This window comes from Tetrao urogallus (genome assembly GCF_951394365.1).
Source record: "Tetrao urogallus genome assembly, chromosome: Z".
NCBI lineage: Eukaryota > Metazoa > Chordata > Aves > Galliformes > Phasianidae > Tetrao > Tetrao urogallus.
Window position 1 is genome coordinate 62,969,826 of NC_136816.1, and position 144,179 is coordinate 63,114,004.

The window sequence follows — 144,179 nt, forward strand, 5'->3', positions numbered from 1 at the left end:
CTGGGTATGACAGCATCCTGTAAAGATGCTTCCTTTGGGGATAACATCCTGTTGAGAAAACAGGAAATCAAAAGTGGGCATCAGACTATGAACTGCTCACCTGTTTTTCCAACTGTAAATGTGTTAGCTAGACTGACATGTACAGCCATGTACCTTCATTGCTAAAATTTCTTTTTCTGTATTTTGCTAGTGATAGATTACCAATTTCTAAAATTATGTTTATTTTGTAAGTACTTTTTGGCTGCCATAACATTAATAGTAAAACATTAATTATGTTATGTTACATACCACACTGAGATATAAACCATAAAACAGTCTCCTTTATGGTAGCGTTTCTTTGAATATCTTCAGAATGCTTAGGTCAAGATTTAATTTCTTTGTAGTTTAAACATATATTGCTGTCACTATAATATTTTAGGCATTAAAATGGACCTACACACTTATAAATTGGTTGGAAATAATTTCTACATTTAAAAAGTATATTTATTGATGCTACCTTTATCTTTTAGGTATTTTTTTACATAGGTATATAAATCAGATATTTCCACGTTGATCCATTGTAGAAATGGTATTTATTCCTAAAGTGGCCATGGTAACTAGCAGAGCTTTCATATGAATGAGCAGATAGCAAAACAATTCAAAATGGATGCGTGTACCATAATAATAATAATCACTGTGGACTTGCTTATGTATCAGAACTCACTGGAAATCGAAAGAAGTTTACAGTGAACTCCAGTAAAGAGGATGAGCGAGTACAGAAAATGGAATCTATTTGTACTGCATGATGCTTTTGCTGTTGTTTTGCAAGATAATAAAAAATTTGTCAGAACTGTTGTGGCTAGATCAGAAAGTCCTTCTTGATAATCAAGTCTCCACTGATTCTCAAGAGCAGAAATGATAATTACATTCTTCAACACAGTCAATGCAGCAAGCTGGTAAGTTTAGCTTCTAAACATAAAGAAATTTTTGCTCTGTTGAAGTCAGAATTTTGGACTCACTTTCAGTGGAGCTGAGATTTCATCATACACAAGTACCTTTTACTGATAATTCTAAGTATATTATATCTCCAAATAAGCAGAATGCTATGGTAGCAAACATGACATTAATTGTAGGAATAATATCTGCATTTAAAATCACTGGTAGTAAGCAGAAAAGCTATCAGCAATCTCGAATTTCCAGATCTAAATTTATTGTTAAAACCAGAATCCAGCCATGCAAGCACCAATTCTATGTGTGAACATCAGCACCTGCACTCAAATTTAAAACATGATCTTTTAAATTAAATAAAATGAATGTGTCTTAACTGTTGGTGCTTGATTTATTTTTTATGGGGATTTCTAAAAGGCACGTGCGCTGGGTAGGTAATGTGACAGCAAACTGGAGCAAATTCCAGTTTCAAACTTTAGACATTCAGAAATAACTCGACCACTAGTCAGTTAAAAATAGGATAAAAACTTTCATGCTTAATTAATTGAAATAAAGAGTTTGTGTTAAATTTCAAAGTATATATGCTCAATCTTATTTTGATTTCAACTCATCGTAGATCTCAATGCATTGCAGTAGGATCAACAAAGGAACTTTCCTTCTGTGCATACTTTATTGTGCATTAAAGAACCTCAGTAATACACAAACCTCTTTTGTTCCCCTGCACAGATGTGAATTTTACTAAGATTTGTTGGTTATGCATTTGAATAACTTTATCATTTTCATAACTTTGATGTGATGTAGGTACTGTTTCCTTGTTGACTCTGTACTGATCTCATGGGGCACAGGATCATCGTACGAAGTAAGATACTTTAAACTAAAAATTTATGCATTCTTTGATATATAGTGTGATTGGCATGGGGTGCTGAAGTGTAGTTATAAGGTATCATACACCGAAATCACAATAAATATTTTCATTTTGTTACTTTACCAGTGCCTTTAGCTGGATTCAGTGTATTTCTTTTTTGTTTTGTTTTGTTTTGTTTTTTCTTCTTAATAAATGCATGCTTTCTCCCAAGACATGTGGGCACACCACCTTCTGCCAAGCCAGAACATCAGTAGCTGAAAAGTAACTTCTGGAAATTATCACTGAATAGCAGACAGAGTAAAAATCTTTACTACTGCTGCAATGGAAGCACAGCTACAATGTGGCGTTTGTTTGTCAGCAACTACTATTCAGAATGTGATATGTAAGCAGAAAGACTTCCAGACAGGAAAATCTACTACTTAGTTAGTTTAATAAAGGCTATATTTTAAGGCTTTCTCACCAGTAATTTGTTATATTTTCTAAAATTCATAAAGAAACAAAAGGAAAGCTATTCTCTCTCTAGACATTTTTCCCTCTCCAAACTCTGTTTATAATCCTGGAGTTTTTGGCTATGCCTGCTAAAACATTCAGCACAGAAAACACCAAAATATTGACAAAAAAATAGGCTTCAGCATGAATAACCCAGCTGAGTTAAATAGCACTGCTTTCCATCCAGTTGGACCTCCATGGTGTTCTGGTAAACAAGCTAAGCAAAACAAAAAGCAGGAGAGTTTTTTCCTCTGATTCAGCAGCTTTAGAGCATTTTCTCTGCTTTTACTGCAGGCTTTTCCCTGGGCTGCAGGAATGCCACTGATCTCCTGTGCATTCCTGCCTAAGAGGTTTATATTTTCGATCCTCATAATTGCAGATCCCCTGTCTACTCCTCCCTCGGTGGTAACAAAGCCCTCCTCTATGTGTGATCCTCTTACATAATCCACCTTAGCAGCAAAGATTGGTGCTTTGGCGAGGGAAAGGAAATGCAATGTAGGAGGCTAAATGCAGCAGGTTAAGGATGAAGCACCACATTGCTCTACAGCTGAAATAGGTGCGTGTGTGCATGTGTGTATCACTGTGTATGTATTCTGTGGCAAATAAGTCAACTTCTGAGAAGAATGATGAATCCATAAAAGGAGACATCTGACCACCAACCACAGATATTTCTACAAGGAAAAAGCTTCCACACACAGCCTCACTGCAGAGTGAAGCATCCGAACTCAAGGAAACATGAGTTTGCATTTGCACGTCCTCAGTCCTGCCCACTTCTGTGCGCAGTCAATAGTTGCTGAATGGCTTGGGAGATTTTTCCACAGGATCCCTGCCTCATTTAGTGCAGTTCTGATGAGACCTAACAGAAAAGGCAGTTATTCAGCCCTGCAAATCTTCCCTGGCCTCTGTTGCACCAGAAGTATTGTGTCCCATGCCATCCATCACAAGGAGATCTCAGATTTCCATGAATAGGAATGGAGTTATCTTGTGAAACAGAAAAATATTTTGTTCTCATTTCAGTGTATGAAAGGAAGGCACAAAGGACAATTTGTGGCACATATCCATTAGTTCCAGGCATAAAAGCAAATTACTAAAGCTAAATTAATGATATTCTTAGTGGTTTTTTTTCCTTATATTAGCACTCTCAATATGTTCTGCTTTTTGCTTCTTCCAGTGGTTAAAAGTAAAGAGGAGAGAGAAATCACTTTATGTTTGAAAAGTGTGAACATCCGTAATATATATTTTAAATACAAGTACACAGTAGTAAGAAGGGCAGACTGGGGATACCATAGAAATTTGATTTAAATCATAGCTTAGATGATATATAGTGAAATGTCTATTCATTTTCCACCAAAATTGGTGTGGACACTGAGTTTGCTGTCATGGTCTGTGTCATCCCTACAGCTATGGCCAGAACTACAGCCTTTGGTGTTCGTGGTCTGGGGAGACACTGGGCTGAGATACTCAGACTTGTTCTGGGAGAATTAACTTATTTCTCCGAAGTCGCTCAACAAGCATGGCAGCCTAGCCCTCTATCCCTACTGCCAAGGAACCAGATGGTAGCCCAGCCAAAGGGTCTATCCCTAGCACCTCCCAGCACCACAGTGGGCAGGAATCCTCTCCCCACTGCTCAGCATGGCCGCAGCATCACTGACTTCCACCTGTGCAGCATGATGGTCCCAGGTCCCCTTCTTTGCCAGGTAGAGCAAAACAGCAAGGAGCTCACATGGCTTTTATTCTCTGTGCTTAGACTACCAGCTCCTGAATATGTGTAGAATTTGTTGAATTATCACCATTTGCCTCCCTTTAAACCATTTGGAAAGAATGGATTAAGCTGTTATTAAATGTATGAAGTTTCATGCTCAAGGGTTTTTATATCACGGACGTTGTTGAAAAGAACACAGGAAACTATTTTCATTCCTAATGCATTTAGAAACATCACTTAATCTTAGTATTTTCACTATTAGGCACCAGGAAAGTATGCAAAATGTCAACACGTACATGAATGAAATGTGAATTAAGTGGATACCAGTGGTCTCAGGAAACACTACCATTCATTTTACTTCAGCAGTATTGCCAAATCCTACAGCTCAAGCATCGTGAGACAGACGAAGAAAACAAAAAAGAAAAAAGTACCAGCTTTTTTCCCTCCCTTGTAATTCTCTTTTTGGCCTGATTCCTGATTTCCAAGTCCTTAGCAGGAAAAGCCACCTGCTCCCTTGTTGGCGCGTGTGGGCTTCGGGTGGGAAATGCACACGGAGTGCCAGCACAGGGCACGGGGCCCTGACCTCTCCTTGCTCTGCCTGAGGCATGCCATGCCCCCAGCCCAGCTCTCTGCCCTGCTATTCAGCTCCCTCAGGTAAGCCAAGGACCCAAAGACACGCTGGGTCTGGGTGTCAGTGCCCTCTTCTCTGTGTGAGACATGATCAACATGCTTCCACTTACTTTCACAATCACTTTCTATTCCCTACAGTTACTCCTCTTTTCCTCGATCCTCTGACCATGGCATTGTGTCCCTCATTTCCCTGTTTCCCTGTTCTTTTCCCTTTTCATTTAATTGAGCTCTTCCCCTATTTCTGCTTTCCTGCCCCCGGCATTTGAATTTTTGTCTCATTTTTAGAGGTTGTTCAGAGTAAATGCCCATTTTTGGAACGAGATGCCTAAATCCATGCTTGACACCAGCAGAGGTTCTCTGCTGTGCCAACAGCTGAGAAGAATTCATTGATTCTTGTGTTTGTGACCTATGCTGTTTTTGCCATAGCGTTTCAAATTAGATCAAACAGTATTTGAGGAGGCTTTTTTCAGTAATTGAGATGCTGCATGTAAGTAAATCAAATTACTTAGAGCTTGAATAAAAATTAATAAATTGACCTATTCAAAATAAACTCAAATGTTTCCAGCAGGGGGGTTGGACATTGATGATTTTTATGGCCCCTTCCAACCAAAGTCATTCTATGATTCTATGCTATGATTTCCTAATGGAAAGCAAGCCGTACAATAGTACAGAACTTTTTGCCCAAGGATCAATTTAAAATAAAACGATAATGAAAACTTAAAGAAAAAAATACTTTGCTGCTATAGAGATCTTGAATCAAGTGGTGATAAATTATGCATATGTATAGCTTCAGCCCTGTAACTGGGATTTATTTGGACTGAAACCTTCGACAGCTGTGTTTTTTTTCCTCAGGTTTAATTAATATGCTAGCCATACACAGACTGAGCACCTGTTGCTTTTCACAGCTTCAACAGCATTATGCAGCACAGAATGCTGTGAAAAATGTGACATGAATGAGTGCTTAAATGAGAGTTTGCACTAATTAACCACCCAGTTAGCAGCTTGCCCAGGAAGACCTGTTGCATCAATTGACATGCTGTTATTCTGCAGCTGGTTATTGTTGCTTTACCATGCCACTTATTGGTGTTCTTGCATAATCTTCTGCTATGTGCTCCATGTTAGGTTAATTCCTTCCATTACTGGATAATGAAGAAACGCTAACATTTTACCCAGCTGCAATCAATTCAGATTTTATCTTTCTTTTTTTCTTTTTTTTCTTTTTTTTTTTTTTCTTTTTTTTAACTTCTATTTGGATTTAAGGTTACTGTGTCCATGAAATAACCTAGATCAAAATCAGAGCAACTCCAGAAGAACACGTTAATTATTCTTCTTTAGCCAAATCATATTGCTGCTGCAAACTGTTTTATTGTTAATTATAATTATAATTAATTGGCTGAAGCGGAAACCTTTGGCTCAGGACAGCTGCAGAGTCCTGAAGACCGCTGCCCCTTCCTGTACCCAAATTCAGCCAGGGTTTCAACAGAACTTTCCCACATTCACATTTTCTTAAATCCTCTAAGAATCCAGGATTCTTAGGCAGGATCCAGGGCACAGAGACACTCCAAGACGACAGCTGATTTAGACCTTTTTCTATCCCATTTGACAACAAAACTGCTTTCAAAATACTTCATTTGATGGATGGTGGTTTCCCTATGCTTTCCATTTCACCAACAGTTTTTCATGACAGTAGGAAATAGAGCTGAGGTCTCATCCTTTCTGGAGTATTTGGGTAGACTTCATGAGAAGAAAAAGTCAGAACAAAGAGAATAATTGCAAAGTCCTTACTAACAGTATAGAAATAGCAAAAGAAGCAATGATTTTTCTTAAACCTTTTTGTCTCATTTGCTATGTTTTCTTCTCTTCCTCCTCAGCCCATTGTCATTCAGGATTTTACATCTATCTAAAACCAATTTCACAATACTGAAAATTAAGGAAGGTTGTTAGTAACATACCTAGGAGAGATAAAGTGCAACAAATCCAAATTGTTGTAGCTCACTTGAGTTCAGAAAGCTAACATCTTATCTGTGTGGCTTGACGTATGTTTTTCTGTTTTTTTTCTTCCCTATACATGACTGTGAAAAGTAGGCTGCAGCTGGGATAAACTGCACATTTCCACTCACTTCCACAGTGTTTCAGCAATTTCAGCCACCTAGCGCTCTGCCCTCAGCTTGTCCCTTGTACCAGCATTTCGTTGACTCCAAACAAACGGAAGAACTTCTCCTGTATCTTCACACTAGGTTTTAAATCCTGAAGATGTATAGTTCAGGTAGCAACATTCTCTATAGCATATTGCAGAACCTTAGTGGATGTACAGATACTGTTACTACCATAATCTTATATTTGAGGAGACAAAAATTACAGTCTTCTCATTAGAAAATGATGGAACAAAGGCGTTTCTTCATAAGCCTCTGGCATGTAGAGGAGGAAATCAAAGTAAAATCAAAGGAGCTTTTTTCCCCACGTGGTGATTAAAACATTTTTTTCTCTGCTTAATTATGGGCAGTTAAAGACAAAATTAATAAATTAAATAAACTGCCTTACGTAGTTAAATCTGTGACACAGAGAAGTCACTGGACAGCTGAAGACATTTGTCACCTTTGTATTCCACCCCCATCCCACCAAATCAACAAAATAACAGTTCTGTGTTGCTTTGTTTTGTTTGGCCCAATGTTCGCTCTCCTTAGTAGTTTATAAATATGTGTAGAAAACTTTAGCAAGGAATCTAAAACAATTTTAAATTATTTTTTTTTCTTGTGATCCTTTCCCCACATTTAATAAAAGAAAGAACAGAAAGAAAATCTCCAGATCAAGATCTCAAAATACCCTCTGGTAGGGTGAGGAGTCCTCATACAGCTGTAACCATGACATTTTAAGGGCACGCTTCCTTCCACGAGGAGTTCTCATACAGCTGTAACCATGACATTTTAAGGGCACGCTTCCTTCCACGAGGAGTTCTCATACAGCTGTAACCATGACATTTTAAGGGCACGCTTCCTTCCACAGCACGCTTTTTTATTTTCTTCTTGTGTAGAGCTCTTTAAATGGTAGTTAAGGCCAGCACATCCTTGCTACTTTGCATTTTATACATACATATATATATATATATATTTATACTTACATATATTTTTTCAATTGTGGAAAATATTAATTACACTCCAAACCATCTCTCAGGTAGCCTTGTGTATTCCCGCTCATAAGTGATTTAGGGACATTATCTTGCCTGTCAGAGACAACCTGTAATTTATCTGCATAACTCTATTTAATTGGGAAAACAGGGGGAAGAAAGAAGAGAAAAAATAACAAACAAGAAGTTCAGAAATATTTTGATTATTAAACAGTGTCTCCTTTCTGCAGGAACAAAATGCTAGAAGAGTCAGCTGGACTTTAAATATCACTCCAAGTCTTGCTGTCCATGCTGGAAAGTGCTCTTTCATAAAGCAGTGTGTTTGTCTGACTGTGTAGCTACTAGGGAAGAATTAAGTGCTGCGTGTCACCAGCACTTCACATGCAGATTATAGATTCAAGTCCAACTCAGAAGCTTAAGACCAAGCCAACGGTCCATGGTGCTTCAAAGCTGGTGTGAAATTAATGAGACCCAGCATCACCTCTAGTAAACAGAATGCAGTATTACTACCAGAAGCAGCGGTTAATTTAGCATTTTCAGGAAGTCAAGAGCTCCCTGGACATGAAATTTCAAAGGGAACCTCTGAGGCATATTGATGAAACCATTAAAGCAATCTGTATACTTTGGTCTTGTGTTAAGCATGAGTGAGATTTTATTATTCCTACCTTTAAATTTTGAGAACTGGAATCCATCAAGACATTAGTCTCTTGTTTAGTAAGCAAAAATTGAAATAGGAAATTGTTGAAAATGGCTTTTTAGACTAAATAAAGCTGACATAATCCTATTAAAACAAGGTTCTCATATGTATATCCTGAGCTGCAATGCTAGAAACTTGAATGGAATGCCACAGTCCCTCTCTGCTCTGACTTTAGGGACAGCTACTTTTAGCCACCTAAATCACTGTTAATGCTCAGAACACCAGTTTTTAGGGCGGCGACTGTAGGATCTGAACTGAAAGACGACCAATGACAAGGAGGGAAAGCCAAAGCATAGAAACAGCAGCTGGAGCTGGTGAATCTATGCCTGTAGGGCCAATCCTGCACGTCAGTGTGGTCACTACTTTCACGTCTTGTGAATCCTGGTGAGGGCCGTGCCTGGACTGCAGCCTCCCAGAGCCAGGGCAGGGAGCAAGTTGCGCATGTGGATGGGCTTCTGCCTGGAAAGGGCAAACGGGTGTGTAGTCAAATCTGTCGGGTCTGCGTAGGGCCTTCCTTCAGCAAAAGCATTTCACACATACACACACTGATTTTATTAACAGATCTCGAGGAAATAAACAGATCCACGCTTGAGACCGCAGAGACCCACTGCGACTGAAACAGAGCAAGGAAGGGATAATATTTTCCTTTTTGTTCTTCACTGATGCGCACACCCGCTGCGCGCACTGCCACTCGTCATCCCCCGAGCCACCACCGCAACACGGGGCAAGTGCAGCTCTAGGGAAAGAAAAAGCGAACATGAAAACCTCAAAAAAAAAAAACCAAAAAAAAAAACAACCAGAACCCCCCTCTCCTGGGCCCGGCCCGGCCCACCCCGCGAGGCTGGCGCTGACGGCCCGGGCTCTCTGGCCACCTCCCTCCCCTCAGCCGCCCCCGCGCCGCTCCCGCCGGCAGCGCGACGGGAGGGTGGGTGGGGGGCCGGCATGGGGCGGGGCGGAGGCGCCGTACGCGGCCGTGGCGGCTCCGCGGGATTTTTCTCGCGAGAGCGGGCGAGGTTTCCGGTGTTGTGACTGCGGGGCCGTAAACATGGCGGTGAGCCTCCGCGCCCGCTCGCTGAGGCACCTCCGCATTCGAGGTAAGGTGTCCGGCCGGGCCGCGCCGCCCGGTTTCCGGCGCCCCGCCGCCCCTCTCACCCGCCCTCCTCCCCCCCTCCGCTTCCTTCTGTCTTCCCTCGTCTTTTTTCTCGCCGCCCGCCTAACTCTCTCTCCGCTTACTGTCCCCGTCCCCGCAGGTCGCAACGACAGCGGCGAAGAGAACGTCCCCCTCGATCTCAGCCGAGGTACGGCCCGGGGGCGCGGGGGGGCTGGTCGCCGCCCGTTCTCTGGACGCGTCCCGCCGAGGGGAAGCGGCCTGCAGCTCGGGGCCGACCGCGGGGCCTTGCGGCCGCACCAAGGGGCTCGGGGAGCGGGGCGGGGAGAGCGGAGCGAGGCGGCGGGGGCTGCCGGCGGGCCGTGGGGAGCGGGATCGGCCGCGGGCGGAAGCCTGTGCGCGGACCCGTACCCTGAGGAGGCGGTGGGGCAGACCCGGGGGCGCCGCCGCGGCCGCGAATGGAGACGCGGCGCAGCCTGGGGCCGGGCGGGCGCCCTGAGGGAACCCCACTGCTGCTCCCGCGGCCGCACGCGTAGCTTTGCTGCGGCTGAGTTAGCCGCTCGGAGGACCCCGCTGCGGTGATCGGGACGTTCGTCTGCCGCTTGTGTGCCGACATGCCTTGCTACCCGCTGCTCTCGGAAGTACGCGGGGGACGAGAGGAAGGAAACAACAATAACGTGCTACACATTAACTAGTTCCCGCTTAGACAAATAACAGCTTGTTCTATACCTGAATGCATTGTCTTGCTGCATGCTGGGCTCTTCCAAGAAGCAGGATAAATGCAGGAAACAAACTGCCTTCAGCAGCAGCAAACCTCCTGTGGATAGAAGATCTGCACCTGAGGCATGGGATAAAGTAGGAGCTTTATTGCTCGGCGCCGAGGCAGCTGCTCTCATGAATAGGTCCATTTTGCAAGGAGCTAGACAAGGAAGTAACGTAATCGATGAGATGAAAGAGGGCTGTGAAATTTTGATATACCTAGACTTCAGCAAAGTCTGACACTGTCTCCCACCGTATTCTCCTGGCAAAGCTGGCAGCCCACGGCTTGGACAAGTACACTCTGCTGGGTAAAGAACTGGCTGCATGGCCAGGCCCAGTGTGGTGGTGAATGGAATTAAATCCAGCTGGTGATCAGTTACAAGTGGTGTTCCCTAGGGGTCAGTAGTGAGGCCTGTCCTGTTCAATATCTTTATTGATGACCTGAATGAGGGCATTGATTGCACCCTCAGGAAGTTTGCAGAAGACACCAAGCTAGGAGGAAGATGTTGACATGACTCAGGGTAGGATGACTCTACAGAGGGATCTGGACAGTCTGGGTCGCTGGGCTGAGGCCAATGGGATGAAGTTCAACAAAATCAATTGCTAGATCCTGCAGTTCAGTCATAACAACCCTAGACAATGCTACAGGGTTGAGACACAGTGGCAGAAATAGTGCAGGGGGGAAAAGGACTTGAGGGCATTGATTGATGCTCAGCTGAACGTGAGCTAGATGGCCAAGAAGGCCAGCAACATCCTGACTTGCATCACAAATAGTGTAACCTGCAGGAGCAGGGAGGTGGTTGTCCCCATTACTCAGCTCTGCTGAGTCCCTGTCTTGAGTACTGTGTTCAGTTTTGGACCCCTCAGTACAAGAAAGACATCAAGGCCCTGGGTCGGCTTCATCAGAGGAAGGTCATGCTTGACCAATCTGGTGGCCTTCTATGATGGAGTGATGGCATCGGTGGATAAGGGAAAGGTGACCAGTGTCATTTACCTAGACTTGAGCAAGGCCTTTGACATGGTCCCCACCACATCCTCATCTCCAAATTGGAGGGATGTGGATTTGATGGGTGGACCACTCGATGGATGAGAAACTGGTTGAAAGGCCGCAGACAGAGAGTGGTCATCAATGGCTCTATGTCCAGGTGGGGGCCGGTAACGAGTGGTGTCCCCCAGGGGTCTGTCTTGGGACCCGTGCTCTTCAACATCTTTATCAGTGACATTGATGACAGAATCGAGTGCACCCTCAGCAAGTTTGTGGTGACACCAAGCTGAGTGGTGCATTTGACACGATGAAAGGAAGGGAAACCATTCAGAGGGACCTCGAGAGGCTAGAAAGGTGGGCCCGGGTGAACATGAAGAGGTTCAACGCTGCAGAGTGCAAGGTTTTGCACTTGAGCTGGAGGAATCCCAGGCATCTGTACAGGCTGGAAAGAGCAGTCCTTGAGAGCAGCCCTGTGGAGAAGGACCTGGGGGTCCTGATGGATGAAAAACTTAATATGAGCCAACAGTGTGCTCTTGCGGCTCGGAGGGCAAATGGTATCCTGGGCTCCATCAGAAGAGGGGTGGCCAGCAGGGACAGGGAGGTGATTGTCCCCCTCTACTCTGCTCTTGTGAGGCCCCATCTGGAATACTGCATCCAAGTGTGGAGCCCTCAGTACAAAAATGACAGGGAGCTGTTGGAGAGGGTCCAGAGGAGGGCCATGAAGATGATCAGGGGACTGGAGCACCTCCCCTATGAGGACAGGCTGAAGGAGCTGGGCTTGTTCAGCCTGGAGAAAAGAAGGCTGTGGGGTGACCTCATTGCAGCCTTTCAGTACCTAAAGGGAGCCTACAGAGGGGAGGGGAATCAACTCTTTGAAAGGGTTGGTATGTGTAGGACAAGGGGAAATGGTTTTAAGTTGAGGGAGGGGAGATTGAGGTTGGACATCAGGGGGAAATTCTTTACCCAGAGAGTGGTGAGGCACTGGAACAAGCTGCCCAGAGAGGTTGTGGATGCCCTGTCCCTGGAGGTGTTCAAGGCCAGATTGGATGGGGCCCTGGGCAGCCTGGTTTAGCATTAAACGTGGAGGTTGGTGGCCCTTCTTGTGGCAGGGAGGTTGGAGATTCATGATCCTTGAGGTCCCTTCTAACCCTGGCCATTGTGTGATTCTGTGATCTGTGATTCTGTCATGTCTAGAGAAAGGCACCAAAGATGGTGAAGGCTCTGGAGCACAAGTTTTAGGAGGAGCAGCTGAGGGATTGTTTGGTGTAGAGAAGAAGATGCTCAGGGGAGACTTTATTGCTCTATAACTACCTGAAAAGAAGTTTGTGGTGAGGTGGGGGTTGGCCTCTTCTAGGTAACAGTGAAAGGATTAGAGGGAGTGGCCTTAAGTTGCACAAGGGGAGATGCAGACTGGATGTTAGGAAAAACTTCTCTGAAAGAGTGGCAGGGGCTGGAAAGGGCTGTCCAGGAAGGCAGTTGAGTCACCATCTTTGGAAGCATTCAGGAAACTTTTAGATGTGATACTGAGGGACGTGGTTTAGTGGGCAGTATTGGTGGTAGGTGGACAGTTGAACTGGATAACTTTGGAGGTCTTTTCCAACCTTAATGATTCAGTGTGTGATTCCGTGTAAAGAAAGTATGAATACTGGCAGTATCTATAATAATTTTGGCTTGGAGTTAACCATATCAACAGTTTCACCTCTAATTCTGTTCTTTTTTTTTTTTTAAACTGATGTTTATTTTTAAAATTTTATTCTTAAGTGGTTTTATGATGTACCTTGGACTGAAAGCTATCTGTGCCTGTATGTATCTTATTTAGAAGTACATTTAGTTCTTGGGAAAAGTTCTGAGTTCTTTTCAGTTTAAAGGAGCAGGGTCTTGTGTTCTACCTCCACATCATGGCATGGATACAATTGTTTTAGTGTCTTTAACATTAAAGCCAGTGTAGCTTCATCAACAGAATGTGGGATGAAGGCCTAAACTGTCCAAACACATGACACAGCTGTTACTGTAAGTAGTGTTATCTGTTTGTGAAATTTACGGAATCAGGATTTTAATGAATGTGTTTAGTAACCTTTTTACATTGTGTAACACTGAGTTGTTCTGATGTGTATTGTTCTTCTGCAAAATTTAAATGCTGGAGTGGTAACTTTTAGATCTGTTGGAGATCTTTTACTCAATTCAAAAGGCATCTGTAGTAAGGGTTTTTTTTTTTTTTCTTCCATGAGGTATTTTAAGCCACCTGTAGATCCAGTGAGACTCTTACTGGTAACAGGTAACCCTTACCAAAAGTAAAGGATTTGGTTGGTTTAGGCAAAAACACTGGCCAGTAATGATATAGAGAATTTTGAATATAAAGCTAAAATACAAATGAAAATGTCTCAGTGATCAGCTAATTAAGCTAGATGATAGTCTGATTGCCTCACTGAACACACAGTGCATGTTCTTTTTCCTACTGTTAGAATAGTTATATAAGCAATTAGTTTAAATATTTTAAATTCTCATACTTCTGTATAGTTATACTGTTTAGATTGACTCTGTTGATGCTGATGGCATAGTTTTCCCACATGGCTCACATTTTTAGTAACTTAAAATAATATTCCATTGTTCTTTGTTTCCCCAGCTAACTTTGTGTAACCTGGAGTATCTGAGTTGGGTGAAGTAGAAAATTGCCACCAACAAGGCATCAACCATATATTTTAGCTACAGTGATCTCCTTGTTATTATGTGAATTCCGATTGGTGTTGCCTTGTGTTAAGCAGATTTTCATGTAAGCCACATCTTTTTTCCTCTCTACGAGTCAGACCTTTAGTAGTTCATAGCTGTGGACGGTGTAGGGGGCCAGTGCTGATGTGAAGTATTTCAGAACTAAGAATAGATGAAGGGAGAGTGCTAGCCCTGCTTATGCTGCTTTGGGTTCTGCTTCTTTCTATCTTTTAGTGCAGAGTACTCCAAGAATACCTTGCTGCATGCAGAGTTGATCTGTCTTTTCCTTATCTGTCTGTTCCTGTCTGCTGCTGTTGCTTGGGGGTTACCAGTGTTTCCCAGAACGCACCATGTAGTTTTCTTGTTATGTTAATTTTATCATGCCTAGTATAGTGAATTTCACTCCTTGGAACTTTTTAGCATTCTTCATTTTCAAAAATGGTACTGTAATGTTTATGAAAGGTGCTTTGTATTGCGGTGCATTGTGTGTTTGAGCTGTTAAACATAGTGGTGTAGAGTTTGCGATTTGTTGTTTGTTTTTTGAAAGTTTTCTGTTGCTCAGGTCAGGCTATTCTTTTAAGACAATTCCAATGAATCTTATGTGGTGACAATGGTTTTCTTAACCCCTTTTCTCCCTATAAAATCAATTTTCTGAAAACATGGTCAGGTCTGGAAAAATAATCCCTAGCACAAATAAGGTTGGGCAATGTACTGGTACAGCGAAGGTAAAAATGTGAAGATATAGGTTAAACTGGTTGTGTTTGACTATTTAAGGATATATATTGACTCATCATTTGATTATAAAATTAAATTATTAATTGGGATTCATTGTATACTCAACTTTTGGCCTTGTGTTATATTACCTTCTCAGAATAGAAGAGGAAAAGGAGGACAGATTCACCAGTAACGCAACTCCCATTGCAGTCATCTGGAAGGAATTAGTGATGGGATGAGGCAGACTGGTTTAATTAGACTCCTGAAATCAAACTCCTAACTACTTAAGGCCAGAGAGGACAATTGGAATTATTGACCAGGTTATCGCATTCAGTAGGAATTCTTGCTTTGAGTCTGTTTGTGGTCGTGTCTGTAACTGTGCTGCAAGCATTTCATACTGTTAGCATAACTCATCTTAGTTCCTAACTGTTTTGCAGGGGTTCCTAGCTGAACCTGTGAGCTCCTATACCTCCCAGAGCTCTAGACGTTCTGCAAGACTTGTGTAATATTTCTTGCTTTGCTCCTGTCTGTTACAGAATTTACTTACAAACGGATTTTGAAAATTGGTTACTGCTTCAGTATTGCCTTATGCTGCTGTGACCCACACCCCTGCTTTGGGGCCTATTAGCTGCTGTATGGGCTCTGGCAGTCTGAATGAGAACTATTCTTTATAGTGCCTTATCTGTAGGCGGCGTCCTTTTTATGTGCTTTGTTCAAGAGAGCCCCATATTTGTGTGTGTTCCTGTAGTTCTGAGCCTGCAGTGTCTATCAGGAGCTTTCCAGAGGTCGTTTATTCCCTGCTGTGTTTGCGAGATAGAAGGGTGCAGATAGAACTGCTGAGGACGGATGAGCCAAGTTCATGACTCAGTTTCCTTCTTTTCAAGGGTAACAGTCTTCACTTTTTGACGTTGTGCTTTTTATTAAATGAAATGCACCTTCTCGATCTTCAATTTATAATCGGTAAATATGCATTACAAGATGCTGCTTGATTTAGCAGCTTTTTTGGTACTAATTTGCTTTTGTGCTGAGTCTTAGTTACAGTGAGAGACAAGTATGAATAAAGTAGCTGAGAATTGGTTTTTTTTCTCCTTGAGAGTTAATTAATTGGCATGTTGCTATCTGAAAAAATATTGTTTTCCTTTTTTCCCTCCCTTCTCCATCATTTCAATCTAACACACGGGAATTCTGTTAGACCACAAAATTTGATGTATTGCCTTTCTCACTGTGCTTACGTCACTTTAAATTGTGTTATATCTGATTCCATGTGTCCACATGGCAAATTATAATGCACTGAATACAGGACAAAAGTCTCAGGAGGCTATTTGCATTTTGCTGTCCACAAAAATGTTGGGGGGTTCAAGGGTTATTTGAAAGGTAGTTAAAGAAGGCTTTTTGTTGTAAAGAAGGAGTTTTGTTTCCAGATTCAGCTTGAGACTTGGTGACCACTTCATTTCCAATTTGCTTCATCAGTAAAAAAGGAAGCAGAGAGGAATGCTGCCCACCTGCTTAATATTGAGAGCTTAAGTTGTGGGGGAGGGTGTGTGTGTGTGTTGAGAGGGGGAATGATTTTGGAGTCCTTACAAGAAGGCAGTAAGGAAGACGTGGAGATGCTGGGTGGTGTATGCTTTCTTGATGGCTCAGAGGCAGTCTTCTGCTTTAATGGCAAGACTGTTACAGAGGATCTGCCCATTCTTCTTTGCATACTGTTGTGATACATGATCTGGCTTGAGGATATGGAAAAGCAGAGCTCCTCTGCTTCTAAAAACATGATTTTAAAAATACCCAAATAAAATGTATGAGCAGCTTTTGCCCTTACTTTGCAGTCTGCCTTCATTGGTTGGGTTACAGTAATAGGATGGTTGTATTAGCAAATCACACAGAGCAAGCTGGTTTTTGCTTCCTTCTTTGAGAATCTGTAACAGAGCTGTAATAGTAGCAAGAAGGTATTTAGCAACAGCTTTTTGCAGCTCAAGGATGTGGAGAGTCAATCTAGGAAGCAGTTGAAGGGTTATCTTGTGTGCCTGGCTGTCTGAACAATTCTCAACCTCATTGTTTTTGAATATAGGTGCTTTAATTTTTTTAAAGCAGTTTAGACTTCAAGAGGGGAACTAATTGCTAATGGTAGCCTGATAGCTTTTTAGACAACACGTAACCTTTTGGTAGATTTTAAAAGCAGGGGAATTAGGGGGACTCAGCATACGCACTCCAAAATTAAGACATACGCTTAACTATCTACACATGTCCTTTGAGTTGCCATTGTTTTGGAATTTGTATAGTGTAGTAGCCTGGTTAGATTAATAACACTTGCATATTTTTGGCTGTACTTTCTAAAATATTATTGCTTTTACAGTGGTAAGATTTTTCATAACTACTGAGGTAGTGTGTGCTTTTACAGTATTTTCACTTTCATTTCTTGAAAACAGGATCTACATCTGTGAGGGGGGAAAAGTCATGAAAAGGCAATTCTAAAAACTTGATTTGCATCCATACTTAGTATTAAGGTATCTGCAGGAGCTCAGCATTCCACTGTCTTTGAATATCTGTACTCATGTTTCTTGAAAAGTTTTAGCATCACAAAATTTGTTTGTTTTTTATGGGTGGATTTTATGTTTTCACTGTAGTGGTTCAAATTGGTCTACAAATCTCAGCACTTTATTTCTGAAGGGCAGAAATTATAATTGCCATTCTAATATCTTGTGATTTCATTTTGTATTTGACAAAAGAGATTGTTTTGATATTTATACTAGTATAAGTAAGTTCTTAGGTATTTAAGCAATGCTGTGTTTTCACAACAGTATAGTCTGCTTTTTATGGCCTTTTTTGGGTGTCTGGTTAGAGTCTTACAAACTTCTGAAGTACCAAAATCTCTAGTCTGTTACCTTCTTGACAGGAGTGTTTTATTATTTGTCATAAATACTTTTCTGCCTTTTTATTGTTAGTTTCCTTCCTTGTTTTAGACTAACACAATGCTTAGTTTCTGCTTTTTTTTTTTTTTTTTTTTTTTTTTTTGTCAGAGCCTACTCAGGGCAGGTGCTATGTAAAGAAATGCACAGCCTTCATCATAATTACAGTGAATAAGGAAGCTATGTCAACAGTAGCCTTCCCAGGAAGAAATACATCAGACTTTTGTCCTATCTTGTAATCTCTAAGCAGTTTACCAATTAGCTAGCAAAGTTGAAAGTTTTTTCTTATCAACTTAGAGAAGATGCTCAATATCAACATTAAAAGTGAGAAGAAGCAACTTATATTAAAAAATGGCTATTTACAAACTGGTTAGATCCCATACAGATCCCAGCATTGCAGTAAGGAGTTGATGATGAAATAGTAGCTGAATAGTTTTGGGAATCTGCTGAAAAATTGGTTATGCATTTTATCTTTCAGATTGAATTGTACTGCTGCCTGTGTCATATAATTTTTGAAATTATATGTTACGTACCCAAAAGACAGGCTAGTTTTCTTAGAACTAAGATATAAACATGCAGCACTAGGCTTTGAAAACTACATAATAGATTACATAAAATAAGAGGTTTGCTTTTCACTGGAAGTGTTTTTTTACTGCGTGCAAGTAGGCAGATGCTTTGTTCCACAACAAAGGTGATTGCAGACTGAGCAGCTCAGGGATGGTCCCTTTCAATGCAGAAGGGACAATCCCACAGCTGTATACAAGTGCTGGCCAGTAGCTGACAAACTGCTTTGACTGGAACACTTGGAACTTTCATAATAAAATGTTTTGATTTATTGTAGCTTAGAAATCTCTGCAATTAGTATCTTCATTTAGAAGCAGTGTTGTTTCATTTGTTAACCATCTGCTTTGGTGATGGAAAACTTGTGTGAATGGATCAGAAGAAAGAGGTAGCAAAACTTCAGAACATGGTTAGTATAGAAAGTATTCACCAACTCCTTGCAGCTGTTGAAGAGGAGGAATGCTGGTAAAGAGGAATAAGTGAGAAAATGGCTTAAAATAAAGAAAGGAAAATCCTATTTACAGTTGTATTTTTGTAGTTGTCTGACTGAATTATTATATCTGTGTAGGACTCATGTTCTTACATTTTTGTTGTATTATTCAGTGGTGTACCAAGATGCATCTAAATAGTTGCTTGAATATGTATGAGTACGTATTATGACCAAGTCCAAATTCTGGCTGAACAGCAATATTCTTGGAATCCAAATTAATTGATAATTTAGACTGAGTGATGGAGACTTTATGGAAGTTTCCTGAAAGATGAGCTTTTGTGCTACTTGTTATTTTGGCTACATGTGATCTTTTAGGCAAGAAGGTGTTTTCCAGCAGTTCAGCAATCTTTTTCTTCTTTTTCTTCTTTTTATTTATTGTAGAAATTGAATATATTTAATTGTGTGAGACATAAACTAAAAACAAAGATTCTGAATTCCATTTCAGTTGGAGAAATGTGAAGTTAAGAAAATTTTAGGCTGCTCATTAGTGATAATATGAATAACCTGGTGGGTCAATAAGAGGATGTCAAAATGGTGAGAATGGGATGGGACACTCTACCCACATTTGAAATGGATATAGATAGTTAGCACTTTTTTGGTCAAAGTGAGAGAGGTACATCTTAATTTCCCAGTTTATGTGGAATATAATATTTGTGAAATGAGCAGCAACTGTTGATGTAACACTACAGAACGAGTAAGAAATTAGTTGTTTGCAGGCATAAGGTATTTAAAACAAAACAATGTGACCTTAATTAATTGAAAAATATACAAATACTCTGAAAGAGTAACAAAGAATAGCTTTATTAATTTTTTCAAATAAAAATATATGGTAATTGGTATGGAGATTTGATGATTATTTTCTTTTTAGCTGCATTAATCTGTGGCTTCCTTGTTGAAGTTTATAGGGATTATAATGAAAGTATATATCGCTTTAAAAATTGACAGTTTCTTCATACAAAAAGAAGATATCAGGAACAGCTATTACCTGAAAATTACTGCTGGAGAAAAAAAAAAAAAAAAAAAAAAACCACAAAAAAACAGGCAACAGAATAAAGCTGTGATTAATCTTCTTCCTTCACCTCCTGAATGTGATATCAGAAGTGAGCTTTAGCAACCTCAAACTTAAAGAATTTAAAATGTGTTCAGCTCCTGTTATGCAAACCGTTTGTGATTCTCACAGGTAGACTTGCTGGAATTTTCTTTTGTGAAATAAAAAAAAGTGGGAAAGTAGAAAAACGTTTATTTTCTGTTCCCATAAATGTGGCTAAATGTAATTTGTTAGGCTAGCAAGTTTCTTCAGCAAGATGGCTAAAATTTCACCATAGAAAAGTCCTTAAATTAGATGTCTTCTGCGCTTAAAAATTTGTGCTTATATCTTCTTGTGAAATCTGCAGTGCGATTATGACTTTTCCTGCCCTTTCTCTGAAAGTAACTGTTAGGGGAGAATAAAGGCTTTGAACAGTCAATCACAACTGCGAGTAAATGTCCTCTCTGCAGCTTCTAACAGTCATCATCCTGTGTGCTATTTAGAAATCTTCTAGTTATAGTCTTCTGAAGAGGTAGTAATCACATCATACAATCAGCGTAGTGTAAAGAGTTCCTGCTGCTGTTGGTGCTGTTTGTGAATTACCTACATTTTGCAGTTGTTTACCTTTATTCATGTTTGGATTTGAAGCTATTAGTTTGCTCTTTCTCTGTATTGACAAATTGCCCCTTTGTCTTTATCAGCAGACTGGGTGATCCCCCCTCAGGGTAATGGAGTTAAGTTATTGCTAATTGCGTGAGACCCTGTGGAGCAAAATTTTCTGGGGACGTTGGGCAGCTGCAGGCACCTTGCAGTTCATCAGTAAGGGCCATTCAGTTGGACTGCATTTATGTTTTTGGGTTCTTGAACAAATTAAAATGTTTGCAGACAGGATTAAAGTGCTACTTGGGAAAATATTCTTAGATATGATCAAGTTCCTTCCTTTCAGAAATTTTCTGCTAATGTCAGTGATAGTATTATTAACCTGCTTGTTAGCTCAGTAGTATTCAAGGAGATGCATCATCAAAATTACTTTGAGTAGTTTTGAAAGATTTGCGTGATACGCAAACCAAACAGTAGTGCATGATGTGAAGCAGTCAGTGCACATCTTTTTAAAGCTACTAGAAATTATGTCTGGCCTGAATTCTCCTTTTAGAATTCAGGAAAGAAGAATATTAGTTGGAGGGATTAAACATAAATTTCTAAATAAAATTTCTTTTATTACAGTAAGCTTTTATCCCCCATTCAAATTATTACATGATCTAGAAAATATTGATGTCAAGCCATTGAGTGCGGTTGATGCACCAGAGGGGTGGGTTGCCATCCAGAGGGACCAGGGACCAAGAGAGCCTTGAGCACTGGGGCCAGGTACACATCATGTGGTTCAACAAATCCAAATGCAAGGTCTTGCACGTAGGTTGAGGCAACCCCCATTACCAATGCAAGCTGGGAAATGAAAGGACTGAGTTCAGCCCTGCCAAAAAAAAACCAACCAGGGAGTTCTGAGAATGGCAAGATGGACATGAGCCAGCAATGTGCCCTCACAGCCCAGAAAGCCAACCATATCCTGGGCTGCATCAAAAGATGCGTGGCCAGTAGGGTGAGGGAGTTGATCCTGCCCTTCTTCTCTGTGCTCGTGAGGCCTCACCTGGGTACTTGTCCGATATGGAGTCCTCAGTACAGGAGAGACATAGACCAATCATGTCCAGAAGAGGAGCACAGATGTGATCCAAGGACTGGAACACCTCTCCTATGAGGACAGACTGACAGAGCTGAGGCTGTTCAGCCTGGACAGGAGAAGGCTGTGAGGTGACCTGAGAGCGGCCTTTCAGTATCTAAAGGGGAGGAAAGAAGGGGGCAGACTTTTTAGCAGGGTGGTGACAGAATAAGGGGAAATGGTTTCAAGCTTAAAGGGAATAGGTTTAGGTTGGATATAAGGAAAATCTCCTCTACAGTGAGGGTGGTAAGGCAGTGGAACAGGTTGCCCGGAGATGGGATTGTTGCCCCATCCCTGGAGATTTTGGCCCCGGGCAACCTGATCTAGCTGCGGATGTTCCTGTTCATTGCAAGGGAGTCAGACTAGATGACTTTTAAAGGTCCTTTCCAACTTTAAGGATTCTTTGAATCTGTGACTAACTTGATTTCCATATAACATAACCAATGTTACAGATCTGGCAAAGGGTTGTCCTCCAACTGTTTACCTTTTTACCAACTTTTCAACAAAATAACTGTGGTATTGGGTTGTTCCTGCCTTGCAGCCTGCTTTTGGCAGCAGATAATTGGTACAATAAAGAGAATAGGAGAGCGGGAGCATAGTCACAGTGCCACGGAGCTTTTCCCAGCCTCTAGCAGTTCATGGTTGAGTTTGTTTTTCCTTTTTTGTTTTTAATTAATATCTGAATTTCTGTGTGGTAGAGCAAATTCTTTTAGACTGTAACTGTATGTACTGGAAGAATGTATATCAGTATTTTAATAGGAAGTACTAACATCAGGACTTCTGTTTGGAGTCTAATTTCAGCTTGATTTTAATAATTAGCATGTTCATCTGTTACTGTAGAAAGATGGAAATATGTTTTGCGTGGGGAAGAAAAGTATGTGAAATATAGAAGATTGTAGATTGGTAAGGCTCTTTGCACATCTGCCTGATGTTTGAGAGCTCCAGCAATTCTTAATGTGCTGAACAGACAAATTAATGAATTTTGAAACCTATCTTGGTACCTTATGTAATCGTAACTTGAAACTTATTTTCAAAATTAATATTTGAGGAAACTTATGCAGGACAATTGCGTGTATATTACTCTAAAGCATTTAAAGAATCACTTGTTTATCAAAAGCAAGTGTTGCTTTTATCCTTTGGAATGGGTTTTCTTTGGTTATGTCTTGCAGTGTTCAAAGTTTAAAGGTATTTTAAGTTGTCTCTAGCAGTCCAACATCACTTAAGTGATGCAAAGCCGTCAGCTTTGTTCAGTGCTTTTGTTGGAGCTTTAGATGCTATGAATGTTGTGAACATTTTAAATATAAACCTGTTGTTCTTGAGTTCTAGTAGTAAAAATAAAAACACTGTCTACAAATGTAGTATACAAGATGACATACTGTGAATAATTAACATAGTCCAAGGGTGAGAATGTATGCTTAGGTTGAGTTTTCTACAAGCATGTTCGGAATGGATTGGTTTGATATATAGTATTCTAAGAGGGTAACTTGGAAAATTGTGCATTTCTTGAACTGATCTCCACACTTCAAGGTTAATGCAATGTTATTAAATGTCACCTTGGGAATCTTTTTTTAAAAAAACATTTAATTTGCATTAGTTTATATATTGCATCTGCAGACGTCTGTACAATCACAATAGGCTCTTAAACTTTACTTGCTTGTTTACTTACAGAAGTATATGCAATAAAATAAATATGAGAGGTTAAATTCATGAATGTAATCCTGATACAAGTCTTTTTTGTTCTGAGATCCTCGCTTTTCCTGGATTCTAGTTTTTCTATGTTGTTTCTTGTATTGCTTTCTAGACATTTTTGTAAATATGAAGCTTAATTTCTGTCTAATTGCAATAGAGGAGCAATTCTTTTGCTTTCTTAGCTAACTAATATCTCTCCAGATGTACTTTCTCTATTGCTGTGCTGCTTTCATTTATTCTTAGACTTCTTGAGCAGCATGAGTGAAAATAAGCTTAGTACTTCTATTTTCTCTTCTCATTATCTGGACTTTTTCTGTTGCATTCAAGCTAGAGTGCTTCATGTATTGTTCACCTGCGGAAAATATAGGAAACCACCTAAATTTGTGCTTGCATCCTGCTAGAATCACTGCTTTTGGTGAACTCTACTTTTACGGGAATGTTCTCAGTTGTTAAACCTAGGGCTTGTAATACATTGTTTAATTTTTTTTTTTTATTTTAAAATTTTTGGTGGTAACTTAGCAACACTTGCATGTCACTTTGTACCAGAGCAAAGCATATGGCACCTTAGAAATTCAAGTAATAGTTTTATCTGCAGTCATAGAGTGAGTCTGTACTGCTTTGTTTTCAACACAGTAGTATGTGTGTGATGTTCAGATGCAGAGATGATTCTCTGTAATTGTTTTTTCTTTAGATTGAAGGCATATTTCAGTATTACTGTGTTTTGTTTTTTGGAAGTCATAGGCTGAAAGTGTACCATTCATACACTAGCTTGTTTTCTTTTATTCTGGCAAAGTTTGGTTCTCAATGTGTCCATATCAATAATTCAGAAGTTATCTCTTTCCTTTCTTATGTAGTTGTCATTTCTTCCACTGATCTCTGAACTTGGTTTTTCATCTGTATAGTTTCCATATGTTTAATTGGATGTAAATTAAGAATATTTCATATTATTAGAATGGTTTACAGTGGATGGATATAATTTCTCTTTGGCACTTCATTGCTTTTTTTTGATTTATGGTCAAAAACCATTTTAGTGGATTGATTGCCTGTCATCTAGACTTGCATGGCACCTCTTAGTAACAGATTCCTCATAATTCATTGCTTTAATAACTGATAACTCATGGCTATGTCAGTGGAAACAAAGAACAGTGTATTAATGTTCATAGATATTTCCTTCATTTTTTTCTTCAACAAGCCACCAAAAGCAACCTTGTAGCATTTGACTATGTAGCAGTTAGTCTTAAAAAAAAAAAAAAAAAAAATCTGTACTAAACATAGAGGTGCAAGTTAAGTAAGGTCACAGAATCATTTAAGGTTGGAAAGGATCACAAAGATCTCATTCCCGTAATATGAGGAAGGTGTCTCCTGTGACATTGTTCTTACACAAGTACTAAATGCTTTGCTTCAGTTAAGTACAGTTTCCTTCTTTAAGAAAAGTATTTAGCCAAATTTAGTCTCTTATCTCATTTCTTGTCACTTTGATCCTAGTATGTGTGATAGCAGCCATAGTGCTGTCTTTCACTTGAGTTTACTTGGTGTTACGTGTTGCGTTTTCTGTGCTCAGCCACTGACCTAGCATCTCAGAGGTAATGTGTATGTAAGCACACACTCCTCAGTTTAACTCATGCCTAACTTCAGAGTTACTGAGTTTGTATGTTAAAGCCTGCCATTCTTGTTTGCTTGTTATTGGCATATACATAACAGAATAATTAACTGACTTGCTGCTAGTGCATGTGGTCAGCAATGTATGCCAGGGTCGGGAAGGAGGGAGATGTCACACCTGGTAACGTAGCTGTTGCTGGTCCTGTTTCATTTCTGCATTGGATGGAGCGTTTTGTGTAACTGGAGCTCTGTGGTGATGTTATTTACTCTCAGGAGAATGAGATCTGTCAGAATGCATCGTGATTTCTCACTGAGGAAAAAACTGTTACAGTCCTGAAGGGATGAAAAAATGAGTCAAATGCTAAAAGGCCACAGGATTTTTAAGAACAAACATTATGAAACAACATTGAAGACTTAATGTATATGCATCTGTGAAATACTTTAAGGTGTAGAGTGACTGAAGTGTTGAGGCTAGGGTTTTTAAAATATCAAGTACTGCTGTGGGCTAAAGATGATATGTACTGGACTTTATGCTGCACTGTTACTCAGTACAGACAGCTGTGGATTAAGAACTATGTGCTTGGTGTAATGAGAATACCCACAACATAGAGATCTGCTACTTCCATAAAGGAAAAACAGATACATAGAAAATCAGGCAGTAATGATCATAAAGCTAAGCTGTTGCAAAACACAGATGTCCTGGCTTGGAAGTTTTGTATTTATCAAGCTTTTAGCTTTTAGATTTGAGACAATGGCTTTCCATATGTTGATCAGGACAACTTGCCGAGTGTAGATGTGCAGGTAAAAATAAAGTACCTGACTTTTATCTAATGAGTCACTTCAGCTGAAAGGGGTATGTCTTTGTTCCACCACTGTCTACGAATGTTTCGGTATCTGAGACTTGTGTAGCTTGTTCCATGACTTCAGGACTGGGTCCAGTAACCCAGCAGAAAACCAATGCAACCAAAAGAATGAGAAGTAGACTGCAGAGTTAGTTAAGCAGAAACATTTTTAGGTGGAGCTGGCAGATGCCAGAGTAGTGTAAAGGATAAGGTGTATCCTACAGAGGGGACAGGGCAGGGGGAAAGAAGGTAAGGGAAGGAGTTGTGTATTCTTTGTCTGAGGGGAGCTCTGATCGGCTCAGTCATTTTGCACAACTCCACCCTCAGAATCACCATGGGAAAGAATGTGAAAATATTTTGTTGTTGTTGTTGTGGGCTGACTCACAATGAGTCAGCATCTCAGTGATAAATGAGGTAAAGTGAGGAAATAATAGACTGCTGTGGGGGTCTAAAAAGTTTGTAGCTTCTCTTCATCTTTTTCAGATAGAAAAGCAAGAGATACTGAGGAGAAAGGGTGCATTAATCAAAGCTATGAAATGTCTGCCGCAGTGGTCTGACATGAGATATTAAACAAACAAACAAACAAAAAAATCCTGTCCTTGCTGACACCAACATGTACTGTTAAGCTTGATAATGAAGTATAAAGGCCAGGATATTTATTCTCTGGGAGGTCATTCTCAGACTGCGTGCCATGGGGCTTTTTTGTATGTCAGGGCTAAACTGTTCTTTAGGGCTGTTGAATGGTGCTTTTTGGTAATAAGGTGTGCAGTATTGGGTCTGATCTTCGATAAATAGAAAGTACTGTTGCTTGTTTGAGAGAATCCAGTGTGCATTTTATCTATTTTCAAGTCCCTTTAGAGGAAGGGACAAAACAGCAAAAAGCTGCATCTCCACTGATAAAATCACATTACTTTGTTTAAATTACTTTATGTCAACAATGGGTCTACCTACCTTCCTACTGTTGTTATTTTTAATTTAAAAACTTGTTGGAATATCTGAATATACTTTCTACTCCTGGAAATGTATCATCTATTTCAAAGAACGTGAAAAAACGGATAAATATCTCTTGAATTTAAAACATCACAATTCTTAGAAAACAGAATAGAAACAACTCTTCCCAAGACTAAAGCAAGACTTCAATGGACAAGTTTGATCCAAAATAACTCTTTAGTTCATTCTGATGAGAGTATGCTTTTAAGGAGTGTTTATTTCTTTACTGTCTTGGTTTTTGCGGTGTTCTTTTTCCTCCAGTGCTTTGGCTCTTGATTTTGTCAAACTGTGAGCAAGATAACTTGCTGTATTAGTATGATCAACTTGATAGCAGGAATGCCTGTTGTATTCTCACAGTGTTGCAGATCTGTTGCTAAGGTCCCTATCTTGCTTCAAAGTATTTGTATGCTAGTGCTGTGTTTCTGGGAAACACTTGGCTGCTCTGCTAAGCACTGCAGAGATGGTTTCCATCAAACCTTCTTGTCTGTAGGAGTTACACCGTTTCAGAAAGAGAAGGATATTAGAAAAGATACTCTAACTGCTCTTTTTCATGTGCGTAGAATAAAATGATTTTGCACGTTTAAACTGGGCAGCTATTTTATAGAGGTATGTCATTGGTACAGAATTGTTATAATTGGACATGATGATGTAATCATGTCCTAGCTTCTTCATTTCCACATTGTCTACTCTTTTGTAGGGCACATGTTACTTGGTTCCAAGTTATGCCCACAACATCAGGCAACCAAACAGAAATGTTTATTCCTAGTGATACAGCAGAAATTTACTAGGTGATCTCATATCTTTTCTGACCATATGGTAAGCTTAATTTTTGGAGGTTTACTTTCCATGTGTTACCATCTGCATTTTCAAAATCTGAAATTACATACATGTTTCTACTAATTTAGGAAAGCTATTGTTTCTATTTGTTCTTTATAGAATGTTCTGGAGAGCTCAGAGACTGCTCTTACTGATCTTTCTTGTGGCATAAATGGGGTTATGTTACAGGTCCAAACCCATGACAGGCCAAGAAGTAGAAATCAGCTAAACTATTTTCAGAGAAATCAACTTATGAGGAAGTTGTTTTCCTCTTCTGTGTTCCCTTGAAATTAGGGGTTATGGTATGAACTATTTGTACTGCTATAACTGTTCCAACCTGCTTATCTTTGACGTTTCTCTGTAAGACTTGATTTGTTGCAAACAGCTGAAACTCAGTTAAGTCCTGGAAAAGTAAGCTGTACAAAATAATCCTGTACTTGGAACAGACAAAAAGTTTTGTTCTCTTAATTCCTATGATTTTATTGAAGATTTTGCTGTCCCTGTTACAGAGAAGGAAAGGAGGGTCTGAACAGATACAAAGAAATGTTCCAATTGAAATGTAAAGCTTATTGCTTAATTTCACTGTGCATGATATTTGGAAAGAGAGGGTGGCTGTTCCTGATAGCTAACTCTGTATTGCTGGTTTGTGGAAGAGGGTATTTTGTGTAAAGCTGGTGATGCTTGACAGGCTCCTTAAGTGGGGATCAACCTCATCTAAAAATCCAGCTGATCCTTTGTCTAAAAAATAAAAATAATCTTAAAAATCCTAATTACAGGGTGTGATAGTAGCTTAAGTCCCTGTTATCGGTGTAGTTGAACCAATTGATTCATCTTACTCTAGAGAGAACGCCTTGCAGCTATTTAATATTTTTAGGATGCAGAGGTTGATAGATGAGATCTCTGTGGACTACATTAGGAGCTGAGACATCCAGAACAGGGTTACATACCAGAATCAAGGAGCTTCCATGTAGTCATCTGTCTTTTAAATAAATTCTGCCTAGAATTGCTGAAACCTCTTTGCTCTCTATTATGTTCCAAATACATCCTTCAGATTACTAGTTATGTCTGCTTCTTTAAACTTACTGATCATGAGCTAGAGAAGCTGGTAACAAATTCAGCTTGCAGTATAGAAAGGTAGTGAGAAGGTGCTTTCTTCCATATCTGCTTTTGGTTTCCTTACAGAAAAATATACAAGTACGCTTGCAGAATGAATGGGGAAGTATGAGAGTTTTATTAACACACCACAACTTTAGTTGTAGCTGCCTATGCTATGGTAGGAAGCAAGTTTCTTTCACTGGAAATTTGCACTGGGCACAAGAAACACAGCTTTCCAGATGTTCAGTGTTTGGAACTCTCAAAGCTTTTTCTTAAGAATGTTTTTTTTTTTTTTCTTTTTTTTGGTAACAGTAGATTTCAGTTGTTCATGTCTCCATCCTTTGTATTTTATTTCAAACTGTGGTGCTGTTGACAGCATTGTAGTGCTTGGTATCACAAAATACAGTGTCTAATCAAAGATCCACAACAATGTTGCAATCAAGAAAATTGTTAAAAACTGTTCTAACTGGGTTCTGCTGAGTACAGAGCTTGATGATTTTGATATAGTAGATGTGTGCATCTCTGTGACCAGGCCTGTTCTGTGCTTTTTGTCCTACTCTGTGTGTACCCCTGGTCTTATTCCCTAAGACAGGAAAATATTATGTCTTCTCCCATGTTTGGTAGTCCTTTTCTGTTTCTCAGCAAAATATAGGGCCAACAGCTGGTGTCTGAATCTTGTTAATATGGAGAGCAGAAAAGTTTTTTCTTCCAAAAATCCCACTGACTCTGTTTGGAGAGGGGGAGGAAATAAAGTCATGTGGTGAGGTAATAAAATGTCTTTTTACATCAGTGGAAAGCCTGTGAGTTTACTAATTGTCTTTAAAATACAGAGGGAGTAACAATTAGTTAAGAGATACTAGACTGTAGTTTGAGTCATTAAACAAATATTTTTGTAAACCTAAGATGTTGATTAAAATCTGCTTTGAAGAGGAGCGAGACTCCTATTTTAGGCTTCATCACTTATTTTAAGGAACTTGGGTGTACCTGGCTTTGATCCTAGACGTAAATCCAACTGATGCAGATCATTTTCCTTCAAGCAGCATTTTTAGTTAGGAGGAGGAAAATACCATGCTTTGGAAACTGTATGTTGGATGCATGTTTAGATTTGATTTTTTTTGAATTGTCTTCTAATAACCCATCTTTCTTCCAGAACCCTGTGATAATATGAGAGAGATTCTTCAAAATGTGGCCAAGTTACAAGGCGTATCAAATATGAGGAAACTAGGTCACTTGAACAACTTTACTAAGGTACGTGCTCATATGTGGTCAGATGGACAAAATGCTTTGCATGTACTCTTTCAGATGCCTGTAAGATTCATCAAACAGTATAATAAAATAGCATGTGAAAATTTACAAGATTTGGGAGAGGGAAGGAATAAACAAGAACAAGCAAACAGGTGAATACAAAGTCATGCTGAAATTTGCGTCTGCTGACTGACTTTGTAGTGCTGTAGTGCTTAGGAATTGTCTCCTAATTCAGGGATTAAGTTGCTCAGATCGAGCTGAAGAATTGCTTCATGCTTCACAGGATTGAATAAAATATCTGAAATGTGTGACTCTCTGGATGTTAACTGACAAAGCATGGTGAGGGGGAGGGCTGTATTAGGGAGCATGATAGGCAGCGGCTTGAGCAGTGTTAACGCTTTTATTCAGTATAAAAGCTGTCAACTTCCATTGTTGATAATGAGAAAGACTTAAAGGATCATTTTCACTAAGTGATCTATATTGCTGATTTGAGGTTGGTTTTTTTTTTTTTTTTTTTTTTTGGCAAATTGAAAGTTCCTGATCATGGGACTATAAAAGATCTTTGCTTGAAACTTTGATAAGTATACTGGGAGATGGCAGGATTCAAAGTTTTAATAACTTCTGAATGAGAGATGATAGAGTCAGGAAAGAGACTGTGAGAGACTCTCAGAATGACAGCAAGTATGATTACTTTTTTTTTTTTTTTTTTTTTTAAATCAAAGAACAACTTGTGTAAGAGGGCAGAGAAGACTGGGAAATGAGCAGTGAGTTGGGAAAAAGATGTCTGCTGTAGGGTAGTGAATGGTTATGGCTGAATCAGCATTCCAGCTATCAAGGAAAGAGAGAGATGTATTGCAGTAAGTAGGATAGGCAGCAATGGTGCTACAGTGTTTGTGTTACCTGAGCAAATGTACTGACACACAGGAGTTGGTACACCTTTCTGGTAGTGTCACATTTAGGACTACATTCCTGGAGATGAAACCTATGTCTTAGCCGCACAGGATGGATTCTGCAATTGGCTGTAACCAGGAAAGGAGGTGATAGTAGAGAATTTGTGGGAAAGCAAGGTTTAAATGATCATTGTTACATGTGACAACATTACAACAGCCAGGAGGCTACTTAACGGTTTTGAGGTGCACAAGAATGAAAGATCAGGGATAAATTTGGAGCCAATTGATATGAGAAGGACAAACATTCATCATAATCTTTCAAGTAGGCATGTTTTTTGGCTGTTCAAAGCACTCCTTATAAATTGTACAACACTCCAGTGATAGCATATGAGATACATTTGGCAGGAGAATGAGTGCTGTGAACAAACTTAAGATAGCAAGTAAACTTGTCTTTTAGTGTTTTAATAATAAAGCTTTAAGTACTTCATCTTCATCTTGAGTTGCTTCAGGGTACGTGAAAATGCATAGCATTTGCTGAGAAACTGCTTATTTACAGTAAAATTACAGTTATTTACAGTAAAATCTTTTTGTCATTTTTTTTTTTTTGAATCGCATCTGCAGCCACTAACTGACAAATGCTGCTACAGTTACTGAGATTCCAAACTAGTTCAAGAAAGCCACTATTAAACTGCAGTAAAAGGCTCATGTGTTTTTGTGCTGATCTGGAAATGTATAAATTCAGTTGTCTCTAAATTCTCTAGCTACCTTAAAACTAAAGAACTGGATTTAGCTTCCCGGGTGCATAATTTTTAGCAAGAAGTCAGCATTTGAAACTATGGGCCTAAAACAGTATCATTTTATTACTGAAAGTCAACAGATGCTAATTAGTTATAAATAACGTAATTAAAGGATAAACCAAAAATTCTGTTAGGAAGTTAATTTTGAACGATTTCACAGTGAAATATTTTGAAAAGCTGCTATTCTTAATGTTGACCCAGTGTTAAAATTGGAAAATGCATTCAGGAACATCGGAAAGAATTTTGTCAACTGAACAGTGGCAAGGAATGAAGAGTTTCTGAAAAGTAATTCGCATCTTTGACTTCTGAAGACAGACTGTAGTTCATAGTTGGGTTTGATCCTAAATCGGAATGACCTTGTGCAAGGCAGACATCCTAATCTTTGGTGTTCAGCATTTGTTTAGCACTTTCAAAGCAGGTATTCCAGGGAGACTAATACAAGCATATAGTTTGTATGTTTAATTTTGAAAACCCGTCCAATTTTTGTTTGAATTGCAAATCAAGTAATGACATAAAATAAAAGTTGCAAAATGCATTGTGGTTGGAACTGTCACAGAATTACATAATGGCCCAGGTTGGAAAGGACCTCAAGGATCATGAATCTCCAACTCCCCTGCCACAGGTAGGGCCATCAACCTCCCGATTTAATACCAGAGCAGGTTGCCCAGGGCCCCATCCATCCTAGCCTTCATGGGGATGTAGGGATGGGGCATTCACAACCAATTTCTTTTCTGTCACAACCAATTTCTCTGTTCTGTCTGATCCACCCATCAAATCCATATCCCTCCAATTTGGAGATAAGGATGTGGTGGGGGACCACGTCAAAGGCCTTGCTTAAGTCCAGGTAAATGACATTGGTCGCCTTCCCCTTGTCCACCAATGCCGTCACTCCAGCACAGAAAGCCACCAGACTGGTTAGGCATGACCTTCCCCTGGTGACTCCATGCTGCCTGTCTCAGATCACACGCTCATTCCTCATGTGATCAAGCGTGTCATCCAGGAGGATCTGCTCCATGATCTTCCCAGGTGCAGAGGTGAGACTCACCAGCCTGTAGTTCCCTGGTCCTCCTTGATCCCTTTCTTGTAAATGCGAGTGACGTGACTCTTCCTCCGGTCATCCAGGACCCCACCTGACAGCCACAACTTTTCAAATATGGAGAGCAGCTCAGCAACCACCTCATACAGCTCTTCTAGAACCCTGGGATGCACGCCGTCCAGCCCCATAGACTTGTACACATTCAGTACCATGAGGCGGTCTCAGACTTGCTCTGCCCTTACAGTAGGAGAGGGGGATTTACCACCCCAGTCCCCGCCTAGAGGTTTAGGGATGCAGAACTTGAGGATGTGAGAAGGATGTGAGAATCCTGGCCACCAGTGAAGAGCGAGGCAAAGAACTCATTCAGTACGTCAGCCTTCTCTTCATCTGTTGAAGCCAGCTCTCCTTTTATATTTACCGGAGGAGGTACACTCGCTTTGACCTGTCTCTTCTGGACACTGTTCCTGTAGAATGTCTTCCTACTGTTTTTCACCCACCGTGTTTCTGTGATAGCAACAAGGTCATAAATTTCCAAGTGCATCATGTTTTCCAACTTGTCCTTCTTATTTCCCAGACTGTGTGCATTGGTATAAAGGCACTTCAGCTGGGTTTTCCTTCTCACGGCTTTTACAGAGGATCTAGATTCCCCTAGAACAGCGGCATTCCCCTGCCCTTGTCCATCCCTTTGTACTCCACACTTTTTGCTCATCAAGCTTGGTATGACCCCTTGAATGACGCACTCAACCCCAGCAGCCTTCATTTTGTCCCCTTCCACCTTCATACCTAGTTTAAAGACCTTTCAATGAGTGCTGCCAGTTCCTTGGCTAAGATCCTATTACTCCTTGGAGACAGGCTGATTCCATCTGCATCTGCCATGCCTGGTGCTGAGTAAATTGCTCTGTGGTCAAAAAAAACACAAAATTCCTGTGTTTGCACCAACTTCTAAGTCATTTATGAGGTGGGTTTTTTGGATCCTCTCAGTATCCTTCCCTGCTGCTGGAGGTATAGAAGAAAACACACCTGCATGCCTGCCCCATCAACTACTCCTTCCCCTTCCCCCCCCCCCCCCCTCCTCCCAGTCCCCTGCAGTCTTTCTTGATAGTCCTTAGGGTTTTTTCAGCGACTTCATCACTGCAGCCTGAATATCAGTAAGGGGTAATAATCAGAAGGGTGAATCAGTCCAGGAAGTTTCCTAGAAAAATGTTCCTGACCCCTGCCCCAGGGAGGCAGCACACTTCCCTATGGTAGGGTCAGACTGACATATAGGGCCTTCTGTTCCTCTCAGCAGGGAGTCACCTACAGCAGCGACCCTTCTGTCCTGGGTGGAGGCTGTCTTGAGTTGTGGGGTTGACTGCTTCAGCCGAGGCAACCTCACATGTGGACCTCCCTCCACACCCCATTCACCTCTCCCTTGAGTTCCAGGGCCTCAAACCTATTGCACAGAGCACCTGGGGAGCTGAGGATGGTTGAGATGGGGAATGCCCACTTTGCTGAGCTGGTATCCGTTTCCACTTTTCCTCTCTCAAATTGCCTTGCTCTGCTTGGCATTGGCAGGGTCCACCACTGTCTGTTGAATATCACCCTGCTGCCTTTCTAGGAGAGTTACACTGCTTTTGCCACTGCCCAATCCCCCTCCTCCCCACCAGTTCTTCACTGTTGTTGTTAGGGGGAGGAGAGGACAGGAGGCTCGCTGCAGCACCGTCTGCCCTCTGGCTCCTCTCTACCACCTGTTTGCAGGGTGGCAGGGGGTGACGTGCTCCACGTGGAGCCTCAGCTGTGTGCCAGGTTGTCTGGGGTGATAGGGACTGGCACCACCAATGGATCTCCCTCTCACATTCCTTTATGGTCCTCAGCCACTCCACCTCCTACTTCAGGATGACCACAAGTCTGAGTAAGTCATTTCGCTGGTCACATCTTATACAAGTGCTGCCTTCATCACCTGGCACTGCAGAGGCCATCTCTGGCACTCATCACAGCCAGTGACCTGCACGCTAGTGTCTTATGTTTGGGCCTCAGTCTGGGTCTCCACATTCTTCTTGGCTGCAGTCTTCCTTTTACGTGAACATGGGACCTCTGTCTGGGTCTCCACAACTTTTGTGGTGGCAGCCTTCTGCCGGGGTGCTGGCATGGCAATCCAGCAGGCTCACTAACACCACTAGACAGCCTTAATGGGATGACTGATCAGCCCCTCCCCGCTGCCGATAGTGCTGGCTCTGCCCTCGCCGCGTTGCCGTGTCGTTAGCAGGAGCCCCCGCACTTATCACTCACTTCACCGTGATAACAGCCCTCGCTGGTAGTCCCGTGGATGGGTGGCTTACGGGTTTCTCCTCGTTAAAACAGCCCACGTGATTCTCACACCCTGACTCCTCCTCTCCGTCCCGGAGGCTTTTTGCAGGCAGGGGACGTGAATGCAGAGCCGTTGCCCCGGCAACGCCCACGCCACGTCAGCCGCTCTCGCGAGAGCTGCCCGGCTGCTCTGTTGTCTCGGAGATCCCTGGATGAGGGAACCGACCGAAACCCCATGTACCTCCCAGTCAGTCGCTGCGGTTCTGGCTGGGACGGCTCCGAAGCTGCTAACCTCGGCGATCAAACTGCCTATTGTTAAAAAACCGTCCTTGTTTTTTCATGCTAGTGGTTAAAAGTCCGGGTACAGGGGGAGTTTTTTATTTCACTTATGCACTCTCATCTGCTGCTATGAATTGACATAGTCTCAGTTCCTTGTTTGCGAAGTAGAAGTATGTGGAAGGCAGTAGAATGTTTGATATGTTTGTTTGATAAGTTAACAGCTGAAGATGTCTGTATTCTGTTTTGAAATCTTATTGGTATTGATGAACTTCATTTGTACTCTAGCATTTAATCCATGTGGAGATCTGTAAGAGCAAAGTAATAGAAAGGCTGAGGTTGACATGACCTCCAGGTCCATCTGTTCCCACCACTTTTTAGGTAGGGATGCACAGAGCAGGATAGTCAAGATCGTCTCTAGGTGGCCTCTGAAGATCTTCAAGGAGAGTCCACAGCCCCTCTGATCAGCCTGTGCCAGTGCTCTGGCACCCTGTATTTTTATACTGTGGGTAGGGAAAGTAACTGACATTTTTAATAGTGTATTTCGGATAAAATAATATGAAAAAGAAACCAAACTGTAAAATCCAATCTCTCCTACTATGAATGTTATTACACTAAAAAAAGCAACAGAATGGCTGGAAAATGTTAGCATGAAACAATTGCTTCCTGCTGACCCAATTTTTTCCTTCAAAGACTGAGTAGCTGTTACATTTCAAAGGAATACTGCTCTAGTCTTCTGGTCAGAGGGAGCAGAATACTTCTATTCTGGTGAAAACTAGTAACGAGTTAACATGACTTTCCTGGCAGACCTTGTGGTTGACTTTAAACTTTGCATTAATTCAGAGGTATCTGAGATACATTTAGACTTTTTCCCTTGAAAGAGACTAGACTTTCAAGGATTTTTTTTCTCCTATTTGTATGTTATCAAGAGTACAAATGCACAAAATTATTTTGAAGTTGTTTACTTTTATTTAAAGAATTACTGAACTGGACTCTCAAGATTTTATGCAGAAGTTAGATAACTATTAAATAATTGTGATGAGCAGTAAGTAGGATTTCTTTATTTCCAAGACTGATGGTTTAAGGCAGATACTTACTATGAAACTACTGTGTCAGAGTTGGAATTATATTTCCATTTTTCTTTCCAATCAAGAGAAGTTTTAACTAGTGCAGCATGTGTAGTTACTGTGCAAAGTATGCTGGTATTTTATAGAAAGTTGTATTTCATCCATCAAATATTAATTAGTACTACTAAATAGTAAAAACCTTAGTGTTTAATTCCTTGGCTTTTTGACTGCAGAACATGAAATACTCTCGTCTTACAAGCACGTAATATTTACATTTTCTACTCAAAAACACAACATTCATGGTTCTGATTGATATTCAGAGTACTGAAAAGAATATTTTGTTCTCAGTTTTTTTCTTCTTGTCTGCTACTCATCAGCTAGTACCTGAAGCAGTGCCTTTGAAAGTAAAATGATTTAGGGAGAACTGCCTGGCCTGTATTGGGCAAAAACAATCATGTAGCTTTCAAAATGCCTTTATCGCTATTTAAGTAATAGGAATTTTGACCTGAAAAACTGAGGATTTGACCTTTTAATAAATGGACGGTTGCACCTGCAGTTATAATAGTGGTTTAGAACGTTATGTGCTGCTGGCTTCAGTGAGCTGTCTTTGCTTAAGCAACTTTGATTTATAAAGCCATCCAGAGAAGGCAACCGCCTTGTAGTTTCCCATCTTTTACTGATTAATAACAAAACATGATGGTGCTTTCTGGAGGTTTTTTCCCACCCCAGTGAGAAGTAGTAAGTGATGAATTACTGAAAACCAGAGGGAACAGTAGAGTTGTATTTACCTACTTGAAAAGGTTTTTTGTATTTGAAGTACTCACTTAGAATCCTGCAGTATATAAGGTTTGTTTCCCTGTTAGCATCTGAGAAACTTATACTTCTTAAAGCTGACACCGTTTAAATATTAACAGGAAAAAATATTAAAATAAATATTATTAAAATATTAACAGTTTAAATATTAACAGGAAAAAAAGAAACAGATTTTGTGGCACTTCTGTTCGTTCACCAACAGTTTCATTTTTCAGGACAAAATGTAGCATACTTCTTTTTATCTGGACCCTAGCAGCTGAATTGCATAAATCATACAAAAAATTAGCAGTCAGCTTAAAGTCTTTTTGGTTTATTGTCTAATGAGACTCTACTGCTCTGTCTTTCTGCTAGCTTTTGAGCATGCTGTTGGATTTTGATAGAAAGTGGGCTGAGTTTGGGAGCTGTCCCGAAGTCTGTGTCTGTCTGATTCATGGACCGTTGCATTGTCTTGTTTTCTGCTTCCACTGTCATTTTAGGGTCTGTCTTGTACCAAAGATCATAAAGTCTGAATGCAGTAATTACTGACTGTAACGTTCATCCAAATAACTATACCATTATGAACAAAACTTGGTACCTCTTGATAAAGTATGTAACTGATAGGGATATTCAGCTATGGAAGCTTCTTCTTCAGCTTGAAGAAGAAAGAAATGGGTCTAAATCAAGAGTCTGTAGTTTCCATACCGTTTTGTAGTAAGACTGAAATCTGCTAAGCGACCTCTTCGTTTATATTACTGCTGTGATTCAATCTGTATTTCAAAAATTAGTGTAATAATAGCATTTTGGACATATGGAATAATATCAAATTTTACTTGTTAATTGCTGTAACTGTTCTGTCAATTTTAAACATGGAAGAGTCTGCACTTAGTTTGTGTATGCTGTTGACCTCCTGTGGTTTTGTTTTCAGCTACTGTATCCAAGACATGTTGATGTGTTGCTCATATTGCTATGAGTCATCCAAGTAGCATGAAAAACTCATAGCTGACAGTAAACATACCAAAAAAAAAAATACCCCTCACTGTAAGTTAGTCACTGTTTGGCCTAGAGTATTGTTTCATTCTAGTATTAAATCATCTGTTCAGAGATGTTTTCTGCTATTCCCATTAACTTACCATTATATCAAAAAACTTTAAATTTTAGCTGTAGGCAGTTCTAACATGCAAAATACAGATTGTGTGTATGTGTATATTTATATATATGTAAATGTAAAAAACGTGAAGTGTATTTGATTAATCCTAGGAATTTAAATGGTAGGGTAATTTTTGCCATTTCAGTGAACTATAACATTGTCAAAGTAAAAGATATTTAGTGTTCTGATAATGCTTGTGCCTACACACTTATACTAACTGTTAAGCATTACAGTAAGGAATATATCATAGAATCATAGAATGGTTTGGGTTGGAAGGGACCTTTAAGGTTATCTAGCTCCAACCGCTGCTATAGGCAGGGACACCTCCCTCTAGACCAGGTTGCTCAGGGCCCCATCCAGCCTTGAATGCTTCCAGGGAGGGGGCATGCACGGCCTCACTAGGCAACCTGTTCCACTGCTTCACCATCATCATAGTAAAGAATGTCTTCCTAATATCTAGTCTAGATCTACCCTCTTCCAGTTTAAAGCCATTTCCTCTCATCCTGTTGCTACATGCCGTTATAAAAAGTCCCTCCCCAGCTTTCCTGTAGGCCTACTTCAGGTACTGGAAAGCTGCTATAACATCCCCCCAGAGCCTTCTCCAGGCTGAAGAGCCCCAGCTCTCTCAGCTTGTGTTTGTATGGGAGGTGCTCCTCCCTCAAGCCCTCTGATCATCTTTGTGGCCCTCCACTGGACCTGCTTCTACAGCTCAATGTCCTTTTTGTGTTGGGGGCTCCAGAACTGAAAACAGTACTCCAGGTAGCATCTTACTAGAACAGAGTAGAGGGGCAGAATTAACCTCCCTTGTCCTGCTGGTTGCTTCTCTTGATCAGCCCAGGGTACCGTTGGCCTTCTGGCCTGCATTGCAGACTTGTCTGTCAGGAATTGAGCCAACTACAGAAATTACTGCATTAGGTCCAGATTCATTGATCTGTGTAATGTTATTTGAAAGTGAAATGGAGAGAAAGTAGAAAGATTTTGCCTTAAATATATTTCAGACCAGTCTTTTATAACCAAGCAAATACCCAAAGCATTCAGACCAGCTGAACAGTATCTTATTTACAGGCAGCCTCTGTAACTTTCTTCCTTTTTAAATATATATCAATCCAGCCTTACTTTATAAGTGTTTGGGTTTTTTTTCTTAGGTAAATTAACTCAATGTATTTTCTATCTCCTGTATGTATTTTGCTGCTCCACTTAGATCAGTATGTCTGGTCTTGAAATGTAGAACCAAAAATTTTGTTCTTTATGCAGTCTAAGAGCAGCCTGCGAAGTAGAAAAAAAAAAGTCTCTTAGTCTCAAACATGATATATGCCTATTGCATAGAAAACACTCTTAATAGGACTACCTTATGTTTAAAATTAACATATCCAATTGTTTAGGTTATATACTACTGTAACTCATAAATCTTGCCTTACTTTTGAAATAGCTACCATACTCCATATTTGATACTCTGACATTTCTGGAGTGTTTGTATTTCTCTGCTGGATTCTTCACAGTTCTCCTGTGACTCTTAATGTGTGGTTGTTGATTGTTATGATACTGTGTTCACTTAGCTGAATTTTCTTATCCAATTTGGGCACTCCTTTAGAATCAGTGAAATATTTCGAATTCTGAACTTGCTGTCCATCTTTTATATTATTTTCTAGCTGGTAATCCTGTAAGAACATGATACTGTGCAAATTCTAAAGAGATCTAATATTGAAGTAATGGTGGCCCCTTGGAGTGAGAATAACTAACTAGTAGCTAGTCTTGTGCTTACATTTTTCTTAGCTAGTTTTAACTATTATTCTCTTGTGAGGGGTTTTTCACATCCATGCACATACTTCACATACTGATAACAATTATCATACTCAGAAATTCATATAGCAGTTAAACTTTTCTGAAGTTACAAAATATCATCAGTTTTCACGATTGAGTTTCAAACTAAGATCAAACTGTTGAAAACAGTTGATACCAAGGAGCTAATAGCCACACTGTGTGTGTTTGACAGAGAGCAGTTATTTTGCACTAGCTCTAGTCTAGTCTTGAGAATTGAGAACTGAGTGCATAGTGGCACTTCAGGATATGAGTTTCTCTGCTGCCTGCTGTTGTGCGCACATTAGTTGCAATGCTGTTTCTAGTTTATGGAAGAATATGAAAGAAAAAAATGAAATCTCATCCAGTAGTAAGGCTTGAGATTACCTGAAATGACAGTCCACTACCAGGGCCAACTGCTTTTTAAGTAAAATCTCTGCATTTGTAATTATAGTTCCCTTTGCACGTTAAACAGAATTGTGCCTCTGCAGGAGTGTATTCTGAGGTTGGTCTGCAGAACCATTGAAATAAGCAGCTTGTACTTATGTCAGAATGTAGGGAAAAAGGTGCTGAAGATGGTCTGGTGTATGTTAAATTCAGTTTTCTCATTTGCTAGTGGGAAGAATTAGGGGAGAGGTCCAGATGTATAATGACTGAACCTGAATGACTGCTGATGAACTTGTCTGAAGTGAACAAGAAACTTTTTACTTGCTGTCTTCTCACACTGTTCTGCTTACACTCTGCTAGCCAATTTTTACAGTTCATGAGATATCAATAGAAATGCTAAGACAGCAGTGGTGGCCTTAGGCAGTCCAGCAATATGGCATAAAAACAGATTGACAGTAGGATTTCACATATTGTCACAACCAGTTAAGGCATGCAATTGCCTAGTTTTATTATTTAAAATTTAGAGGTGGGGGAAGCTGGTTGTATGATAACTTTCCGTATACTTTATTATTTCTGTTATAGCTCTGCTAAGAAAAGTGGAAAATTGGCAAGGTTACATTTTTCTTAGATTATTAAACTGACCTTGATCAGCTCTATCTTTGGGCTACAATTCTGTCTCACTAACAGCTTTGGTTTTCAGCATAGTTGTTGTGCATTTTTCTCAGAATTAAAACATATTTCTTAATACGTAATGTAGTCCTTGCAAGAATTTGTTCTTGTTGAGCATAAAATTAAAATATCTTCATTTTGAGTGACTGTTGTGCTAATAAAATTGAATTAATAATAAATAGGCAGCGTATGCTGTATTTTAGTAATTTCTGTGGTATTCACTAGTTGCACAAACACTGACTTTCTTTACAGAGGAAAACTGTTAATACTTCTGTGACTAAGAATTCAATGAGTATCTCTTTCAAAAGAAAGGGACAAACTGCAGAACTGTTGCAGTCAGTTATTAGTCACTTGAGTTTTTGGAAGTCCTTTATTTCTAGTGATTTCACATTAGGCTGTAGAACTGTTTTATTGTTTTAGGAATGGGCAGTAAATAAGATGTCTAGGAACTTCTTTGCTGCTCATATGAAGGAGAACAGTATCAGATCTTTTAGAATAAGATAATTTTTTTTTTCTCGATATGTTAAAGCATGACATGCACCTGATTTGCTCTTTTTGAGACTGGTTTTGGCCTTGAAAACTGCATTTATAAAAATTAAGCCTCATAACTGACAAATGAGCTTGAAGTGTTTAGAAGTTCCTACAGCTTATGTAGGAACTTATGTAGGTACATTTAACCTTTGCACTTATTTTAGATGTACCAAAAATTGCAAATCCTGAGGATTCTCCTTTTTTGTGTGCCTGTGCTGCTGTAGACAATCTGTGTCTAGCTTTGCTTCAAAACTGTTACCCTAGCTGTGTATTTCAATGCAACTGTTTTACATTCTTTAGGCTTTCTAATCTCTGCTGAGGTTACCAGTTGCACAACAAGTACATGTTCTACAGATAGCCTGAGAGCAGCTAGAGGAACAATCTGAAACATAGCATTTGAAAGTAAAGTTGAAAAATCTGTCAGTAGGCAAGTTATGCAAACATTTCTCTTCTGAGAGGAGTATGACTTCTGTATCTCATGTATATAGAAACAGCAAAAATAATCAAGGAAGTCTGATTTTTGGTATGCTTCCCCTTGTGATGAATGAAATTCCTTGCATTACTTGGGAAGTACTACCAAATATCTTACGTTTTATACAGTCATTTTTTATAGAGTTGTAAGTAACATATGTTTTGTTTTGTTTTTTATTTTCAGCTTCTTTGTAATACTGGCCATGCTGAAGAAAAGCTAGGTTTTACATATGACAGGATCATAATATGGTAAGTTATACGGAAAACAGGGATGCTACAGAATACTTTGGTAAAACTATGGTACTTTAATTGATTTAAGTGCAGTTAAATAAACTTTATTTGTATTTTTGACCCTGATATTTTATAACTCCAGTGTGTTTAAAATGTCATAATATGAATGTACACTTTATGAATATTTTATTGTGTAAAATCAGAAGTAAACAATACACTTTCAGGCAAAGGGGAAAAAACATTAGCATGAATATTTGTTCTATATTTCCTCAAATGCGAAAATACCTTTAAATGTCTCAGTACTTACAGGAAGGACTTGTATAAAAAATCTTTTCTTAAGGAATTTGGAGCATACATACTCTTCATGTTGGTGTCAGATTGAAAGGTGAACGTTTTATGTATGTGCATATGCTTTGCAGTGCTGCTCAATTTGCTGCTAAGATACTGTGTGTTTACTTTCAAGTGGAATTTTCCTATATTCTGTATCAATTTCTGACACTTAAAAGTAACTACATGCCTATTTCGAGAACTTCCGTGAATTTGTGTAAGCATTGGCAAATTGGCACTGAGGTTCAGCGTTGATGGTATAAAAGAAACAAGATCCAGTATTTTATGACTTAGTGTTCTTACAAATATAGTCTCCTAATTTAGGAGAGCAATTTTAGAAAAGCTAATCAATCTTTCAGTAAAATCTAAGTAAAAATTAAGTAAAATTAGTGTGATTTGTCTGCAGATGCTGTAGGTACTTTTGTTAAATAGAACTGACTTTCTCAGGTTAAGATGAATGTTATTTTAAATGCTCATATTTGTGTGGATGCATATTTAGCTGTTTAAAACTTTAGTACTTAATAATCTCCTCATATCTGTTATCTGCTGTAGTGTTCTGCATTGATACAAAACATCACTGGAGGGTATAGCTTCAAAATTAAAAATTTACCACACATTTTTAAATACAGCTCTGGAATGGTTACGCAAATATTGTTTGTTTTTATAGGAAAAAAAAAACTGTCAAAGATCTGCTAATCCCAATACAATTGGATAAAAATACTTTATTCTCAGCAAACAGAGAGAAGAAAAATAGCTGTAAATGCTGAACTTTCTAGTGAGTGTAGGATGTGACCTTGAGCTAGGCTAAATACATATATTCCTTTGGAAATAATTTAAGTTTGTAACTTGCTCTGCAGACGTTCTTAATTTTGCCTTGGATTTTCATATGCTAATCTTCTAGTAGAGAGCAAATTCATTTTCACTGCAAGGAGTTAATTGGATATAAGTAATGCTGTATGAGCTTCTGCATTTGTGGAGTATAAATGGTTAACTTTAAAACTGTAGAGAATTAAAAACTTTAAGAGAATTAAAGATTTCAAGAAAAATCATGCATTTCCCATAAAATTTTAGGTTTTGGTGCCATTAATCCTGACAGAACTTTTAACGTTTAAAATTAAGGACAGTTGCAGTGTGGACAGTAATCTGCAGCAACTACAGTTATTCTTGAGTTAGAAGATCTGATTTTTAGAACTCATTCTTTTCAGTTGGTCTAAGTACATTATAGTTCTTTCCTGCAAGAAGATGGAGAGAATAGTGACATGTTTTATTGTCATTCTCAGTGTAGATCTTGCTGGTTTCCAGAGCATCAGGCCGTTGGTAGCTTAGCAGAGATTTTGAGCCATGAAGAGCATGGAACACTGCTAGGCCTCAAATTTCTGAGGTCTTTAACATACCGACAGGCTTTGGCCATTTGAAGTTTATAATATTTACAGTTATCTGATGGATTCAGAAACCTGTCAAAACCATAACTTGTTTTTACTGTAGAGAGTGGGGATGAGGCAGTTTAGGAAATAAGTCTTAGAATGAAGCTGTGGTAGGCAGCGAATATGCTTTCTACTTTTGTCCTCTGTTAGTCCTTCCATACTTTTTGTCAGTATTAAAGTTTATTTATCTTAATGCTATCTTAATAAGTTTTTAATTTCTCTAGTGATACTTAAAATACTGGAGCAAGTAGAATGCTGTTAAGTCTTTATTGCTTATACCATCATAATGTCTCTGTAGCTTTTAGTCAGATACGTGCATAGTGTGCAGATCGGAATCGCTTAGTTGATCCAGTGGCTGCTTCAAAATCCTTTGCGTTATGTCAAATTTAACAATCTTGAACTTTCATAATCTTGTTAGTTTTAGATACAGGTAATTGTTAAATTGCCTTGAAAATTCTTATAGCCTTACTCTATTCTATTTAACATAATGCTATCTGTAATTTTCTCATAGTCTTTTTCCAAAATGTGAATTGTGTATTAAATCCTGTTTTTCAAAGGAGATTGTGAACCTAATACTTAACAGAATAAAAATCAGCATAAAATTTGTCAGGACAGAAATCTTCCACTCATTCATCTTAGATTTTTGCATTCATTCTGTTGATTTATGTGACCAGTTTTCATCACCCTAAAATGTCTGTGTATCCCTTTCTTCAGTCTTCAGCAACTTCTTGTATTAAAGTTGGATTTGCTAACTTAGGGAAGTGTTTCCTTTTTAATATACTGTTGTAGCAACTCCTTTCAAGTATTTCAAAAGATTACCAGAAGTCATTTTGCATAAACTGTATTTTTTTCCTCATGTGGTTAGTTAGTTTTCTTTCAAGAATATCTGATGGTTGCCTGGATGCACTATGGAATCCTTTCTGTAGACAAATTTATTACCTTTCCTCTGTTGTGATTGCTACTGTTCTATAATAGAATGCTAACAAACATATGAAGATACTTCATGTAAATGTTCTTTCCAAACACTTCACATTGGCCCATCAAACTTCTTATTTAGTAGTTCCTGATTTCTTTCAGCTCTTCTACTGTTTTCATTTCTTATTCCAACATTTAGTATAATAAAAAAGGCAATAGAATAGAAATTTCATAGCAGAGCAGTGACTTAATATGAAGAAGGCATGTTTCTCGAAGACTTCTGTCCATCTCATTTGCTTCATTCTTTCTCCTCTTCTGGTTCTCCAGTAGATCTGATTCATTTTTTAAATTTTCTACATGAGAACCCACAGAAATGTTCATATTCACATGCATATATGTTTGTGTTATTAACACTCCTCCCCTCCCCAGTTTTCTTTTTCTTTTTTTCTTCTGTGATTATTGGCTTTAAAAAGTCAGATTTGTGTTTTTTGCCTAACATGTTTTCTCAGGTTTTGTGGTTTGATCATTGATCAGCCAATGCCTTAGTTTCTTTACTTTGTTTTCAATTGAAAGGTTTTGGTTTGGCCTTGTAGTTTTGTTGTAATTGCTTTTATTGGAGCTTGATGAATTTTTAAAGCCTGTAATTTAGGACTTTGTCAGCTAGCTGTAGAGTGGCTTGGATCGGAAGGAACCTTAAAGATCATCTAGTTCCAACCGCCAGCCATAAGCAGGGTTGCCTCCCACTAGATCATGCGGACTGGGTCACCGTCCTACTTGGCCTTGAATGTCTGCAGTCATCGGGCATCCACAACTTCTTTGGTGTCTCACCACCCTCTGAGTAAAGGATTCCCCCTTAAGACCTCACATAATCCTCCCTTCTTCGTGTATAAAGCTCCTCGTCCTGTCACTACCAGTAAAGAATTGGTCTTCCTGTTTATAAGCTCCCTTTGCCAGGATGAAAACAGCTAGCTCCCATCATCTTTCTTTGTAGCTGAGGTATTCCAGCCCTCTGGTCACCTTCGTGGCCTTCCTCTGGACCCAATCCAATGGCTTCATATCTTTTGTGATCTGAGCCCCGCCTTGGTCTGAGCTCAGTTCTCCACATGGGCCTTGTGTGGGCAGAACAGATGGAGGGGCAATCACCTCCCTTTCCCTGTTGGCCACTCCTCTTTTGATGCAGCCCAGGATACAGTTGACCTTCTGGGCTGGAAATGTCCACTGCTGGTTCATATCACACCCACCAGGAATCCAGAGTCCTCTGCAGGGCTGCACTCAATGAGTACTTGCCCTAGTCTGTACATATATTTGGGATTGACCCACCCAAGTATGCTTGGCCTTCTTGAACCTATTAGGTTCATGTGAGCCCACATGTCAAGCTCATCCAGATCACTTTGGATGACATCCCTTCCTTTTATATTAACTGTACCACTCTGTTTGTTGTCATTTGTAAATTTGCCGAGATTGCACTTGATTTCCCCCATGTATGTTCTTCGTCAAGATGTTAAAGTGTGCTTGTCCCAAGACAGACCCCTAGAGAAGACCTCTTGTAGTTGGCATCCACCTGGACGTAGAGCCAGTGATGACAACCCTCTGACTGTGACCATCCAAGCAATTCTTATTCTCTTAATGGACCACTCTTTAAATCCATGTCTCTCTATCTTAGTAATGAGGATGTGATGTTGGACCATATCTTCCTTTGTCCCCTAATGCAGTCATTGTCATAGGTCACCAAATTGATTGGTCAGGCATGATATACCCTTAATGAAGCTGTGCTGGCTCTCTCAGATCACCTCATTTTGCATTTCTTTCAGGCAGTCTGCATTTTCCATGCTTTGTCACTTTTTAAATAACAATATGCCTCTTCTGCTTTTAGGTAACTTCGTAGTGTTGTCCTTCACAGTGGTTTCACTGTTGGTATCAACTAATTCTTGTCTACAAATTAACGTTGTCTTCTCTTGTGAGTTGTAGAACAAGCTGTCAAAGCATTATTGCTTTAAAAAACTTTAGAGAAAGATTTTTTTTTGTTTTGTTTTGTTCAAGGGATGTTTTCCTCTCAAATATAAAAGTAAATGTACTTTTCTTGGGATAAAAATCCTTAAACAGTATTTGGCTGTCTTAAGAAACATCGTGGGTGGCAACAACGTTGTTTTCTTGAGAAATGCATACTTTCTGTATTAGAAGTAAGCTCTGGAATGTCCTAAACTGAAAAATCCAAACCAATTCTAAATAGCAAAGTAAAAGTCCAAATAGAAGAGTATCATTTAGAAGAAGTGAGTTGTATGAGCTTCTCTCTGATTTACATCTCTATAAATCTGCAATACTAGAAACCAAGGATGACTCGTGACCTAAGAAATACGTATTATCTACTTAAGACAGCTGAAGACTTGCTTATTCTTCTTTTTGTCTGCTTTGCCTGAGTGACTCTGGAAATATCTCCTAGTTCTGCTTTCGTATAGGAAGGATCTTTCCTAACATCATAATATTTAAAATCTGTTTCTTATTTTCTACTAAATGAGCTTAAAGTAAGCAAAGACAGTTAGTAGCACTCAACTTCTATGTGAAAAATCATATTTGATTTTACAGTAATTATGGTCTTCCTGAAATAATTCCCTGCTGGATATAGAAAGTAATAATCAGTTTGTCTTTATTTCCATGTGGTGTGTCAGCCTTTCTATACGTATTTCATTGAGTAGATTACTGTTAAAATGACTTCTACATGGACTGACTAATTGATCTCCAGAAAGATCCAGAAGATCTTGGCCTCAAAATAGTTGATTATTGTGCAGGACCATTTTAGAAAAAGAAATGTTGAAATGCTTACAAATCAATGCTATGTAATATGTATTTTTCATTTAATTTCTTATTTCACACAAACATTTTGTATCTTCAGAGAGAAATGCTTATTAATTAGTTAAGACACAAATTTGTCTCAGTTCAGTGTCAAGATGTTGTTTTGAGGATCCATGTTTAGGAGTTAACATTGTAGAGAGGAGAAAATCCTGCCTACCTGTGTATCTTTCTGGAAATTTTAACTGATCTAGAACACTTTTTCAGGATTATTCTTGTATTCATCTGCTTTGATAAATAACATGTCATATACAGATCATAGTGATATGTTACTTCAGGGATGCACAGACTGATTTTAAAACTAAATCATTGTTCAGATTAATATATCAATATTAGTATCAATATATTAATTGTCTTAATCTTCTGGCAAGATAATAGTTCGACTTCTAGATTGTACAATATTTCAAAGACGGAAAACTAATTGAGGGTATTTCTCTTTAAAAATCACATTTTATTTTAAAGGAGTAGATAGTACCTACATGTCAGGTGGTAAAATCTACCAACTACTATGTAACTATATAATTATTATACAACTATATAACTATACCAACTACTATATAACATATACTGTATGTTTGCTCTCTTTGTTTCCTTTGTTGTAGCTTGCGTTTAGCTTTACTAAATGAAGCAAAAGAGGTGCGAGCAGCAGGATTGCGAGCCCTTCGCTATCTCATTCGAGACTCTAGTATTCTCCAGAAGGTGCTAAAGTTGAAAGTGGATTACCTGATTGCCCGGTAATTTTCCCTTCTTGTTGTAAATAGAAATTTTTTGAAATTTTATATTACATGTTTTTCATGTTGAGACAGGTGAGAATAGGTTTAATATCTTCTTACATTTTTTATATGTAGTATTACAAGTCTGTTTAATTCAGGGTGGATAATGTCCAACTCTTAAAAGGAGGACAGTGGTCATAGCTTCTAATGCAAAGGCAGTGCTGTTCTAATATTTGATACACATGAATAATGTAAAAAATTAATAAAGATGTGATTGAATCACAAATGCTATTAATCAGAAATAAACATGTGATATTATTAGTAGGTTGAAACCTTTGTAATTTTCATGTCTTCAGTTGTTTTGCATAGAATGATAGAATGGCCTGGGTTGAAAAGGACCCAAAGGTTGTCTACTTTCAACCCCTCTGCTACGTGCAGGGTTGCCAGTCTCTAGACCAGGCTGTGCAGAGCCACATCCAGCATGGCCTTGAATGCCTCCAGGAATGGGGCATCCACAACCTCCTTGGGCAACCTGTTCCAGAGCATCACCACCGTCTGAGTGAAAAACTTCCTCGTAATGTCTAACCTAAACCTCCCCTGTCTCGGTTTTAAACCATTCCACCTTGTCTTATCAGTATCAATGTATGCAAACAGCTGTTCCCTCTCCAGTTTGTATCTCTTTCAAGAACTGGAAAGCCACAATGAGGTCTCCACAGAGCCTACTCTTGTCCAAGCTAAATAAGCCCAATTCCCTCAATCTTTCCTCATAGGAGAGGTTCTCCAGCCCTCTGATCATTTTAGTGGCCCTCCTCTGCTCCAAGAGCTCTGTGTCTTTCTTGTGCTGGGGGCCCAGACGTGGACGCAGTACTGCAGATGGGGCCTCAGAAGAGCTGAGTAGGCCGGGGACAATCATCTGCCTCTCCCTCCTGGCCGCCCCTCTTTTAATGCAGCCCAGAACACAGTCAGCCTTCTGGGCTGCAAGCAAACACTGCTGGCTCATGTCCAGCTTCTCATCCGCCAGGACCCCCAAGTCCTTTTCCACAGGGCTGCTCTCAAGGAGATCTTCCCCCAGTTTACATAAATACCTGGGATTGTCCCAACCCAAGTGCAGCAGTCTGTACTTGACCTTGTTGAACCTCATTAGGTTTTCATGGGCCAACTTCTCCAGCCTGTCCAGGTCCCTCTGAATGGCCTCCCTTCCTTCCAGTGTATCAACTGCACTGCTCAGCTTGGTGTTATCTGCGAAGTTGCTCAGGGTGCACTTGATGCCATCGTCTATGTCGCTGATGAAGATGTTGAAGAGCACCAGTCCCAAAACAGACCCATGAGGGCACCACTTGTGACTGGCTTCCATCCTGACACATATCTATTGATTACAACATTTCAGTGTCCGGCCAAACAATTCCTAATCCATCAAACAGTCCATCCCTCAAATCCCTACCTCTCCATCTTTAGAGAGAAGGATGTGGTGAGAGACCATTCCAAACGTTTTGCAGAAGTCCAGGTAGATGACATCTGTTGCCCTTCCCCCGTCCACTGATCTTTCACATCCTTGCCAACTTCAGATCCAACTGTGCCTTAACTTTCTTAGTCGTATCTCTACACATGCAGAGAGCAGTCCTGTATTCTTCCCAGGCTACGCAACCCTGCTTCCACTTCCTCAATATTTCCCTCTTTTCCCTCAGTTTAAGCTTCAGGTCTTAGCAGAGCCATGTCTATTGCCCGCCTCTTCTGCTTGGGTATTTCTTCTGGGGGATGGAGAGCCATTGAGCTCTTGGAAGGATGTCCCTAAAGAGATGCGAGCTCTGTTCTCTGTACCCATGCCCTTATAGACAGTTTCCCAGGGGATCCCACTCAGCAGTTCCTTGTACAGCCAGAATTTTGCTCTCCTGAAGCACAGGGTTCTAGCTCTGCTTTTTGCTAGACCCGCATTCTTCCAGATCACAAAATCCAACAGGGCATGGTCACTGCAGCCCAGGCTGTCTCCAGTCTTAACCTTTTTAATGCCCTCCTCTGCATTAGTGAGTACCAGGTTCAGTAAGGATTCACCTTGGGTTGGTCCATCTAATACCTGGACTATGAAATTACCCTCAACAGACTCGAGGAATCTCTTGAATTGTTTGCCAGTTACCCTAGTAGATATCTGAGTGGTTGAAATCCCCCATCAGGACAAGAGCCTGTGAGCACAGCACCTCCTGCAGCTGAGGCAAGAAGACCTCATCCACAGGCTCCCTCTGATGAGGTGGCCTGTAGCAGACCTCAGCCACTAGATGCCCTTTATTGGGCCAATCCTTGAGTTTAATCCACAAGCTCTCAGCCTTATCGTGCCTGTTTCTCAGGCACAGCTCTTTGCAACCTGTCCACTTGCTAACATACAGGGCAACTCTACCCCCCTCCTACTCCGTCTATCCCTTGTGAAAAGCCTATAGTCCTCAGTCAGAATATTCCAATCATGGGATTCATCCCCCCATGTTTCTGTGATAGCAATTAGGTCATACTTTCCCAACTGTGCCACAGTTTCTAACTCCTCCTGTTTATTTCCCATGTTTCATGCATTGGTATAGATGCACTTCAGCTTAGCTATTGGCCTTGTCAGATTTATTCCAGTTCTTTGTATTATCATTTCCATAGTGCTTTAGAGGCCCAGTACAAAGTCAGGACAAAAAAAGTAGTTCAAACCTGAGAATTTGTAATGGAAGTAAAACCTATGACACCACAGTGATACTAAAGAGCAAACTAACAATGAGATGATAAGGCCAGCATGGTGACTAGATGAATTTACTGTTACTTCTGTTGCTTTCTTCATTAAAATTTCCAAGTTTGTTATGATGATACGAATGTGTGCATGTTTCTGGATTGATGCGCACACACATGCTTGGTTTTAGTGTACTGTTAAATTCTGATGGTCAAAGGCACTTTCTGATCTGAAAGCGCTCAGAACATGTTGATTTAAAATAGTGCAAATGCTCTTCTTTAGTCTCATTTGAAAAGACAGATGCAGCTAGCACTAAATTGTTCCTGAAGTTGTTATGCCTTGTCATTTGAAAGTATTCTAGTCATTTACTTACAATAAAAACAACTGAAAATTACGTAAACTGAACGTAATCTACAAACTATGAGTATGCTTGCTTAAAGAGATTGTTTTTAAACAATTATTCATAATAAGCTTTCTTCTGTTTATTTAGTTGTGTGAATACTCACACAATATGATAACTGTTAAGCTGAAAGTTAGCGCTATAAAAAAACCCACAATTAAGCATGCTTTTGTTTTTTGATATTTTAGGTGCATTGACATACAGCAGAGTAATGAAGTAGAAAGAACACAAGCACTTCGCTTAGTCCGAAAGGTAAAAATTTAACTGCAAATAGTCTTACTGCATCTGTCAGTCAGCTGTGCTGACTCCAGGATTTCTCTATAAGCAGTTTTTCTTTATACACTCTTATGAGGAAAAAGACTGACTTTGATGTTAATCTTTTTGACTGAGAATCTTGAGCAGGCTAGAAAATTCCTGCTGGCTTTTCATTGATGGAGATAAAACTGAACACAGTTATTTACCTTATTTTTGATATCAAAATTCCTGTGTTAAGAGTAGTATCAGATAAAACTTCAGTGCATCCTTTCACTTATCCTTTTCATAAAGGAGAAGAATAAAATAGAAAGTGTTTTGATATCTATAAAAAGCATTTCTTGATAAACTTGTTTTAGAAAGTGTGCAGGTTAAGTAGTAAAATAAAAAATAAGAGCTTCGAACTTTGTAAACTTTGGAGATTTTTTGTTGCTTTTTTGAAGAGTTGGCATGTTAATACTGTATTTCAGTTATGCTCTATGGGGATGTTTTGTGTTGAGAGCTTTGTTACTTAACAGTGTCTATAAGGGTAAAAATAAGTTGCTTCAGAAAGTGTGTTAGCATTTAGTAGATATTATATACACATTCTATTGCTAATTATTATTTTATGCTGTTCTAAAAATGAAAGGCTATGTGGGTGGGGAAGAGTTTGTATTTTCTTTAGAGTGTTATCTTAAGGCTTCCTGTTTTGTGGGTAATAATGTTATGTATGACAAATGTGTCTCAAATGTGTCTTAAAAATAAACTTGTTATAGTGTTAAAATGTATTTCTTCTCACTTTAGCATTGCAAATAAAGAAAAACAATCCCCTTTGGCAAACAAATATCTCAGACATCTCACGGAACTGTAAGAATGAACTTAGGACAAAACAATTTTGGAAAAGACCCAATTTTTTAAAATCTTTTTTATTTTTGGAAAGAAAAGAATGTGAGAGAAAATCTTCACAAGTTGGCTTGAAAATTTTTGTAGATATTTGGTGGCTGTTGAGCATTTTTTCACATTGCATATTTTTCATTAGTAGAAAACATGATATGATTGGGTGGACTTTAAGAAAATACGTTGTTCCCTTTTAAAGCAGTCAGACAACAACAACAACCTATTTCCCCTTAGTAATATGTCTGCTTATCTTCAGTAATGCTCCTGTTCCATAGTACATAGGATATGTGTATTTAATTTTAGCAAACTGAAAATATGTAACTATACAGTTTTTTCAGCCTCAATTAAAGCCTTGGGATGGGAAGTCATTTGTTTAGTTTGATTGTTTTTGTCTTTAATGTGTGCATGCAGCCTTTCTCCTTAAAAGTGGTTTAAATTCTGCTTGTCTTAAACTAGCAGCTGAAAGTTTTGGTACAGGAGCTCTTAAGTAGCATGAAGGACCATTTGCTATTAAGGCAAAAATTTTGTCTTAAATTTATTGCAAGTGTTTTTTATATCTTAATTTAGTGACTGTTGACATATGAAAGCAGATCTGGTTTCATCTGTGCTTTTCAATATGACATGTTTAAAATCTGTATTTTTTGTGATGTATCTATGCAGCTTATGATAAAAGTACATTGGCTGTTTCTTCTATCAGGTACTATATGTGAGGGTTCAGGGATGTATCTAGCAGTTGCCTTCCAAGTAGTATTGCAACATCTTTTGTTGACTGTTATTTTTTTGTTGTCTACAGTTCTCTGTTCCTTTGTGTGCAGCTGCAGGTCCCTAGAAAACATAATTTTGGTCTTGGCACATTTAACAGTTGAATAGGTATAATGAATGTTGTGGTATGGATTAATCTTACAGAAGAGTTTCTAATCTTCTCTTTGTCAGTAGGTATCTCTATTATGATGAAATAATAAAAAAAAAGCAGGAAGAGAATGGTAAAGTAAATTCTCAAAAATTCTTCAGAATACTATAAGAAGTTACAGGATTTGCAGGATGTAGCCAAGTTATATGTGGAATTACTAGTACAGTTTTATCTAAGCAACAATGCTGCTGAATCCAAATATGTTTTGAAAAATACTGTAACAAAACCAGATCATATTTTTCTTTTATTTTTAACAGATGATCACTGTGAATGCTTCATTGTTCCCCAGCTCTATTACTAATTCTTTGATAGCAGTTGGAAATGATGGTCTTCAAGAAAGAGACAGAATGGTTCGAGCATGTATTGCCATTATCTGTGAACTAGGTAAGATAATTGAAGCTAACTAAGAAAACTGAAATTGTTGTCATTAGTTTTTGAAGGGATTCTCTTGTGTGTTCATAGTAAATAGCTTTTATTCAAATAATAAAGTGAATTTTTTTTATTAATTAATGAATCAGAGTTTAAATCTTCTTAATGTCTATTTTGTAGGTTTAGCTTGATATTAGAATTAAAAAATAAGGGCTTTAAACTGAAAATCTCTTAAACATCAAAGATTTTGGGTACAGTGCTTTAGGTACTGTACTTTAATAATTGGCATTTTTGTGTTAAATATTTTCTTGAAACAGTTGATAATTTCGTAATTTGCTAATTTTTTAAGTTAAAAGTATCCAAGCTTTGTAATTCTGGACTGATATTTTTTTGGAGGGAAACTTGAGCCTTACTGTATAGAAACTTGGTTAGAAATATGGAAACTTGGTTAGAAATACAGTGGAAAATTGCTACACAATGGTGATTGATTGACCAGAGTTTTAGTTGATAAAATTGATTAAAAATCTCAGTTCATTCCTGCAGTCTGTCAGTTCCATTATAAACCTTATGTGTATCTCAGCAGCATTCAGGAAGAAAAGGATATATATGTTCTAAACAGACACGTTTGTATGCTGAAAATCTTGAGATGTTTTCTATCACCTATTGAAGTGACCTGTTTTTCGTTTAGCACTTCAGAATCCCGAGGTGGTGGCTCTTCGGGGTGGCTTAAGTACCATCCTGAAAAATGTGATTGATTGTCAGCTGAGCCGAATAAATGAAGCTTTGATAACTACCGTTTTGCACCTCATTAATCATCCAAAGACCCGTCAGTATGTGCGAGCAGATGTAGAGTTAGAGGTGAGTTCATTTTTACTTACTTAATGACAGAAATTAAACAATATATTGGTAATGAAGATGTTTAATTTTCAGTTGAGATTTCACACTTGGTGTTAATGCAAAATGTCAGAGCAATTAACCTTTAAACAAAGAGCATGATTTGTAAAGAAAGAATAATATGACAAGTTGTAGTGGGACTGATGAAAGGGCAAAATCCATTAATTGTTTTGTTACGTGAAAGTAATGCATGTCTTTCTTTTGTTTAGCGAATTTTAGCTCCTTACACAGATTTTCACTACAGGCATAACCCAGACACGGCAGAAGGACAGCTCAAGTAAGTGTTAGCGCTTCGACTTGTGTACATGGAATTGCAACTAAAATATTTTTTCTCCTAAGTGACAAAACAAACCAGGGGACTAACACTGAACTGTTTGAAGTTGAAGGCAATGGCTAGTTATAATAGCCATTTATAGGACGTTGCCAAGTAGCCAAGTTTGTAGAACATTGTTAGGAATTAAGAATTAAATGATAAAATTATTCTTCTCCCATAGTATTTCTTTTACCTGGTAATATAACAATCTGTGTATCTTCTAGTATAGATTTCTTTTTGTCTTAAATATTTGTAGTGTTAGTATATTTGAGTTAAATTCTGTTTGGTGGTTGTACGGTCAGGGTTGGGGGACAGTAATTAAGCCATTGTATTGTGCCTATGGTCGTGTAATAAGAGTGGTACCGCAAGGGTTTAGCATGAGACCTATGCTGTTTAGCATCTTCATCAGTTCCCTGAAGGTGAGGAAGAGGTACGCTCTCAGGAAGTTTACACATGATAGCAGACTGTGGAGCTGATAGAATAAAAAGACAGTGCTGGCATCCACAGGGATTTCAAGTAGGAAGAGTGAGCCAAAAGAACATGATGAAATTCAGCAAGGGCAGATGCAGAGTCCTGTGTCTGGAAGGACATATTGTGAGGTAGACTGCGAGCCTGACTAGGTGGGAAACTGTTCTAGTAGATAGAATGCCTAGGGGCATTGAAAAGATTGACAGTGTATTGGCCTACTTTTAAAAGTTCATAGCTAGCAAGTTGGGGGATGTCATTTTTCTTTTCAATTTGCACTTGCAAAAATTCACGTAAACCACTGGTTCTGGTTTTGGACCTCTTAGTTTAGGATAGTCAAGGAGCAGGAGCACATTGTGTGAGGGAAAGCTTAGGGAAGAACCTGTGCAAAGGTTATCAAGAAGAGATAGTCAGTGGTGCATTGTGAAGACTTGAAACAGCAGAGAGAAACTAAAAAAAGAAGTTCCAACTTGAGAAGCAGATTTCTGGGAGGTTACTCAAGTGTTGAAACAGACTGTTCCAGATAAATGGTACAGCCTTCATCCTTGAAAATTTCTGAGACCTGACAGGATAAAGCCCTGATTATTATTACCTGGTTTGCTCTCATAGCCAGCAGCTTCTTTTTCTAGAAAATTAGAATAGGTCACAGAAGTCACATTCAACCTCACATATTCAATATTCTGTGTTTGTTTTTTTAATTATTAAATGTCAATAGATTATCAGATCGGGACAATGTCCAAGTTCTTAGGCCCCTGCTACAGTCTTAATATCAGTGGAGACTTCGAAGTGAATAACACACCAAAAATAGGTGTTTAGTTTGTAATCTTTCTACTACAAAACTCCACTGAAGAAGAAAGACACAATGATTAAAAATGGTAATCTTTGTATATGTGTACATATTCAATGAAATGTATATGCACACACAAAAATGCAAATGTACATGTGTGAAAATTTTCTTACTCTTGATTTTTGTACCCTGTCCAGAATTGCAGTTAACTACCTGCTGTGTAAGTAACACAGTTTATTTTACAGTAATTAACTGTGTCTCGTCATATTTGTTTTATGACAGAGAGGACAGAGAAGCACGGTTCCTAGCTAGTAAAATGGGAATTGTGGCAGCATTTCGATCATGGGCAGGTAAGATTTCTAATTTGTTTTATTTGTTGACTGACAAGAACTTTTCAGTGCAATGTAATGGTTTATTTAGTCACACAATCTGACAGTCTTGGTTTTTTTGTCACTTCCTTCCTGTAATGTTTCGATATTGTCAAATTTGAGGACTCCTAAACAGTTTCTTTAGACTAAACCCTACAGATAGGATGCAGCCTTATTTTCAGTTCAGAATACTGTATCAGTTGTGCCTTAATGGTGATACTTGGTATTTGGTGGGTGAAAGAATATTGAAAGTAGCATTGTGTCATAAGAATTTGCCTTTGAAATTATACTGTCAGTGTAATAAGAAATCTTTATCTATGCAAAAGTTTTCAACAGAGTAGATTTATTAGCATCTGCTTTTACTAAGTTGTGTAGTTGAAGATAAATCCCAATCTGGACGTAGTTTTGGTCCTCTTGTGTAGAAGACATTTCTGAACCCAGAAAAGTTTTTTGTATTTTTTTTAAATCCTTTCTCTGCTTTCTCTACTATCTTACGATACTTAACATGGTAATAAGGCCTCATTCTTTTACCGAAGTCAGAGTCTTACAAATGAACTAAATCAAGTCATATGACCCCTACAGAAATTTTGGATAGGCTTTGCACATGCTGTACTTAAGAATGATTTAGACTGTATAAAAATTGTTTTGATTGTAAGACTATTTAAATTACTTGTGCTTTCAGAACTAAATGTTCTGAAAAACTGATCAGAGATCTTAACATTGAGATATCCTTTCAAAAAATATCTCGTGTTTTCTTGATGCTGAGGTGCAAGTCTGGAGAGCGTATGATAACTCTGAAGATTCTACAAAGCAATTTATGTTAGGAATGTTGCTACATTTTCTCTCATTCATACAGTTAGAACTAATACCACAATTTTGAAAAGTTCAAGTGAGAATTGTTTTGTAATGTATTGTTTGCTGTGGTACTTTTTCAGATGCATGTTCTCTTATTTTGTTGGAGGCTAAGAGGGCTTTAATGCTTGTAGTACGAAAGTGTCCTCATAATGTCATCCTTCCCAAAGCAAAAAAGACTGAACATTTATTTGTTTTGGTTTCTGTTCTGGCTTTTCAGCTTTATTCTTCTTATTTTACCTGTCTATTCTGTCTGTGCTTTTTTGTTCTGCTTTCCTAACTCTTTGGACTGAGTTATTCTGTAGAGTTTATTACTACGTACTTTATCCTCCACTGCAGTCTTCATCTACAGTTGAAATTGGGACATGCAGCAGTGACTTTGTGCACTGAAATCTATTCCTGCATTGCAGTAGGAAGGTGGCTGTCAACTACTCTTGGGAAAAAAAATGATCTCTGTGGGTACAGAGCTAGACATAAGTATTTGTGACATGGAAGTTATGAACTTGAGGATGTCATTCCACATAAAGTACATTATTAAAGTTAACTAATTGTTTTTACTGATACAATTTAAGTAGTTACCTAATTTCATTTTTTAGTACTTCCTTCTGAATTAAGATTTATTTATGTGTTCCAAGAACTGGCCCCTTTTTTATTCATGTGAAGTTATTTCTTGGATAAACTTCTTTGGTTTTAGAATAGTGTTATTGTAAGGTTTTTTCTTTTGTAACGTGAAGAAAAACAGTAAGGAAATGAGCAAGGTTGCTGTCTCAGGAGCCACATCTTGAATGAAGAGATGTAAGTGTAAACTGAGGCTGAAAATCAGAGTAGTGGTTAACTTCAGGTGGTATTCAATAACATTTAAAAACAGTTTAAGTATTCATCATTACATTCATTGTAATGCTAAGAAATGAAACTTGTGTGAAAATACTGTGTAGAAGGACCAAGTATGAGAAAGGCTGTCAGATTTTATGTGAAATAAAATAAGTTGTTTTGGAAGGTGAGTCCTTATTTGGAATGACTAAAAGTGATGCATAGAGAATGTTATTCTAAATATTTAAACTTGCTGTTCAGAATACATCTAAGATTAAAAGGAAGCTAATTACTGGTTGGGGTAAGACACAATTTTTGTTGCAGAATCCGCTAATACATCTTCTGGCCTAAGACTGATCCTTTGTTTATAATTTTGTCTGTATGCAGTTTCTTTGTGAATATTGTTTTTGTGGAGATAACTTAAAAATACTGTTAACATTAAAAAGGACAAAAGAAACTATATCTCTTAGTGTTGAAATTACTAGATTTTGTTAAACATTGATTGAAAATGAAAGATGACATAATGCTAGTGATTAATAACTTTTGTCATCTGTACTTTTGCTCAAGCTAGAAATCACTTAATGTTGTCCAATAATCTCTTTTTTGGTGAGGAAACATTGTGTATTAATTTTTTCTAGGTATTATTAGTCTGTGCAAACCTGGAAATTCTGGGATTCAGTCTCTCATTGGGGTACTTTGTATACCAAATATGGAAATACGGGTAAGTGTTAAATATTTCCTACTGGAATAGGAATATATTTGATGTTTTAGTTAATATGCTTACAATTCTTTAAAACAATTCAGTGGTCTAACAGAGAATCTAAATATGAGACCACTAGTCTTGAATTTATTTGACCCCTAAATTTCCTGTGTGATTTTTCCATGTGGTCAAGCTGCCTGCTCTTTCTGTGTCAGTGGAGTGTGAATCAAAGCTCACGCTGTCTGACAGGAGGGAATGGAGGAGGGAAAAGGGAAAAAAGTGTTAGACCTGAGCAGGCAGTAAACAAAATATTTGTATACGCAGGAGTATTTTTGGCATTGGAACTGATTTACTCTTATAATCTATAATCTTACTTTCTTTCAGTTTATTTGCTTTTAGTCTTAGTCTCTTTTCTTATTTTATATATATCTTGAAATTACTCTGTATTAAAACAAATTTTAGAAATATGCTAAAATACTGTGAAATTGGTGCTGTCAAGAAAAATATACTTTCAACTGCTGTTCTTGGTTTTAAGTTTAGTTCTCATTCATATTTTATGATGTTTAATTACTACATTACTATTTAATGATTTTTTTTTTCATTTGATATTTAATTACTACAGACAGAGCAGGCATTAAGAGAATGTCCATCATTTCCATGAATTCACATTATATCAGTGGTGTGCAAGTTAATCAGTTTTTGCTTTGACAATAAGTAAAAAATAAAAAATAAAGAGTAAAATATTTTGTAAAAAATGTATGTATAATCTGAGGAGCTTATGTTTCTCTAGATTGCAGTGACAATCAGGCACCATTGTAAAGTGAGCAGAACTTCCTTTTTTCTCCAGGTTCCTTTAGAAAACATGCTTATAATCCAAAAAACAACTCCAAATCAGTTGCCAGTTTTAGCACACTGTAAAAATCAGCTTCAGTGCTAATTTAATTGTGAGCAGAAAGGCTGTATTTTCTAAATTTATCAAATTGTTGTGCTTTTTTTTCTTTGTTTTTTTTGTTTTTTTGTTTTTTTTTGCAGCGAGGTCTGCTTGAGGTTCTCTATGACATTTTTCGTCTTCCTCTCCCTGTTGTTGCAGAAGAATTTATTGAGGCACTTCTTAGCGTAGGTAAGTATTTTGTTCACACAAGAATTCTGTCAAATTCTTCTACAAATTTGATGAACCCATTATCTTTCCCCTGGATTACAAGTTATATCAGTATTAACTTTTTCATCAGTGAATTCATGAGGTATTCTGAAGTCCTGTTTAAAATCCTTTTTCAACAAATTAACAGTGTTCAAGCTACAAGTCCACTTTTTTTCTGATGTACTTAATGTGTCGAAGTTGGATAGAAGATCAGTAATGAAGCATAATTGGGCATTTACACAAAAAACTGTACAATACACGTTATTAGTCTTCAGAGCGTTTGAAGCATTGGTATGTAGAAGTGTTGGCTGACACAGAAAAGTTACTCAAAAGTATCTCTGTATATTGAAAATATGCTAATTTTCCTCAGTGCACTTCAGGAAACTTACTTTTCCTAGGGTAATTGTATGTTTTCATGTCTACATTAAGAAAAGTTACTCTTTTAAGTTTAGAATTATTTATTTGCAAGCTTTAAAAATATCCTCTACTTCTTTCTCACAAAAATGTCAGCCTGAAGAGAGTAATTTTGAGTCATTCATGTTCCATCATCCTCCAAATTCTAGTTATGGATGTCTGTCAAGGGCTTGATTATAGAAGCTTAATCCTTGTTCTGAACTTCACTATTAATAAATCATTATTTGTTGCACACTTGTGACTTTGCTAGATATGCATGTACATTTAAAAATGTTACAGTGTTTTCAGTTGGATAAATTTCATGTGTTTTTGAATAGGAAAAATTATTGTTTTGATATCTAAATGAAATATTTGTCCTAGCTTTGAAGTTGGCCTCACTTTGTGTAGTAGTGTGGATTGAATGAGTTGCTGAAAATCCTTTTTGAACAAAAGTTTTCTGTAGTTTCAACCCTGAGGGTACACCTGCTCATAAAAACTACTATTAAAATAACACTGAAATACAGAGCTATAATTGGCACTGGCTTTGTTTGTTTTCTTGTAGATCCAAGCAGATTTCAGGACTGCTGGAGACTGTCTGATGGCTTTGTAGCTGCTGAAGCTAAAACTATATTACCCCATAGAGCCAGGTCACGGTGGGTATTTAATAAACTCAGACTAAGCCTTTGGTTTATGGTGTACAAAAGAATTGCTTTTCTTTTGCAGAAATAATTTGTAATAAAAAATGTTTTTTCTCAACTCTTTCCCTATGTTTTTCTCCTTAGGCCTGATCTCATGGATAATTATTTGGCTTTAGTGCTTTCAGCTTTTATTACCAATGGACTTCTAGAGGTAACTGGTGATATTAGATTGAGACAGATGCTTACTGCTTATCTCTTAAAAACATTGAAATGAGATATGATATATACATCATATATTAAACATTGTAATTATTTTTTAACTTTTTTTCCAGGGTCTTGTAGAGGTGATCACCAGTAGTGATGACCACGTGTCTGTTAGAGCAACTATCCTTTTGGGAGAACTTCTGCATATGGTAAGTAAAGTTTCTTTCTGAGAGTATTATAAGTAACTCACTGAAAATAGTTATTTTGTTAGTAAAGATTGGAATTTGTTTGGAACTTGGAACATCCACTTTCCATCAAAGCAATAGGCTATTTTTTTATTTTGTAACACTTCATACATTAAAAACAGCATGAATTAATAGGCTGTTCATCTCCGGCTCTCACTGTTTCTCCACCTTGCCTCAGTAAAGCATTGTATTTTTAAGATAGATGTGTGCAAATTCACTTATCTGTTACTTTGTTTGGGAATAAAACTGCTACTTGTTTTAGCTTTTCTGTGACGGTACTAGTGACAGCATGCTTAGCTTTCTGCTTCACAGATGAAACTTGCACATTCAACTGGAACACTTCTTAATATTTATTTGTGCAACTCCCAACTTGAATTGGTCTTCCCACACTGCTGTTGATAGCCTCTGAATAGCACAGAGAAGTTGAAGACATCTTGTTTCATGCCTCTTGCCTCTCTGTGTTTGAAGAAAATTTGATCTGTTTGTTCTTGCCTAGACATGATGTTTTTAAATGCACATGCAAGTGCTACTTTGCAGCCTGCTGAGGAACTGTTAGTCATATGTGAAGTGGTATGGTTTACATTTCTGGCCAAACAAGTGGTTTTGTTTTTCTCCACATCCTTTATTGACAGCAAGGAGAGTACACATAGCAGAGCCCTTTCTGTTAAGGTTTTGTGTGTATTTTTTGCTAATTTTTGTGTGTGAAGTATCTTTTGTTGTGCAAAAGTATTGAATGGACATGGTGAAATTGTATTTCTGATTTTATATATATTTTAGTACTCTCATACACGTGACTTAAAAGGATAACTGATACTTTGAATGTTTTTGCATGTTACCTCTTCCAGCTACCACCAATGCAAAAAAAAAAGAAGAAAAATTAAAAATTTCAAGATGGAGTCCTGCAATTGTTTCAATTGTTTTTAGTTTTAATTGTTATTCAGATTCATTAATTAGATAAAATATTCGAAATTGTGCCCAGTTATTGTTGGTTATATGTGAAAAATTTTCATGGATGTGTGAAGCTCTCATGAGAAATAGTAGTTTTTTTCAAATGCTGATCCATCAGAGAAAGACAGAAATGTTATAATAAGTTATAATAACCAGACTTCTTTTTTTTTGTTCAGGCAAACACGATTCTCCCTCATTCTCACAGTCACCACCTGCACTGCTTACCAACGCTAATGAATATGGCAGCATCTTTTGACATCATGAAAGAGAAGAGATTGTAAGAATTCAAAGTTTCTCGAAAAACAAAAACAAATATGTCCTTTCTTGTAATTGAACAAAAAGTGCTTCACATAATTTAAGTTGTTTGAGGAACGCTGGGAGAATTTGATAGATCCAGTATCTTTAAAATGTGTGTGTAAACTCAGGTTTCTTACCTGTATTTGCTTTTAGAAGACTTTTTAAAGTGAGTATGAGTGGGAATGTTTCTTTTTCTTTACATAAAAAGTTATAGAAAATCCTTCTGTTAATTTGGTCATTGTTTTTGTCATCCTGGCTTGTTTGATCAGTATTTTGATAAGTTATCTTCACATTTTGTTTTGTTGTATCGTCAGTGATGATTTACAGAATCTTTGCAAACTGCTGTTGTAGAATTTTAAGTGACACTTGTAGATTGCTTCCCAGAAAGTTTCAGATTTTCTCTTTGTATTTCTAAAGATCCCTTATGCCACCAAATGATTTTGGTATGTGAAAATATTTATCAAGAAAGACATACTATTTTGTAGACAAACATGTCTATTAATTGGGCTTAAGCCACAACACAGGCCTTTCTTTTGTTGCAAATACTGTCAGTAGTTTGATTTAAAAAAAAACACAAACAAGTCTTCAAATAGTGACCTAACTTGAATAACACTGAATATTAATATATGAAAAGTGCTAGGTATAATTAATATTTTTAAAAATTATGTAGTTTGAGGTGAAAATTATTTCTTGGTATATACTGGTTTAAACCATTAATAGAAAAATGGCTGTTGTGTATCTTTGCCTGAAACTCGGTTTGCAGGGTATTTTGTAGGGCATTTCACTTAGAACTCTGGGAGGAAAGGAAGAGTGAAAAATACTTGTGAATTTCAGGTTTTGTACTTCTTGGCATTTATGGATCCGATAGAAGAGCAAGAAATCCTGTTTCTGTTTTAAAAATAAGATTTTATAGTGTTATATTAGGCAGTCTAAGTTTTTGTAGACACTGCAATTTTTCAGAACATAAAAAATTGCAAACGTCTACACAGGCCTAGGTTTGTATAATTCAGGTGAAAGAATCTGCATATTAGCTTATTTGAAGATGTAAGAAATTAAGAATATTTCCTGTGCTTCGTGGGAAAGAGTGATAGGCTTACCTTCTCATGTTTACACTTTCTTCATATGCTCAGTAGTATTTTCTGCTAGCGGTATTTATTGATATGCCTGTCTTTTACTAGAAAATTTCTTACATGCTGCTGTTGAACTGTTAAGATATAAAGAAGACAGCGTACTGCTGACACTGCTGAGGCCCGGGAGTTTAGGGGTCATAAGGGGAGGAAGAGAATTGACAAGGAATGCTACTTCAGACAATTTGACTCTGATCCCTTAACTGCAGAGTGTTGATCTACTGTGATGTTTTATATACTTTTTCAGCTTTAATCTTCACGTGTTCTAGGTGATCTTTGTAGATCCCTTGTAATTGAACTGTTGTATTTTTCTGTGAAGTGTGAAGGACACTGCTGGTTATAGAGTAGAAGAAAAGGTGTGAAGTCTCGTTCTTCAGTAGAAATTCTGAATATTTTCTGTGTAGTTTCACTGCAAGATTAAAGCACGTGAATGTATGAAAACTTGCATCAAGACAAGCGTCTTTGGCTTCAGAATTGTTGGTGAAATCTTCCTTGAGCTATGCTAATTGAATTTAGTATATAGCACTAATTCTTTAGTTGGCTCTTAGTTGTCAAACACTGATTACAATATCTTTTTTACTAGACGAGCAAGTGCTGCACTAAACTGCTTAAAACGATTTCACGAGATGAAGAAAAGAGGACCTAAACCTTACAGCCTTCATTTAGATCATATTATACAGAAAGCAATCTCAACCCATCAAAAAAGGGATCAATACCGTGTGCAGAAAGACATTGTTATTTTAAAGGTATTACCATTATTAATCTGTCAGAATTTAATTTGAAATTGTATTTTGGATACTTAAATCCCACCCCATCCTACCACCTCGCTTTTTAATTCAGAGTAATTAATATGATTTTTATAGATCGTTTCATTCAATATTTTCTTTATCTACTTGTAGATACCATGATGTGTTTTCTAGAACTTGATTGAGTGTATAATAATTTTAATGCAATTTAGGTCGCATTATGGTCTCTTGCTCTTAGATTACTACTTCCACAGTAGAACAACCCTGCAGTTTACTCTCAGGTACAAATTACTGTGTAGCAGAGCGCTTCTGATGAGTGTACATGAAAAGTAAGTGTATCGTGTAGCAACTACAGCAGTGATATGAGAAAACTTTTCATGTCAATGTTGCAGGATACAGAAGAAGCACTGGTCACGAATCTGCGAGACAGCCAGGTTCTCAACCATAAGGAGAATCTTGAGTGGAAGTGGAATCTGATAGGGACCATACTGAAGGTGAGCAGAAAAAGATGTAATACAATTTTTAGAAGCACCTGTTGGAAAAAAGACTGTTTCTATTTCACATAAGAGTTTTATCGTTTATTATTAACTTACTATATGCCATAGTTAGCTGTTTAGATGTTTTATTAAGGGACATGGTTTAGTGGGGAAATATTGGTGATAGGCGAACATGTTCTTGGAGATCTTTTCTAACACTGGTGATTTTATGATAGTCTTCTTAATTTCAGAAAGTTTGGAAATTGATTTAATCAATACCAGTATACTGTACATACAGTGTACAGTATACTTAAAATATAAATAAATAACATATAAAATAGTGTACAGTATACAATATACAGTAAGTATAATTTGTCAACAATCTGTAAGCTGCACGAGGGGAAAAGCGCACTACTAATAAATCCACAGATGTCTTTGTAAAGGCATGTTAAATTTTATTTGGCTTTATTTGAATATAAATAGATTTGAGATATAATGATCTTAAAGTTACCAATACTTTACACTTCTGTCTGAACTATATACAAATATTACCTTGTTCAGTTTCTTAGCATAGTTGTATGTTTGTTTACTTTCACATAGCATGAGCTGAAGGTTAATATTATACCTGGGTTAGAGGTTAAGCTTCAGATGTTTTGGCCAAGTTACTAGTAATATGTAGACTTAACTAATGAAGACAGTTTTTTGTAAAATTAAATTCACTTTGTACGACATTTAATAACAGGAAATCTTTGATAAGGAGATCATTCATCTCTTTCTGAGGACTATCTCTTTTTTGAGCACTGAAATTCCTGTGAGCAAGAAAACTTTGAGTATTCAGTACATCATCTTAAAGATGAAGGAGCTCCTGTCATTCTGTGTAGCAAAACCATCCTTTTGTTACTCTCAGGAAATATTTTCCAATAGTCTTTGTTATAACTAGCTTGCTATAAAATGGTTGAAGTACTGACATAATCAAGCTTGCACTCAAAAACAAAGTAAAAATGAACATGCAGGGAAACTTACCACAAAATACCCAGAATATTTGTATATTTTTAAATTATAAGTTCAAATTAAACTTTTAAATTAAAAGGCTGATTGAGAAAGCAAGAATCTGTCTGCTATAAAGACCTAAAAATGTGTGTGTGTATATGTGTATATATATTTATATATAAGCTATAAATAGATACATTTAGGTATATGTGTATGTGTATATTTGTGTATGCATGTTTATGCATATTTATACATATACACATATATATCAGAGTAGCTTTGCTTCACTAAATTTGGCTTGTTTACAGATTCTTATTGTAATTTAACTAACTTTATATTAGTCAGTTATTTTACTTAATATTAAGGGTATTAATCAAGAAGCTGTTCTTCAAAATATCACATTTAGCTAAGCTGTGTAATATTTTGGTAATGGATATTTTATAAGGATAACTAAGGAGCTTAGTTATAAGGACAACTAAGAGCTACTGTTTTCCTGAGCTGTTAAAGCAGAAAAGCTTCTAGGTAGAGCTGTCAGTTTCCCTACAATCTCAGATATCCTCTGCAGTGTATTTTGTAGTCTCCAGTAAAACAGATTTAAATGCCTCAAAATTAGGGACTTCTCTCTTTCACAATGAGTAGTCACAGTGCTTTCTGGTTAAGTTCTAACCACTTCAATTCCTGCTAGTGTTATCTTAATTTACATTCATGTTGTATAGTTTGTCAGAGCAGTCCATCTTTAGACTGAATGAACTGCATCCAGATTTCAGTGTTTGGAGTTTGTTATCACATGTGGCTATACACCTTCCTTCCACTCTCAGTCACAACCTTATGACTGTGGAGCATCATCTTTCTTACCACCTTTCTACTTCAGTCTCATGTGGTCCCTTTCTGCCTTTTACTCGCTCAACTTGCTGTTTAGATGGCTAAAAGAAGAACAGAAGTGCTGGTGGTCAATATGGAAGAATTAAGACTTTGCCGTTGACAGGTCTGCACCCTTAGTCTGGTGCTGTGAATTCAGTGTTACTAGTATAGTCAGTTTTATTGATCATTAATTATTGTGCTGTCGTAATACTAATGTACCCATTGGAAATGTATAATTCTGTTGCTTAGATAAGAAAGAAAGGAGAGAAAAAAAGAGAAAGATCCAGCAAAATGTAGTTTTTGCAATCCTTTTTAGAACATCTTTCATGTATAGACAGAGGAATTTGTCTCTGGGTAGCCTCGTCTAGTGGCTGGTGAACCTGTACATAGCAGGGGGTTGGAAACTAGATGACCATTATGGTTCTTTCAACCCAGGTTATTCTATGATTCTGTGAATTTAAATAATATATTACTAGGTGATTTAAGTGAATGACAATTTTTAAAACAAGTCAGATTAATAGTGATTTATTTTTTTAAAAAAGCAGTTACTGTTATGCATACTGAAATGTGTTGTTTACTTTCAGAACAGATAGTAAGGCAGTTTTATTTACCTTTCATTAGCATGTCATAATTTGTTGTTTTCATTATAATTTTGGACTTCTGCAGATAGCATGCACCCAACAATTTTCACTTCTGTCCCAGAAAAAATGTAATAGTTACTGGAGTAAGAAGTATGGCCTTTTCAATAAAACAAGGTGGTTTTTTGGTTTGGTAACATTAGATTAGCATTAACATTAGCAGGGAATCTTACACTTCAAAATATTAGCTGAATGCAAAAGAAATAAGTAAATATTAGTTATTAATATTCAGCTGATGTACAAGTTTCATGTGATGCTATATTTCCTATTTTTCTAGTGGCCAAATGTAAATCTAAGGAACTATAAAGATGAACAATTGCACAGGTATGTAAAAATTACATAGACTTGCTTTGAAGAAAGGAATTGGAAAAACTGTTCTTTGATAATTTCAATAAGCTATTCTTTGGAGATGTCACATTTCTAAAACTTAATCTGGACATAAGCAGCAAAACAGTGAATATTTAGGTTTCAGTATTTGCATTAAACATGCGGGACCTTAGGATTTGGTAGTTTCTGTGCATACTTCATATAGCTATTCACTTAACAAGGATCATTCGAGTTTTACAAAACCCTATTTAATTTTAAACTTTATTACCTCTCTGTTATTTAAAACAGTAATGTTTCGTGGCAACAATTGACAACTTTTGATGAAATAGATCTATGGTTGTGTAGTTGTACCATTACATCTGTCATCAAAATCTAAGAGAAAAATGTTTCTAGTTGCTTGTTTGTGCTGTGTGATAAAGGATTACTTGCCAAGTCTGTTGGCTTTCTAATATTACTTCTCTAAAGGTGTATCTGCAGTCCTGTCTATGATACCCACATCTCTACCTGCCTGCATGGGACAGTGCTATTGTGTCCTCGTTTTGCAGTGCAGTTGGGCTGCAGTTCAGTGAGAAAATTGGAAAATGTGGAGTTAAGATAGTATAAAACTTCTACAGGATTGTGGGATACATGTTTTAATGACTGTAAAATGCTGTTGCTTGTTTAATTAAAAGTAATTAAACTGCTAAACAGCTCTAGTTTCACTGCTGAGGATTTTTCCTTTAATTTTGTATGTTTGAAGACGTTTGATATATTTATTTTACAGTTAGCCAGGAAATATGACAGAAACACTATTAAAGGAAAACTGCAGTTTTTTTTAATATAGATTGCCAAATTTCAGATGCACAGTTCATGCAGTGTATATATGTGTTTTTATATATTTGCTCTCTTATATAATAGGCTCATGTATAAATGTAGGCACTAATACAATATGTGGCTAATAGGTAATAAATTACCCTTCATTTGAAAAAAAAATGAAATTCTCAGATTTCATTTGTAATTGGTAACTGGGATAGTTATCTACTCTCACCTTTTTTAACTAAAGGCTGTGCTGTATAAACTTCCTTAATGTTTGATTTATCTACCTTGAGATAGACTATTGATCTTTGAAAGCACAAACATGCATTTATTTTTGTACTAATAAATGGTAGGTTCAGCTCTGCTGAAGTTTTATTTCTGCAATGCAGAGGTGAAGTTTTTTTGAACAGTGAGTCTCTATTTGCTAGCAGGATTGCTAGCACTGTTTTGCTTCAGAAATGCTTAAGTGAGGTGAGTGAAAATACTGTTGATGAATAAATGTAGCCTTTTCCTAACAGAGCAGAAGAACGTATCTTTCACAGTAGCATTAATTATTATAGCTGATGAAAAGTAATGTCACACAAACATTAGGACAAATACTTACTTTGCAGATACTTTTTTTTTTTTTTTTTTTTTTTTTTTGCTCTTGGCACCGAATAAATTATAGCAGACTAAATTACATAAACAAGAAGTAAAAGTAAGCTGCAGTTTTTAAGAGTGTAGAGATTTTGAGTTCCTTTGCATATTTTTAGGACATGACAGAAAATCCTTTGTAACACAGAGTACAGTGACAGCTTTGAAATTATCTGGATAGACCCAGTACTGTACCTGCTACTCTCTTTTAATGGCTTCTGAAAATGTATTGCCAATAAGCAATAAGTGATAAAATACCTTTTATAGCAGCAGCATTTTATACTGTTAGGAATTGCTTTTCTTACAGAAAAATAACATGTTATTTCTTACTTTCCATAGGTTTGTAAGGAGATTGTTATATTTCTATAAACCTAGCAGTAAACTTTATGCCAATCTGGATCTGGACTATGCCAAGGCTAAGCAGCTCACTGTAGTGGGTTGTCAGTTTACTGAATTTCTTCTTGAATCAGAAGAGGTAAGACATTTTCATTTACAAGGGAGAATGCATAAAACGAAGAACCCTAAATTTGAGTAAAAACTTAAGAAAACTTTTCAGCATTAAACCAAAGATGAACAACATACTTAAGAAATACAACATAAAATCCTGAATTGTCCAGATGAGACTTGGAGGAGATACCTAAGTCTGAGTTGTTTGTTTGTTGTTAAATGCATTTTCTTTAATTTTTTTTTAATTATTATATTCTAGGGGGATTTTTTGTTTAGTTTTGTTGATTTTTATGTTTTTGCTATATGTATTTGTCCTTTCTTTATGTCCTTTCCTCGATATTGAAGGCTTATGCCTTGAGTCAGAAAAGTAGGGAAAGTATCACTGAACAGTCTTTTTCCTAGAACAACCAGAGTTGATTCTAAAATGTTTGGAACCTTTTTTTTTTAGTGTGAATTGTTTACCTGTCAACATTTCTATTTTGTGTCTGTATTATGCTTGTACATTTAAGAAGCTTAAAATGGCAGATTTCAGTAAAGAGTTCAGTTTCTAGTAAATGCTTTTAATCTTTGTTTTTTTTAGGATGGACAAGGTTATCTGGAGGAACTGGTTAAGGATATTGTTAATTGGCTCAACTCTTCATCAGGAATGAAACCTGAACGAAGTCTTCAAAATAATGGGCTACTAAATACCCTTAGTCAACACTATTTTCTGTTTTTTGGTACTCTTTCTTGTCATCCTCATGGAGTCAAAATGCTTGAAAAATGTAACGTGTTTCAGTGGTAAGTGTTCTTGTTCTGTTTGAATTGTGTTCACAAATATAATCACTACAGAACTTGTAAACTGTGTATGAGGGCTGCTATCTATAAAGCTGGAGACTTCAAAATTCTTGTGATTACATCAAGTAGAAACCACATGTTTATAGGATGGATTTTTTTTTTTCTTTTTATATTTCTCTTGGTGGTGGGGAGGTGAAGGGATTTTTTTCTATTTTGTCTTCTTGGTTGTTTCTTTTTAAGATAACGAAATCCATACGATTTTACAGTGTTTTAGAGTGAAGATTGTTAACAGTTCTTCATAAGCATTTATTTTTGTAATAATCACTAGTTTAGATGTGCTGACGAAACTACTACAGAACCATTTTAAAAGCTTTTTTTTTTTCTCTTGCCATTTAGTGCTTTATTCTTCCCCCCCTTCAACGGTTTGAATAGTTTAAAGTCACTTCATAGGAACCTGCTTTGAATTCTTTATTTATAGAAATAAAGGTTTATTCAGAAGGCTAAGTTGAAATTGTTAATTGAATAAGTGGATATTATTGGATTCAAATACTGATATTTTCTTTTTTTCCTGCCAGTCTTCTTAATCTTTGTTCTTTGAAGAACCAAGATCATTTGTTAAAACTGACTGTTTCTAGTTTGGATTACAGCAGAGATGGCTTAGCAAGAGTCATCCTGTCTAAAATTCTGACAGCAGCTACGGATGTAAGTGCTATTCAATTGATGTACCTTTTCTATTTGCCTCTTTATTATCCAAGATTGTAACATTTTTAAGATGTTGTATAAATTCAGAAGAGCTTTTGTGTTTAGTAAAATGAAAGTCATATTCATGTAGCTCTTGTATTTACAATGGACTTTATACCTTCTACTGCATTTGGACTCAGTACTTGAAGTCATTCAAACAGATATCTCATACCTGAAGAGAATTATTTTTTAAATGTGCGTACCAAGGGGAACAAACCTGATGAAAATAAAGTTAAGAAATATTGAAAAAATTAGAGCTTGAATCTTTGTGCTATGATAATACTAGGAAAAAAAAAAGGAAAATTTACTTTTTGAACCCCTTAAATAGTGAAACTTCCTTTATTGATCTCTTGAACATTGGATAATGAAAGGCATTTTGTTTCCTGATTAGCTGGCCTACTTGGAATTCTTAGAATTCAAATGGACTTTGTTTTTTTTTATCTGAGAGAGGCAAAACACAAATAAAATGGACTATCTCATCTGGAAGAAATGGATTCTGTCAACCACACATGATTTCATACATCAATAATTAACTTCCTTAAACTCTTTTCCTGCTTTCTGTGTGCCTAGCACATGCATTCTTACGGCAGTAACTGAACTGTTGGAGCTTTGAGAAGAAAATTTCACTGAATTCTGCTTGACTGAAAAGCAAAATGTGAACTTGTTGAAGTATTGTTTGGCAATACTGGTATACATATATTGTCAATACCATCTCTTAATATTTGGATCTAGCAATTTTGTCTGATTTCTTTGATTATTTTGAATCAGCTGAATTAACTGTATTTTAGTGGTATAGGCTATATTTTTAAGCTTTTGTAATTGCAAGACTGTAAGTCTCATCCAGAAACTGGAAGGAGTAGTCTGGTCTGGGAGAATAAGATGATTCAAAAGAATAAGGAAAATATTGAAGTGACATGCTTGCATGAGTTGTTCCATTAACTGAAGAGTAATTTGAAAGTAAATCTTTATTAGGTGTTAGGGGAGGTATTTGCCATTTTATGGGTTTTATTATGTAGAACTCTGAAACACTGTCCAAGATAGAGCACTCCTTTTGTATTTAGAGAGCATGATAGGGAGAAATCAAAACTTGTTCCACTTCATACTTCTGCCCATTTAAGGATTTCTGATGAGAACATGAAAGAATGAGTACAGCCTGTGTAGCAAATAAACAAATGCCTTTGGAAGGATTTCTCTTTTATAGTCCATACGTTAGATTGTGATTTTGATTTTGTGCTGTCTCTTGCTTCTAAATTAGGTTTAACAAGGCATGGAACTGAGCGTAATTTATAAAAAGCTCTTTGTAAGGGTTAAAGACAATTTCCAATAATGCTTCTTCTCTTTCAAATTCTATTTCTCTGAGATGTTATCAATGAAATATTTCTCATTTCATGAGCTAAAGATGCTCTTTTTCTTGCTTTAACTGAATATGTATAGATTAGACTTAGAAGGGATGTGGAAATACTAAATCCAACAGCCTGACCTCTTTGGGGCTAACCTGAGGTTATACTGAGGACGTTACCCAACCCAAATGCTTCTTGAATACTGGCAGACATAACGTATCAACCACATTTCTAGGAAGTTAGTTGCAGTGTTACCCTGGAATTTGTTGCTATGTCCAGTCTGAATCTCCCCTGGCACAGCTCTGTGCCATTCCCGTCCTGCCAGTGGTCTCCAGGAGAGAGCCTGGCACCTCCCTATTTCCTTTCCTCAGGGTGCTGGATTGAGCAGTGAGGTTACCTCTTGGCCACCTCCAGACTGGACAGCTTGAGTGCCCTTAGCCTCTCCACCAAAAAGATAAATATATATTGAATAAGTAAAAATATGCATGTATTTGAAGATGAAATAATGAAACAAGATTTACAGTTCATACTTTGTTTTTTGTGAAATCCCATTTACCAAGTATTTCAGGAGGAAGAGAACAGATCATTCCAGAAGACAACTTACTTAGTGTCCAGTCTGGACCAATTCACTTGTCTCTGATAGTACAGATTCATTTGTCTCTGATAGTACAGATACTCACATATCTCCCCAGTATAGATCCTCTATATTTTAACAAATAGAAAATTTACTAGGTTAGAAGTATCATAGCCTTGGAAGTATAAGAACACTAGAGACGTTAAGTAAGATTTGACAGTGACCGAGTTACTTATGATCTCAGACTCAAATTTATTGTTTGAATATAGTTCTGTAATGGACTATAGTTTAAATGCTATAAGGTGTTCAGTACAGTTATTTTATGTAAAATACGGTGATTGAAAATGTATTTTCAAAAGTGATAAATCATTAACGGCATTGACTATCTTTCTTCCATTCAAAAAAGCATTTATTTTCCTTGCTTTTGCAGAGCTGCAGGCTGTATGCAACAAAACACTTACGAGTATTACTGAGGGCGAATGTAGAGTTCTTCAGCAACTGGGGGATTGAGTTACTGGTGACCCAGCTACATGACAAAAATAAAACTATTTCTTCTGAGGCACTTGATATTCTAGATGAGGCATGTGAAGACAAGGTGAGCATCTTTTCCCTTTTTCATCTCCCTGTGGTAAGCAACTCTATGCTGTTTACCACCCCCTCCAGTTACAGAGGAGCAGTTCAGGAAGCTACTCATGCTTTGCTCTCTTGATTGTCCTTGATAGTAACACTCTTTTCTTCATCATGTGGTTTATAAACTGCACTGTTAGTAGCAATAAGAAGTAGATTTTGCTTACTATAAATATTTACTCAGTCTTAATGTATTTTATCATTATAGTCTTTTTAGAAGAATTACATATGTTATGACAAAAGTGGATGATATAAGAGTGAGTGCTGTTTGATACTTCCTTGTATGAAAACGTCACAGCATCATTACTGGCAGGTTATTGTAATAGTAGTTTTTAGAGGGTTATAATGCTCTGATATAACTTGCACATTTTTAATTATCTTAGGCCAATCTTCATGCCCTTATCCAAATGAAACCAGCTCTATCTCACCTTGGAGACAAGGGTTTGCTTCTACTCCTGAGGTAAATGTATTGAGTATGCTGTTGAAATTCACACTGTGGAAGTCATAAGCATTTGGTTTTTATTCATATTATGTGATTGAAGTTCGGTATTGATGGTCTGCTGTTGCTTTGCAGGTTTCTGTCCATTCCAAAGGGGTTTTCATATCTGAATGAAAGAGGTTACGTAACAAAGCAAATGGAAAAATGGCAAAAGGTAATACGAAGAATAAAAATGTGTGTTCACTTGGAATTAGAAAGAGATAACGTATAAGAACACACCTGAGAGGGCTAAAATGTAATTTAAAATATTGTAGATTTACATATGCATTACTAATGCCAATACATGTATTCCCTCAGTGGCTTAAGAATTTGCTGATAAAGCTTGACAGCTTGGTCTTAGAGTTGTTTAACTCCTCTGTTGATATGTATTCTTTTAGTCAGGGCTTTCATGTAGTTTTGCTTCTCCAGCTAATACACTGAGAGTAATGACTTTCCAAAATAGGTTGTTTTAAGTCTTACCTACAGAAATGTGGAAAGGAATACTGCTTTTCAAGATGTGTGTCAACACTGATAATAGGTAATTAAAGTTATGTCCAAATCTCATGAAGATGGAGTTAGCCTATGCTGTTGGGAAGTGGATAGGAACACACGATGCATTCAAAATAAAAAAAATATGAAAGTGTGCTCTGAAGTGTGCTCTGAAAGTAATGCCTCCTATTTTATTATGCTGTTCCACAGTGTCAGAGGCAGGTAGGTGGTGGTGGTATGGCAGTAGAGGTAGGTTGAGTCTTCCCAGCAGTGTCCTGTTGTGCTTCGTTGCTTTGCAACAGATGGCAGCAGAGAGGCAGTCTGTCAAAATGGCATCTGACATGGAAGTACATAGGAAGCAAAGGTGTGTCATTGAACTCATCCATGTGGGAAAAATTGCACCTATTGACATTCATTCACACTTGTGGAACATTTGTGGAGACCAAACACTGGATGTTAGCACAGTGAGACACACAGCAGTGGCTGGTGTGTTACTGCAGTGTTGGCAGGGATGTGAAAGAAAAACTGTTTTCCTCATGGCCATGCACAGCTGTTACACCACAGAATGGGAATTAGCTAATGGTGGTGGCTATGTTGAAAAATAGTATTTTGTAGCTGAGAACGTGTTCTTTGTGTATGTTGTAGTTTCCATGAAAATAAACAAGAGGCATTACTTTTAGAATAACATTCATACATTGTTGGTAGACTAAAAGTAGTATTCATGTATTATTTTGTTTTTACAATTTTTACGTTTATTTTCTTGAGGTAGTAGTTAATCATTTTGTTAATAGTCACAATTATATGAGCTGTTAAACGATTTTTTGACTAATTTATAAACAGTATTAGGTATACTGAAATGTACTGTGGTCTGTTTAGATTTTTCAGGTTAAAGTCAAATGTGAAATGTTTCTTTCCTTCCTTTTAACAATTTTTCTGAAATAGTTATGGAATCAGTTCTTGATTTTCTGTGAAGTCGTATGAGTGAAGCATGGTTATTTGGGAGAACACCATGTGCAGATCATAAAGAAACTCCGCCTTAATTAACAAGCACTGATGTTTCTTCTTTATAAAGTACCGTACGATAAAAAATAAACCACCTAAATGTATTGTGTCAAACATTACCTTCTTTTAGGAGTATAACTTAAAGTATGTTGAGTTGATTGAAGAACAACTAAATGAAGCACTTACAACGTATCGCAAACCTGTTGATGGTGATAACTATGTTCGTAGGAGCAACCAAAGGTAAACACTGTCCACAAGAATCTTCATCTGAAAAAAAAATATTGCGTAACTCACTTCAGTGTAATTTATTGTAATAGATAATTTCAAAATTGCTGGGAAAGCATTTTGTTTTTTTCTTTTTTTCCCACCAGATTACAGCGACCACATGTCTACCTGCCAGTTCACCTTTATGGCCAGCTGGTGCACCATAAAACAGGCTGCCATTTATTGGAGTCTCAGGTGAGAATTGTAATGATTTATAGCTTGAAGGATTTTAGTGGACAGCATCCCTTTTTTAAGGAATATGTTTTAAGAGATGTCAGTTAAACAGTGACTCCAAAATAAGTAGGTTGCAAATCTGAAATGTTATGGAGCCATAATTTTGTGAAGACAACCTTTCCATCCAGATTCATGTAAAATTCTTTCCTTACAGTATTTTTCTTAAAATGACCAGTAAAAAAAAAAAAACAATGGGAAGCAAATTGCTAGTTGTAATATATTTTAGTGCCTATTTTAGTGGCAAAATTGTGCCTATCCTTCCATGTGTATCAAAGCATGGAGGCGAGGTAATAAAATGTTCTTTCTGTTAACTTGAAGTTCTCAGAAATGCTAAAAAAGCTGTTTAGTTATTGTTTGAAATGATTTTTAAAGTGGATTAAAAAAAAAAAAAGATGAATTGTGTTGAAATTTGAAAAATTTTGGAGTGCCTATGTTGCAGTGTGTTAAGCGGAAGAAATTTGCCTTTATAAAATCTGAGATAATCTGATTCATTCAGAGGTGATATTAATTGTTTTTAGCTACATTACCATTCCTCTTAACTTGCGCTTATTATGCCAGGGCTACTGCTGTTCACAGTGAGATGCAGTTTCAGCAAACATAAAGCACTAATTTAAAAGTATGTAAGATAACCTCTTCAACAGAAATGTCCTTCCCATTTTCAGCTGAATATTTTTTCTTCTTTCTTTCTCTTTTAGAGTATTGTTACAGATCTGAGTTACACTGTTCGTTCCCCAATGCTGGATAAGTGGGAAGGAATCAAGCAGCTGAAAGCAGCCCTTTGGGCCTTGGTTAGTAACAGATTTACAACCTTTTTACAGCAGTTTGGGTTCTTTCACAACTTTTGATTCTGAAGTAACTGAACAAAATCCTTTAAAACCATTGTTTATGAATTCTCCTCAAAAATTTGTGCTTCTTCCCTCTCAGTTGATTTTTTTTTTTAATATATCATAACTGGAATATCACATGAAGTTTGTTTACTATGTCTGTTTTGTCTAAGCTTTATTGTAATTGCTTTGACTATAATTACTGTTTTTACATATAAAAAAAGAATTAATTTCAACATGTGGTGACAGTGTTAATATGGAATCAGATGTTTCAACCTGCTGTGTTCCAAAATATAATGTTTCTACAGGAAAGCTTGCTGTCATTGCTGAGGTTTGTGAATATAGTCTTAGCAACTCTGATACTGGGGATAACACTGAGTAAAACCTAGTGTCTTTGCCTATCCAAGCTATAATCCTAAAGCTGCTTAATCACCTTAATTGTTCACTTACCTCTTTCCTGTCTTCCTTAAATTTTCTTTTGTAACAGTCATGATCAAATGTGTAATAATATAAAAAATGCTTATTTAACAGGCAAGTAAAATAAGTAAACTAAGATCTTACTGCTGGCTGTAGTAGAATTAGTAGCCTGAGGAGTGTGTACTAGTTAGCTGTTAGCAGTTTTAGTTGTTGTATCCTACTGTCCTTTACTGGATTTGCTTGACTAAGATCAAAAAGGAGAGAGAAGCTGCTAAATTTTCTAAAACCTTTGGGAGGATGCTTGTAGAAACCATACCACTGACAAAAGCGTTGAGGGCTTTTTTTCACTGGTGTTGCAAGTCACATCAAAGTCAAAACTTTTTTGACAAACCATTTTATTCCAGGGTAACATTGGATCATCAAACTGGGGTCTTAACTTGCTTCAAGAGGAGAATGTAATTCCGGATATAATGGCACTTGCCCAACATTGTGAGGTTCTCTCCGTTAGAGGGTATGTGTATTTCATTATTAAACAAAATTTCTAGAATACAGGCACAGAAGGTTCTCAGACACTCTTGCTTCATTCATGTAGATGTATTTTTGCCACTTGGAAGTCAGTTTGAAATCAGTTATTAAGGGTTATTGATAACAGATTTTGAGAAAATTCTCAAAATTATATACAAGTTCAAAAGTATAAACAGTAGGCAAATGGGAAAAAAAAAAGTACTTTCTGTCTCTTTTAAAAAGCAGTTAAAGCGTATATAGGACCTCTCTGGAATCACTTTACTATTCCATCATTTATATTCAGCATCTTTCAAATTATTTAAAGAGAATATCATTGAAAGGATGTTCTTTTGCCTAATTGTGCAGCTTTGTTCATGTTCTACTTTGAGTTTTTTGTTGTAGTTGTTTTATTTTTGGATGGTAGATGTTTTTTAAATGAATTTCAGATATTTTATTTCATTTTTTGGTTTTCTGTTTATTTCCAAATGAAAATTGGGAACAAAAACTACATAGTAATTTTGTGAAGTTTCTACTGAATTGTTTTGAAAGTGTTTCCTTACAAAAAAGTAAAAAAGGTTTAGTTGAATTTGATGCTATTGTTGCTTTTTTCTCTATGTATGTATTAAATACAGAACCTGTGTCTACGTGCTTGGTCTAATAGCCAAAACTAAACAAGGATGTGACATTTTGAAGCATCATAATTGGGATGCAGTAAGACATAGTCGTAGACAGCCTTGGCCGGTGGTTCCTGATGACATGGAGCAGCTCTGCAATGAACTTTCTTCTATACCCAGCACTCTTAGCTTAAACTCTGAGTCCACCAGTTCTAGGCATAACAGTGAAAGCGAATCTGCACCTTCCAGTAAGTGTAAAAAAAAAAAAAAAAATCAAACCAGAAAGCAAAACAAATGTTTTGTTGTTTCACTCTTTTGCAAGGGTGATGTTAGGTAAGTAGTTTATAAGTGATATCAGCAAGGAAGAAGAGTGAAAGCATGGAGGTGATTCTGCTTTCAGAGAGATAAATAAGTGAGAAGAAAAAAAGTAGTACTTCAGAATTACATTTAATGTAGAGGTAAGAAACTTTAACATTAGGCTAAGCTAGTAATTCATAGTCAAGTCTTGGCAGCTTGATGTAGTACCCTACAGAAAAGCGCATGCTCTAGATGTACATTAACTTGCTTTTCCTCCAAAGAATATCTAGAAATAAATAGATACACACATAGCATTGTTATATTTTGTCTATAGTGTTACTGATATTTTGAATTTGAATCCAGATATATACCATATTTAGATGCCATTAAAGGAGTATACCACTTGTAATCTTAGTAGCTGGATGTATGCACTGAAATAAGATAGCATGGCTTTTCTTTTAAAACAAAGAAAATTTTAGCATGGGTGTTCCTGAAGTTAGTTAATTCACCATACTAAGTTCTGAAGAAAAAAAGGTTCAGTTGAACATAACAATAAGCCACATACGCAACAATTTTAGCTTTGTTCAGGAGCTTGTTTTTTCATGACTTACTTGATGCACATTGTCCTTTTTCATCGACAAGTCTCTCATGATTTCAGGTATGTTCATCATGGAGGATGATCGTTTTGGTAGTACTTCCACTAGTACATTTTTCCTAGATATTACAGAAGATGGAGAACAAATATTTTACGACAGACCTGGGCCTTCAAAGGAGAAAGACCGTAGTCCTTTTCCCTTTTTTTCATCTAGCAGAATTGTGAAAAATCGCATTCTAAACTCTCTTACTCTACCTAATAAAAAACACAGAAGTAGCAGTGATCCAAAAGGAGGAAAGCTGACATCATCTGACAGTAAATCAAGCCTGAGGCGAAATCGTACTGTAACAGAGCCTTCCTTAGACTTTCCTTCTGGAGAGGAATTCAACCCTGTTTTCAGAGTTCCAAAAATTCAGACTTTACCAACAGAAACTTCCATGTGCTTACTTCCAACAAAAGAGGATACTGATAGTACCCCGAGTATTGGAGAAAATGATTTGAAGCTGCCGAAAGGTCTTGGAAATGAAATTCACCGAGAAAACACAAGCAGAGAAAGGCTAATAGGGGATGGTACTACACAAACACATTTCAAGAGTCGTAGTTTAAGTTTTAATACGGATACAACAACAAGTGGCATAAGTTCAATGAGTTCTAGCCCTTCAAGGGAGACTGTAGGTGTGGACAGTACAAATGTAGACACTGACTGTGGAAGTTTGAGTACTGTGGTAAGCACAAAAACAGTTAAACCTAGTCACTGTTCGACACCACAGTCTAACCATCTGCCTCTCTCAAAATCAAACTCTGTGTCTCTGGTACCACCGGGGTCTTCTCATACACTTCCTCGGAGAGCCCAGTCTCTTAAAGCTCCTTCTCTTGCTACAATAAAAAGTCTTGCTGACTATAATTTCAGCTACACAAGTTCTCGAGATGCCTTTGGTTATGCTACACTAAAACGCTTACAGCAACAGAGGATGCATCCTTCACTGTCTCATTCAGAAGCTTTAGCATCTCCAGCAAAGGACGTGCTTTTTACTGACACTATTACCATGAAGTCTGGCAGCCTGGATTCTCGGCTAACCCCAAGCCGGTAAGAAATTATTCTGTATTTATTCTTTCTTCAAAGCTAGGAGAGCAATTGAATAAGAAATGTATTGTTCTGATATTTTTTCCAAAGTCATCTGAAAGTGACAGTTGCTACAGCATCCTTTAGCATACTTTAGTGCTGATATTAGGAGTGCAATAAGCTAATGAGAAGTTTTATATTTGTAAGTGCTCTAAGGGAAGCCCAAATTTCACAGCTGTCTCACTCTTTTAAATGCTGTTGGTAACAAAGGAGTTTTCTTCCATCATGCTTGCTTTCTGTTTGACTGTCATGATTTAAATGCAATTACATGACCTGTTTGAAGTTGCAGTCGCATAACATTGCCTATGCAGTCAGAGCTGTATTTCAGAAGATAATTTTCTTAATGTCACTTGGTAAGGTTTTAGGACAGCATGTCCTGCCAATACAACATACTCAAGTTCATTGTGACATTGAGGCCAGAGGTGAAATACTGTTGCCACTGATGTTAGTGTGCATTTAGCTTCTAGCTAGAACAGAGGAAAGATTTTACTCATTGGGCTTGTTTTTAGACTGCAATATTATCTCCTTTGTTTTTGGATGATATTAGATGTTCTGAAAACGAATTGGTTATATAAGATATCTAACTCATAACATTGACACCGTTTCCAACAGCTACAGTCAGTGTTTAACAACTTTCTGCTTCTCAGATTTTTGTCCTTTAAGATCTGTTTTAACTAATGGGTTGGATTTTCAAGTAATCATTGGAAGGAAAAATACACGTTCTATCATTTATTTTTCCTAAACATCCTTTCTCACAGGAATGAAATGGGGGAAGTTACATTAGTCACCTCCTGATTGCACAGAATTGCAATTGCATTCCACACAACCAGCTGTGTGTATATAACATCTGCTTGTTACTGTTAATTTTCGTCTTGATTAAGAATAATATTAATATGTTGATATTTTCAGAAGATTCTGCATAAATGTCATAGGATGGTTTTGTTACCTTCGATCGGTTAAGTTAGAAGTAAACTGAGTATGATTCTGAGGATGATTCAGTAGTTAAGATGTGCCATCCTGGCAAACAGAAAGTGCTGTTCTTTGCTCTGTTACTGGTATCCTGTGTAAAATAGGAATAAGTCAGTGCAATATCAGTGGCTTAACAAATTCTGTTGTTGCTGCAGTCATGCTGCACCATTCCTTGCATTCATGCATTTGATCTGCAAAGTGAGCCTTGCTGAGGTGGACTTCCATCTTGAGACTCGGCATGTAATGTAATACTTAACAGTATTCCTAACATAGAACTGCAGTGATTGAAGTGCTCATCTAAGAAAGTTGAAAACTAGAGTGGCATATTACGAAAGGTTGTTGGATTGTCTTAGTTACTGATATAATTGATTGGAGAGGTTGGTCTATTCAATTTCTGCATATGTTACTGCTTCCAGTTAAATAAACTGTCCTGAACTGCTCTTTAAGTAGTAAAATGGGAAGAGATATTCTGTCCTGTTTGTCTTCCAAGGCCAAGAAGCAGTCATTTGACTTTGGTGATCTTTTTAGCTGGTCAGTTCTGTCAAAAGGTTGACAGGCTTATTTCTTTAGCCTTGCAAAATAATGTATACAAATTTTCCACCTCAATCTTTAAAGACAAATAAGAAATATTAAGGTGTTTATCTCAACTCCTGCTGTGCTCTCCTGCTAGTACCTACATGCACAATTTGCCAGGATAAGCAGGGGCAAATAATTACAGTTTATACTTTTTTGTAATTTTAAACTGAAAGCAATTGTAGAACATTTTATTATGAAATAAAATCTGCAATTGTTAACTAATCTGGGTTTTCAAGTATGGCTTGAGACTTAGTGCAGTTCTGCCACTACTGTATTTAGCATTTGTAAGAATTCGTCAGTAGTTGTCAGTATAGGAAGAGTAGCGATGTCCTCATAGTCTTTCATTCACTTGGCCATTGCATAAACTTCACGTGATCAAAACACAATGGTTTGTTTTGATTTCAGTGTAAATTTGTTACAATCTTACAATCCTTAGCAGCTCAGTTGTCCACCTAAACAACAGCAACAACAAAAGACCTACAACAATTACAGGAAATAATTTCCAGGATAGAAAGTCTGTTTCAAAAATGTTCACAACACACTAGCTCCTGATGTGTAATAATCTGCAGCAATCTGAGAAAAACTGTTCCTGAGAAATGTGTGTCTTTTGATGTTCAGAACACATTGTCACGCTTGAAGCTTCTTACCCTTGAAGCTCTTACCTCAAAAGTCTCTCCGCCACTCTTGGCTATGTTTGAATGATAAATAGCATTGGGTTTTATTTTCATACCAGCTCTCCTGAATCAAGCTGTGCTCATGTGGACAATTTCTTGATCACTACACGCAATCTCTTTCAGTCTAATGTAGTAACGTATGTGTGCTAAATAAGACATTGATTCTGGTGAACAAACAGTTTTTCTGATTATGCTGTGATACAGTTACGGTGTTACACCATCAGGCAAATCAGCACCTCATGGATGCTCACTGACTGGAATGGGAAGAGAATCAAGTAAAAGTGCAAGAAGTTCAGGGATAAGTTAAAGACAGTGCACAGATAAAGCAGAAGCCCTAGTGTAAGCAAAGCACAATGAGGAATTTATTGACCCCTTCCCATCAGCAGGTGGGCGTTCAGCCACTGCTGGGACAGCAGGGCTCCACACGTGCAGCAACTGTCACAAATATGAATGCTATCACTCCAAACATTCCCTCACCCCTTTTTCCTTTTTCTTTCCTTCAGCTTTTATTGCTCAGCGTGACATTGTATGGTATGGAACATCTGTTTGCCTTGTTTAGTCAGCTGTTCTGGTTCTGTTCCGTTCCAGCACCCTGCATTGCCCCAGCCCCTTGCTGGCAGGGCAGGGTGAGAAGCTGTCCTTGGCTCTGTTCAGCAGCAGCTGAAACATTGATGTTTTTATCAAATGTCCAAAGCACTTAACTCTACCCAAGCCAAAACCATGGCAGCAATGTAATCCTTTTTACAGCTCTGCATAGTAATTGGCATTTTTTTTAGTACTTGTATCTTCTTAACCTTTTCAGTTTTTTTTTACGTAAACCTAAATATGACTTTCTAGGTGTGGATTTTTTTTTTCCTTTAATTTCGTTTTGAGGAAGAACAGCGATGAAAGAATGAAGCAGTCTTGTCGTAGTAGATAAGCTCTTGTGCAGTTATTGTGGAATAGGAGGTTTTATTCCACTGTGTAGGCAATCTGCTTTTGTTTGATTTGAAGAAAGCATTTAGAGGTTTATAATTTCAATTAAATGAAATAAAATAGAATTTTATAAATAAAATGAGAGGTGGCCAAATGAGATTTTCATCTTCAAGACTCATAGCAGCACTAGGGCATGTTCTCCAACCTCTGATCTCCCATCTCATTTTTCCAACCTATTTCTCTCTTCCTCAGATTGCTCGTCACAGTCAGCACTGCTCACTGTGCAGTTTCACATTTGTTCTTTGTATTCATCAGTTGAGCAAATTCTTCTTGGGCCCCTCACTGCAAGAAAGATATTGAGGCCCTGGAGCGTGTTCAAAGAAGGGCAACGAAGCTGGTGAGGGGTCTGGAGCACAGGCCATATGAGGAGAGGCTGAAGGAGCTGGGAATGTTCAGCCTGGAGAAGAGGAGGCTCAGGGGAGACCTTATTGCTCTCTATAACTTCCTGAAGGGAGGTTGTAGTGAGCTGGGGGTCGGCCTCTTCTCTCGTGTCATTAGTGATAGGACCAGGGGGAATGGTTTCAAGCTACGCCAGGGGAAATTCAGGCTGGACATGAGGAAGTATTACTTTTCAGAAAGGGTGGTCAGGCACTGGAATGGACTGCCCAGGGAGGTGGTGGAATCACCGACCCTGGGGGTGTTCAAGGAAAGACTGGATGTTGCGTTGAGGGACATGGTTTAGTAGGAGCTATTGGGAATAGGTGAACGGTTGGACTGGGTGATCTTCTAGGTCTTTTCCAACCTTAGTGATTCTATGATTCTATGATTCTATGATTCTTCCAGACGAAGATGTCCTTGGAGTATAGGAAGTGTTCCATCTCTGGTTCCTAGCAGGTCCAGGCTTTGCATTTGCAGTAATCTGCCTGAGATTTGAATTTGTGAATAATCATTGTGTCTGTACATTTTGTGTACAGAATACTCAAATATGTACTCAAATATGAGACTTCTAGCAGTTTAAAAGCTGAAATCTGCACTGATTTGTGTCTGGGCTGTATATTTTCAGACTTAAGTTGAATAAAACTTGTGCTTTTATAGCGTTGGCAGCCAATTAAGCAGAAGCTTTATCCAACTATTTTTCAAGTCCATGTCCTAGGGCTTCGAAAGAAATCACAAATTTTTCCCTATGAACTGCAAAGCAAGGCACTGTGACAGTATGCAGAACAGAAACAAATGTGTAATTACAGGAGAAACAAGCTCTGGATTCTACAAAGGAAAAATTAGGGTAGTCTTTGTGACTGCAGCCCTTCTTATTTGTAATGTGCAAGGATGACAGATTTACTAAGACTGCAATTTGTTTATTGTTACAGATTCATGAAAGCTTTAAGTTATGCTTCGTTAGATAAGGAAGATTTATTAAGTCCTATTAACCAAAATACACTTCAGCGTTCTTCCTCTGTTCGTTCCATGGTTTCTAATGCTACGTATGGAAGCTCTGATGATTACATTGGCCTTGCTCTCCCAGTGGATATCAATGAAATATTTCAGGTATGTATGTGATGCTATAAATGGGTTCATTTGCATTTCTTAATGAAAGGTAGTGAATTGTTACATTTGCATCAGAGCACAGTAGATCTACAGAAAGGAGGTAAACAGTATGTTGCACATCCAAGGAATGTATTATGGAAATATTCAAGACTGACTTGGATATCTGTGCCTGCAACCTGCTGTAGGGAAACTGCTTTGGTGGGGGATTGGACTTGATATGTAAAGGTCCTTTCCAACTCCTTTGATTCTGTGGTTGTCTCTGTGTCTTGCCAGTTGCCATCTATCTGTTTAGTTAAAACACATTGCAGTGTAACATACTGATAACTCACATAGTTTAATAATCAGTTATGTATTTATCAAAGAGAGGATATGATCTACGTCAAACATTAATCTGTGGCTTTCTTACCTTTAATTTACTTAGTCTTTGCATTTAAGATCGCCTTCCTTTATCAGAAATAACTAAAGCCAAGGCATGATCTCCTGTACTACTTTTCTGTTCTCCTTTATGTGATTGCTTTGTTTTTCTTTTCTTCATGATCTTTATGGTATATCTGTGCTGCTTCACTTCTCGTTCATCTCTACATCTCACAGGCCATCACTATGTATTTTCCACTTAGTGATTTTTTATAAGCTTTTGTAAGTGTTTATTCAGAATCTGTTTTCTTGCTTTCATTGGCTTGACTTTAGTACTCTTATTAGGTCTTTCTGTTGTAGTTATCTTCACAAAATCTGTTCTTCTTTGGGTATAAAATTGTTCAACTGTGCAAAATTTGATTGTTTCTGGAATGTTCCAGGTAAAAGAGACTCCATATTTCCAGAAGAAAACTACACCTCCATTTGATGACCATGGAGCAAGAGTTTTTGCACCTGAGGCAGGAGGTATATTTTTTCTCTTTTGTAACTTCCTGTTTTTGTTTTTATTTATGTTGGTTGGATTTAATTGTTTGGGTTGGTTTTTTTTGTCTGTTTACAGAAAAGGTTATTATTAGCTGTTGAGCTTTGACAGCTGTGTTCTGGATTTTAGGATAGTAGATGATTAATTCTTTTTTTTTTTTTTTTTTTTTGATCCACTACAAAGAGAGGTAGTGTAATTTCAGCATGAGCTACATCCACCATTTCATTGTAATATGATGAACTAATGCTAGCTGTTGATGGGTTGTGATAGTGCATTTAAAAAAGAAGACTATTCAAGCTTACATATATGTGTGTGTGTGTATAAAATATATATATATTTAAGCTAATGTTTATATATATAAAAATAATATTTATATATATATAAATGCTATGTGGAAACTTTACTCTTAACGTATGAATTTATAGGAACTAATAAATGGAGTAGGTGTTTATTTCAGAAGTAAATTGTATCTTTCTGTGATGTTTCTGTAACAGTTGATCATTGAAGGTGATGGGACATGGTACAAAAGAATTGCCAGTGCTTTACAAATGCCTGACATGTTCTGGAAAGCACTTTCAAGAGCAATTGCAAGTCTGTAGGGCATCAATATGTGGTGTTGGTTTTTTTTGTTTGTTTGTTTAGTTTTAGTAGGACAGTTCAAATCATAGATACTGGTTCCAGAGTAGTGTAGTATAGCTGCTGTCTTGTTTCTCAATTACCGGAACCTTATTGCAGGCACTTGAGGAGACAGATGAACACATCCTACTTACTCCTTGTCTTTCATGATTGTAGTGTAATGTATAACTCTGATTTTCCTGAAGGAATGTTGCTGTGGTTTGCTAAGTTGCAGTATACTTGGTTTATAACTTACGTGTTGATACATTCTATCCAAGGAAGAGCTCTAAAGACTTTGTCCTTTTCCTTCATTAAGTTTAGTTTCTTTATGTCGAGCAAGGTTCTTAAAATGGTTTCTATTTTCATTTGTGAATATACAACATATAGTTTGGATACATTGTATTAACCTTGTTGGACGTTATGAAAATTTGTAACATTGGTGTTAGGGTGTTAGTTTTCTCCATTGATGTACTTTTTGGAATTAACTGCATGCCTTGTGTATGTTTAGAGATTTAATTCAGTCCTTTGCAATACTGTGTTATGTTTGGTAAGCTGCGGCTAAAGCTTGATGTTTATTTCTAGAATTTTAACAGATTTTAGGAGTTTAAAATAATAAAATAAGAACTAAAAAATTATTAGATCCTCCCCTAGCTTTAGAATAAGAAATTTAATTAAAATTGTATTGTATTAACTGATGGTCTTGTTGTACTGGTTTTTACCTGCTTATCTACAGGTCTTCCATCAGGCACTAGTGACTCTGTCAAAAGTCCTTTTCAGATGCTCCGACAGCAGATCAGTCTCACAGAAATAATGAATACCAGCCGTTCAGATGCCTCTCAGTTTTTAGAAAATACAGAGGATACTGGATTACAGGAGCACACAGATGAGAACTGCCTTTATTGTGTCTGCATTCAAATTTTGGGTTATCAGCCTAATAACAAAGTGAACTCTTCATATAATCGTACAGGTCTGTGTTCCTTATGGGGATGTGTGATAAAACTGAATGAGAATGCTGGATTTTATTCATTTTTAAGTCATGGGTCTTTAGTTTTTTTCTTATTGAAATTAATTCTTACTAATAAACTTCTTATGCAGTTAATGGTATTTCTGTGGACATTGGTCTTCTCAATTTCTAGGGGCCTTAGTCTGACAAGTTGTTTGCATTTTTAGATATCTCTAAAAGCTTTTTGAACATGTAAAAGATTTTAAAACATTTTGAATGTAATTTGTCCAAAATTCAGCATCCAATTTCCAACTTGTTTTTTTATGCTGGCAGTTACCATACTAAGTGTGTTGGGGGATTGTTTATTCAACATTGAAAAGAATCAGGTGAGGAAAAACATGAGTAACAAAGATGCAACATTTTGTTTCTGTCAGATTTCTCAGACATTCCATATACTGACTGGTGTGGGCAAACCATACACAATCACTTAGATGTGCATTCCTCCAAATTTTCTGGAATTTCAGGCTGTAGTGATGCAGTATCCCACGGTTCAGCCAGCAGCACCAAGAGTACAGAGCTTGTACTAGGTGAGTTTGAAAGCTTAGTATTATTAGAAGCTATAGCTCTTACAGTATTTTAAGTACTGTGGAATTTTTTTTTTCGTACTGGAATGAAGTTATGTCTGTTATTTAAAATAAACCACTTTCGGATGACTTTATCAACAAGGTAGCTGCATTGTACATTATGATGTCAGATAGGAAAATGTACTTGAAAATTCTGCTTTGATTGTATGGAATTTTGCAGTTAAACATCTCTCTATCTTACATTGTGATCAGGTTGACTTTTTTGTTCTTTTTAACATAATGCTGTAGAAAAAAAGTAAAAGATCTTTAAAGGAAGTACAGATTTTCTTTAAAGAGAGACATTTCAGTTTTTTATTCACTTTTTATTTTGAATTAATGTAGCTTCTTAGTACTATCTCACCCAGCAGCGTGCTTTAATAATAGATGCAGTGCTGCAATTGAGTCTGTGTTTAGTTTCCAGTTTTTCCAGTTGTCTCTCCGTATTTTTGAAATGCTAGTATACCTTTAAAAAAAGCTTCCTGAAAAAATGTATTTAAGTTTTAATGAGTATTCAAGAGCATTGAAAATATACATGGAAGTGTTTGTATATGTGTGTGCATGTACGTGTATACAGAATTTCAAAACAGGCTTACATGATGTAAAATTAGCACAATCAAAGTGCTTATTTGCTAATTGATTCATTTGTTTTTTTTCAGGAGTAAAATCAATCCCAGATGATACGCCAGTGTGCAGAATACTTCTCCGTAAAGAGGTCTTACGTTTAGTAATCAATTTGAGTAGTTCAGTGGGAACTAAGGGCCATGAAACTGGACTCCTGACGTAAGTTAAATACACTTCAGATGTTTTATCAACATTCAGTTGTTTATATTCTGTTTATATTGTTTATGTCTGGTGAAATTTGATCTTATTTCTTAAGATAGCATCTTCTTAAAATAGCATCAAGCAAAAACTGTTGTGGTGGACTGGAGATAGCTGAACATTGTGTAAAGGCTAAGCAAAGAATTTACCTTCTAATATTTTTTGCTCTGTTTTTGTCTTTCTCTTCGCATTCTTCTTCAAATCACTAATCTAACAATATAGAATTACAGAATCATTATGGTTGGAAAAGGCCTCTATGATCATCCAATCCAGCCATCAGTCCATCACTGCTGTGCACACTGAACTATGTCCCTAAGTGCCATGTCTACATGCTTCTTGAATAGTGGCTCCACCACTTCCCTCAGCAGTCTCTTCCAGTGTATTACCACTCTTTACAGAGAAGATTTTTTTCCTAGTGTCCAAGCTGAGCCTGCTCTGATGTATCTCATCCTGTTAGCAATTACCTGGGAGAGCAGGATAATTCTCATCTTGCTGCAACCTCCTCTGAGCCTCCTGTTCTCCAGACTATAACAATCCCAATTTCCTCAGCCACTTCTCAAAAGATTTGTGCTCCAGACCAATCATCAGCTTCATTTCCCTTCCTCTGGACACAGTCCAGGCCTTGATGCCTGTCCTGTAGTGAGGAGCCCAGAACTGAACGCAGCCTCATCAGTGCTGAGTACAGAGAGAATGATGTTTCACTGTATACTCATTTTGTCTTTAATCTTTAAATTAAAAAAAAAAAAAAAAAAAAAAAAAAAAAAGATAATTGCTGTGTTTATTTTTTACAATCTGAGTTACGTAGTCAAAATGGCAAAATAACTAATTGAGAAACACAAATCTGCTTGAAGGAAGAGTGCAATTACTGGTGTTAATTCATATTCAAAAGTCGTGGTAAAAATATAGAATATAAATACAGAGACTAAACACTGTGATAGAAACTAGGCTTCTGGACTGCTGATGTTGAAAATAGGAATGCAGCTGCTAAAAGAAAATTCGGTAGTGGTCATCCTATTTATAAGATATACATTATATTTTCTATATTTACTTTTTTATAGCAATACTTGTGAATGCCTCTGCAGTTCTTTTTCAGTATCTGTTGTAGAGACTTGGTAATCTTATATATCAATTCTGAAAGGTGTATAGAATATTCTATTTCATCTTTTTAATGCAAGTTTCTTCCAATTTTATAAGACACGATGCTGTCTGATCTGATTTTTCTTTGTCCATCAGATCCAGAATTTATAATACCTATTACTGAAGAGTTCTTGTTCATTAATTATGAAACTCAAGATTTAATTGTACAGTTTTAAAGAACATTATGGAAACCTTCTCTCAGTATTTGTAAAAACCTGTGTTTGTTTGTTTGTTTGTTTCTTGCTGTTAATCAGAATTAAGGAGAAGTATCCTCAAGCATTTGATGACATATGCCTGTATTCTGAGGTGTCCTACTTGTTAGCACATTGTACATTTCGACTCCCATCCAGAAGGTTCATTCAGGAGTTGTTTCAAGATGTGCAGTTCTTACAGGTAAGAGGAAGGTTCAGATGGTTGGAAGGAACCAAAATGTGTGGAGTGTAGGTTTCATTACACTGAATAATAAATGCTTCCAGGTATTTTTATTAAAAACAATTTTGCAATGTCTTTTGCAATTCTTGTAAAATCTTTAATGACATTAATACTTCACCTAACTTCTTCTTCTTCCAGATGCATGAAGAGGCAGAGGCTATTTTAGCAACACCAACAAAGCAACCAGTAACTGATGTATCAGCTGAATCCTGACCTCTGTCTCACACAGTTAATTGCATACAGGCTTCCTGGAATTCTCGGACATCTTCCAATTGAGCGGATAATAAAGTTTGGAGCATCATCTTTTGGACTGTTCCAGAAGCTACTGGTACCTGAAGAACGAACTGAAAAACCTTTTCTTCCTCAACCAATTACTGCCCTAGTCTATGGAGTCCCTTGGGGATTTATTAAACATTATGTAGTTCTAATAATAGTAATTATCAGTATATGCAAGAGCCGAGCACTGAACACCTCCACAAGTTTTCATTTCATTTTTTACCTTAAATTTAAAAAAAAAAAAAAAAAAAAAAAAAAAAAGAACAACACACAGAGACACCTATGATTGACTTCTAATTCTGTTCTGGAGAAGCAGAATTATGCCTTGCTTTTTTTTTTTTTTCTTCTTTCTATTATAAAACCCCAGGAGTTGGATGAGGGTGCATTCCGTTGCCAGCAATGGGGAGCTGTGCTGTGATTGTGGACAGCAGGGGATAAATGTTAGATCTTTTCTGTTGATTTTTGTACTGTTTATAACACTACTTGGGGGGTTTGTAACTTCAGACAGAAAGAAAAGCCTCTGAATCTGAGGTTCCTTTAAGTTATTTTAATGTTACTGTAGTTGTAAGTCATTTTATTAGCAATCTCTCCATTTTCATTACATTTACATACATGTATCTTATCTGAACCATTTAAGGATTTTCACTACAGTTTGATTTAAAAATAGCAAATCATTTAAAGTTAAAATGCTGAAGTCAAATTGTTTTCCCTGAATGATATGCATGCGTTTGCAGTTTCTATGCTCATGCTCATATAGTGTGAATGTTGGTCTTATTCTTAACTAAAAACCTTTACCAGGCATGATTTGTATCAGATAAATGAATATTGTATAAACTAGACTTGAAGACATTTAATCATTGCTGCTTTTGTGAGAAGGCATATGAGCGGTTTTCCAAATTCCATGAGAACAGCCTTTTATAAAAACAAAGGTTTGATTGAGTTTTCAGTGGATGAGCGGTCAAGCATCAGACAGTGCTAATAATTGTAGTGAAAAGCCTTAAGTACCAAACTTTGAAGCAACAGAACTTAAAATTTTATATTGGTATTTGAGAACTTGTGAAAGTTATATGATACAGTGACTGTTAATGAGGAAAACACATGCCTCTATCAAACTGGTGAAGTTTCTAAAGTAAAGAGTGCAATCCTAATGGAGAAGAAAAATATAGGAGTCCCATCACTTTTATAATGCATCTAAAAAGTCAGAAGCCTTCATACAAGGGTAATATAAATATATGCAAATGTGTATATATACAGTAGCATGGCCACCTTTGTTAGAATGACTGTAATAGAAGGGGTTACCCTTTGATTTTGATATAGGTGAATAATTCAGCTGGACTGTACTAAGTAGAACGTATTTTTATCCATTCACTTTTACCATTTTTATAATTATCAGATTAATACTTAAGTGAAGATAAGTGAAATTTATAAGATAAGTGATACTCATAACCATATTCTTACTAGCTATGCTACTGGGGGTTTCAGTAAGTTGTCTTGTGAGCAGTAGAACATGAATCCTAATGACATTTTAAAATTTACTTGCTTTTATTGAAAACTTCATCTTGCTGCATAAGCACTGCTTTGCAGATATCACTTCACTGAGTTCTTATATGCACTGTGTACCATCAGGATCTCATAAAGCAGATCTGTAAGTTGCTGCTCATAGCCAAGTCTAGTTCCTAAGATTCTTCTCATGAGTTCCCACTGAAAGAAGGGGCAAATCTTCAGATTCAAATATTTGATAGTCAGTGACAGAAATAATGTATCAGTGTCAAGAAATGTTTTGAAATATTCTGAAAACATACCACACCAGTGATGGACTTCTCTGGTTGTAAGAAATCTTCTGTAAAACCAAAATGCCAACCACAGTAGACCAAATAGTGGTTTAAACTCCAAAGGAAGTAATGTAATTTTCCCAAAAATGGGGCTGGTGTATCTTACACAGTAGTTTCAAACACTACCTCAGTTAGGCTAGAGTACAAGAGATTTGTTTTAGCAACTAGATGGGGTTACATCAAACAACTCCATGTATTTTTTATTTTTTTTTTCAGTTAAAGCAAAATAAACAAGTTTTATCACCTGTATTTAAATAAAACACACGTGTTCATTTGTTACCAGCTTAATACATAGCACTTAACGTAGAAAGCGCAATAGAAAGGCCTCTGATTATAGAAAAAGGTAAGCAAAGCAATGTCAGTATACTTTTGAAAGATTTAGAATCTTAAATTTCCTAATATACTTGCTTGTAATGGGGATCCAAGACTACAGAAACTTGATGTCTGTATTATTGCTGCAAATTTAGTTAAAATGATTTTTTCTAAAAGTGTGTGTGTCAGTAGATTTCAACAAGTAAGCATAAAGGTTGTAAAGTCTGTACATAACATACATTTCTAGAATTAATTTACATTAAGCTCATACTAGTGTTTCGTTTTAATTGGCAAATGAAGGGATACTGATACCTAGTTATAAACTGTGAATTTCTGATTCTATCAGTTGCTATTTTTTGTTTGTTTTAAATATCCCTTTTAAAGTTCTTATTTTGGGGCTTTATTTGCATCATGATAAAACTTCAAAAGAAAGCTGTGGTAAATTAAAAAAAAAAAAAAAAAAAAAAAAGGTGTGTCTATTAAACCTAATAAAGAATCCTTCTATTTTTCCTAGAAGGGGTAGGAAGGGAAGCTGACAGACCCACTCATGGTTGGAATACAGTGGAACAAATGGTAAAGCAGACAGCGCTCATTGACACAGATTCGGTTTGCTGTGGCAAAGGAAACTCGTGACTGCTGAAGTGTGCTCACAGGGGAAATACTCAGAACAGGTCTGAGGTGGAAGCCTTCGTGGGAGGGAGAGCCTGACTATGAAACCAGGGCAATGTAGCCTTCTAAATTATCTGACTCACTTTCTTGGTCATCTTTGGTAGCCAGTGAAAAGGGAGAGCCCTTTTCAAAGGGCAGAGATGTAATTCCAGGGCTCTGAGTTATTTCCTGCTGCTCTGCACTGCACAGGGAGGAGGAGGAAGCTTTTGATGCCTGAAATTCAGGGATGCTGAATGCTTCCAGCTGTGTGGTTGTCACTTGGAGCTGTAGATAGTCAGGCTTTGAGGTACTCTAAGCTTGTATGCTGGACCCTTGGCGTGTTGTGCTGGTGACAGATGCTTTTCCTTATCTGTCAGCTCTTATTTGACCTGACATATAGGCCCCAAGTGATTTGTTGCTTTTCCCCACAAGAAACAATAGCCTGTAGTTCAGGGTGCAGAGGTTGGCACACTGAGGTGAACTGCCCTTAGAAACATCTTAAAAGGTAGTAGCAACAGTACTGGTTATTTTCTTGTCATTTTGAAATGCATGTTGTGTCTTGAATGAGAGTTGTAATCTGCACTGAGAAGCCGAAGAAAAGTATGGCGCTCTCACTGCTTCACAGTGAAGACAGCTATGTGAGAAACGTTTCAAAAACAACAGGCAATTGAATCCCAGTGAGAAATCAAAGAGTAGTTGCTGCTTCCTAATCTGTGCGCTTGTCTTGATGGCTGGCGATTTGGCCTTCAGGAAGGTTACGTTAACTTGTGAGCATGAGCTCAAGCTGAGGAATCACGGTGAAATTCTTGCCATGCTTTGGATCTGCTTGCCTCCTGCAGTGCAGAAGTGCTGTTACTGGGGGTTCTGTGTGGAGGCAGCTGGAAGCCAGTCCTGAACATTCTTTCTGTTACACTTTGTTATCATGTTCTTATTAAAGGTATACAAGGTGAGGACAGGACCAGTCCTTTGGGAACGTGGTAGAAACACTGTTTCTATCTTGGTCAAAGCTCCAGTCTCCCTGTTGTGGTTCGTCTGGTTTGGCTTAATTTGGTTCTGGTTTGCTGGACAGTTATTTTCATTGGCTTTTGTATGTTCAGTAAAGAATGTGGATTTTCTTAGGGCTATTTTTGTGACATAGACAGATAGTAATGCCACAGCATGCAGAAATTGCACATTTTGCTTAAATTGCTTTGTAAAACACAGTATTTAATTTGAGAAATGTAATTTATGCCATAAAAGTGTAACATGCCATTTTGCCACAGAGTAGGTTGTTTCATCACAAGATGCAATACCTTAGGGAGTAAAGGTAGACATTTTATAGGCTTAATTAAAACATTGTTCCAGTACTGGGCTGTCAGCATCCCTAAAACTGCATTAGAGGAGATGATGTAAATTAATCATTCTGAGGAGGGAAGGGATCAAGGAAAATCTCTAGACTTACTCTCCCTGCCCCACGTTGTCTTTATTTAGTAATACGCTGCTACATATTTGGAGGTTCTAGTGTTTGTAGGTCACTGAACAGACATTGAAATCTGATTTATATTGTATACCTGTAACATAGAAAGAAAAAGTATTTATATATTTTCCGTAAGAATATTGCATTGAGCTGTGTATAATTTAAACAGAGGCTTGTCCCAAAATGGTGTTGCCCACTTTGATTTTTGTGGTTTTTTCTTTTTCTTTCTTTTTCTTTCTTTTTCTTTCTTTTTCTTTCTTTTTTTTTTTTTGTATAGTGTGTACAGTTCATGTCTATGGGCATTAAAAGCCTCCTGAAGCATAATCTTATCAAAGGGATGCATTGTTAATAAAATGTACTTAAACTTCTCATAGTTGTTCTGGTCTCATATGTACCTCTCAATGCTAGAAATGGATTAGAATTTTATTTATATTTGTACGTTACTAATTAACTAGAACAAGCTGAAGCTTTCCAAATAAACATTTTTTGTCAAAGTATATTTTACATTAGTACTTTGTAAGATGTCCTGTAAAAATAGAAGGGGACTCCTTAGTATTTTATACACCATTTTTATTTTAAAACTTTATAGTACTGATACTGAGAATTAGTCACTTTCCACTATGTGATGTTTGTACAATTCAAGTGTTATCATTTCAACAGCAGATGTGAAAGCTGAATTATAAACAAGAAATAAATCTTTCCGTTTTGAACTCATTCAGCCATTATTAATACAAGACAGATGTCTTAGAGGGAAGGGGAAAAAAAAAAAAGAGGCATTTACATGCCTCTCTATCCCCATGTGAGAGGTACTTTTCTAGTGCCCTCGCTATACCCTTCCACCTACACAAAAGCCTTGTTCTCCTTGGAACAGTCTGTTCCTGCGTTTTGTGAAACTATTGGCCTGCAGACAGGCAGAAGAACCAACCTCTCAGGCTGCCAGGCAGGCCTGTACCTGCTGGTAAGCTGTTCTCTTGCTTCCAAATGACAGAATGCTTTCATTGGAAAGACCATGTGAACCACCTCTGCTGGAGCTGAGATGGGAGCTCCGGAGCAGCCCAAGTACCTCAGCCACCATCAGGAGGGCAGCACCAGCTGCATGACCTCCACCCACAGTATCCCTGCCACTTTGTGCTCAGCTGCTGCAGCCAAGCCCCAGCAACAGCAGCTCAGAAGTATGAAATAACACCTCATCAAAGCCCCCCCCTCTGCCATAATGAACCTTCACCACATCAAATATTAATACGTGATTAATACGTGGTTTGTGGGACAATCTAGTGAGTCCTCTATGAGAATTCCTTAGATACCTACTCTTGATTTTAGTCAGCCTTTCAAGTTTTCTTTAAATGAGCCTTTTTTTAAAATGAAGGATACAATCATACAATTGTGCTTCCTTACAAACATTTTTGAAAATCAAAGATGACCCAAGTTCACCTCAGTATGCTGTTCAAATTCTCAGTTATCACAAAGTCATAGTGTTCAATTCATGTATCTACAAATGCTGCAAGCTAAAATGTGCTAGTACAAAATCAATGTCTTTGTGAGTTTCAAAATGACAGCCAGCAGGCCCTTCCTTCATTGCTAGCTGGAGGAAGATTATTTTTTTTAACATGCAAACAACAGTATCTGAAAATCTAGCTGATAGAGAGCCTGAACATCTTCTTTGCAAAGGGGATTAATATAACTGCATCTGACTCGTGTCTGCTTACATAGTTGTCTGGAGTTTGCAAGGAGTAATGCCAAAAAAGGCACTACGAGAGTGTTGCTAACTCCTCCACAGCTGCCCTGATGGGAAGATGGTTCCCACTGCATGTTACAGGCTGCAAAACATCGGCCTGCAAATTCTAAAGCCAGTAACTTCTGATCAAAAGATAGCATGCAGCATTTCACTGCAGAAGCCTTGAACTAGTCACCAAAGTACAGCTTTGCAGGGATAACAGGAGTGGGACATCTGGGCTTGTGAAAGCCTGCATCAGAAAGAGAAGTTGCTGTGCCTTCAGAAATTCGTGTTTGCATTTTAAAACACAACCAATCGACAGACTCAGTCAAAGAGCCTCCTTCCAATGCAGTGCACATCTGTTTGTGATATGTATCTCAGATTGCTCTTCCTGCCAGCTGCTTCTCCAGGTGATGAGGTAGAAGCATCATTCAGAATATTGAGGTAGTACTGTGGCTGGTACAGCACTGCTGACACTTCTTCCTTGCTGGTTTCTAGCGTCTCTGGTGTTTCATAGGGATTGGTTTCAACTGCAAGTTGAGAAGAATAAGCAAAATTTTCAAACCAAGTATAAGTCTGAGGTGTAGGTGTGGATGGAAAGTTTCTCTCTTCATTTTTGTTATGATAAACTGAGGAAAGATTCTGATCATCAATCTTATCTTCTGTTCGCGTTGAAGACATCAGACTCCGTGGAGGTAATTTTCTGGCCTCAGCCTTATTATCCAGTGCTAGGGTGTCAGGAATGCAGTCACTTAGCTTTAGTACTTTCTCAGTACCAATCTACAGGAGAAGCATCAAACACAAAAAAGTGCTCAGTGAAAGAATTCAAGAGTAAAGAAAAGAGTGATTAATTTAAATGCTTGTAAAATTATCAATTTTTCGAGTTTGGATTAAATGAACAGAAATTAATGAAAAATACAAAATGTTTGATGAAAGCTGGATTTTATGTGAAATTCACAGAGTATCTCTGATACAAAAGGACACAGCATTGGAACAGGCCGTCCAGGGAAGTGGTGGAGTCCCCATTGCTGGAGGTATTTTAAGGGACAGTGGATATGGCAGTAAGGGCCATATCCACTCAATCCTTTATATGTTCACAGAATGGCTTGGGTTGGAGGGAACCTTAAAGCCCAGCTAGGGGCAGGGGTTAGCACCCACTAGAACAGTCTTCCCAGGGCCCCATCCAACTTGGCCTTGAGTGCCTCCATCCACAGCTTTTCTGAGCAACACATGCCAGTCCTTTACTACCCTCTGAATAATGAATCTCCTCCAAACTTTTAATCAGTCTCCCTTCATTTAGTTTAAAACCAGTCCTCCTTGCTCTATCACTATCACACTGCATAGAAAGTGAGCCTCCACCTTTCTTATAAGCTCTCTTAAAGCACTGAAGTCCACAATGAGGTCTCCCATGAGCCTCCTCCAGCCTGAGCAATCCCAGCTCCCTCAGTCTACCTTCAGAGGGGAGGTGCTCCAGCCCTACGATCCTTTCCGTGGCCTTTCTCTGGACCTCCTCCATCAGCTCCATGTCTTTCTTGTGCTGGGATCCCCAGGACTGGCATCAACAAAGCAGAGCAGAGGGGGGCAATCACCTCCCTTGCCCTGCTGACAACTGCTCTTGATGTGGCTCCTTTGCACATGGCACTAAGACAGCAGCTCCTGGTTTATAGGACACACAGGGGAAGCTTAGGGCCTTTAACCGATTCTTTCCTCACCATCAGACCTGACAGAGTCCCATGCATCCTCCCAGGAATCATTACGTAGATCACACTCCTTCCTACGCATGACAGCATAAGGGATGCATGCAGCCAAGGGATGGGTGGATACAGCAGTAGGCTGCTTCAAAGTGCACCATCCCACAATATGTTCTGTTATGTTCAGATAGCACTGCTTTTTGAAAAGTAATGCTGGAAGAAGCACTCCATCAAAAAATTCCACTTGGTGTATAATTTTACTTTCACTTTTAGCTGTATCTAGCTATCACTAAGTTTTCCGTGAAATGGGGATATTGATTTGCATTCATTTCTGCATGTGAGTGTCACTCATGTTAAATGGAGCTAACACTAGAAAATATTTACTAATCAAGAAGGGAAAAATAAAAAATACTAGATTTCAAGTGATCTTACTTTAAACTCTTTGAATGATAGCACTTTGCTCTTGTTAGGACTAGGTATCACAGGACAACAGCAATCCTTCACCCTGGAAACAAGAAAGCAAAACAAGTGATGTTTCTTTGTTCTCTCATCAAAGCATATTCTGCCAGCCAAAGCAACACTAGATGTGTAGAGAAACAGCTGGAAATGATGAGTGTCTCAGAAATGCTGCAAGCCAAATACTTACAGCATCCACACAGATGGACAGTCAAAGAAAAAATGAACAAGGCTTTGTAACAGGCTGGAAGCAACAAAAAGCAGCTGTGGTTTGTGAATTACACTACTTGCATTCTCTGGCTGCAAGAAGAAAATGCATTATAGCTTACCACTTCATCTTCCAGAGGCACACAGCCATTATTAGTGACGGAACTACCACAAGCAGGACTAGAAGGTACAGCATGTCTGCTGTAAAAGAAAAATACTTCAAAATTTTGTTTACAACTTCTCATTTGTTTAATATAGCCTCAGAATCTGCAACAGAAACACAACCAAGTCCATGTACGATATGAGCCAGTAACTCAGCAGTGAAATTGCCTGTGATTGTAAGATATTTTGGCTCTAAGTTCTGGGATATAGCTGTATGTCTTTGGATATTGATTACCAAAACTGAAATATTGCTAGGTTCCTTTGTTTTGCCCTCACGTTAACTTCTTAACTGTAAGCATACATTTCCAAAAGCTAAAAGTGTAGGAATCTTACTTAGCAACTTACTTAGCAACTACTGGTTTCAGATTTCTTGCAGATCCCCAGAGGCAACATATTTTTTCAGTGAGACAAAGCCGACATAAACTCTGTACCTTCAGTATGGTTAGACCGTATCAGGACAGACACTGCCAGTGTTCTTGCTCTCCTAGGTTTTATGCAGATTAAGGATCTCGGTATTTTCACTTCTGGGTACAGTACATAGCCTTAGACTATTTCTCACAAATAATTCAGACTACTACACGTAGGCCCTGACAAAGAACAAGTGTCCTCTGAAAACTTCCCCTAGCTGCTGCCCTCTTGCCCTGTGCCAGCCAGCTTTTGTGTCTCTACCACAAACCACAGCAGGAAATAGTCACATTACATTCTCCTTCTTAGCTTTCCTAGGATAATTATGTCAGTACAAATGTCTGTGCCTAAAGCAGAAGCATGGAAGATAGAACAAAGGTGCAGGATGCAGAACTGCCTTTCATTGGGTACCATGAGCATTTGGGCCCTTTATTTAGTTAGTATAAAGCATGAAGTGTCCTTGCATAACCAACACTTAACCCTTTGCTCCCCCTTCACCCTTACCCCAGGCAAATGTTTCAAAACGAGACATTCCCAACTTGGATCACAAATCTCACAACTGAGATTGCTGAATTGTATTTTCAAGGAACAGAACTAGAGGCAGGTGATATCATGTTCTGCTTTGGAGATCAAATCTACCCCATTAGTGAACTGCAGTGTTCAAAGAACCCCCTGTTACTGACTGATGAAAGAGTTAGCTTGACAATGGGTTCAAGGACTAGTAAGTAAAGGAATCATAATTAGAAATTCAAAAGTCCATACAGAAGTTCTCTTTCTGTATACTGGTATTTAGTTTCTCCTGTATTATAATATGAATTAAATCCAATAAAATTCTTCAGTGATCTAACAAACTGGACTCCCTAGGCCTGCAAATCTGCATGAATTATTATACTTCCCAGAAGGATATGCTATGCCTGTGGAATTCTTTTCATTCTAAAATAAAAACACAGCCACTTAAAAGCATCAAAATATCATATTGGCATACATATTTTGTTTTCAGAATTAAATGTTTTCCCTTGAGAAAGGAAGATTATTCTAGCACCCTCCCATCCTTCTGTGGGCAGAAACATTTCTCATTCCCAGTACTCACAGTCATGTGGTGTATCTATGTATCTGAAGTTAATAATGGGAGTTTCTCCTCCACCCGTATATGCTTTAATGGCTAGCTTGTATTTCGTGTTTGACGTCAGGTGTTTCACTGTGTATGTTTTTTCTTCTGGATTTTCAATTGTGAACTTACATACCACTGAACCACCTAGAATGAAACATTACAAATCAATGTAGCTAAACCACTGAAATAACAGAACATTTGCAGTTCCCCTTCTTTGTAATCTGCACACTTTCTTCTGAGAAAAATGATGCATCCTGACTCACTGCCACTGTACTGTGCTCACATCCCTTCTAGCTGGACTCTGACAGCATAGTCTGTCTTGCAGTAGGCTTTCTGATGACTTGCTGTCAAGAAATACGAGAAATCCCTATACTTCCATTTCCTCTGACTAGAGTTTGATTTGGTGTTTTGCCATTTTCTTTGGAGTTCTGTTGCTTTTAAGCTTAGATCAAATTCTTCCAAGTTAATTGAAAGCAAGACATCTCTATCCCAAAATTATACTCTGTCTATTGTGCAACTCCCAGACCCCAGGGAGAGAAGGGTTAGCTTGTTTCTCATGTTCCCAGTCACACCTCCTATCTGCTAGCTCATGCAACTGGAAAGTAGCATTTTTTAACCACTCTAAGTTTAACTGGGATTATTTACAGAACTGTGGCTCTTTAGTGCTTAATTTAAGCGTTGATTAATTTAAGATGACTGAAACATCTAATAATTTTCCTTCAGTTCAGCCTATGTTTTTCATCCTGGTGCTAACCTAATAGGGAGAGAGATCTGAGAGAAAACATGACTCACCTGGAAGAAGAGATAAGGAAAAAAAATAACCTTGAACGACTTGGAAACACATGAAAATTTTAATGTACGAATCATCGGAGCAGTTTCGGACACGAATCATTAAAACCAGAAATGAAAAGTTAAACATGGCTTTGTGCCACCCCACAGCTTAAGAACTGCCTTAAGAACTCCACTGGAGAGCAAAGCAACAAATACTTTCATTATAAAGGAATTCAAATGGGGAATTTCCACAGTGTTCCAATTCTGAAGGAAATAAGTGCTATTCCATCTGTTTCTAAAATACCTAGTAAAACTACCATGCTTCCTATGACTCTCATCCAAGTAGATCACAAACAGATGTTTTGGAAATTCATCTGGAACTCAGATTGCAAGAAGCAGGAATGACTCCTCCTACAGTACTGAAAGAATCCTTTCTGTAGTTCACACTAATGCTGAAGGGACCTACAGAAAAAGGACAAGGAGCTATAAATCCTTATAATGCCGGGACCCTAATTCTGCCCAATAACACCTCAAATATTAGGAAGGAATCAAAAGAAGCAGATGCCAGATTTGCTGGCCCAATATGACCTTTTCAAGACGCTGAGTGTAGGCCACAAGGCCTCCTTCTCACCTATATTAATGACAGAACTTCCAAAACCCCGGGGCTCTGATACCTGCAAGAACATGTTTTTTGGATCCTTTCAAATTGCAATCCTCTTGCACAGGTGACACATAAACATGGTAACCTCTTAAGAAACCAGGCAGTATCTCATCCGTGGGATAAGGATCCCAGTACAGTGTTACTTCATGATAACTCAGTTCAACTTTTTTCACATCAGGGTCAAATCGAGGAGCTGGAAAAAAGAAAATTTCTATTGGACTTGGCATTATCCTTCAATCACATTAATCTTTTCGCTTGGAAAAGTTCTGATTTCCCACGTATATTTGTATCTCAATTTAATCTAAAGACTGAACAAAGCCAAAGCACTCAAAAAAATCTGATACCTTCATAGTGTGAGTCTACATAGCACACAAAGCACACATGCACTGCTAATCATAGTCTGATCAGCATGGGCTTGACCTGGTCACAGCACTGGTCTCATATCCTCTGTAAAGGGAATATACATTGTTTTACAACTTGTAAATCATCTATTTCACAGATTATACTGAAACAACACAGCAAGTGCATTTTAATCTAGCTACAGAAGCAGGGCTGAGGAATTCCTCAGTTGGTGGTAGATGAATTCAGCAAATACATAAACTTGAAATGCATTCCCAACTTACGAAGCTCCTTGAGATAACCAGTCTTCTTCTCCAGTAAGGAGACTCTATTAGCAGCAGACGCATAGATGCAGAAATTGTATCTCACCCCAGGAACAAAAGCAGCTAGAAAATAATAGAACTGATTACAAAAATAGGTTCCCATGATGTGACTTTTTTGGTTTTTTTTGGTCTTGCTATTGCTGTGTGGGTTGCTTTTGTGTGGGTTGCTTTTTGTTTTTCTTTTAATGATTGAGGTGCAATTTATTTATTGAATACTAAGATGTGCTCAGCCAAACTTTGATCATTTCATTTCAAAATTTGAACTCTCAGTTGAGAGAGTCTGGGAAGGCTATATGCCTTTATCAATTTCAGTAGTAGGTCACAGTGACTTTCAAAAGGCTGGGAAGGATTTGGATCTAATGGTCACTACCAGGATAAAATCTGCACATTCTCTGGGGAACACAGAGAGTACTGAGCTTCTCATTGTGCAGTAGATGTTATAATGTCAGTGTAAACTTCTAACCTGTGCTACAGACGAGGCAGAGCTCCATTTTGCAACTCTGTACTTACAGATAACAGTAACTACACTCCTTCAAGATGTCGCTTAAAGACACTCAGAAGATGTTTTGCTAAAATACTGCTCTGATTTCCATGGCTCAGTGGTGCTAACGTATTTATGGTGTCTATTTTAGCTGCTGGGCAAACCATTATGCCAAATGCTTTTACATAATTGTATGTGCACTGCACAAACTTCAGTATTCTACAAGACATGCTTTCTGAATTCCTTTAATGCCCACAGCATAAAAGAGTTTGGACATCAGAAAAAAAACACATTCTGCTTTCACCTGATTTGATCAGAGCACTGGAAGTGTTCGGTCCAAATCTCTTCCATTGTAAATCACAAGGCTGCAGGATTGGAAAGTTACACCAATCAATAATGTAACTGTCAGATTTATCTCTGGGCTTCCAGGAAATCAAAATGCCGCCGTCTGTGCCATTAACCTGTCCTTCTTTAAGCTCTGATTTATTGAGCCTCTTTTCAGTGTCTAGGAATGAAAAAAAAAAAAAAGCAGTTTCTGTTATTATCCTGCATAAGATCTGAATAAACAAGGGTCAATCATAATAAACAGTTATGCTCTTCCATGATCAGACATATAAGCCCTCTCCTATGCTGAAAGCCAACTGCTCAGGAAACATAAGAAGTTATTACCATAAATCCAGAAAAAGAATTCAACAGCGAGAAACTGGAGTCAAGAACAGAAAGCCACAAGAGGCTAATGGCATGCACAAGTTTCACTCACGGAGGGCTGGGCTGTCACAGCACATGCTGCAGGTTTGATGCCTAGACTAAGGCTAAGCACGCTTTGCGAAGACTGTGGAAAACAGACTTTGTCTTAGGAGGGACAGATCGAGGCCCCTGTGTCAATATGCATAGAGTACTGCCCCGTAGGCCAAAATACAGTGATAATTTCCAGATAGCCGTGATTTCCGTTTTCAGGTCAGGTTAATTTATTCCCTCAAGATTATAAGTCATAGAATCATGGACTCACAGAATGGTTGGATTTGAATGAACCTTAAAGACTAGCCAGAGGCAATATTTATCCAGCCTCTTGCCCAACACGAGCTCAGGCTGCCCCCCAGGGCCCCTTCCAATCCATCTTGAGCATTTCCAGGGATGGGTCACCTACAGCTTCTCTGGGCAGCAGAGAATTCTTTACTCTCTGAGTAAAGAATGCCATCCTAATATCGAAGTTGTATCTCCCTTCTTTTAGTTTAAAGCTATGTAAAAGGAGCCTCCCTCCTGCTCACGAGCTCCCTTTAAGTACTGGAAGGTTGCCATTAGGGCATTCGGTAGCCTTCTTTTCCTCAGGCTGAACAACCCCTCAACCTTTCGTTGTAAGAATGGTGCTACAGCCCTGTGATCACCTGCGTGGCCACCCTCTGCACCTGCTCCAATAACTCCATGTCCTTCTTGTGCTGGGGTCCCCAGGGCTGGACATAGTACTGCAGGTGGGTCATCAGGACAGAGTGCAGGGGGATGATCACCTCCCTCACCCTGCTGGAATTTTTTGATGTAGCCCAGCATACAGTTGGGCTGTAGGCTGTGTGCTTACTGCTGGCTCATGTCAGCCTCATCTCTAACTTGCTCTGCTCTTACAGCAGGAGAGATTTTTCTCCCCTTACACCTGCCTAGAGGTTCAGGGTTGTGAAAGAAGAACTGGGAAGTATGGCTGCCAGTGAAGACAGATGCAAACAACTCACCCAGTACTTCAGTCTTCTCTACATGTGTTGAAGGCACTTGTCTCTTCTCGTTTATCAGAGGAGGTACACTCTTCTTTCCTGACCAATATATATATAGAATCTTTTTTTTATTATTTACCTTGCCATGTTTCCTCTTTGCTTTGACCTTACTGATCTCTCCTCTGCACATCTGGATGACATCCCTGTTCTCTTCCCAGGCCACACATCCCTGCTTTCACTTTTTATCCTTTAGCTTGATCAGGAGGTACCCTCTCAGCCATGCTAATCTTCTGCCTTCTCTGCTTGATTTCAGGTGGATGGAGAGCTATGGTGCTCTCAAAAATGCAGCCTTAAAGAAGTGCCAGCACTGCTCCACTCCTTCATCCATAAGGACAGCCTCCCTTAATATAAGTGGATATAAAACTCTGGTAATGAAAAGCCAGTTTTAGCTGGAAATACTCCTACTGTTACCTGTAGCTCCAGGGATGATCAACACCGAAGGATGTGAATAACCAACATTGTTCCTTGCTGTGATACTGATTCTGTAAGGATGATTATCAATGAAAATCCTTGTACTATTACAATCTGATGAAAGAGAAATGTGTTCAGGCTTAAATCGGCCTACTAGTTTTTCCCAGGTTACTTCATATGAAATAATTTCCCCATTCGCTTGAAAATCTGCTTCTTGCTAGGAACAAAAAAGAAATGTAGGTAAACATCAATTACTTAGAAAATTTTCCTGAAGGAAAACACGAGAAAAACAACTTTAAATAATAACTCACATACATTATTTCTATAACAATATAAACACTCATTGCACTCATAAGCATAAGCATACTGTTTCAAATGGAAATGCAGAAATACCAGTAATAGGATTTACCTTATTATAATACTTGGCAAAACAGAAGTATGCATGTCTGAAATACCAAGATCATATAGCTAGAAACTTCCTGAAACATGTAATATAAAATATTTTTCTTAGGCTCTTGCCTTAAAGTGCACAGAGGCTTGTTAAAGTTAATGAGAGAAGTTTCAAACCCATTTTCAAATAGTTTTTTTTTCCATTTCTGTGCCAATGTCTCACCTTCCAGAACAAGGTCACATTCCGCCCCCACAGAGCTGGTGTAATTTTTCTCCAGACATCCAGTTTCCCTGATGGAGCTGGAGGAAATACAGCAAAACAAAGATGCTTTATTTGCCTCCATTTGAAGACATACAACCCTCCACACTTCTCTTTCCCAATCACTTCTACGTCTTGGCAAAACATCCTTTAACTTCTTGCTGTATTCAGCTTTTACTTATGAATTCTAGTATAGCTCACTTCTCTAAAAATCCTTTCTTTGCTTTCAGTTCCCAGTTGTTTATTCCCACCTCTGCATTGCTTTTCTAGTCCTCAAAGAACACTTTCATCCTCCTGGTCACCTGGATTTTCCACTGCCTGCAGTAGATGAAATTCCAGAGGCTGCTATGAAGGATGATTTAAGAGGCCACCTTCCTAAAGTTTGCTTAGTATGATTCTGCTTTCATGACCGCAACAAGGACTCTCCTCTAGTGACATTAGTAGCAAGTAGCAAGAAGAGGGATCAGGTGAAGACTCCTTTTTCTATAGACCAGACATACCTTTTTCCTTTGTTCTGAAAGTGTGGGCTTTGCTCCACTCGCTCCATCTCCAGAAATGCTGAGCTGCACCACAACGTACTCTAGCTGTGTAACTGGTGTAGGGCTGCAGTCCACCAAGGGTGATGCGGTTACGATATAGTTGTGTGTCTGAACTATTGTACTGCAAAACAGAAAAACAGATCAGTCAGAGCTTATTTTTCCTTCATGAGCAACAAGAAGCTTTTGTTTGAAAAACTGATTTTGCCTCTACTACATACAGTGGCCAGTAAAGCTTGTTTTGGAAAAGACAATAATTGAACAGCAGTCAATAAAAAAAAGAAAAGAAAAAAAAGGAAAAAAGAGATAGTCACGAGTGCTAATGGGAGATGCAGAAAGAGTTGTACAACCTTGTTCAGTGCAACCATCTGAGTAGGAGACTCCTGCAGTGAGTCAAATGACAACTCTTCACATAAAGGCAGACAGAATTTACTGAGACCTTATCCTCACCATTACCAGGTCTCTTACTCAGCTAATTTAAGCAATGTGCTGTTCTAGACATATGCACAGCATGTATAGCTGCCTTTTCTTTCAATTTTCTTTTTTTTTTTCCACACTCAATCTTAAAAGGTCAAATGAGTTCTTGCAAAAGTGCGCATGCTCCTGTTAAGGCCAAACGCAGCAATGATTTAATCTGACAGCTCTTAGGCAATAGTAAAGACAGAACACAGGTTGCTTCTGATCTTCTTAATGCCTTTTAATATGTTGAAGTCAAGTTGCCCTCATAAGAAAAGGACTACAAAGAAACCACAGTAAATATGCAAAGTGTAAATCAACTTCAGTGTTTGTGAAAGAACTGGAACATGATGACTCTACCTAAACAATTTCAAGGAGGTTTAAGAGGATGGAAAGAAAAACTGTCCTGGGATTTCCTCACTGGAAACCATGCACACTTGCACACTACCATTAAGAACAGCTAGTGGTGTACAGGAGAATTCTGGACTAATATCAAAAAAGTGTGATCCTTCAATACACTTCCATGCCATTTGCTTCTAAGATGATATGAATTATAAAAGTATGGCAAACAAATGAAGATTAGCAGTAGCTATAGTAACAGCAATTATAAGGCCTGTAAGTATTTTCATTTACTTCAGCAGACCATTTGGCAGAGGACAGAGTATATAGACCAGTCACACCATACATTTCAGTCAGCAGTACAGGCAGCGTTGGAAGTATGAATTAACATTAGCAATGGCCAGCCATGTGGACCACACAATAAGCATGGAACCTGATAGCAAATAAAATCAGAAAAACATACAAATCAGCATGCTCACAAGACTCAGATTAAATTAAGATTGCTAAAGAATAATTTTTGCTTTAGAATAAATTCAGATTTCATACTAGTTTTGCTTTCCCATCGGGTTGACACACTTCAGCTTGACAAAAGAGTTCAATTTCCTTTTCCTTTTGTTCCCAGTGTAACTCAATTTCTGCATCTGTGTATTCTTCCCACTGCTGGAAAGGTGGTAGGGGATAAACTACAAACAAATAGAGAACCTGAGTTAACTCTTGTAAAACATAAAATATACACAAATGTATTTTAAGGTATTTTAGTTGAGCAATTAAAGAAATATTAAACACAGTGTAATTGTTTTCTGCTGCTCTAGGAGAAGTAGACATAAGTTAAAAGTTAATTTCACAATGAAAAAATGTTCATAGTCCTGTGTAATCTCCTTGAAGAAAGGGGACTGGACTAGATTTCTTCAAAGGAAGAGATCCCTTCCAAATCATTCTATGATGGTATAAATGTTATACAGGTAGCAAACAAACAAGCAAACAAACAATGGCAAGAAAAAACTTTTCCTGATTTGGAGATATTTTAGAATATCATGCACTTAAATGCTGTAACACAGGGACTGGTGGAATCTTTTGAAGCAGAATAGTGAATAACACTCAGCAAGTTCCTATACTCCAGAAACCTGTACCACAATCTTTCACAATTCTCATTTTAAATGCTACTAGCAGTTACCCTCTTGGTAAACATTACCAGTGTTACTTGTGAAAGATTTTTGAGATCTTTTACTGCTGTGTAAATAATACTCAGCAAGAGAAGCAGATCTCTAACTCTGCTATTATCATCTCAATTCCAAGGAATGAGACTTGGCAATGCAAGTGAGTGATATGTGTCCAGCTTTCATCATTGTACTAAAACTTGATAGAGCATAAATTAAAATCTGGGGACTTCCAGACTCAAAGGAATTTGTGCTTTATACACAGTGCCCACAAGCAGAATTGGAAATTATGGACTTCGGTTTTCCTTTGTTTGCTTAAACGAATGTTCTACTGTAATCATTTCCAGGATCGGAGAAAACATTAAGAACTTTATTGCCATCACTACTTAAAAGACTGACTCATCATAAGTATTATATACCATTTCTGTAGCTTGTAACAATCACTAAGACTGGCAAAAGAAAACTGTAGTAAAAACTAGAATGCATGGAGCACATTCAGTGTTAAATATTCAAGACTAATTTCCCATGAAAACTAACTTTATCATAATGCAATATCACACTACAACCTCCCAGTTTTTTCTTTCTTCCTGCTCCATTTCTTCTTCCCTCAAAAAACTCAAATAATCAACTTGCTTCTATGAAATAAACTTTACAGAGAAGGACTTTTAACATGTTCCTATGAGTCATAAGAAAATAATGTGTCTAATAAACCTGAAATGAGAGCCTGTAAGGAAGGAAGTGCTGCCAGAATGCAAAAACTACATCAGCAAACTCCGGGTCCATCAGCCTTTCCACTTCATAAGCAGATAAATCACAGGTTGCTTCCTGCTTCTTTACACAGGCAAGAAAACTGAAGGAGCATGGCAACACTGAGGAGGATGTGATGGGGTTAAAGGACACAAAGACAATTAAGAAGAACTGGAAAGACTGCTGGAAACGCAGTAAATAGACAAGTGTTTTAAGGTAGAAGTAGTTCACAGAATCACAGAATCACAGAATGGCAAGGGTTGGAAGGGACCTCAAGGATCATGAATCTCCAACCCCCTGCCACAGGCAGGGCCACCAACCTCCACATTTAATGCTAAACCAGGCTGCCCAGGGCCCCATCCAATCTGGCCTTGAACACCTCCAAGGATGGGGCATCCACAACCTCTCTGGGCAGCTTGTTTCAGTGCCTCACCACTCTCTGGGTAAAGAATTTCCCCCTGATGTCCAACCTAAATCTCCCCTCCCTCAACTTAAAACCATTTCCCCTTGTCCTACACATACCAACCCTTTCAAAGAGTTGATTCCCCTCCCCTCTGTAGGCTCCCTTTAGGTATTGAAAGGCTGCAATGAGGTCACCCCACAGCCTTCTTTTCTCCAGGCTGAACAAGCCCAACTCCCTCAGCCTGTTTTCATAGGGGAGGTGCTCCAGTCCCCTGATCATCTTCATGGCCCTCCTCTGGACCCTCTCCAACAGCTCCCTGTCGTTTTTGTACTGAGGGCTCCACACTTGGATGCAGTATTCCAGATGGGGCCTCACAAGAGCAGAGTAGAGGGGGACAATCACCTCCCTGTCCCTGCTGGCCACCCCTCTTCTGATGGAGCCCAGGATACCATTTGCCCTCCGAGCCGCAAGAGCACACTGTTGGCTCATATTAAGTTTTTCATCCATCAGGACCCCCAGGTCCTTCTCCACAGGGCTGCTCTCAAGGACCGCTCTTTCCAGCCTGTACAGATGCCTGGGATTCCTCCAGCTCAAGTGCAAAACCTTGCACTCTGCAGCGTTGAACCTCATCAGGTTCACCTGGGCCCACCTTTCTAGCCTCTCGAGGTCCCTCTGAATGGCATCCCTTCCTTCCACCGTGTCAACCGCACCACTCAGCTTGGTGTCATCAGCAAACTTGCTGAGGGTGCACTCGATTCCGTCATCGATGTCATTGATAAAGATGTTGAAGAGCACGGGTCCCAAGACAGACCCCTGGGGGACACCACTCGTTACCGGCCCCCACCTGGACATAGAGCCATTGATGACTAGTTAGGAAGTTAAGGGACTAGGGGCACACAAAATAATACAGAACATAGGACCACAGCCACTACTATTTACAGAACTTTGCAAAGCTGAAACCGAAGAGAAAGCAGCTAACTATAGCACAGAAAACTAACAAAACCTGAGAAGACAAAACCAGTGATTTCTGCTTTAAGCTGGCATCCAAGTATTAAGACCAAGAAAACAAGGCCTTCCACAAAAAGTTTTCATCAAAGAAATAGAAAAGGACTTACTTCTGTGAGCAACATCAAAAACATCCGTGGCAGTTCCCTTTCCCAGTGGGTTTTCAACAGTCAGTGTGATATTATAGATCCTCTGCTTCCCTATATCCCAAGAACATGAGCACCTCTCAGAACAATTTACCGTGCATGGAACAGAAGATTTGGAAAACCTATTAAAAAACAGGAAGAAAAAAAAAAAAAAGGAAGAAGAAGAAAAGAAACTTTTTTTTATATAGAACCAAGATAGGTGTGGAAATCACCGGTGCCTAAACTAAAATACAGCATCACAGAAAGCAAGGCTGCACTGGTCTGTGAGAAGCTACCTAGTTCTCTTCCTTAGTCCAAACTAGCATGAATATACTATTCTTGTAATTAGATGAAAGTTTTCTTTGAAGAAGACTTAGTTCATCCTTAGTTGCCAGAAAAGCTAAATTGCTTTAGGTACTTCATCATGGGTTTGCAGATTTTTAAACAAGGGACAGAGTTTATCAATGATAAAGCATTCCCATGTCTACAGTTATATTTTCAAACGAAACAGCAGTCTCAGTGCATCTGCTAACCTTCTATTTCTAAAACATCATTATATCTGAATGGAAGTGAATGATGCAGAGATCCTGAAGGTGCTATGATGACTGCCTTCTGGGATCTTTTGATGCAAATTATTTGTTTTATGAGTTCTCTTCAAGCCTTTTTCTTCGTTGTCCTTGCCCTAAGGTCTCACCTCCCTTCCTCTCCTGTGAGTTTAAATGCCTCCGTAGCAAGAAACCAGGGCCTAGGTCTGATTTGCCAAAGACCTTGACCCAGACTGGTAAGAAAAAGCTGTGAGAAAGTCTACAGAGAGATTAAAAATAGAAGAGGGGAAAAAAAGAAACTAAAATTATAGACAGATGTAGGATTGTTGAAATAGCTTGAGAATTCAAGAAGGAAATGGAAAGTTACAAAAATTTTAGAGAAAAAAACTAATAATTCTAATGAGGCTAACTGGTGCCTAGCTAGGAAACAGCAATTTTGATAGGCTTTACTGTCAACACAGATTGTGAACAAAATGATATTCGCTCTTAAATCCTTCTTATCTGTTGTGTGCATCATCCAACAAATTAGATTTTATTTGTAAGTTATAAATATCCTGTTTGCAGGTATCTTTATAGCTACTTAAAAATGTCCATACAAATTGATACCAAATAATTGTTATAGCAGGCTTTATCAAGCAGAAGCTGGTCTAATGAAACAACAACTTTGTTACAGGTCATAGCTTAAATAAGCTGATAAGTGAGTTATAAAGAGGCAAGCAGCTAACTGCAACAAGGATAAAAACACTTCTATGGATTTTGATGGTCAGAAATAATGTGTTTTGTACATCACAGGCTAGAGTTACGGTAACAATGAGGGGACTTACTGTTCAGACAACTTGTATTTTGATGAGTGACTTCCATAAAGGTAGGTGTCTCGTCCTTGGTCCCAAGTACATGTTATTTCTCTCATGTTCTGAGTTTGGCAGGAAAAATCATGAGGTGCATCAGGTGGTCCTTGTCAGAGGCAATAACCATAAAAAGCAACAGTATGGCAGTTAATGCATTTAAAAAAAAAAAATAATAAAAAAAATCAATAAACTCAATGTATTAGCATACTAGAAATGATGGATGCATACAAAGCCTGCTTTACTACAGATGTCACTATTTCAATTACACTTATTAGGTTATCACTCTGCAGAGATACCAGGACTGCACCATAAATTAATTGCAATCCAAATGCTTCTTTAGGATGCTTTTCTTTATTACTTTTTGTTATATTAATACATTAATTAATTTAACCTGTATTGTGGTGTTGTTTTTTTCCATGCAAAACTTAATGCCACATACCATACCAGCTATATTGATATCATTAACGAGATGAATATAAACATGTTTAAAACAAAGCTTTCCATTTAGTAATGTTTTCTACATGCATGCATACAGACTAAGTCAGAGTTTAATCTGAATTTGGCTAGACCTAAGAGAACAATGTCAAGTTACAACAAGATATCTTTTTCTCTCCCCACATCCCTCGCAGCCATTATTGACTTCATAGGAACAGGGAAACATAATTGTAACAAAGCCTTCACTTACTACCAACAAAGAAAACTGCATGCGCAAAGCAATTGTCTTCATGGCAAGACTCTCTACAAAGGACGTGAGGCACTCCTTTAAATGTCACATTCTTTGCAATGAGAAGTCCAACTTGACTATTCGTGCGATTGAAGTAAGGAATAGGTGAATTTAAAAAAAATTCCTTTATGATTTGACCTTTCCTTCCAACGCAACAAAGACTGATGTCAAAGCCTTCCTCTATAATTTTTTCATCCGGAAAGATTTTTGGTTCACTGATGTTTGAAGTATCCAGACCTGTAAATTAATGCATAATAACCCATTTCAAAATTTTCTTATGGCAGGAGCCTCACATAACAGAGCATTTACATGAAAATTTGCTAACATATTATCATTCATGATCAATTATTTAATATTTTTCCCCATCAGAGATCAATTAGATATGTAATCACATGTATATTCTGATAAATCCATCCACATATAATGTAGCACAACAGACAACCTAAGAGGCCTAAATCCATCTTGCTGCCTTTCACATGGGTGAAAACAAGCAGAGCGCATTCAAGAATTGCCTTTACAGATGAACTCTGCCTCCTGGACCTATGAACAGATTGATGTTTACCACCAAAATGCCCGCTCTTTTTGATTTTGAGCAGAGGACTGAAAAAGCGACATACTCTGAATCTTTCACAGGTTTGACTAAGACAAGCCAACAACGAATGAATCAGATTGGTAAGGGGATATGGAATATCTATGGCTTTCAATGTTGGACTCCCTGATGGGGGCAAAAGTCTGTGGGATTCAAGCTACCTCACAGGCTTTTGCACAGGCTGGGAATAAAATTTTCTCTCTGGTTAAAAATCAGGACATTCCAAATAAGATCTGTAGTGCAGGATCAGCTTATGAAAAGCCTTTATGATTCCTACCTGATTTCAATTAAATACATAAAATCACAAAAATCTCACTCCTGAGAATAAAATAGAAACTCTTTCATCTTATCTTCCGTTATATAAAGTGAAGGAGATCAGCAATTTGCATACAATCTAAGCATATTGATTTACTACCAGGATCTTCTCTCATAATTAAAAACCCTTGTTGATCCAAGCAAGAATAGTATTTATTTACAAACCCACAAATCATCTTTTTCCTAAAATAGCCATACATTTTGTTTAAACCAAATTCTCTGGAAATCAAATTGCTTTAGTAAGACATACGATGATCCAAAATTAAAACCTTCTTCTTTTTTTCTGATATCATTTGTTTATATTATTAGCCCATTTCCAAGTGACATAGGGAGCTGACTTACTCCTCACTCTCCATGTCTTTGAAACTAATCAAAGCTATGATCCCAAGACAAAACATGTGTTGATGCATCAGATGAAGAAGCAACCACAACTACGAGCTTCCTTTCCTCTCCCTCAGACGGTGCCAGTGCTGTGTCTGACCTGGTGAAAGCCTACTCTAAAAATTAGGTCGTGACTAGGGCAAGATACTGTATCAAGAAAGAAGGCCTAATTCTACTCAAATTCAAACTGCCATACTACCCAACATATCACACTGCTCTAATGTATGAGCAAGAAAAGTCCTAAAACTTTTTGTCCATTAACCTACGAAGGTAGTCTGCAAATTAGAAGAAGGGCTGCAAAAAAAGAGTTGGTCAGTGCTCAGAGATAAAAAGAGGTTGAATGGTTTTTCTTAATTTGATGTTGTTTCCCCTGAGTTGGACTTTACCATTAAAACCACCAGAAAATTAAAATCTAGCTTTGTAGTGCAAAAATAAAGCCAATATTGCAAAGGCTTGTTTTGCTCACCCTGGACAGTCTCCCACAGACTCCACTGACTCCAGCTGTTTGATGCTTCTGCTTTGCTCCTGATTCTCACTGAATGTGACATACACTCCAAAGGTAAGTCTGAATCCCACATCCAATGAAAAGGTTTTCCTGATTTATCGAGCGTGGTATTAAAAAACGCCTGCAAATAAAGGCAAATTACTGAAAACACAGCAATATTTAGACACTTAAGAAGTATGACCAAGCAGAGAGCAGGTTCAACTACTTTTGAAAGATGAGTCTCTAAAATCCTACCTGCTGCTCATGTTAATTAATTGCTTACAAACCTGCACTAGCAATGGCAGAGAGGCGGAGACACAGGCAAGACTGCTTGGTTTTAACAACAGAGTTATGACTCAGGACATGTTCCACGAGAAACAGGTTAATCCTCAGGGACTTTCAGTGAGTTATTTGTACCTGCTTACACATCAGTCTGCAGACACACTGATGCCTGCTATGTACCTTGTCTTATGCTCTGTGTTACATATATTTGGCTCTGAACTACAACAGACAATTGCACTGGCCAGTAGGGAATTATGCATGTATTGTCTTGTTATGGTTCTGACAAACAGCATCAGAGAACAGTACATCAGGCAGAGTAGGAAAACACCCACAAATTTCTCCAAAATGTTTGACTGTTGTGCATATACTGCACATTTCTTGTGCATGTGAAAGAACACATATAAAAGTAATAAGAGCTCCATAATAACAGAAGAATGACCCAATGTATAATGTGAAGTTCAAAAACAGAGCAAAATGCTCTGTAACTTGTCAAACATTATTATATTGAAATGCATAAATTCAAGCTCACAACAACAAATATAAAATGTCCTACTGTGTTCTAAGAGAAGGTATTGTATGGAAGTTTTTCATACCATACACGTACTACGGACCACCTGGAAGCTGAATGGGCTAGACTAATACACAGCACTGCAACTCAGACTAAGCAGGCCACTATCACATAGGTAGGTCTCTATGAAAGTAAGCCTGCTGTTTATTTCCATGGAAACTACAACTGATATCAAGAACACAATAACACTATTTGATAAGGCAAGTTCTCTGCTACAGAATGTATTTTTCAACACAGTCACCACCATTAGCTACATGAACAAGATTTTTCATGCCACACTTATAGAAATCTGCACTAGCAGAGATGTTTCAGAGTTGCTACGACCATGTCTTTGCTAGGAAAATGTTGTCCATACAGTACATTTTTCATCATTCTGAGCAGATGGAAGTCAAATCTGCACTGCGGTTGTGGTAGGATAGTCCAGACAAGATTAGCAACGTTCTATAGTCTTCAAAACGGCACAGGGCTTGGTGTTATCATGTTGCAAGAGAAAGGTTGTCTTCTTCTCTGGTCTGACTTTGGTACTTTGATCCCCTGTCTCAGGCAGCACCAGAGCATAGTTGTCAGGGGTGATGATTTGTCCAAGCTCCAGGAAATCCAGATGGATCAACCCATTCTTACCTCAGAAGACAGTGCACATCACTTTACTTGCTAAATTTTTACATCTTGAATTTTTTCTTCAATGGAGAATTCCTATGTTGCCGCTCCATTGACTCATGTTGTGACACCACCTCTTGTCATCAGTAATGATGGAAACTGTCACCTCCAGTTTTGCATTGATTCAGCAGGCCTTGACAAATTTGCACATATACATACATATATATATATCCATATACAAGTTCCCTGGCTGTAACCCTTTGATTCACATAGATGAGCTGATCAAGATACTCTCCATTTTGTGGTTTGACAGCTATGCGTGGCCGTTCAGAACATGGCTTATCTTTCGTGTCCCACTGTTTCCACTGCTGAAAAGTACCACTGACAAACTCAGTGCTACCATTCACTCTGTAAATGTTCCAAATGCATCAATGAATGTCAAGGAACCTCATTTTTTTTCTGCATTTCTTTTTTCAGTGACACACCTTTTCTTTATACTCACTTCCATGCCAGGTACCCATCTTTCAGACTGCCTCTCTGTTGCCATTTGTGTTGTATACCCACAAAATGTGGGATATTGGTGGGAATGTTGAACCTCTACTGCCATACCACCTCCTCAGACGTGGGGGGCCAACATCACAAAACAGGAGGCCTTGCTTTTGGACTAGCCTCCATATTTGAAAAATACATTTTTGCCAGTGAAAGGTGGTCTCAAGGATTGTATTAGTGCTCGTAATTATAAATACATTTTGGAACACAACATGTATTTTAGTTCTCCTTGGAGTAATCACATCACACCCTCAGCATATAGATCCGTATTCAATGAACTGATTCAGAGCCCTGGCTCGCCCTAGCAACTAGAGAACTGTTCTCTATTACTGCTTTCTATCTGCAACACCTGCAGCTTCATAATAGCACCTCTTGGAGAAGAATATTGTAAATATTTTAAAATTTCTTTTCAGTTACAGCACTTACTACTGCAGCCACTGCTTTGAAAGTTACATGGACTGTGCATGTGAGTCTGCTTACACCAAAGCAGAGTATTTTATTAGAAAAGTCTTCAGAAAAAAACCATAAGCAAATACATTCCTGCGTGACAGTGACATCCAAAATATCCTGTTTATTTTCCACTTCATATTTATTATGAGTAACACTATAAACTCGGTCCTTGGATTCAAAAAATTCTTTCTTTCTTCCAGTAAGTTAATAATTTGTTGGAAGAATAGTCCAAATTCCACACCCCCAATGTTCCTCCCCTCCCCCCAGAAATAACCACAATAATTTGGAGTAACAAAGCCCCAGTTTCTGACTTGAAAGTTATATCTACTCATGAGATTCTACCTCATGTATCAAAGTTGTCAAAATCTTCTAGACTACATTGAGCGATGTGCTTCTTCAAACCTAAGAGAAAAAATAGTACCAACTAACTGGCTGATCTGGAGTAAGCCTTTTTCTGCTATACATCCTTTCTCACAAATAGCAACTTTGAACAAGTTAGAACACTTTTCCAGTTTTATCAAATCTTAACATGTGTACTTAATATCCCTCTATATTTCAATCAGCAGATGACTCATAAAAAGCTATCCCAAAGACATGTGTTAAATTCCCAAAAGATTTTATCAGATCCAAAGGAAAGGCAATTTCTTGGAAGACCAAAGTTCTCACGCTAAAGTCGAGGACTCAGAAGAAGTCAGAAGCAGACCTAAACAGTAATGATTTGGGCGATAATACATGAGCCTCTTCAGAAAATCCTGCTGTTTCACATGCTAAAGAAAATTAGCAGAATAGGGACTTGGCAAAGGGGATTCCACCACCTTCTTCTCAAATGGACTAGCTGGATACCTGGTAATTGCTGACAAGACCAAATATTGGGCTTAAAAGGTCTCAGTCATGCTGAGGCAATACTGTTTGGTTCATAAGATGAAAAGAGTTGCAGCAATACACAGCTCATGCGTAATTTGTCTCCAGTAATACTTAGCTATTATATTACCAAAAAACCTGTCTTCTAAAGTGAAATGGTATTTTTCTTGGAGGTTGTCTGTGGGAATTGTGTCTTGGAAGGGAAACAAAATGTTTTAGAATCAGATCTTTTAAGCTTGTCTATTGCAGTCCCTCAATAAAGATATATAAGGCATATATACATTCTTCTACAGACAGAAATTACCTCTTCAATTGAATGACAATTTTATTTTCATGATATCTGGGCATAACTATAGACCAAGTCTGGCACCTACTGAAATGTGCAGGTACTTCTATTACAGCTTTAGAAATACTCTGCTGTAAATCATAAACCTATACAGCAAGACAATCTGCATATGCATTTGAACATTTTATTATCCTTTAGATTCTTTCATATTGCAAGTATTTACTACAGCTATTTCTTTTTTTAATGCACTTACTGTCCACACAATAGCTTCATCTGCTCGACGGACTTGTATTTCGAAAGACATTAACAGCCCAGCCTTGTGTGCTGACTTGCCAACATCCCAGTCCACAAGCAGACGTTGAAGAGCCAAATCCTTGTGAACATTAAGATATGTTACTGGAAACACAAGGGATTCTAGGAGCACAAAAATTACACAAAAATATTAATGCTTATATATTATTTAGTCCTTTGAAGAGTATACTATGAAAGACCAGAAAATCTCCACGCTAGCTTTTTCTGGGAGACATAAGCCAAGGCAGTGGAACAAAGAGAGGGCACAGACTGGAAGAGTGAACACCTGGAAGCATTACAGTACTGGGCAGATAATGGAACACTGGCACAGATTGCCTAGAGGGGCTGTGGACTCTCCTGGGAGATCTTCAAAATCCATCTGGACCCGATCCCGGACATTCTGCTCTGGGTGTTCCTGCTTGAGCAGAGGTTGCAGCAGATGAGCTCCAGAGGTCCCTTCCAACCTCAACCATTCTGTTTTTTCAAACAAGTCATAAGACGTACCAAACTCTGCTCCCATCTCCAACAATGGCTCTACCACTGCTCAACAGTGAGCATAACAAAGAAGTTCAGTAAAAAAACCTATGAGAGGGAATTTCTAATCCCGTTAATGTAATTATGAAAAAATTGAATTAGGCCACTGCTAAGAACTTTCTCAAAACCCATTTTGATTGCGCATCTTTCTCCAAATTTGTCAGGGTGTGTTCTTTTGTGTCTATCAATTATGTTTAATGTATTGTTCAAGAAGATCTGAAGCAACAGGACAGGTTGCCTGGGAGAAGAGGCCGACCCCCAGCTCACTACAGCCTCCTTCAGGTAGTTATGGAGAGCAGTAAGGTCTCCCCTGAGCCTCCTCTTCTCCAGACTGAACAATCCCAGCTCCTTCAGCTGCTCCTCATAAGCCCTGTGCTCCAGACCCCTCACAGCTGTGTTGCCCTTCTTTGAACCTGCTCCAGGGCCTCAGTGTCTTTATTTATCTTACTTGGGCCCCTCCCAGTCAGGGGCCCAAAACTGGACACAGCACTCAAGATGCGGCCTCACAAGGTTCGTAAAACTACTCAATAACCCTCTGTAACCCCCTCACCATTGTCTTTGGCATGCTATTTAATTTTATTATGCTCTCAATTTACCAGCTACTTTATCAGTATATTTATCCTTTTCCTTACAGCCTATAGAAGTGGGACACCACAACATATTAACAGGGACTGAATCTCAGGAAATTCCAACACTCAGAAAGCCTTCTAATAATTAAGTCAGAAAATTTAGACTAATTTTCATTCTTTGACCTAATGAAGACTGAGTTAGTTAAGGCAAATGGACTTTGTAGGTCTGGTTTTAACTCCCAGAATAAATTACATTTTAAAAGTCAGATTAAACTCATTTGTCAGGAAGAAAAAAAAAAATCTCCTTGAGCAGCAGATTTTTTTTCTAGGAGCACTAATTAGCTGAAAACCACAGATCACCTTCTGAGTGGTTGTTCTTAGATGTATGTTTTGTCACCATTCATAAGCAACAAATCACCCATTTCTGGCAAGAGAGAAAACATGAGAGAGAAAGCTAGGTTTTATTGCCTAACCTCTTGGTTTCAGAAACAGGCTTGTGGTACTACAAAAAATTTTCAAGGAAGTACACAAACATACATGCACGTGTACCTTCTTCCCTTACGGGCTTTCAAGGCAATACACATAAATATATATATATATATATATATATATATATATATATATATATATATATATATATATATATATGTATATTGTAATACACATAAATATATATATATATATATATATGTAAATTAGAAAAAGATGAACATAAGTGACAGCAGGATTTGACAGAGCTTCTGTGAGGTAACTACAAAAACATTTTATGTGAAGAAATAAATCTTCTACTTTTTCAACATTTGTGGCATTGCCTTTCCATCATTGATTTGCTGCTTGACAGTTGCTATTGATTGGAAAACAGTAAAAAAACAAAAAAAAAAAATAATAATGGCTGTCAGTTTTATAACTACTGCGATGATTTGCTAATGTCTGGAACAGAGTAAACAAAGCTGAGGGCCTGGGAAAAAAGTTTCACTTCACTAAGTGATGAGGGAATAGCAATTCTAGGTCTTACAGGAAAAAAAAGAAATATTGTTAGATTCACTGCCAATGACTGACCAGGCAGGGAGCCAGAAGAACCAAAGCAATGCAGAGAATGATACAATTAACTGTGGAAGCAGAACAGCTAATGCTTGTCAGAGAAGGTACAATGATCAATTATGTATTCTCACATTCTCCAAACTCTCAACACCAAAACAAGATAAAGGCTGTTAAAATCCCTCTTATGCTGGGGATTTGGCAGTAATGCTACTATTCTGCTATATGTAATCTTTGTTACTCATTTTTTCATCAACCTTCATTTGATCTTCATCAAATTCATCAATTTGATTTTCATCAACTGTACCTTCACCACCCTGCTGACTGAAGTACCAGAAGGCAAAGCCTCGAGAAGATTCATTTTGGATACAAAATTTGGTGGCTGATCTGAATCTCTGGATCCTTACTGTACCTGCATTTTAGGTGTAAAGTACTGAATCAACAGGGGAAGACAGTTAAACCCTGCATAAAAAAGTAAATCTCAAAGGATTTGGACCTTCCAGACAATTTGCAGATACATGACCAAATGTAAATACAGGATTATAGGTGAGCAAACATTCAGAGAATGACTGCTCTTTGTTTCGCCCTTTCCTGTGTCCTTTCAGATAGCATCCTTAGGAAAGTAGTTCTTCTCCACAGAGTAAACTTAAATCTCACAACAGATCAAGCATCATCTATGCAGAAAACACTGCCATCCTGGATGCACAGTGAAAAGAAAGAGTAAGAAAATGACTCATTTCAGTTACAACCTACTCCTCCTAGGAAACTTAAACAATGAGGGCATCTTAAGACTTGTTCTACTTGAAACATAACTCAGGCTACCTGAACAGCTTTACCAATAACAGCAAAGATTGTTACTCCTGAACAACTGCAAGTGAAAACAAGTTACTAGGCTACTGTGATGCAGTAACTGTTTGGACTTGTCTGCATTGCAAATGTTTGCCACTCAAAGGATATTGGTAATAGAATCTCAAAAATCAAGAAACTAGCACCCTGAGTGAAAGGAGCGTGCAAATATGAATTTCAAGGATGAAGTGAGGAGGTAGGAAAAAAGTCTGAAATACATATGTTTTTTTTCAGTATAGTATCAAGTACAATCATACTGCATAAGTAAATAATAAAATAATAATTGAAAAAAAAAAACTTTCTTCATCCTTCACCACAGCTAGTGCAATGAAACTTCTATAATGAAGACTACATAGTTATGTTCTGCCTCTTAGTGGTAGTCACAGATACGCCAATTAAAATTGTTCATTTTTCTTTTAATAGCATCATTCCCAGTGCTACTGGCAGCAGCGAGAGTGCAAGCAATTCCCTTATTTTAAAATACACAGTCTTCTGGAAAGTTTTATTACAGTTAACTATGTTCCTCAGAATATGTATATACACTTTTTACTTTGTATGAGATGTATTCGTGAAGAGTAAGACAATAAAAATTTGGTCCTGGGATTTGAAGGCACAACCAGAAAACAGTCATAGTAAGTCCTAACATTTTCACAAATGAAACAAATGAAAGTAAAAACACAGAAAATCATGAAAGTTTTCAGAGAAGTAAATTATTTGAAAGTGACGAAGTATAGATCAAGATGAGAGAATGGGAGCAGATCTACAAATACAGTCTGAACTCACAGCACTGCAAGTGCTATGATTAATTCAAAGGGCAACTTTGCACGATGGGGTTACAGAAGGTAATTTTAAATCTTGCTTCATCTTTTTTATGAACTTGACTGAGTGTGTAACATTGCTTAATTAATGTTACAAATGAGCAAGTCCAGAGCTCTGAATGTTGTAGCTTCCAAATGAAAAAAAAGTATTTACCTTGCTGTGAGTATGCAGTGCACCAAGTCCTCAAGTGGAGCAATACTGCCAGAAACACGAAGTGATTCATCATTCATCTCCCTTTTCCTGCACACAATCTATTGAGAAATACAACATTTCCATTTGTGTGTTTCTTTTAGGATAAATGTATGCCAGATAATTGTTATTGATTTATTTAAGAATAAATTAACAAATGAAAACCCAGCCACACAACAACCCAGGCAGTTTAGGAGACATTTAGGGAGAATGGACAATGGAAAAAGAAACATCCTCTTGTTCTTAGGATCTTTTTACAGTATGGGGGAAAATATATCACCCATAAAAGTTCAATTCAATCTAAAGAAGGAAAACATACAAATCTCTATAATTTTCCCACCAGACTAGAGTCTGGCCTGATGCATTTTTCATTTTCACCCTGAACAAATAACAAGAGATCCACCCTAAAAAAGGAAAAAGGTGACAAAGGTGCAAAAGGCATTGTGAATTCTGCTCCACTTACAGCTTGAATGATAAATCCTACAGACTTGACCAAGTATGGTTTCACCCTTTGCCAGCAGAGAGGATAGCAGTATGAGAGGGATAAAGTCAGCTGGAGTTGAAATGCCTGTGTTAAAGTCTTAGCAACTTCTATATCTAGAAGAATTGTCATCTCAAATAACATCAAGCTTTACGTAGCTGTCTGCTTACAGTTTTCACACTCCCAACTGTGGAGGGATAGAACTCTGACTTGCACATTTCAGCACTGTCCCATGGGACTGACAAGTCAAACTTCATAACACATCACCACTTCAACATTCCCCTATGCAGAAGGAAGAGGTAAACATCCAGCAATGGCACAGTTAAAAGCACTCAGACACAGAGGGTACAGGACTCCAAACAACAGGAACAATAGTATAGGATAGAGTTATCTTTGACTTCTGGTTTCTATGCTGTGCATTCCTGGAGCTGCGTAGCTTTCTCCTCCTGAGCCCAAATGCTTCAGCTGGAGTCTCCCAGACATGAAAGGTGAATGTTGCCTTTCCTAGTCCATAGGCTTCTGCAGTCTTTTTTGCCCAGGCAGCAGTATCCTCAGAAGTGTTTGGACAATGTTAAAATTAACATGAATAATTAACATAGTTTTGAAAACGTAGGTCTAGTTCATGTTTCAACTAACAGTCTGTTTCAAGAACTAAGTGCAATCAACATCTTCATGGTTATTCCATCTTTAGACACTTTTAAGTCAAATAATTTGATATATCTTGTCTGAAATAAACACAATAAAGGGCTCTTTGCTGTACAGTGGAATGGCAAGTGGAAGAAAAGAAAGTAGAAAGTTTTTCCAAAGTAGATTATGTTAGAAATTCATAAAACTTCAGTACATTGTTCTTATTTTGTATTATAGGAAATGAAGACAAAGCCAAATCTTGCACACCCTATCCCAGTGGTCCCTTCCAACCCCTACAATTCTGTGTTTCTGTGACGTATTTGTCATGTACCATTTACACATTAAAACTAACAGGAAAGTGTTGTGGCAGTCATGACAGACTAGGCTATTTGCTTAAACTACCACTTTTCTGGAAAACAAGTCCAAAATCTTTTCTGCTCTACAGAGGTACTCAGCTACCATATTGAAATTTCTGTCTAATTTAACTACCTCTCTGCAGATGCACACTATCAGTTCTCTAATGATTTGTTCTCTCTCATTTTTACTGCTGCATGATACAACTACTGTACACTGCTAATGGACAGTGTACAATACATTATAATAAAGAACCATCAGAAAGTTAAAATGCTTTCATAATATGCTAATAGTCTCATTTAATACTGTACTGTGAATTGTGATGAACTATAGCTGTTGAACCAGTTATCATGGGAAAAACTGAAATTCTCTAAGAGAAGAAAATTTCAAATACAGTCAAATAAAAGAAACACTATTAAAAAAATGCATTCCCTAATGTAGGAGCATTATTTTGATCAAAATAATCTTTATACAGAGACACCCGACCATGTCTAACAAATTAATCATGTATTGCCATAACTACCAACTAAGGTCAAGCTCTTATTTGCAATATCAGTAATTAACTACTTTTATAATGCAATCAATTAGAATGTGTCTAAGTTAAAAAGATTAAAAGAGAATCAGAAAACACATAATTAATTTCATTAAAACAAAAAAAAAAGCAATGCATAGCAATATTGGATTCACAACATCCTTGCCAAAACTAAAAGCAACTGAACAACAGAAATGAAGTCAGACAGTCAGAGAATGTTTTCAGGTAACTAAATTCATCACCAAAAATGAGCAAAGCAATACCTCCAATAACTATTATTTTAATATCAAACGCCACAGGAAAAGTTGCAATATCAAAATCACTGTTTTGCTGAATGGTTTGGTTGTTTATTTGTCAATCTGAAAAGATATGAAGTGATGCACTTTGAGAAGCACCACACCAGTGTGCCACAGTTGTTCATCTGAGAGTGAGTCAACATTTTTTAAAGCCTGAGAGATCATGTTTTGTTACCATTCCTCAGCATGGAAGGCCTGCGAGTTTTGTGTCCACAAACTCAAGGTTAAGAACAAGAAGGTCTCATGTCAATGACTTTGATTACGGACAGCAAACATGCAATTTGAATACTTCTGTAATTTAAAAAAATAAAATAAAATTGCAATAGCTTTTCTCTATCACAGAGCTGTTTGTTCAAGTGAGTTTTGAAGAACTTCAAAGACAGACATGCCACACCTTCCCTGGACATCTTTTCCCCATTCTTAACAACCCTCTGTGTATATTCAAGCTGAATTTTCCTTGTTAGAATTTGCATCAGGTTCCTCTCATCATTTTGCAAAAGGCTTAGCTTTCTCTTCTCTGTAAATACCCATTAGTTAGGCAAGACAGTAGTTAGAGCTGCTTCTAACTTTCTCTTCTCAAGGCTAAACATGCTTCTAATTTCAAATACACTTCCTCAATATGCTCCAGCCTCCAAGCCTCTACAGTATCCTTCTGGATTCAGCCCAGTCTGTCCATCTTCGTAATGGGAGCTAAAAACTGGACACAGTAATGTGGATGTGATCTCACAAGCACCAAATAAGAGGAAATAGTACTCTCTTCAACCTTCTGGATATGGTCTTGCTAAGATAGCCCCATAGGTCAGTTAGTCATCCTCACCAAAAAATACACTGCTGGCTGTTTGGCATTGTGACATCTCAGCTCCCCAGCTGCACTGTTCCCTCCTATTCCATCCAACAAGACTTTACATTTATCTTTCTATTATTAAATTCATTAGATTTGTCAGCTAATTTCTTCCAGGTTGCTTAGGTCCCAACAAATCACACCCTTGCCTGTTACAGTGTGAATTGCTTTTATCTATTTAATACAATCTGTATGCCACTTAAGGATGTTTTTCATTCCGTTGTACAGAGTGTTGATAAAGACGTTAAGCAGCACTGTCTCAGATATCGACCCCCAAGGAGTATCATTCTAAATGTTCACCAGGTATCAACTCATCAGAGTCAATTTCTTTCCTTAATCCTAATGGTCCAGATAGCTTTGCCTCCAAACCCTTAAAGTGAGGGCTGTGTGAAAGCAGTCATATGAATGCTTCCAGCTATGAACCACCAGATCTAGCAGATATTTAGATGAGGGAGGAAAAAAAAGCAGAGACAGTTGGTAATACATCACTCAATTTAAATTACAGATGCAAGCCAAAAAGTAAGGTGGAATCAGGCCCATTCCCCAAATACACACATAATATTGCTGTTAGTGGGTTGGATTTTTTTTGTGTGGGGTTTTTTTGTTTTGTTTTGCTTTTAAGTTTTGCTTTAATGTAGTAAGGAGAGTCTGTGGTCCATAGAATGTGTGGCATCTCCAAGAGACATAAATCAAAGTGAAACACGTTACCTTGGGAAAAGATAAATTCTCTTTCTGCAGGTAATTTTCAAATAGTCTAAATAAATATCTTAAGTAAACTGCTTCTTCTTCAGCTCAAAATCTAGATTATCACCATAAGTCCTCTTCTGGCCAATGCTTTTGCTATTGCATGGAACAGAGGAAAAAGAAATTCCTGTTATTCATCTGATAAGTATGCCAAGATAAACATTTTGTCAAAACTCTCTTAAAGGCATAAAACTTCAACTGAAACTTCTTTCAGCATGAGGCTCATGGTACTCATGAGCCAGAGGCTGGGTCTATATGGTGCACATACTGCTGCAGTGTCTCCTATGAATGTTTAGCATTAGTTCATGACAGAATTGATCTGCCTTGTATTGATCTTTCTCAAGTTGCATTTTTAAATCGCCTGTCATACGGTTCTTTCTCAACACCCTTTGCTTATTTAAAACAACTGCCAGCTGTACCCACATCTTCAAATGATCCAATGGCAAGATGCTTTTCTATGATGCAGAAAAATGTATTCATCTGAAGGACAGTATTACGCAGGGACACCAAAGTATAGATATTATCTGACAAATTTTCCTAAATCAGATGTAGAAAATAACTTCTTACCAGTGAGGTAAATACAGTAATAACAATCCTATGGATTTAGATGATGTTTTACATCACATATCCTTATTCACTCTTCTTCAGAAACAAAAAGACCAAGGACAGGAACCACAGTTCAGTTTCTTACCAGGCAACACTACACATTGCTCAGTAATTAGCTACCAAAAGTAGTGCCAAAATGAGCTGGAATGCCCTTAGCCAGTGATTTCTACAAAAACCTTGGATGGCAGCACATTACTGCTCTTCTAACTCCTGCATTCCAGTATTACATCTTCCCTCGCAAATAAGTGGTGTGAATCTGTCATCCAGCTGGGGTAACTTACTTGCCCTTGAAGAAGGGAGAAGTGTCAAACCATCTGACACTTAGCAGGTTTTGGTAAAGAAGCAGCTGCCAAAGCATCTTGAAATTAAACAGTTCTCTTCAGCATTATGTCACACTGCTCATAAAAACATGATTTGTAACAATTCTGAATTAAAAAAAAAAAAAAAAAAAAAGAGAGAGAACAGGTGATAGATTGAAAAGCAGCACTGCCTTTAGTTCTTGTGCACAGCCTCTGTCTTCCCAAGAAATATTAAAGATGATTCCCATCTACTTCACTAATTTACAGCAGAAATTACAGCTGTGTACAGACATTGAAAGATGGTAATAAATCCTTGTTGTCTAAAGGACAAAAAGGAATTTATAAAAGCTGCATGTGAAAGAAAGGATTTTCCATAATTAAGTTCTGATCCACATGCAATTAACTGATTATTCAGGGATAGCTTTGTCTCCCGGTTTGTTGTTCGTTTGTTCAAACAGAAAGAGTGAGCTCTTGGATGTTGATTTTCTAAAGAGCTTTTCCAAAACAGGAAAACACTGCATTTTTCAATCCCACGAGGTTTGGAATCGAAGCAAACAAACAAAAAAGAGCAAGTAAGGGGTGCAAAAACGGGGTGGAAAAGATGTGAAGCACTCAGCGAAGTGAGCAAGTCGGGGTGCCCGCGCTCATCAACACGCAAACGCTACGAGCAGGAGGGGAGGAGTGGCACCCCGTGGTGGCACGGCACCAACAGCCCCACCGCGCTCTTCGTTCTGCGGGAACTAGCTCGGCACGAAACACTTAGGTAAAACGAGAGATGAAAGACACATCCCGAACCGTCGCACTCCGCGGAACACAGGACCCGCACGAGGCAGCACTCGGCAGACTCCGTCCAGGGGACGGAGGGACAGCCGCGGGACGACGCGCGCAGCCCCGCCCGGCTCAGCCGCTGCCCGCGGTCAGACAGCGGGGCGGCAGGGGGCACGGCCGGCGCTGGGGGCCGTGTGAACGGGAGGGTGGAAAAGCGGGAGGCAGTCAAGGGGTGCCAGCGGGCACCGCGGGGAACACAAAGCGGAGTAAAATTGCTCCGCAGAGCGCTTCCCAAGAGAGGACGGCAGCTCTCCTCAGCGAAGGCGCGGGGAGACAGACGGGGGGCGGGGGGAACGGTCCGACTCACCTGCAGACCGGCAGCTCTCTCAGGAAGCGGGGAGGCACGTTCCCCCGGCGGTCGCGTCGCGCCGGCCTCCCCGCTCGGTGCGGGTCAGGGCTGCGGAGCGCTGGGTGGCCCGGGCAGCCCCTCCTTTCCCGGGCGGGGCGGTGCCTCCCGCAGCCCGCGGAGGACGGGTGAGGAGAGCCTCAGGAATTTCCTCCCCGCTCCGGGAAGCGTGGCCGGCTCCCTTGGCCTCGTTCCCGGGGAGGGTTATCACATCTCCCCGCTCCTCCAGCGCCGGGCTCCCGGGGCTTCCCGGTTGGTGCGGCCGTCCGACGGAACTCGGAACCGAGAAGAGTTTGGTTGGCGAGGCCGGACGCTGCCCGCCTTCAGCACCGCGATCCTTTGCAGCTGCGCTCCGCCAGGTGTTCCTCCTCACTCCCTTGTTCTTCCCCTCGCTGAGCAGCGCCCTGCTGCTCTAGTTAGCTTTTCCATTTTCTCACGATGTGGCCAAGCAAATGATCTCTAACGAGAAGACAGTGTTATTGTTCGGAGTGTTATTCCGGAGAATTACATCTATGTCTTCCGTGGATTTCCTCTGCAAGTTGAGTCATGCAAACTGAGCGTTTCCTAGACGGTCAGTGGTTACTCATCGTGCATTGCCTGCCTACCTATTTGAGGCGCTAGCGCTATATATACACGTTTACCACTGCCTTTCAATGCTCTTAGAACGCAGGGAGTGAGTACGTGAAAGGTCATATAATTACGTCGTTTTAGTGAAAAATCAAGTTGCAGATGTCTGATTACAAGATGTCCATCTTTTGGCATGTTCCTTCTCTCACTTTTTCTCTCTAGCAAATCACTGTAATACATCAATGAGCTCTATTTCCTAAACTGTGTTTTAACAGTATAATTAGGAAATCCTACAGGAAGTCTATCATTTTCATATGGGACAGTAGGATTTGAATAATGTGCAATTAATATTATATAGGATGTTCATATGTTAAAAAGTCTGGTGGGGAAAATGTCACATCACATAATGAAAAGTAAAGAGAATAAATTAAGGCAGCTGCTTAGTTCTAGGGATTTTAAAATTTTGTTTGGGTGTAATTAAACTTCTTTTGTCCTTCTAATGTAAGGGCTGAAAATTTTCGCACTTGCTATTTTAAAGGTAATTTTGAATCATTCCCTTTTTCCAGCCCTCCTTGTCTTGTGTATGAAAGTGTTTCCTCTTACACTTTTGCTGGAGATACCTGTTAAAAATCTGCTGATCAACAGCTCCCAGATCATTTCATGACTGCTTTGGCTTAAAAATTTTCAGCCTCTCAGCTCTCTGTTGGGGTAGCAGTGATAATCTCTGATGCTGCTTCTTCACACTCATCCACATAATCCAGCCCTTCCAGAATTAACCACGTAGTTGTTTATCTTTTGAATGCACCATACCTCAGAACAGGCTTCTTACTTCTGTCTAGGAAAAGTGTTCCTGAAATAGTCACCTAAAACCCAGAAAGTTTTAAATAATAATTATAAGGTATTTCAATTTGAGGCAAGAAACTGGAACTAGAAAAAGAAAAAGAAAAAAAAGAAAGAAAGCAAAAAAACAAAATAAATCCACAGATGAACTAAGTGTAATGTGACGTCAGTGTTACAGTGTTTTCAAAAAGTTCCAAACTAGATGCCGAAGACCTTTGTGTAGTGAGTCTTAGAAATGTATTTTGGGAGGGCCTTGAAAGAGACATCAATCCAGCCTCAGCCTTTTTTCTCAGGAAGCGCAGCACTGAATTCCATCACCTACCATCCCAGGTGCACAGATGCCTGTGTACGTGTGTCCAGATCCCTGACCTGATATGGCACAGCAGCGTAACCTCAACCCAGGCTTTTGTATGACTGAGTTGGGAGAGCATCTATAGAAAGAGGAGAGTGTTGGAAGTACAGACGGTAAGAAAGAAGAAAGGCATGATATCAATAGTAGTTGAAGAATTTTGGAAGGAAAATACCAGCATAAAAAGGTATAAAATCCTAACAGGAAAAGTCACCTGAGGAGAGCTAGTCAAGCTAGTCAGTCTAGCTAGGAATTAGCTGGGAATCAGTGAATCTTATCGTACCTTTGAGGAGCTGATAGAAGGTGGAAACAGTACAATACCGAGAATCCTTTCAATTGAGACACTGGAAATGGCCCTTTCCCTTCTTGTTCATGCCTGCTGACCCTGTATAGGCTTCTGTAGGACATCAACAAAAGTGTCAAGTATACTAATGCTTAGTCTAATAACTCATTAAATACCAGCTATGTTTGTGTGTGTGTGTTAGGCAATAACTAAATGCTTTATTTTGAATTATGTATATTCTTCATATAAAGTGTCTGCACCTGGCTAAAAATACCTAAACAAACTGAACAAGAAGGGCCATAACCCTCCCATTCAAAACCGGACTTCACCTGTATGATAATTCTTCAGAGCCTCCAATAAATGCAATTTCAGAACCTTTCTAAGTGACCTGACACAACCTTTCTTTTCCCCTGAAATATTTTCCCCAATATACAACCTAAACATCCCTGACCAAAATCTGTGACTCTCGTTATCTTGAGGCATTTGCATTCACCAAGATACATTGCTTGTCCAGTTTGTAACAGCTGTTTAGATAGTTGTGGCCTGCCTTTGAGTTTTCCCTTTATCTTCTGTTTGGGAAACAAAGCAGGCTTGTAGTTCATATGCTACAGGCCACTGACAGTCTTAGTACTTTAGTGGTCTATCTTCTGTTTCTCAGCATTTCCCTTGAACAGAGTAATGCATATCTGGATGCATTATTACAGTATCCTAGCTGGTGGTTAGAAGTACTACCATAGCCCTGCATTTGCACACAAGGCTCTCTTATCCCTCCTGTTTATTCCCAGTGCCTAGTTCATTAGTGTAATATCACTTCAGGTGGGCATCCAGCCATGATAATTTCCTCCCAGAGTATGAGATCTTCTCCCATAATGCTGTCCTTTCAGCTTTTTCATTTGTGTGCATAAGCTTGGGGTGGCTGCCAACTAGTCCACCACTTCCCTCACTTCACCGTCATTCATCATCACCCTCCTCATCACTCCTAGTTTGAAGTTCTCCTCAGGATTGCCAGCCTGTTGGCAAAGAAGTTTTTGCCACTCTTAGTCAAGCAGATCTTATCTTCCAGCAGTCCTCATTCCTCAACGAGGGTCCTATGGTCATAAAATCTGATTCCTTCTAGTTGACACCTGCGGTATGGGGATTTGTTAACCTTCAGAATTCTCCACTCATGGCTGACACATTTTCCCTTCTATGACTGGATTGAGAAGGTATCAACTGAGCACCTGTGCCCTTAGGCATCACCTCCCAGCCAAATTTTTAGCCTTTGCTGTCCTGAGATCTCCCTTTCCCATCCCAAAGCACACAGGTGCTGCTGCCTGCCCCTTCCTTCAGCACTGCTGATGATTCAAGTTCTAATATCTGTAGGATATCGGAGAACACGAACAGGCCTCTTTCACGTATCCTCTGTCTCAGAATCAGCTAAAAAAAAGAACTTAAGCCACCCTTTCATCAGGAACAGCTAGTAGAATTCCATCTACGTTATTAGACTTAGGAAGTCAAAGAGTCCTAGAGCTATCTCTTCCTGGCAGACATAGGCATCCTGAAGTTCTATAGAGTTCCCAGAAGTTCTCCAATAATCTAACAGATGTTTCCTTAAGATCTAGAAAATGTACAGACAGAACCTAGAAAATGCTGTGTAAACTTCTGTATCTGGTGTCTGCCTTCTGTTAGCTCTCTAAGTTTTTTTTGTTGTTTGTTTTTCTGTTATTTTGGGGGAAGGGGGGTGGTTGGGCTGTTTTGTTTTGTCTTGCTTTGCTTTATACATGTGCTGATGTAAGCAAGTTTCATTAGTAGGAAAACTCAGGTAAAAAAATGTTGAGCTTATGATTTGGAAAGGACAACTTGGAAATCATTATCATTTAGGATAATATATCAGCCTACACTGAACTTGTGTAAGAAACCTTAGGTGGCAACAAACCGAAATTTGGATTTTAAACAGCAAGTCCATGGAACTTATAATACTAGCAAAAACACACTGTGCTGTTTGAAAGATTAAATGCATCAGATAAAAATTCAAGGGCATGAAGAAATCCCCCTCTGTGTGAGTATCTTTGTTTTTTCTCTTTCTTCAGACAGAGATTGGTAATAAGTGTTTGTTCGCATCATCTGCCTACCTCTTCAGACAGTGTCGAGTTGCACTCACTAGGAATACTTGTGGCTGGAATTCTGGAGTAAAAAAGTAAAAATGTGCTGATGTTTGCCTAGGAAGAGAAAAATTACTTACTTTAAGAAAGAAGAGTTTGATTAGGATTCTAATACCAAGTAGAAAAATAGTCAAGACGTTTAATCTCCTTGAGACTTGCTGCAGATTTTGAATCTCTACAGAAAAGCAGTAACATGTATGAATAATCCTGAAGTCTTTCAGTTGTAAATGTATATTTACAATAGTGTGAATAAACCTTTTAGGCCACCCTTAGCACTAAAGCACAATTGATCATGCCTACAGCCTAATTCTCCAAACTTTTTCTTTAAAACTTCTACTGCTAGCATCTTCACTGCCTTCTGGGGCAGTCTTTAGCAAGGAATTAATTATCCTTAGTAATAAAAAGTTCTCTAATGTATAATCCAAAAATAATTACTAGCTTTTTATACTCACCAATATCTGTCTAAAATCTCACAGATTTTTATTTTGTAGCAGACTTTGAAGTATTGAAGATAAATAACAGAATCCTCTCAGCCCCCTCTTGGCTAAATAAGTTCAACTATTTCAGTAGTCTAAAGAATATTGATTGTGAATACTGCTATTCCCATCATACTTGAAGTCCAGTTCCAAAAGAAGGAATTAAGTACATGGCATTTCTAGCCTTATCAGCACTGTATTTACTTAAAGATGTCACTTCTGTTCCTACCTATTTATTTGCTCTTTCCTTAGAAAAGAAATGTTGTTGACAAGACCTGCCTGTGGTGTTCTGTAAGCAGTTCATTTTATGCAGAACTGTTTTCTTGCCAGATCTGTTTTTTTGTAGATTGTTTAGTTGATTATTTTTGCTCCTAACTACAAGCTTTTCCTATTAATAGACAGTTTCATGATTTTGTCAAAATGTTTTCCAATTTTAATTCTGCTTTCTAGTATGCTTGTGATCTGTCATAGCTTTAAGTCATCTGAAAATCCAACAGGCCTCTTATTTATCAGACAGATTACTGACTGCTAACAGCCAAGACAGATTCTTTGCAGCTCAAGGCGTTGTTCCTTCTTAACACTGAACCATTGTTAACTGCTCTCAGACCACACAGTGATAACTTCCAAAACCAAAATAAATATTATTTTCCATAAACATGTTTCTCATGCAAAATTTGATTTCCAGCCAGAAACAGCTTTTATTTGGTGTTAGTGGTTGCAGAAATTCATAGAATCATAGAATAGCCTGGATTGACAAGGACCTCAAAGTTCATCGAGTTCCAACCCCCTGCTATGTGCAGGGTCGCCAACCACCAGACCAGGCTGCCCAGAGCCACATCCAGCCTGGCCTTGAATGCCTCCAGGGATGGGGCATCCACAGCCTCCTTGGGCAACCTGTTCCAGTGCCTTACCACCCTCTGTGTGAAAAACTTCCTCCTAATATCTAACCTAAACCTCCCCTGTCTCAGTTTTAAACCATTTCCCTTGTCCTATCACTATTAATCCATGTGAACAGCCATTCCCCCTCCTGTTTATACGCTCCCTTCAAGTACTGGAAGGCCACAATGAGGTCTCCCTGCAGGCTTCTCTTCTCCAAGTTAAACAAGCCCAGTTCCCTCAACCTTTCCTCATAGGAGAGGTGCTCCAGCCCTCTGATCATCTCAGTGGTTCTCTTCTGGACCCACTCCAAGAGTTCCACGTTCTTCCTGTGCTGGGGGCCCCAGGCCTGGACGCAGTCCTCCTGATGGGGCCTCACATGAGCTGAGTAAAGGGGAACAATCACCTCCCTCTTCCTGCTGCCCACTCCTCTGTTAATGTAGCCCAGAACACAGTTGGCCTTCCGGGCTGCAAGCATCATGTCCAGCCTCTCATCCACAAGGACCCTCAAGTTCTGGTGCTTTAGAGCAAAGGACTGTGATGTGTTCTTCAGCTTAACTGCACTGGACTGAACAATTTCAGGAGTACTCTGTAGTGCCAGAAGGATTTCAGCTGCAGTCATAGATTTTCTCTCTAAGAAATCCCACAGCTGCCGAGGAGTCACAGAAATTATTTTAGTGTTGGATTGAGCTAATGTTCTTTGCATCTCAATAGGTGTCTTAACTTGGAGTCAAGCTGGAATTCCTGTCTGCCAGCCTGCATTGTCTCATGAAATGTAGAAGGAATGCTGAATTGTCTTCACTTGTTTTGCTGCTGCACCTTGAGAAGCCTACTCAAGTAAGCTTTGTGCTTTCTGTAGACATTTCCATTGTGCCTGTGGGAGGTCACCATAAAGAGCAAAGCCTGAGCTTGTATTGAATTGCAGTGTATTACAAACAAACCTGTGTGGTTCCAGCAACAGTCTCCCCTCCAGGCATACCTCTTTGATCAAGTAATAATCATGGTTCTTAACAAGAGATTGTGCAGCTGTTGTGTATGTAGAATGTGATACAATCTCAGCTGTTATGTAATTAGCATAGGTCTGTTCTGAAAATGCGCAGTAACATAGATTAGGGAACTGCTGTAGAAAAAAACGAACATTTATTTGCCACTAATGAATAATTGCATAAAATTACTGGTTTCAATTTTGAAAGGTGTTTATTAAGAATTAAAATGTCATTTCAAGTCTCCATCTACGTCATCCCTGAATCTATTCCTTCAGTCATTCTCCAGGGTTGTTCCAAGCATACGTTTGAACTTTCGGCTGAAGAGAGAATTGAATCCAACTCTTCATTTTCAGGTTGAGCTCTCTGCCCAGTAGTCTGTTCGGAAAATACTGCATGCTTTTACACTTTGAAAGGGAGAGTCATCAACATCTTCCTTTGATGGACAAATATGTGCAACATGCAATAATCATATCCAGAGAAATGGACCTCCTGTGCATTCCTCCACCTAGTTCTTGACAGCAGAAGTGTTTGTGCAGGCTATATGCACTTCACACTATATTCTGTATGCATGAACTCTTAAGTGTTCCAGGAATTTGAATGAACAGGTGCCAACTGAATTCAGACTCCCATATTAATGGATAGCTGGATGGGACTACAGAGAGAGAATTTATTTCTGCTTCAGAACAGTTTTAGTGACTGTATGGCTTACTGCATTATCCCAAATAAATTAAGCTTAGAAACATTTGCTCTTTGAGACACGGGATATTTACATGGTTGTTTTTTGTGGGTTTTTGTGCGTGTGTGTGTGTGTTTTTTTTGTTTTGTTTTGTTTTAGGTTTTATGATAAACTCTCTGCTACCATCTTGTGGTAAACTATGGGAAGTGACATCAAGGACAGACATTTCTCTTAAGTGAGAGTCATGGGTTGAAACTTCATACCATATTTGGAATGTTGGACTAACAAAATATTGAGAGTATAATGTAACACTCCAGGATAGGAGTAAACAGCCCTTAGTGTACTTGAACAAAGTAGTTGTTGTTTTTTTCCTGTGAGAGAACTTGCTAGAATGTGAAAACTGGCCTAGTATTTCTCTGTGTATGATCAGAATGTTGCAGTTTTAACATGGCTGCTAGCTTTGCATGCTTGTGTTACACTGGACTTATTCAGGTCATTTATACTGCACTGTCTGTCACATCCAGATACAGCAGCCCATTTTTAGTGACTGTATAATGGAGTTGGCTGTATGCAGAAGGAGGAGAAGAAGGTTCTTTGTGGATTCTTACTGTGCTATGGGCTTTTCTCCTAATGTAAGAACAGAAATAAAATTCAGTATCTGACACAAAGATCATAGGTATTTCCCATTGAAGCCAGTACCAGCAAAGGAGCTCTAGCTGATACCCATTTTTAACAGCATAGATGAAATCAGGTTAACCAAAGAAGATCCAGAAAAGGCATAGAAAGAAGTAATGATGCAGAATGATTTCTCTTAATATTTGCAGAGCAAAAATGAATGATTTTAGAATGAATGCTATGGAGTCAGATCAGTGTATAAACAGTAATACGTCCGGATGCAAAAATCATCATTCCAATTGGAGACAGCAGCAAACAAGAAACAAGACAAAGGTTACTTATCTGCAATAGTCCTCTAGGTGCCCTGGTATTAACCTGAGGCTATTCCTGAGTTCTAGGACAAAACAAGCCAGTGGCAGGACACATGTAGTACTGGCATGTACCCCTGCCAGCTAGTTACACAAGTGAGAGAACAAAGGGCTATTTTCCACAGGGTTTTGGCACGCATGTTTTCTTAGGTATTTCAATTTCCAAAACTAGTATTATGCTGTTCTAACTGATAAGAGAATTAATTGGCTCACACACTGTTTCAGAATATGTCTACTGTAGACTGAATTGAGAAATCCAAAATAGCAACATAAGAGGGCTTGCAACAGTCAGATTGCTTTCAGGTCTCCAAGCCAGCTGTTTACAGCAAGTGTGGGGATTTCCACTATATCAAGCATGAGTGTATTGGAGCAACTCTGAAAAGTCTCCAGACTTCCTTTAAAAATAATTTTTAGAAGTCATTTGAAATGAAGTTTAAAGAACATTCAGAAACCTTCAGTAACCAGCAAAGAAAATTCAAGCCCAACAGAGGTTTTTTTCAGCCGTATAAACAATTGAGAGTAGCAACTTCAAGCACATCTATATGATAGATAACTATACTAAATCTACTTATATGTCTACGAAATGATTTGGAAATGAGCTCTGTGGGCACTTTGGTGATTTAAATGAAAAACAAACAAACAAACAAAAGCAAAGTTCATTTTGTTCCACATCTTGAATTTGGCTACTTGTATTCAGCTGTCTTGTCCATGGAGATTTTTGTTCAGTTGAAAGTCAATGGAAAGCAGAACCAATCTCTAGAATAGAAGGTGTGTTTTTTCAGATGCTGTGTAATTTGAAGTACCTCAGCAGTGATTAGAATCCATTCTTTGTGAGGTGCTGAGAAATCATGGATGGCAAGCCCATCATATTTCATGGGAAAAAAAGTGAAAAATTATGTCAGTTGTGGATATATCAGAAGCAGAAATCCAAATTCCCATCATTAAGAATTAATGAACTCTCTTCCCTCCTCCTCTGAAATACAAATTCAAGCTTAGAATTAAAAAAAATATATATATTAAAAATGGAGTGAAGAAGGTAAATTAGCTTAGTGTACTACTTTTTTCAGTAAGTTGAGATTCTCAGATGTTAAAGTTAGATACCATGAAGTGAATCTACTATTATTACTGGTTGAAATTTTAATATATATTTAGTGAATCAATACCAGAATTAATCAATTAGAAATTAATCATAAATACAAGGTCAGTGATGATACCATGTGAATGCATGACCTAATTTATAAAATGTTGGCTGTACTGTTTAAAGAATAATTCAATTTTATTTTTCTCTACCAACATTTATATATTAGTTTGCAGACCAGGACTTATTGTGCAAGGGTAGATTTTATGATTTAGCTGTAAAGATTTTCAAGGCAAGAAACATAAGCTAGAAAAATATCACCCTCATCCAATAAGCGTGTCACTCTGGAGGGTAGTATTTCAATTTGTACTCTATTGAATACCCTTCTTGGTACACAGTTCCTGTAAATTCTAGGTGTAAATACCAGCGAGCGAAGGCTAGGTGGCGCAGCAGGTTAACGCATTACAGTTTTTCAGCTGTTGGAGGGGCTGCAAATTCCTGTAAATTTCCACGGTCTCATAAATTAATTGACACAGCGATGCATTGATTAACGTGGGAAAATCTCATTGCCTTTTGTGGCTTTTCTGATTCATACTTTTTCATATTCATCTAAGTTAAAGTCCACATGGAAACAAATCCAAGATTCTTTCTGGACAAAACAACATGAATACGTCTCTTTTTTTTTTTTTTTTTTTTTTTTTTTTTTTTTTTTTTTTTTGTGGTGCCTTCCAACCAGAAGTGCAGCTGAGGGTAAGCAAAGTTTGGTTGCTTCTAATTTGGGAAAATTAAAGTTTATTTCCTTCTCACTGCCTTCTTGAACACCACGGGATTATGCTTATAGATGTTTTGTATACCAATAAACCACAGTCTCCAAATACTTACCAAACAATAAAAAAAGACTCAAAGTCAGCTTTTTTCTTAATGGAAGAAAAAATGTTCTGAAAATACATTTTTAGAGTGCCATTCTTCCATTTACTATGAAAAAGGAAAGCTGAGTATCGCAGTGAAAATCTGCTATTTTGCTTCAAACAACTGAAAAGGACTACCTGAACTGTTTTGTGAAGCTGCTTAGTAAGTATTAAATGGAATTACTTTCTGTTGCCAAATTACATTGTAGCAGACTGCTAGTTTCTCAGATAGAGAATAGTATTTACATAAAAAGCTCAAGATAAGTGTCTGTCTCATGTATTGTTATTTGTAGAAGATAAATAAGTGATGATTAATGAGTTATTTATATTCATTAGAAAGGTCAGGAGAGGAGTTATCAATACTTGAGCAGCAGTATGTGGAATTTTAAATGACTCCAATTATCAAAAAGGTTGAGGGTAACAGTCAGATGGTTAATGTACTGAACATTTAGCATCTGTTCCTATGAAGTGTCAAGTGCCTTAGCGAGGCACTGAGTGCACTCTGATTACATTTAAATAATGAGGGAACTCACTTCCTAGCAGGAGATTTTCAACCACTGGCAGGATAAAGCTATTAGCATCCAGGCAGTAATGGAGAATAGGAAAAATCCATTTCCTTCTTTCATTTTTAAATTTCTTTATTGAGATTTCTATGCCTGGAATTGCTTTTAGAAACTAAGAATGTTCTGTAAATACAAGGCTGAGGACAATGCAGACAAAAGAGTGTGAGAGTTGTGACAACTTTTTTTGGAAGATTGAAGCATTTCACCACAACCTGTTCCTATCGCATAAGGTAGTTTCATGCAAGTCAGGATGAAGTGGCCTATTCACTTGAATGCAGACTCATTGGTGCTTGTCAGTTCTCTGCTACCAGACTCTGCTTTAGAGTGAGAAGTGTAATGCCTACCAAGCTAACTGTGCATAAATACGAAGAACCACAGCATATGGAACATTTCAAGACACAAACTTATACTTGTAACTTGTTCCAAACTAATTTCCTTGTCCTGACAAGAAATAAGAGAGAAGAGATAATGGAAGGAGCTTGTTCAGGTCCAGTTTAGTGATATTCTTTTAGGATTCCAAGTCTTTACGTTACCAGAGTCATGCTAGTTTTTTTGGTGCTTTCAACCACTGCATGTCTGCTTCTGGCAGATTTAGACCAGAAAAGAAGGTCACAGTATTGTCCTGCAGGGAAACAAAAATGACTGAAAGGAACTAGGTAAACACAGAATTGCTAACCAAGGTGATGCTACTTGAAAACAGCAAATACCTCCTTCACTTTTTTGAAGCAGTTTTACCAAGATAGTCTCCACAATTGTACATTGTATGATAAGAGATATGCAGAAAGCCCCATGAGAAAGTACTCTGTAGTTTGGGTAGCAAGGCTCCCAGGTGGAAAAGACAGCAATACATAAGTGATTAAATTATTGAGAAGTCTCCTGAAACTGTTGTCTCCTCTGTGCTAGGCCCTGCACAGGTACTTGTAAACTCCAAGCATCTGTGCAACTGTAAATAAAAAGACAGCTGGTGATTGTATGCAGTAAAGGAGGCACAAAGAACATTACATATCAGAGATATCATGTATAGCAGTAGTGAGGTTATATGAAACCCTAGACATTGAAATTTCAACAACCTGATGATCCTGACTGTAAAAGTGCTCTGTGAAAGCAGACACTCTGCATGTATTTGTCAGACCATTCAAGTGTGCTACCATTATAGGTTTATGTCAAATCACCAGAGCAAGGACAGAGCAGGCTACTCAGTATTCTGAGAATTCCTCTGTGGGAGAAAGTAAGCCAGCAAGGGTTTCTGTAGCTGGCACTGTGAGATAATCCTAGGACACAGCTTAACCCCAAACCACAGACAGAACTATGGGTCTCCTGGGGAGCCAATGTCATCTTTGTGTGAACTATGCTCTTTCTCAACTCTGCCCTCTGTGGGATATGGTAAGTGTCCTGCGGCTCATAGCCCTCTGACTAGGGTCAGCAAGGTAGCTTCCATTTGGAGTAGTCCATGAAAGACCTTGAAAGAAAAGATGCTCAGTGTCACAGAGAAGGAAAGAGTGTTGTGAAGGAAGAAGGGTATCCAGTTAAAATGAAAGACAGTGACAAAATGCTGCAATAGTATACTGCATAGATACGAGTGTGTCAAGCTGGGCAAGACTGGAGATGGGAATTTTTACTGATTGTCAAGAAGTAAACATTTTTGGAAAGATTTTACCTAGTTACATGGATAGAAAAGTCTAAGTTGGAGAAAAGTAATGTGGAGAAGATACGTAAAATTTATACCTTGCCTGCCAATAAAGACATTAGAGAGTGTTCTCGATGATAACTCCTAGGTGGTAACTTAAAAGGCTAGACTTGAGTGACTACGTGGTGCGATCTCAGAAAAAGAGTGTGAGAAGCATAGTAGATTTCTGAGAATTTTAAGAATATAATCAAATTTGTTAGTGAATGGCCTATGAGGAAAAACCTCTGGATGATACGGTGAGTTAAATATTCATTTTAAAACTGGACAAGTCATTAGTATATCTTGATTTATTCTATTGAGTTTTGTCACAGAGTGAGCTTGGTTTTGCTTATTGAGTAGTGTGCTCATTGTCTCATTGTCTTAGGATTCTCCTCTTAGGAACTGTTCTTCATGATCTTTATTAAATGGTAGCATGAAGATTAAAATAAGGTCTAGTATTAAACGTGGAGGTTGGTGGCCCTGCATGTGGCAGGGGGGTTGGAAATTCATGATCCTTGAAGTCCCTTCCAACCCTGATCATTCTGTGATTCTGTGATTCTGTGATAAGGAACTGCTGGAGGCTTGCTACAGTGGCTTACAACTCAAAACTACCCGTTGAACCCATTGGAATTATTGAAGCATGAAGTTCACTTCTTGATGACATAATTATGAGAAAAACATTATTTCATTTTCTCCCAATATTCTTCTATCTTTTGTTTTCTTCTTCATAAGTTCCTGAGCAGCTAGGGCAATTCTTTCTGCATTCTTACTGATCCATCTGTTCACCATCAGCTTCTGCATCCTGGCACTGAATGACCTCACAACTAGCAGTTCATAACCATACATGCATAATACTTTTCTTATTTCTAGCAGGCATAGAGAAGAAATTTAGTGACCCCAAAATCCTGTTAATTCCTTTTTACACTACTGCAAGTCATAGCTTTTTTATGCATAAAAAAAATATCCTTTGCTCACTCATTCTTGTGAGATGGCACCTCCCCTGCTTTCTTACCAATTCTGTTCCTCTAAAAAATATTCTGATGAGTACACAGGCCATACGTGAGAATACTTGAACATTAATTGGATAGCGTCATATTTTTTTAGTTTGGCCTTGGTGAATTTTACCTTGCAGTGATCATAAACTTGCTATGCTTGAGAGAAAAGGGGATTGCAAGAGACTGGTTATATCTTTCTGAGCATCTACTGGGTGCTTAGATGTACTTTGAAGTGTTCATGATTGCACTGGGTTAGGCTCAGTTTGCACTGGGTTTGACTAACAGAAGGAGATCACAAGATCATGATATCTCTGTTGTGGTTGCCCATGGCTGCATGATTTCTTTGTGGTAACTTGCAGTAATGAAAAGCATTGAAAGCTGCTATGAAATCTACCCAGCATCTAACAGAATGGTGGAAATCTGACCATACAACAGTGAAAATGGAGTGCGGTTGTGTAAATGTTGGGCAAGACTTAAACCATGGTTAAGAGAGAGGAGAAAATAAATTTTAAGGTGGCCAGCATACAATGGGGAAATATCTGAAGGGTTTTTTGTTGGTTTGTTTGTTTTGTTTTTTGAACTAGCAATGCTAAGAAAATTCTAAGAAAGTTTAGAACTGTAAAATTATATTTAAACTTGAAAATCATGTCACAGTGGAACACAAACAGGTCAGGGAAAGATTTCTATTCTTAGCTTCTAACCCAGAGACTAATTTCTCAATTGTTTAAAAATAATATCTAATACTGAAATGTGCTTGGTATAATTTTTGTAAATTTTAGCATATGCAATTTGCATATGCTAAAGGCATCCAACTTCTAATAAAGCATACATCTTCTGATTATAAACACAGTTTCTCATGAAATAAAGTGTTTACAAATGGCTTTGTCATAATTTTTCATGATGAGCACTGCCTATGGACCTTCACAAATTCTTTATCAGGGGTTATATTAATGAAGGGTTTCATATGTATTCCTCTGTTTGAAGCTTCAGTGATTCCAGAGTAATTAATCTGTTTTGTACAGGCCTTTTCTACTAGGCCTACCAAAGTTATTGGGTGACTTTGCATTTCAGTCATATAAATCAACCCCCAGGACTGGACAGTTCTCTCAAGCAGGAGAATTTCCAGTTCCACTTGTCAGTAACCTAGAGTTCCTGCTACAGGATGTGACCTGTTCAGAACCTTCTTCACAACATTTGCCACACAGATTGTGTTTCTCTGTTAAATGCAAACTTATAGCTTGCACAGCACCTTATTACTTCTTTTCATCCTCCTTATCTCTACATTTTTCAATGGCTACCAAACATATTGGGTACATCCAACAATTTGAATCAAAAGGATTTTAAGAAGCACACTGGAAAAAGGGAACTGTGTTTGGATTTTACTGAAGTACATAAAAGCTCTGGGAATTCAGATTCTGACTGCAATCTTAAACTCAAGCCCAAACAAAATGTGCTTATAGTCACAATCTTACCAACAATAGGTTGATTGTACTGTCTGAGATTTGAGATTCTAAATTGAAAGAAATACTGTGTTTTCTTCCTTTTATTACAAAGTTGCCGTGAAAAGAGAAGCAGTTCTCCCATGGTCACACTGTGCTTTGACGTTGTGCTTTGCCAGATGGCCTGGTAATATTAAAGCAAAATAGTATTAGAACTGACCAACTTTATAAAAGTTGAAATCCAAACAGATGCCACACATGAGATACATAGATAGCATATTGTT

General features: G+C 38.1%; 2 protein-coding genes across 2 annotated transcripts; one reads left to right on the forward strand and one right to left on the reverse strand.

Moving 5' to 3' along the window:
* Positions 1–9,479: 9,479 nt before the first annotated feature.
* RICTOR (RPTOR independent companion of MTOR complex 2) lies at positions 9,480–91,130 on the forward strand (the record flags this gene model as incomplete). Its single annotated transcript, XM_079548564.1, has 38 exons — positions 9,480–9,528; positions 9,685–9,732; positions 29,583–29,680; positions 42,008–42,072; positions 48,170–48,301; positions 51,564–51,627; positions 53,671–53,797; positions 54,471–54,640; positions 54,886–54,953; positions 56,524–56,591; positions 58,910–58,992; positions 60,004–60,091; positions 61,065–61,155; positions 61,285–61,351; positions 61,473–61,553; positions 62,714–62,814; positions 64,545–64,707; positions 65,100–65,201; positions 67,950–67,996; positions 69,767–69,902; positions 70,455–70,654; positions 71,227–71,353; positions 73,737–73,901; positions 74,317–74,393; positions 74,508–74,586; positions 76,033–76,142; positions 76,274–76,361; positions 77,096–77,188; positions 78,046–78,152; positions 78,778–79,007; positions 79,715–80,738; positions 85,276–85,453; positions 86,248–86,332; positions 87,697–87,924; positions 88,341–88,493; positions 89,186–89,309; positions 90,740–90,878; positions 91,056–91,130. 38 exons carry the CDS (start codon positions 9,480–9,482, stop codon positions 91,128–91,130), a joined length of 5,130 nt encoding a protein of 1,709 aa, XP_079404690.1.
* Positions 91,131–97,479: 6,349 nt separating this feature from the next.
* OSMR (oncostatin M receptor) lies at positions 97,480–123,152 on the reverse strand (the record flags this gene model as incomplete). Its single annotated transcript, XM_079548312.1, has 17 exons — positions 97,480–97,935; positions 99,279–99,351; positions 99,632–99,710; positions 101,167–101,331; positions 102,633–102,812; positions 103,243–103,344; positions 104,067–104,267; positions 105,934–106,150; positions 106,547–106,623; positions 107,083–107,242; positions 108,460–108,596; positions 111,336–111,493; positions 112,720–112,849; positions 113,429–113,704; positions 115,219–115,378; positions 119,083–119,243; positions 123,080–123,152. The coding sequence occupies 17 exons, from the start codon at positions 123,150–123,152 to the stop codon at positions 97,480–97,482; spliced, it is 2,805 nt and encodes a 934-aa protein (XP_079404438.1).
* Positions 123,153–144,179: the final 21,027 nt, after the last annotated feature.